The sequence below is a fragment of the Heterodontus francisci genome, chromosome 11 (genome assembly GCF_036365525.1).
Source record: "Heterodontus francisci isolate sHetFra1 chromosome 11, sHetFra1.hap1, whole genome shotgun sequence".
In the NCBI taxonomy this organism is placed as follows: domain Eukaryota; kingdom Metazoa; phylum Chordata; class Chondrichthyes; order Heterodontiformes; family Heterodontidae; genus Heterodontus; species Heterodontus francisci.
In genome coordinates, this window is record NC_090381.1 from 85198896 (window position 1) to 85343074 (window position 144179).

At 43.9% G+C, this 144179-nt stretch overlaps 2 protein-coding genes across 2 annotated transcripts; one reads left to right on the forward strand and one right to left on the reverse strand.

Moving 5' to 3' along the window:
- The first annotated feature begins 3820 nt into the window (after positions 1 to 3820).
- LOC137374915 (adhesion G-protein coupled receptor G7-like) lies at positions 3821 to 89077 on the forward strand. The gene is made up of 13 exons (XM_068041501.1): positions 3821 to 3898; positions 11969 to 12054; positions 14306 to 14473; positions 16527 to 16541; positions 23311 to 23372; positions 37373 to 37536; positions 55962 to 56123; positions 70935 to 71041; positions 73244 to 73548; positions 76643 to 76715; positions 86534 to 86710; positions 87602 to 87752; positions 88943 to 89077. The coding sequence occupies exons 1-13, from the start codon at positions 3869 to 3871 to the stop codon at positions 89075 to 89077; spliced, it is 1635 nt and encodes a 544-aa protein (XP_067897602.1). The 5' UTR covers positions 3821 to 3868.
- A 9463-nt stretch (positions 89078 to 98540) lies between these two features.
- Positions 98541 to 125562, reverse strand: LOC137375044 (protein NLRC3-like). The gene is made up of 14 exons (XM_068041669.1): positions 125518 to 125562; positions 125185 to 125242; positions 124791 to 124922; positions 124670 to 124693; positions 122050 to 123808; positions 120293 to 120379; positions 119838 to 120008; positions 119162 to 119332; positions 107382 to 107498; positions 106956 to 107126; positions 106050 to 106220; positions 104985 to 105152; positions 101557 to 101656; positions 98541 to 98684 (listed from the first exon to the last, which is right to left on the reverse strand). The coding sequence occupies exons 1-14, from the start codon at positions 125560 to 125562 to the stop codon at positions 98541 to 98543; spliced, it is 3318 nt and encodes a 1105-aa protein (XP_067897770.1).
- Positions 125563 to 144179: the final 18617 nt, after the last annotated feature.

Below are 144179 nucleotides of genomic sequence, written 5' to 3' on the forward strand. Positions count from 1 at the left end.
GACACTGCTCCTGGCAGATGTGGAGGTAAGAGATGTGCTCCCCGAAGATCATTGGTAGGTCAGCCCTTCTATTGACAGCCCTCATTCTCCTCCCTCTGCACAGCTTCCCCTCACTGTAGCCTGTGCTCCATCTCCCTGTCAAAGTGTAGCCCAAGAGGAACTGCAACTATAGCCCACATTACCGAAAACAGGCTTTCTCCTTACAGGACTTCCAAATCCTCTGACCTCCTTATCAAAGTCCAGAATCACTCCCTTGTATTTCCAAAAGGTTTTAAAACTCCTCCAATAAAGCTGAACACAGTACTTCCACTAACCCTGCACTAGCAAAAGAAAGTCAAAAGCACCTCAACTGAAGGTTGTGTGGTAAGCTCTTTAAACAGAGCTGGTTGGGTGAGGTGGGGGGGTCCCTAATGTGAGTTTTGGGTCTCTGTACCACTGGCATCCGCAGAACAAAATTTGACAGCGGCAGAGTCAAAACCAGGAAGTGCAATTTAGAATAGTTAATTGAATGTAAAATCATGTACAGAAAGCAAAATAAAGAGAGGGAATGTAAGATGGGATTAAAAGAGAGATAAAACAGATGGAAAGAAGTTGGTTTTCAATGTTAGTTTTTAATTTTTTAAAACCTCTGACAATAATTACAATTTGAAGGAATGACACTCCACACTTGTAAAGATGCTGTCGAAGGAGCCTTGGTGAGTTGCTGCAGTGCATCTTGCAGACGGTACACACCGCTGCCACTGTATGCCAGTGGTGGAGGGACTGGATGTTTAAAGTGGTGGATGGGGTGTCAATCAAGTGGGCTGCTTTGTCCTGGATGGTATTGAGCTTCTTGAGTATTGTTGGAGCTGCACTAATCCAGACAAGTGGAGAGTATTTAATCACACCCCTGACTTATGCCTTGTAGATGGTTGAAAGGCTTTGGGGAGTTAGGAGATGAGTTCCTTGCTGCAGAATTCCCTATTTTTGACTTGCTTTTATAGCCACAGTATTTATGTGGTTGATCCTGTTAAGTTTCTCGTCAATAGTAACCCCTTGGATGTTGATGGAGGGGCATTCAGCAATGTTAATGCCGTTGAATGTCAAGGGGAGATTGTTTGAGTCTATCTTGTTGGAGATGGTCATTGCTTGTGTTATGAGATTGCTTCTTTTTTTGGTAAAATATGTTATATTTGAATTATGGACATTGATTTATCTGAAATCTGGAAGAGGCTTTTCTTGTTTTTTTAAAAAAGAAGTTACCAGAAGGTTCCTGGACTCGGCTTGTAACCAAGTCTTACTGGAAGGCACCTGTTTGTGGATAATCACCCAGCAGGGGTTGTTTTTGACTTGGGGAGATGTTTACAAAGAAGTGACAGGCCAAGATTTATAGATGTCAGGAGACTTGACTTCGTGAAAGTTTCAGTTTCAGTTTGAACTGTTACAACAGACAGTTGTATCTTGCCTGCCAGAAGAAGAACAGCTCAGCAGTCTCTCTTGAAAACAATTCCTGCATCCAGTGTGTCAGATTTCTGTTTCCTTATGTATATGAAGAAACCCTGCATGTTTGAAGAAACCTTTGCATATCGAATGTGTGGGAACTGAAACCCTGTTGCTGCATTGCTACTGTAAGACCTATTTGGAGCCTCTGTAGCTGCATCTCTTGGAAAGCCTACCCAAACTGATCTTCAAGATTGCCTGGAAAGAACTGCTTCAGGAAGATCTGAGTGACGGCCGCCTATATGCATTTGGGATGCCAAACCAAAACAAAAGGCATCTTTCCATTTTTTTTGTCTTCAAATATGATCATGTATTCATCCAAAGTGAATCTTTTTCCTGTTTTTTCCTGCGCTTTAACCAAAATCCCTTTTATTTTCCCGGTTAAGCAGTGTGTATGTATATGTGTGTGTGTGAGGAGCTAGGATAAATAAGGGGCTTTATTATTTCAATTTTTGTATATGTTTTACTTCATTGTTGGTTAAGACTTGGTTTACAATAAACTGATAATTTTGTTGTTTGTTAAAGAAACCTGATTGGTATGCTTTATTCTAGGAAAAATAGAGTATATAGTTAACCGAATCGGTAAGTGGAAAAATTTAAATATATGTTGTGAACTGTGGAGAAGTGGGAATAGAACAAACAGTGCACTCCTCCCGCCTCGGTCGTTAATACTTGGCACTTGTGGGGTGCAAATGTTATTTGCCATTTATCAGCCCAAGCCTGAATGTTGTCCAGGTCTTACTGAACGTGGGCATAGATTGCCTCATTATCTGAGGAGTTATGAATGGAACCGAACACTGTGCAATCAGCAGACATCCCCACTCTGATCTTGTGATGGAGGGAAGGTCATTGATGAGCAGCTGAAGAAGGTTGGATCTAGGACATTACCCTAAGAAACTCCTACAGGGATGTCCCGGGGCTGAGATGATTGATCATCAACAACCACCGCCATCTTCCCCTGTGGTAGCTATGACTCCAACCAGTGGAGAGCTTTCTCCCTGATTCCCATCGACTTCAATTTTGCTAGGGCTCCTTGATGGTCAGATGCTGCCTTGATGCCAAGAGCTCTCATATCACCTCTGGAATTCAACTCTTTTGTCCATGTTTAGCCAAGGCTGTAATGAGATCTGGAGCTGCGTGCCCCTGGCGGAACCCAAACTGAGCATCAGTGAGCAGGTTATTGCTGAGTAAGTGCCTCTTGATAGCACCGTCAACGACCCTTTCCATCACTTTGCTGATGATTGAGAGTAGACTGATGGGGCAGGAATTGGATGGTCTGGATTTGTCCTACTTTTTGTGGACAGGACATACCTGGGCAATTTTCCATATTTGGGTAGGTGCCAGTGTTGTAGCTGTACTGGAACAGCTTGGCTAGGGGCGCGGCTAGTTCTGGAGTACAGATCTTTGGTGCTACAACCAGGAAGCTGTCGGGGCCCATAGCTTTTGCTGTGTCCAGTGCATTCACCTGTTTTTTGATATCACGTGGAGTGAAACAGATTGGCTGAAGTCTGGCATCTGTGATGCTGGGGACCTCAGGAGAAGGCCAAGATGGATCATCCACTCAGCGCTTCTGGCTGAAGATGGCTGCAAATGCTTCAGCCTTGTCTTTTGCACTGATGTACTGGGCTTTGCCATCATTCAGGATAGACATGTTCATGGAGCCTCCTCCTCCTGTTAGTTGTTTAATTGTCTACAACCATTCACGACTCGATGTGATTGGACTGCAGGACTTATCATGCTGTCAAAATTTCACTTACACTTGCAAGGACAAGCTCTAACTTTTTCTGGTGTGTTTAGTGGGTTTCTGATGGGTAAATACCCTGCATGTATTTCAAGTCTTTCAATACTGGTGTATTGAAGCCTACGGAGGAGCAGGGCAAATCTAACAGCAACTTCCAAATTTCCATATATAACTGCGCATGCATGGACTGTGAAAGTTGCTGTCTTGATTTTCCCCCTAATAACGGTAAGCGTGGATAGTCTCACCGTTATTTCTATTTCAAAATTCAGGCCCTTAAGTTGAGTACCTGCCTTTTACAGTAGTTGGTAGAAGGTAGTGTATCTGTGCTTTTAATGTCCGTTTTCCCTTTCACACTTTATTTTGACTAGTCCTATAAAAGGAGCAGTCTGCCATCTTGCTTCAATGCTGATGGAGGTTGTCACCTGAAATATTAATATCTTTTTTATTTTCATTTGCTGTTGAACCTGTTGTGTATTTCCAGAATTTTATGTTTATTTCTATTTTCTGTTATTTTTCACACAGGTTCACTTGAATAACTCAAACATCTCAGTGGGGGAAGCTGCAAGTCAAGTTGTATTACTGACATCAAATCCAAAAGAATTATCTGTGGAAAATGTTACCTCAGTCACAGATATTCTCTCTACAGTAATGAAAGATCATACAGGGTTAAATCAAACGGTCAGTTCTATATAGTTAAAATATAAAGGAAGCAGTTGGAGTTTGTTTGCTTGCTGATTACATCAAACTTACTACATAGAGTCATAGAGTTACACAGCACAGAAACAGGCCCTTCAGCCCATTGTGTCTGTGCCGGCCATCAAGCACCTATCTATTCTAATCCCATTTTCGAGTACTTTGCTGTGGCGTTTCAAGTGCTCATCTAAATACTTCTTAAATGTTGTGAGGGTTCCTGCCTCTACCACCCCTTCAGGTAGTATGTTCCAGATTCCAACCACCCACTGGGTGAAAAAATATTTCCTCAAATCCCCTCTAAACCTCCTGCCACTTACCTCAAATCTATGCCCCCTGGTTATTGACCCCTTCACTAAGGGAAAACGTTTCTTCCTATCTACCCTATCAATGCCCATCATAATTTTGTATACCTCAGTGAGGTTCCCCCTCAGCCTTCATTGCTCTAAGGAAAACATCCCTAGCCTATCCAGTCTCTCTTCATAGCTGAAATGCTCCAGCCCAGGTAACATCCTAGTGAATCTTCTCTGCACCCTCTCCAGTGCAATCACATCCTTCCTATAATGTGGTGCCCAGAACTGTACACAGTACTCCAGCTGTGGCCTAACTAGCATTTTATACAGCTCCATCATAACCTCCCTGCTCTTATATTCTATGCCTCGGCTAATAAAGGCAAGTATCCCACATGCCTTTCTAACCACTTTATACACCTGTGCTGCTGCCTTCAGTGATCTATGGAAAAGTACACCAAGATCCCTCTGACACTCTGTACTTACTAGGGTCCTACCATCCATTGTATATTCCCTTGACTTATTCTTCTTCTTTGGCCTCCTTATCTCGAGAGACAATGGGTAAGCGCCTGGAGGTGGTCAGTGGCGTGTGGAGCAGCGCCTGGAGTGGCTATAAAGGTCAATTCTAGAGCGACAGGCTCTTCCACAGGTGCTGCAGAAAAATTTGATTGTCGGGGCTGTTACACAGTTGGCTCTTCCTTTGCGCCTCTGTCTTTTTTCCTGCCAACTGCTAAGTCTCTTCGACTCGCCACACTTTAGCCCCGCCTTTATGGCTGTCCGCCAGCTCTGGCGTACGCTGGCAACTGACTCCCACGACTTGTGATCAATGTCACAGGATTTCATGTCGCGTTTGCAGACGTCTTTAAAGCGGAGACATGGATGGTCGATGGGTCTGATACCAGTGACGAGCTCGCTGTACAATGTGTCTTTGGGGATCCTGCCATCTTCCATGCGGCTCACATGGCCAAGTCATCTCAAGCGCCGTTGACTCAGTAGTGTGTATAAGCTGGGGATGTTGGCCGCCTCGAGGACTTCTGTGTTGGAGATACAGTCCTGCCACCTGATGCCAAGTATTTTCCGGAGGCAGTGAAGATGGAATGAATTGAGACGTCGCTCTTGGCTGACATACGTTGTCCAGGCCTCGCTGCCATAGAGCAAGGTACTGAGGACACAGGCTTGATACACTCGGACTTTTGTGTTCCGTGTCAGTGCGCCATTTTCCCACACTCTCTTGGACAGTTTGGTCATAGCAGTGGAAGCCTTTCCCATGCGCTTGTTGATTTCTGCATCTAGAAACCGGTTACTGGTGGTAGTTGAGCCTAGGTAGGTGAACTCTTGAACCACTTCCAGAGCGTGGTCGCCAGTATTGATGGATGGAGCATTTCTGACGTCCTGCCCCATGATGTTCGTTTTCTTGAGGCTGATGGTTCGGCCAAATTCATTGCAGGCAGCCGCAAACCTGTCAATGAGACTCTGCAGGCACTCTTCAGTGTGAGATGTTAAAGCATCATAGTCAGCAAAGAGGAGTTCCCTGATGAGGACTTTCCGTACTTTGGACTTCGCTCTTAGATGGGCAAGGTTGAACAACCTGCCCCCTGATCTTGTGTGGAGGAAAATTCCTTCTTCCGAGGACTTGAACGCATGTGAAAGCAGTAGGGAGAAGAAAATCCCAAAAAGTGTGGGTGCGCAAACACAGCCTTGTTTCCCGCCACTCAGGATAGGAAAGGTGTCTGATTAGGAGCCACCATATTGAATTGTGCCTTTCATATTGTCATGGAATGAGGTGATGATACTTAGTAGCTTTGGTGGGCATCCAATCTTTTCTAGTAGTCTGAAGAGACCACATCTGCTGACGAGGTCAAAGGCTTTGGTGACGTCAATGAAAGCAATATAGAGGGGCATCTGTTGTTCGCGGCATTTCTCCTGTATCTGACGAAGGGAGAACAGCATGTCAACGGTCGTTCTCTCTGCACGAAAGCCACACTGTGCCTCAGGGTAGACGCGCTCGGCCAGCTTCTGGAGCCTGTTTAGAGCGACTCGAGCAAAGACTTTCCCCACTATGCTGAGCAGGGAGATTCCACGGTAGTTGTTGCAGTCACCTCGGTCACCTTTGTTTTTATAGAGGGTGATGATATTGGCATCGTTCATGTCCTGAGGTACTGCTCCCTCGTCCCAGCACAGGCAAAGCAGCTCATGTAGTGCTGAGAGTATAGCAGGCTTGGCACTCTTGATTATTTCAGGGGTAATGCTGTCCTTCCCAGGGGCTTTTCCACTGGCTAGAGAATCAATGGCATCACTGAGTTCCGATTTGGTTTGCTGTATGTCCAGCTCATCCATGACTGGTAGAGGCTGGGCTGCATTGAGGACAGTCTCAGTGACAACATTCTCCCTGGAGTCCAGTTCTAGGTAGTGCTCAACCCAGTGGTCCATTTGTTTGCGTTGGTCAGTGATTATGTCCCCTGATTTAGATTTGAGGGGGGCGATCTTCTTGATGGTTGGCCCAAGAGCTCTCTTAATGCCATCATACATTCCTCTGATGTTTCCGGTGTCTGAGGCCAGCTGAATATGACTGCATAGGTGTTGCCAGTAGTCCTCCCAAAATGCATCACCTCACACTTCTCAGGATTAAATTCCATTTGCCACAGCCCTGCCTATTTTACCAGCCCATTTACGGCACCACCAATTTTTGTGTCATCTGTGAACTTACTAATCATAGCTCCTATATTCACGTCTAAATCATTAATGTACACCACAAACAGCAAGAGTCCCAGCACCGATCCCTGCGGCAACCCCTTGTAATGGACCTTCCTTTCTTTCCAGCAACAATTTAAAAATTTAATGTCCATGTGGTGAAATATCGGTGCCTCATTCTTGGCAGGTGGGGGCCTGTATACCAGTACTGATCCCATCCCTTATTATCAGCGCAGCACCACTTACTTTTCCTTTTCGTCAGTCCTACCTAAAAGTCGAATATTCTTGAATATTCTGTTCCCAGTCTTGGTCATCCTGTAGCCATATTTCCGTAATGGCAATTTGATCATACCCATTTACCTCTATTTGTACCTTTCAATAGTCTACCTTGTTGCAAATGCTTGTGCATTCAGGTAGAGAGCCCTTAACCTTGCCTTCTTGACATTATTCTGCATTCTAAGCTTAGCTGATGCTCGCCTTTGTTTCGCCTGCCTTCTAATGTTGCTTGTTATTTTTCTACTTCCTGTTACCAGCTTTACTTCCTTCAATTTGAACTACCCATCAGGTTTCCACCCCTCTGATAAGCCAGTTTAAACCCTTCCCAACAGTGCTAGCAAATCCCCCTGTGAGGATATTACTTCCAGTTCTGATAAGGTGCAGCGCGTCCATCTTGTACAGGTCCCAACTGCCCCAGAACCAGTCTCAATGCCTCAGAAATCTGATGCCCTCCATCCTACACCAATTCTCCAGACATGTGTTCAGTCGATCAATCCTCCTATTCCTATGCTCACTTACACGTGGCACTGGGAGTAATCCTGAGATTATTGCTCTTGAGGTCTTGCTTTTTTATTTCCTTCCTAATGCCCTAAAATCTGCTTTCAGAACCTGATGCCTCTTCCTACCTATGTCATTGGTACCAATGTGGGCCACGACCTCTGGCTATTCACCCTTCCCCAGAAGCATGTCCTGTAGCCGCTTCGTGACCCCCTTGATCCTGACACCAACGAGGCAATGCATCATCCTGGAGTCATGTTTACTGTCTAATCCCCTGAATATTGAATCCCCTATCCGTATTGCTGTTCCACTCCTCTTCCTCCCCTCTTGTGCAGCTGAGCCACCTGTGGTGCCACGGAATTTGCTCTTGGCTGCACTCCGAGGAACTATCGCCCTCACCAGTATCCAAACTGCAAAAGCGATTAGCAAGCAAGATAGACTCAGGGGACTCCTGCACTGCCTGCCTGGTTCTCTTAGACTGCCTGGCGGTCACCCATTCCCTTTCTACCTGCATGTTCCTGTAGTGTTCCCGAAGTGTGCTCTCTACATAGTCCTTCGCCTCACGGATGCATAACGGTAACTCCAGCTGCTGCTCGAGTTCTGAAAACCAGTTTTTTAAAACAACAGCAACAACATTAACTATTTATTAGAAAAGAAGTAATAGGTCTTAACTACTAACAAGAAAAATCTATATGAGAAAACCCCTTCATCCCTTCCCCTCTTGCCCACACACATACATTCAAAAAGAAACGGTTAACCGGTGTCAAAAGGGTGTTTTGGATTACAACTGTTTCTTAGGAATAAAAATAATAAAAAATATTTGAGGCTCACGTTCTGGTAGGATGTTTTCAGTATGGCGAGCTGTCCCAGAGCCGAATAGTTGGATGCCACTCAAAGTCTTTCCAGGCAAGGTTAATGAACAGTCTGTGATGGGTAGGTGTTCACGGCAATTTAACTGTAGCAGGCGTCACATAGGTCTTCCATCAGGGTGTAGCAACAGGTCTGCTTGAGTTTTGAAGCAGAACTCTAGCAGTAGAAGAATTCTTCAGATTTCAGGGTTTCTTAGAAACAGGAGGCAGCAGGAATCTCACTGGATGCAGAAATTCATCAGAGACCAGAGGCAATGGGAATCTGCCACCTTTGAAGGATGTAAATGCGTTGGAGGCAGTACAGAGAAGGTTTACTGGACTAAACCTGAAATGAGCGGGCTGTTTTACGAGGAAAGATTGGACAGGCTAGGCTTGTATCCACTGGAATTTAGAAGAGTAAGAGGCGACTTGATTGAAACCTATAAGATCCTGAGAGGTCTTGAGAGTGGATGTGGAAAGGATGTTTCCCCTTATCGGAGAATTTAGAACTAGGGGTCACTGTTTAAAAATAAGGGGTCGCCCATTTAAGACAGAGATGAGGAGAAATTTTTTCTCTCAGAGAGTCGTGAGTCTTTGGAATTCTCTTCCTCAAAAGGCAGTGGAAGCAGAGTCTTTGAATATTTTTAAGGCAGAGGTAGATAGATTCTTGATAAGCAAGGGGGTGGAAGTTTATTGGGGGTAGGTGGAAATATGGAGTAATCAGTTCAGCCATAAACTTATTGAATGGTAGAGCACGCTCGAAGGGCTGAGTGGTCTACTCCTGCTCCTAATTTGGATGTTCGGATGTTCAAGTGCAGGATTCCTTTTCAAGAGATGCGAGTCTCCTTTAGAGAGAGCGGTAACACTTTTTGGGTCATTTCTCTCTTGCTCCAAGCAGGTCAAAGCAAAGATTTCAAATGCCTGCCCTTCGTCCAATTCACAGGCTTTTTAAAGGGTCCAAAGTGTAAAATGAACCTTCCTGAACATGGTCACATGTCCAGACACAGTGTCTCCCCCGGTTCAAAAGCAGCTCTGAAGAATGGTCAACCCCTGGAGTTTCCTTGAAACTGCTGGCCTCCCTCTCCTTTTACAAGTTTAACTTCCTTTTAAAACACCCAGAAAGTTCAACTCTTGTTCTGAACTTCCTTTCAAAACTTTGCAGGAATTCTAATTATCTTGCAGCTGTCTTTCACTGAGCAAAGTCCTTTTTTCAGTTTTTTTGAAACACATAGAAGTCCAAGCGTTTAGTACAAAAATAAAACCTGACTGACATCACCGCTTACATGTTCTGCATACTTCTGGCGCACGCTCCTAGCACTGGCAGTATCAACCGACTCAATTAACAGAGATCGGTGCGGCCTGCACTAGAAGGGCAGGACTTAGAGGAGCTGGTAGGACTCCTGACACTGGGCCAAAAAGGCAGTGGCCATTCAGAGCCTGCCCACCACCCCCCCTCCCCCCCCCCCCCACCGCTCTACTTAATGGCGCTAGGCCAATTAACAGCACAGCACCAATCAGAGAGCCAGCAGTTCAGTAGCCAATGCTGGTACTGCAGGCGGCCTTGGAACCAGGGTCAGTGCTGGAGACCTGGATCCAAGGCAAGTGAGGCAGGGTTACCAGGGCCAGTCTGGCATGTGCTGGTGATGGTGGGAGGGAGGATGGGCATTGAGTGCAGGGGAAGTGGGGATTCAGGAATGTGAGTTGGTTTCTGTCGGGGACCCTCATGGGACACAGATTGCCCACAGAGAAGGCCCCCCCCCCAAGCCCGCGGGGGGCTCACCTCTTTTTACTGGGCGACCTCCCTGTGTGGTGGGGGCATCCCCACTGCTGGCTAGCGTTGGTGGGACCAGGCCCTTAAATGACTGATAATAGGCCTTGTACGGGCCTCATTTGACCTCTGGGCGGGAAGGCTGTCTTTGGCCTATCCTGACCCCGTCTAAATTGCAGTGTGACAGGAAGGCGACAGGCCTGCTGCCCCCGCCTCCCATCGCAATTCTATGGGCCGGCCGCCTCCTAGCCTGTCTCTGGGGGGCCCATTAAATCCAGCCCAAAATGTCTGCACACGGTGCAGATGCCAGAACTACATCTGTATTGCCGAAAATACGAGCACGATGCAGTCGCATTTTGTGACCTTAAAGTCTAGCAGAATTGAAAAAAATAAAGAAAAAAAGGCCCAGAAATGGATCAACAGCCTAACAGGACCCCAAACTAGCAATTAACCTTTCTGGAGGCGATGAGCCCTTTAAATAGCTCTCCTGCAGGGTCTATCTTAACTATTGCAGCCATAAATTACTGGGCAACTTCATCAGGTGACGAGCCAGGTGCTTGGCTACCAATTTCAGAAAAGAGTCCTACAACAAGGATAGGATCTTAATTTGAATATTATAATAAGCTTCCCAAACAATTCTGGCTGGTGTCCTACACATCTAAGGAGGAGCCTGATCCAATATGGCAGGTGCCACCGACTGTAAAACTGGCATGACATGATTGAATTTCCAGGCTATCGTATCCAAGACGACACTTTTGGAATAGGGTGAGACCTTCAAGTAAAAACTTGAATGAAGGTACCAAAAATGATAATTCAACTGATAAATGTAATCATGTTATTGTGGGATGTGTTATTTTAAAAATGTTTTACTTTATTTAAAACCTTATTTTGGATATTGGAAATTTCAGTTACTGAGAAGAATAGTGACAACAATTTCTCAAAGTGATTTGTTGGTTGACCAACAAACTGCGACAGACATCTATTTATGATGCAAGATGTTTCATATCCAGTTTCAATGTTAAATGTTAACATGATAGTATTAACAAATAATGTATATGGTCAGGGAGTGTATGCATATACCAGATTTTTAACAATAGAAGTTGAGTGATAGGAGCTACACTGAATCTAATATGAGAAATCTCAAGTTAATTAATCTGTTGCTCTCTCTTCCCTATTTTAGATACCAAAGTTTGACTTTTGTTTCAGTTGCCTGAATGGTACTGAAAATGATATTTTATTTAAAATTAATTTCATTCATCTGTCTTTGATGTAATGTGAGCTGGGAGTCTCTTTGTATGGACTGGTGCTCACTGAAAGGAGAAATCAAACAGTACCATTTAAAAAATAAAAAGGAGAAGTCAAATGATCATAGCAGATTGCTTTCTCTGATTGAAGATCATAGCAGTCAACAGAAATTTTAGTTAAAATACCAAACTACATAATTAATGAAACAATTGAAGTACAAGATATCAACATGGTATCAGCGTTCATATTGTTATCTGTACAGTGGAGAAAATCCCCATTTCACCACTTCTTTATTACTTTAATCCTGTTAATATAGTTTTTTGAATTGCTACCATATTAATTTCCACTACCTTTCGCGCATACTTGTCTCACAGATTTAATATAAAATTGAGAATTTAGTCTCAAGCTCTTGCATCTTCATAACTTTTGTGTTTTCCCATAGTCTTCCAAAGATGCAGTAAGAGCATTCTGTCAACTGCTGGAAGTGAAGCCTGACATCATTAATAAAGTACAGCAAAGTCTGTCAAGGTACTGAGACCATTATGGAGAAATGTATTATTATTATTACGGAGACTGTGTGTTAGATCTGTATGTATTGAAAATACATTAACCAGTTTTTAAGGTAAATATTTGGAAGCTTGAGCTATGGTATTGAAATTGCAGGTATTTTGATAATGTAAGCCTCACAATCCAGTTAGTCAATCAGTCACCATAACCAGGCTAGCCATAGACACTGCAAAACTTGGCGATTATTTTCTGCCCTCTACCACCGTCATTATTACTCTTCAACTTAGATCTTCCCAACACAGTCTCCCAATTTCATCTTTGGCCATCCAGTCGCACCTTAGAATAACTTTGTTTTGATTCAAGTGATGGGACCCCGATTTGCATATATTTATGTGCTGACCCCCCCCCCCCGAGTCAAGTGGGCACCAAAGCTGCAACACACAAGACAGGCTGTGGAATGGAATAACCCCTTCTCCTGCTGCTTTTTGATTGGCAGAGGGAATTAAAATGCCCTTTATAATATTAATAAACTTCACAAGCAATTGCAAGTTCCATACCCATGCAGCTGGCAGTGAAAGCAGTTAATGCTTTTCTCAACACCTTTAAAAAATATCTGAATAAATCTCTGGTTATATAGCAAAAGAGATGATCTTGTGCTGATAGGAACATAAAATTGTCATCTGTAGAAAACAACTAGCTAGGGTTTAAATAAGAATAAGACGTAAGGTGAAACTGATATTCTAGTTTGGCTTATTAGATTTTAGTGTTAGACATTTTCAGCCTTTCACGCAAAGGATTAAATGACTCTGGTAGATCGTAAGCTAAATAATGCACAATGAAAAATAAGCTTTATTAAATGACTGGTAGATCGTAAGCTAAATAATGCACAGTCAATGAAAAATAAGGTTGATGGGCTGAATCATTCTCATATTTCAATGTGCTATAACTTTTTGAATATATTACCCACTCCTTGGGGTAGAAATTGGGCTCCATGGCACCCATTCTTTAGGCACTATGTGGCCTCCTAAAGGTCAAAAATGGCATGCGAGATGTGCACAAATGCAAAAGCAAAATACTGCAGGTGCTGGAAATCTGAAAGAAAACAGAAATTGCAGCAAACCCTCAACAGCATCTGTGGAGAGAGAAACAGGGTTAACAAACCAAGTTAATGACTTCTCATCAGCACTGTTTTGACAAAGGTCATTGATCTGGACTGTTACCTCCAATTCTTTCACCACAGATGCTGCATGGCGTATTGAGTATTTCCTGCATTTTCTGGTTTTATATCTGAGATGCGCACACACAGCTCTGACGGAAGTGCGCCAGATGGCACCTTGATAAAGGGGTTTGAGTACACACACCAAATGCAGCATGCAGGGCAGGCAGATTATGTCAGTGTGCAAAGCTGATTTGACACCAGTGCTGCCATTTTCGAATGCCACACTCCAGCTTTAACCTTCATCTTCTTTGGCCTCCTTGTCTCGAGAGACAATGGGTAAGCGCCTAGAGGTGGTCAGTGGTTTGTGGAGCAGTGCCTGGAATGCCTATGAAGGTCAATTCTAGAGTGACAGACTCTTCCACAGGCACTACCATGGGAATGTTTACATCTGCCTTTTCAAGTGGATGTGAAAGATTCCATGACATTAATTGAAGAAAAGTAGGGGAGTTCACCCAGTGTTCTGGTCAATGTTTATTCTTCAATCAACAGCACCAAAACAGATGAACTGGTCATTTATTTCACTACTGTTTGCAGGACATTGTCTGCATATTGGCTACCACATTTGCCTACAAACTAACAGTGACTATAATTTAAAAGCAATTAATTGGCCGTCAAGTGCTTTAGAACATCCTGTAGCTATGAAAGGTGGCATGTGCAAGCTTTTATCTATTTTATATCGGCATACATCTCAGCATACTCAACTATCATAAGCAACTGTAGCTTTTGCCAGGGCATAAACACCAACAGTTTCAAAGTGTGTGTGAATGGATGGGTTTGGGGGTAGCGGTGGGTGGGGTGGATTGATGGGGAGGCAAGCAGGGGAGATGTTATATGCAAATATGTTGGCCCTAAAAATCCATGGGTCTTTGATCTTGGTGTAAGTGCCTTCAGCTGCACTGCTGCCTAACTTACAGTGAGTTAGCACATGGATTTTTTGAGTCATGTTTCCTAAAATTCAGACTCCAATATGAGGTGAACTATAATCAAACATTTACATTCATTGCACATAAAGCCAATGGTGATTTTATTTATTATATTGCTTTATCTTTTTAGATTGACCAAAGACCTTGAGAACATGACAGTTGCTTTTGACCTGAATGAAGTGTGTCCACAAGTGGCAGTGCGGTCAAATCAAGTCAACTCTACTGCCGGATCTTCTGGCTTGGGACTAGTTTCATATCAAAGTAAGACTTATATGAATAAATCACACAATAATAAAATGTGCCAAATACTATAAAATTTGCACATTTAGAGTCATAGAGAGATACAGCACTGAAACAGGCCCTTTGGCCTACCAAGTTTGTGCCAACCAACAATTTATACTAATCCTACATTACCTACCTACACTAGGGGCAATTTACAATGGCCAATTTACTTAACAACCTGCAAGTCTTTGGCTGTGGGAGGAAACCAGAGCACCTAGCAGAAACCCACACGATCACAGAGAAAGCTTGCAAACTCCACTCAGGCAGTACCCAGAACAGAACCCACATCACTGGAGCTGTGAGGCTGCGGTGCTAACCACTGCGCCACTGTGCCACCTAGTTCTGGATTCACCCACAAGAGGAAACATCCTTACCATATCCACCTTGTCAAGACAGTTCAGGATCTTATGTACTTCAATCAAGTCTCCCCTCACTCTTCTAAACTCCAGTGAAAACAAGCCCAGTCCATCGAACCTTTCTCTACAAGACAACCTGCTCATTCCAGGTAGTAGTAGTAAACCTCCTCTGAATTGCCTCCAACGCACTTACATCCTTCCTTAAATAGGGAGACCAAAACTGCACACAGTATTCGAGATGTGGATTCACCAATGCCCTGTATAACTGAAGCATAACATCCTTACTTTTATTCTAAATTCCTCTCATAAAAAATGATAGCATTCCATTAGCCTTCTTTATTACTTGCTGTACCTGCATACTAACTTTTTGTGACTCATGCACTGGAACACCTAGTACCCTCTGCACCTTGGAATTCTGCAGTCGATCTCTATTTAAGTAATACTCTGCTTTTTTATTCTTCCTGCCAAAGTGAACAACTTCACATTTTTCCACATTATACTCCATCTACCGGATTTTTGCCCACTCACTCAACCCATCTATATCGGTCTGCTACCTCCTTATGTCCTCTTTGCAACATACTTTCCTGCCTATCTTTGTGTCATCTGCAAATTTAGCTACCATGCCATCACTCCCCTCACCTAAGTCATTGATATAAATCCAACGGGACTCCAATCGTTACATCCTGCCAATCAAAAAAGGACCCATTTATGCATACTCTCTGTTTTCTGCCAGCCAGTCAATCATCTCTCCTCGCTCATATGTTTCCCCCTACATCATGAGCTCCTACTTTGCGCAGTAACCTTTTATGTGGCACCTTGTCAAATGCCTTCTGGAAATCCAAGTACAGTACGTCAATGGGCTCCCCCTTATTCACAATGCATGTTAATCCTTCAAAGAACTCCAATAAATTGGTTAAACACTTAACCATGCTGACTATTCCCAATTACCTTGAGTTTTTCTATGTGTCGAGCTATAGCCTCCTTAATGATCGATTCTAACACCTTCCCCATGACAGATGTCAAGCTAACTGGCCTACAGTTACCTGTTTTTTCTGCCTCCCCCCTTCTTGAATAGAGGGATTACATTTGCTACTTTCCAGTCTGATGGAGTCTTTCTAGAATCTAATGAATTTTGAAAAATTAGCATCAAAGCATCTACTATCTCATTAGCCACCTCTTTTAAGACCCTAGCATGAAGCCCATCAGGGCCTGGGGACTTGTCAGCCCGCAGCTCCATCAGTTTGGTTAGTGCTGCTTCCCTGGTGATTGTAATTTCACCAAGTTCCTCTTTTCCTTCCACCTCCTGATTTACAGGTATTACTGGAATGTTTTTCGTATCCTCAATAGTGAAGACAGAAGCAAAATATTTGTTCATTTCTTCTGCCATTTCCTTATTATCGGCTATGAACTCTCCATTCTCACTCTCTAGAGGACCAACACTCACTTTACTTACTCTTTTCCTTTTTAAATACCTGTAGAAACTCTTGCTATCTGTTTTTACATTTCTAGCTGGCTTCATCGCATACTCTAATTTCTTTCTCCTGATTAACTTTTTAGTCATTCTCTGCTGTTCTTTATATTCTGAACAATCATCTGACCTGCCACTCATCTTTGTGTAACTATATGCTTTTTCCTTAAGTTTGATGCTTTCCTTAACTTCTTTAGTTAACCATGGATGGTGGGACCCCCCCTTAGAATTTTTCTTTATAGTAGGAATATACTTACTGAGTATTCTGAAATATCCTCTTAAATGTCTGCCACTGCTTCTCTATCGATCTATCTCCTAGCCTAGTAACCTGGTTTACTTCAGCAAGCTCAGCTTTCATGCCCACATAGTTGCCCTATTCAAGTTTAAAATACTAGTCTTAGACCCACTGTTTTTAAAACTGGGTATAAAATTCAATCATATTGTGGTCGCTGCTACCTAGAGGTGCCTTTACTCTGAGGTCATTAATTAATCCTGTCACATTACACAATACCAAGTCTCATATGACCTGCTCTCTGGTTGGTTCCAGAATGTAAGAAACTATCTTGAAAGCATTCTATTCTCATCCAAGCTACTATTGCCAATCTGATTTTTCCAGTTTATATGTAGATTAAAATCACCCATGATTATTGCCATCCCTTTATCACAAACACCCATATTTCTTCTCATATACATCTTCCGACATTGTGATTACTGTTAGGGACCACTCCCACTAGTGACTTCTTTCCCCTACTATTCCTTATCTCCACCCAAACTGATTCTACATTCTGATCTCCTGAACCAAGGAGATCTAACTATTGCACCAATGCCATCCTTGATTAATAGTGCTACTCCTCCACCTTTACCTAGCTTCCTAATCTTGAATGTCATATACCCTTATAGCTTGCAGGGAGATGCTGAATTAGTTAGGAAACATAGACTTACATGATTTCTACTACAGTATAATTATCAGGGAAGTATTGATCATTATTTGTCATGCCTACGCATTGCATGTAGATATCACACCCAGCATGCTTTCACTTTGAAAAATTGCAGCATTATATTGGCTATTTAAATTCATAATTGTCAATTAATTATTCTCTGCATCATCCAGTACAGTAAATATGCCCCAAAAAGTCAAGGCTCTCCAACTACTTTGTGCTTACCTAATGTTGTCCCACCAAGAGGTTGATATTTAAACACACGTATTGTTCATGATAAAGAACCTATTAATAGGATATCAATGAATTTGTATGTTTTGGGCATGAATTACTTGTCCGTTTGATCAGAAAAACCTGGTCCAGTTAGTGGGGCACAGCATTTTTTTCAACAGGCAGTAAGTCCCATGATCTGCATACATTCAGGTCAATAAATAAAACCCATAAAGAGCCGGGCACAGGCGTTTCTTCATGTACACTGGTTTATAAATCCACTCACAGTTGCTTTCTTATTTTGTGGAAGTGAGAGAAAGTATATTATCTAGCAGCAAAAACAAGAAATGCTGGATTCACTCAGCAGGTCTGGCAGCATCTGTGGAAAGAGAAGCAGAGTTAACGTTTCGGGTCAGTGACCCTTCTTCGGAAGGGTCACTGACCCGAAACGTTAACTCTGCTTCTCTTTCCACAGATGCTGCCAGACCTGCTGAGTGAATCCAGCATTTCTTGTTTTTGTTTCAGATTTCCAGCATCCGCAGTATTTTGCTTTTATATTATCTAGCAGACTGGATTTATATTTATATTAGTTTTAAAGAAGTACAAACTCTGAAAATGGGCCAGGTGGGACCTCTGTCCATGAGGAACATAGGAACAGGAATCGGCCATATAGCCCCTCAAGCCTGTTCTGCCACTCAATGAGATCATGGCTGATGTGCAACCTAACATATACCCTCCTCTGCCAGATATCTCTTAATATCTTTGCTTAACAAAATTCTGTCAATCTCAGATTTAAAATTAACAATTGATCTACCATCAACTGCCATTTTCAGAAGTGAGTTCCAAACCTTTACCACCCTTTTTGTGGTAGGGGAGTTTCCTAACTACCCTCCTGCAAGGTCTGAATCTAATTTTTAAACTATGCCCCATCGTCCTAGCCACCCAAACAGCAGAAATAGTTTCTGTTTATTTACCCTATCTGTTCTCCTTAATATCTTGAAAACTTTGGTGAAATCACCCCTTAACCTTCAAAATAGAGGAGGATACAACACTAGTTTGTGCAATCTATCCTCATGATTTAACCCTTGGAGTCTTGGTATCGTTCTGGTTAATCTACGCTGCATTCCCTCCAAGGACAACATATCTTTCTAAGTGTGGTACCCAGTCTCAATAGAAGTTGGTATAACCTGCTATCAGTTTCTAGACCAGGACACCTAGTGAGATGAGTTGTACCAGCCACCTGAAAGGTGCAATTGGGTACCACTGTAGGGTTCCAAGGAGGAAATGACTTCAACCCCTAAAGAAAGGTAACATTTATCTTTTTTACAAATGTTTTCATTGGCTGTCCTACAAAGGGCAGCAAATCATTTCTTGGAGAAAGAGGATCAATACGTCCCCCTCTCCCCAGACAGCAGTGGATATTTCAGTTTCCAGCCTGTGTGGGTTGATGGATGCTCCTGGTGATGTACATGCTCATTGGCCCCATGCTAATAAAGTGGCCTCCCACTGACATTGCCAACTTTGGTGGGGAGGTCAGCGTTGGAAGGCACAGTGGGCATGATAATGGCATAATTGCATGATCATGACCCATGCAAATTCGTCACAGAATCATAGAAGTTTTAAGGCACAGAAAGAAGCCACTTGGCCCATCATGTCTGTGCCAGCCGAAAAACGTTCCACCTATTCTAATCCCACCTTCCAGCATTTGGTCCGTAGCCCTGCAGCTTACGGCACCTGATGTGCATATCCAGACTCCTTTTGAATGAGTTGAGGGTCTCTGCGTTAATTACCCTTTCAGGCAGTGAGTTCCAGACCATCACCACCCTTTGGGCGAAAAAGGTTTTCCTCATCTCCCCTCTAGTTTTTCTACCAGTCACCTTAAATCTATGCCCCCTCGTCAATGACCTCTCTGCTAAGGTGAATACACCCTTCACCTCGACTCTATCCAGGCCCCTCAAAATTTTGTACATTTCAATCAGATCTCCCCTCAGTCTTCTCTGTTCCAAGGAGAACAACCCCAGTCTATGCAATCTTTCCTCATTGCTGCATTTTTCTTGCCCTGGAAACATCCTCGTAAATATCCTCTGTATCGTCTCTAGTGCAATTAAATCCTTCCCTTAATGAGGTGACCAGAACTGCACACAGTACTCAAGTTGTGGCCTAATCAATGAGTTAGACAGTTCCAGTATAACCTCCCTGCTGTTTTATTCTATACCTTGGCTAATAAAAGAAAGGATTCCATATGCCTTCTTAAGCACCTTATCAACCTGTCCTGCTACCTTCAAGGATCTGTGGACATTCACTTCAAGGTCCCTTACTTCTTCTACACTTCTCAATATTTTCCCATTGATCATGTATTCCTTTGCCATGTTTGACCTCCCCAAATGCATCACCTCACACTTCTGCAAGTTGAATTGCATTTGCCGCTTTTCTGCCCATCTGACTAGACGATCAATATCTTTCTGCAGCCTACAGCTATCCTCCTCGCTATCTACCACACAGCCAATCTTTGTGTCATCCGCAAACTTCTTGATCATGCCCCCTACATTTACGTCCAAATCATTAATATACACCACAAAAGCAGGGAACCCAGTACTGAACCCTGCGGAACGCCACTGGAAACAGCCCTCCAGTCGCTAAAGCAGCTGTCAATAATTAGCCTTTGTTTCCTGCCACTGAGCCAATTTTGTATCCACCTTGCTGCATTTCCCTGGATCCCATGGGATTTTATTTTTTTAACCAGTCTGCCATGTGGGACCTTGTCAAAAGCATTGCTAAAATCCATGTAGACCACATCAACTGCACGACCGTCATCTATCTTTCTTGTTACTTCTTCAAAAAAGTCGATCAAGTTGGTCAAACAAGATCTTCTCTTAACAAATCCATGCTGACTATCCTTGATTAACCTGTGCCTTTCTAAATAACAGTTTATCCTGTCTCAGAATAGATTCCAGTAATTTGTCCACTACTGAGCTTAGACTGTAATTATTTGGTCTATCCTTCGCTCCCTTTTTAAACAGAGGTACAAAGTTAGCAATTCTCCAATCCTCCGGCACCACACCTGTATCCAGTGAGGACTGGAAAATGATGGTCAGACCCTCTGCTAGTTCTTCTCTTGCTTCTTTTAACAGCCTAGGATACATTTCATCTGGCCCTGGTGATTTATCAACCTTCAAGGATGTTAATCCCATTAATACGTCCTCTCTCCCTATGTTTATCATATCCAATACTTCACTTAACTACAATATCTGCATCGTCCCCTTCTTTTGTGAAGACAGGTGCAAAGCATTCATTAACCAATATCTTCCGCTCCTACAAATATGTTACCTTTTTGATCTTTTATGGGCCCTACTCCCTCCTTAATTATCCTCTTATTCTTAATGCATTGATAAAACATCTTTGGGTTCACCTTGATTTTGCTTGCCAATATTATTTCATGCCCTCTCTTAGCTTTCCTAATTTCCTTTTTGATTTCACCCCTCCACTTTCTATATTCCTCTTGGCTTTCTGTAGTATTGAGTTCTCGGTGTCAGACGTATGCTTTCCTTTGCTGCCTTATCTTACTCTGTAAACTCCTTAACATCCATGGGGCTCTAGATTTGGCCACCTCACCCTTTTTCTTTGTGGGAACAGGTTTACCCTGAACCCCTTGAATCTCCCCTTTGAATGCATCCCACTGTTCTGGCACTGATTTACCTTCAAGTAGCTTTTTCCAATCTACTTGCGCTAAATCAATCCTCAGTTTAGTAAAATTGGCCTTGCCTCAATTGAAAACTCTAACTCCTGTTCTATCTCTGTCCTTTTCCATAATTATGTTAAAACTGACTGAATTATGATCACTACCACCAAAATGCTGTCCTACTGCCACTCCTTCCACCTGCCCATCTTCATTTCATAAAACTAAGTTTAAAACTGTGGTCTCTCTTGTTGGACTTGCTACATACTGGGCAAAAAAGTTCTCCTGAATGCACCTCAAGAATTCTGCTCCCTCAATTCCTTTCACACTAAAACTATCCCAGTTAATATTGGGGTAATTAAAATCCCTACTCTCACTGCCCTATTGTTCTTGCACTTCTCAAAGCTTTGCCTACATATCTGCTCTTCTATCTCCCTCTGACTGTTTGGGGGTCTAAAGTACAATCCCAGCAGTGTGATTGCCCCTTTTTTGTTCCTTAGCTCAATCCATATGGCCTCATTTGATGAACCTTTCATCATATCATCCCTTCTCACAGCTGTAATAGTTTCTTTGACCAAAATTGCCACTCCCCTTCCTTTCCTATCCGCCTCGCTATCGGGTCTGAAAACCTTGTAACCAGGAATGCTGCACTGCCATTCCTGTCCCTCCTTAAGCCATGTTTCTGTAATAGCTATGATATCAACTGGCACGTGTCTTTCTGTGCCCTCAGCTCAACTGCTTTATTTGCTATACTCCTTGCATTAAAATAGATACCCTTGAGCACTGCCAAATTCTTTTTTTAATTTTCTAACCATCATTTCCTCTGTCTTCCAGACTCATCCATTAATTTTCCGCCTTCCATTTTAATTTCTGATTTTGCCCCAGCTGAATCTACCCTCAGGTCCCCATCACCCTGCCAAACTAGTTTAAACACTTCCCAACAGCACTAGCAAAATGTCCCGCAAGGAACTCAGTCCCGGCTCGGTTCAGGTACAACATGTCCGGCCTGTACAGGTCCCATCTCCCTCAGAGCCAGTCCCAATGTCCCAGGAATCTGAAGCCTTCCCTCCTGCACCATCTTTCCAGCTACACATTCATCTGTCTTATCCTTCTATTTCTATACTCACTTGCGCGTGGCACTGGGAGTAATCCAGAGATTACCACTTTTGAGGTCCTGCTTGCTAATTTTTTTAACCTAGCTCCCTAAATACTGACAGCAAGACCGCATCCCTCTTTCTACCTATGTTGTTGGACCACGACTGTTGGCTGTTTATCCTCCCCCTTCAGGATGCTCTGCAGCCGCTCAGTGACATCCTTGTCCCTGGCTCCAAGAAGGCAGCACACCATCCTGGATTCACGTCTGCGGTCACAGAAACACCTGTCTGTTCCCCTGACTATTGAATCACCTATCAGTATGGCTCTTCCAGTCTCTCCTGTACTCCTTGTGCAGCTGAGCCACCCGTGGTGCCATGTACTTGGCTCTGGCTGCACTCCAGATGAAGCATCAATTTCCTCAGTATTCAGAACTGAATACCTGTTGTAGAGTCCACATGTGTCCACAATATCTAGTTTACTGAATATTTGACCCTTTCAGCATTCATATTGAAGTTTTTTGTTTTGGTTTTAGACTGTGCTCTGGATTAATGTTCGCTAGTGTTGGTTCAATATAGGAACAGGAGAAGGTCATTCATTCCCTTGAACTAGTTGCACCATCCAATTAGACCATAGAGAGAGAGTCATATGACTGATCTTAACTCCATTTATTTGCCTGAGCCCCTTAATACCCTTACCTAACAAAAAAAAAAGCAATCCCAGTTTTGAAATTTTCAGTTGACCTTGCCTTGGCAGCTTTTTGAGGGAGAGTTCTTTATTTTCACTATCCTTTGTGTGAAGAAGTGGTTCCTGATGTCACCCCTGACTGGCCTTTCTCTAATTTTAAGTCTATGCCCCCTTGTTCTGGACTGCCAGACAGAGGAAATTGTTGCTCTCAATCTACCCTACTAAAACATTTCATCGTCTTAACACCGTAATTAGATTCCCCCTTTAATCTTTTATACTCAATAGATTACAAGACTAAAAGTCAAAACAAAATAGAACACGTGTGCTTATTCCTGGTGCTAATTTCTTTATATGATTCTTTTTCTGTTGCATTTCTATAGACCCTAACAGCGCCTTGCACGCCTCTGCAATTAAATCTACATCCAGAAATTGTGACATCAACGTTGCTGAAATGGAGGCATGTATCTACATCCCTAACAATTCTTTTGGTAAGGATTGTTCTTGTTGATACTAAACAGTTTTATTTCATGTCTTTGAATTAAGAGAAAAAACAAGACTTGCAATCAGAATTTACCATGATAAGGGGAAGTGTATTACCTTGGCAATGCAAGCTGAGGTATGGTTGTTGATGGGCTGCAGGAATAGTTTGCCACATGTAAACCTTTTATATCCTGTGTTAATTTTTGTGTCAATTCAATGTGCAATATGCATTCTACCATTTCAAAGTCACTTGTACATTGTTTATAATAATACATTATCAGAATTCTTTCCATTTCATATTGTTATGTTATAATTCGAACTCCTAGTACTGCAAACCAGTGTTTGCTCTTACTGCCATTGGTAATTTCAATTGTCATGCAGGCCCCAACCTGCCAAGCATGAGGCATATTAATTTTGCCACATGGACATTAAATTTCAAGCTGTTGTTGAAATGAAGAAAGGACTTGCTTTAAAAAATTGCCAGATCTTGGTTGGAAGGACTGTTTGCTCCTAGATTGAGAAGATCTCTCCTGTCTGCTCACATCTCTCTCTCACAAGCCTCTGAATCCACTGAAGACACATGAACCCCAAGAGAGAAAAGTCTCCTACAGCGAACAAGGTTTAAGAAGAATACTGGGCCCCAATGAAAAGCACGATCTACCGGCAATCAAGGATTCTACAGTGAGCTTGAAGGACTGTAACAAAAACTCTTCAGATTTGCCTCAAACGTTTCCACTTTATTTTTCTTCTGCTCTTTTTTGTCTCTATTTGCACGTGTGTCTCACGTATGCATGCTAGCATGGGCGTGTTATGTATCCGTAGGCGTTAAATGATTTCGCGTTTAATAAATTTCAACTTTTCTTCTTTAAACCTAAGAAAACCTGTTTGTGCTGTTTCTTTGCCTTATAATTGCAAAGTGAACAAGGATTTACCAAGGGGGAGCTAAAAACACGGTGTGTTTAATATTAAACCCTGTTACAGTAAGACCAGGTGAAGGCTGAAAGGGAACCCTAGACCTCTTTATCACTTAGTCGTAACAGAAATTTGGGTGCTAGTGACCGGAATTGACCCACAAACAGGAAATTAGAAGTGAGAAGCAAAACTGTTCCCAATCAAAAAAAGAGCAAGATTTCAATGAAGGTTTTTTTGTGGTTGTGCGTGCTTGATTCCTAACATTTTTCTTTTATTCATTCATGGGATGTGGGCATCACTGGCTAGGCCAGCATTTATTGCCCATTCCTACTTGCCCTTAAGAAGGTGATGGTGAACTGCCTTCTTGAACTGCTGCAGTCCATGTGAGGTAGGTACACCCAAAGTGCTGTTAGGAAGGAGATACAGGATTTTGACCCAGCGACAGTGAAGGAACGGCAATATAGTTCCAAGTCAGGATGGTGTGTGATTTGGATGGGAACTTGCAGGTGGTGATGTTCCCATGCATTTCCTGCCCTTGTACTTCTAGATGGTAGAGGTCACGGGTTTGGAAGGTGCTGTTCAAGGAGCCTTGGTGCGTTGCTGAAGTGCATCTTTTAGATGGTACACACTGTTGCCACTGTGCATCGATGGTTGTGGGAGTGAATGTTGTGCATGGTGTGCCAATAAAGTGAGCTGCTTTGTCCTGGATACTGTCGAACTTCTTGAATGTTGTTGGAGCTGCACCCATCCAGGCAAGTGGAGAGTATTCCATCACACTCCTGACTTGTGCCTTATAGATGGTGGACAGGCTTTGGGGAGTCCGGAAGTGAGTTACTTGTGGCCGGATTCCTAGCCTCTGACCTGCTCTTGTAGCCACGGTATTTATATGGCTACTCCAGTTCAGCTTCTGGTCAATGGTAGCCCCTAGGATGTTGATAGTGGGGGATTCAGCGATTGTAATGCCATCGAATGTCAAGGGGAGATGGTTAGATTCTCTCTTGTTGGAGGTCGTCATTCCCTGGCACTTGTGTGGCACGAATGTTACTTGTCATGTTACCTGGATATTGTCCAAGTCTTGCTGCATTTCTACACAGACTGCTTCAGTAGCTGAGCAGTTGCAAATGGTGCTGAACATTGTGCAATCATCAGTGAACATCCCAACTTCTGACCTTATGATTGAAAGAAGGTCATTGATGAAGCAGCTGAAGATGGTTGCCATTAAGGCACTACCCTGAGGAACACCTTCAGTGATGTCCTGGAACGGAGGTGATTGACCTCCAACAACCACAACCATCTTCCTTTGCGCTAGGTATGACTCCAACCAGTGGAGAGTTTTCCCTCCAATTTTGATTGACTTCAATTTTGCTCGGGCTGCTCGAGGCCATACTCGGTCAAAAGCTGCCTTGATGTCATGAGCAGTCACTCTCACCTCACCTGTTGAGATCAGCTGTTTTGTCCATGTTTGAACCAAGGCTGCAACTGAAGCTAGTAGCTCTCCAAGCCAGGATGAAGTAACTTGGGATAAGTTAAAAGCACTATCTATGGAGGAGTTGAGAAAAATGGCTGAGCAGTGTAGGACCACTGTACGTGGCAATGTTAGTAAGTCTGAACTCCTAAGACTGGTGGCCAACTATTTTTCCCTTGAATCTAAAGAAGCAGAAACAGGGTTAGAAGCAGATTCCGACAGCAAAGATACAACTGGAACAGAGAAAACTTGAATTTGAGGAAAAAGAGAGGAAGAAAGAGAGAGCCTTCCAGAAGAAACGTGAAGAGAAAGAAAGAGAGGAGAGAGAGAGAGAGAAAGAATATTCCAGAAAGAATGCGAAGAAAGAGAGCTGAAGCGGTTTGTGTTAACTAGGGGGCGACAGAATAACCCCAGTTAAAGCATGGTTAAAACAGAGTGTAATACAGGGCTGGGTGCTCACAAGCCTCTGAATTCACTGAAGACACAAAGCCCAAGAGGGAAAAGTCTCCTACAGTAAACAAGGTTTAAGAAGAATACTGGGCCCCAAAGAAAAGCAAGATCTACATACAAACAAGGACTCCACAGTGAACTTGAAGGACCATAACAAAAACTCTTCAGATATTGCCTCAAAAGTTTCCACTTTATATTTCTTCTGCTCTTTTCTGTCTCTATTTGCATGTGTGTTTCGTGTATACATGCTAGCTTGGGCGTGTTTTGTTTCCATAGGCATTAATCAAATTAGAGTTTAAGTTTAATAAATCTCAACTTTTCTTCTTTAAACCTAAGAAAACCTGTTTGTGCTGGTTTCTTTGCCTTATAATTGGAAAATGGTGAACAAGGATTCACCAAGAGGGAGCTGAAAACATGGTGTGTTTAAAATTAAACCCTGTTACAGTAAGACTAGGTGAAGGCTGAGAGGGAACCCTAGACACCTTCCTCACCTGGTCGTAACACAATATTTTAAGAGAAAAAACATGTTTCCACTCTCCTTTGTAGCCAGTACAGTTTTCAAAGCATTTTATCTAGTTTACACTCTGCATATATTGCTGAAGGTGTAAATGATCATAATAGGTCACCTTATTGCAGTTAAAATTGATCCATGCCTGACAATTGGCCTAAAGACTGATTTTGTCACTTGTAGAAGGGGGGGTTTTGACGACTGGGCAACTCTCAACCTCCATAAATTTGCCCAGGCATGCGCCATGGAGAGGTCACTCCATAGTTGCCTCACAGCGACTAAAACAACACGGAAGGCAGCAGTTACGGGTTATAAGTCCAGATAAATTGGCGTAGAAACTGGGCGCCACGGGTTGCCTTTGTCGGTGGGAGAGGTCATTGCACCTCACTGGACAGCTACCGCCCGCCTCAAACCGGGCAGCCCCCGGTCAATAAGGTTCTGTCCCGCCACAGTCTGCCTGCTTCAATGGGTGCTTGGAGCTCAGGGTCATTGCCCGAAAGATGGACTGATACACCGCACCAAACAACATGAAAAAAGGAAAGAAGGTACCAGCCCTTCGCTTTGCAAGCTGGAACGTCAGAACTATGTGTCCTGGCCTGTCGGAAGACCTTACACAAATCAATGATTCTCGGAAGACCGCCATCATTAACAACGAGCTCAGTAGATTCAATGTGGACATTGCAGCACTTCAGGAGACTCGCCTCCCCGCGAGTGGCTCTCTAGCAGAGCAAGACTACGCCTTCTTCTGGCAGGGCAGGGATCCTGAAGAACCAAGACAGCATGGAGTGGGCTTCGCCATCAGAAACTCCTTGCTCAGCATGATAGAGCCTCCCTCAAATGGCTCGGAACGCATACTGTCCATCCGACTGCTCACCACCTCTGGCCCAGTACACCTACTCAGCATCTATGCTCCAACACTCTGCTCCGCACCTGAAGCTAAAGACCAGTTCTATGAACAACTCCATAACATCATTAGCAGCATCCCCAACACCGAACACCTATTCCTGCTGGGGGACTTTAATGCCAGGGTTGGGGCCGACCATGACTCATGGCCCTCCTGCCTTGGGCGCTATGGCGTTGGAAGGATGAATGAGAACGGGCAGAGACTGCTTGAGTTGTGTACCTATCATAACCTCTGCATCACCAACTCGTTCTTTCACACTAAACCCTGTCACCAGGTTTCATGGAGGCACCCAAGATCACGTCGTTGGCACCAGCTAGACCTCATTGTCACAAGGCGAGCCGCCTTAAACAGTGTTCAAATCACACGCAGCTTCCACAGTGCGGACTGCGACACCGACCACTCCCTGGTGTGCAGCAAGGTTAGACTCAGACCAAAGAAGTTGCATCATTCCAAGCAGAAGGGCCACCCGCGCATCAACACGAGCAGAATTTCTCACCCACAGCTGTTACAAAAATTTCTAAATTCACTTGTAACAGCCCTTCAAAACACTCCCACAGGGGATGCTGAGACCAAGTGGGCCCACATCAGAGACGCCATCTATGAGTCAGCTTTGACCACCTACGGCAAAAGTGCGAAGAGAAATGCAGACTGGTTTCAATCTCATAATGAAGAGCTGGAACCTGTCATAGCCGCTAAGCGCACTGCACTTTTGAACTACAAGAAAGCCCCCAGCGATTTAACATCCGCAGCACTTAAAGCAGCCAGAAGTACTGCACAAAGAACAGCTAGGCGTTGCGCAAACGACTACTGGCAACACCTATGCAGTCATATTCAGCTGGCCTCAGACACCGGAAACATCAGAGGAATGTATGATGGCATGAAGAGAGCTCTTGGGCCAACCATCAAGAAGATCACCCCCCTCAAATCTAAATCGGGGGACATAATCACTGACCAACGCAAACAAATGGACCGCTGGGTTGAGCACTACCTAGAACTGTACTCCAGGGAGAATGCTGTCACTGAGACTGCCCTCAATGCAGCCCAGCCTCTACCAGTCATGGATGAGCTGGACATACAGCCAACCAAATCGGAACTCAGTGATGCCATTGATTCCCTAGCCAGCGGAAAAGCCCCTGGGAAGGACAGCATTACCCCTGAAATAATCAAGAGTGCCAAGCCTGCTATACTCTCAGCACTACATGAACTGCTATGCCTGTGCTGGGACGAGGGAGCAGTACCCCAGGACATGCGCGATGCCAACATCATCACCCTCTATAAAAACAAAGGTGACCGCGGTGACTGCAACAACTACCGTGGAATCTCCCTGCTCAGCATAGTGGGGAAAGTCTTTGCTCGAGTCGCTCTGAACAGGCTCCAGAAGCTGGCCGAGCGCGTCTACCCTGAGGCACAGTGTGGCTTTCGTGCAGAGAGATCGACTATTGACATGCTGTTCTCCCTTCGTCAGATACAGGAGAAATGCCGTGAACAACAGATGCCCCTCTACATTGCTTTCATTGATCTCACCAAAGCCTTTGACCTCGTCAGCAGACGTGGTCTCTTCAGACTACTAGAAAAGATCGGATGTCCACCAAAGCTACTAAGTATCATCACCTCATTCCATGACAATATGAAAGGCACAATTCAACATGGTGGCTCCTCATCAGAGCCCTTTCCTATCCTGAGTGGTGTGAAACAGGGCTGTGTTCTCGCACCCACACTTTTTGGGATTTTCTTCTCCCTGCTGCTTTCACATGCGTTCAAATCCTCTGAAGAAGGAATTTTCCTCCACACAAGATCAGGGGGCAGGTTGTTCAACCTTGCCCGTCTAAGAGCGAAGTCCAAAGTACGGAAAGTCCTCATCAGAGAACTCCTCTTTGCTGACGATGCTGCTTTAACATCTCACACTGAAGAATGCCTGCAGAGTCTCATCGACAGGTTTGCGTCTGCCTGCAATGAATTTGGCCTAACCATCAGCCTCAAGAAAACGAACATCATGGGGCAGGATGTCAGAAATGCTCCATCCATCAATATTGACGACCACGCTCTGGAAGTGGTTCAAGAGTTCACCTACCTAGGCTCAACTATCACCAGTAACCTGTCTCTAGATGCAGAAATCAACAAGCGCATGGGTAAGGCTTCCACTGCTATGTCCAGACTGGCCAAGAGAGTGTGGGAAAATGGCGCACTGACACGGAACACAAAAGTCCGAGTGTATCAGGCCTGTGTCCTCAGTACCTTGCTCTACGGCAGCGAGGCCTGGACAACGTATGCCAGCCAAGAGCGACGTCTCAATTCATTCCATCTTCGCTGCCTTCGGAGAATACTTGGCATCAGGTGGCAGGACTATATCTCCAACACAGAAGTCCTTGAAGCGGCCAACACCCCCAGCTTATACACACTACTGAGTCAGCGGCGCTTGAGATGGCTTGGCCATGTGAGCCGCATGGAAGATGGCAGGATCCCCAAAGACACATTGTACAGCGAGCTCGCCACTGGTATCAGACCCACCGGCCGTCCATGTCTCCGTTATAAAGACGTCTGCAAACGCGACATGAAATCGTGTGACATTGATCACAAGTCGTGGGAGTCAGTTGCCAGCATTCGCCAGAGCTGGCGGGCAGCCATAAAGACAGGGCTAAATTGTGGCGAGTCGAAGAGACTTAGTAGTTGGCAGGAAAAAAGACAGAGGCGCAAGGGGAGAGCCAACTGTGCAACAGCCCCAACAAACAAATTTCTCTGCAGCACCTGTGGAAGAGCCTGTCACTCCAGAATTGGCCTTTATAGCCACTCCAGGCGCTGCTTCACAAACCACTGACCACCTCCAGGCGCGTATCCATTGTCTCTCGAGATAAGGAGGCCCAAAAGAAGAATAGATCCTATCTAGTTTCACAAGTGGTGGGTGGTAGATAGAAATTTAACCAAAATTTAGAATTATCCAACATCAATTTTTCTTGTTGGAAACAAGGCAGAGAATTTACTGGCAATGGATGATTCTGGACTTTGAGTTTGTCGACAGTTCCATCAATCAGGGGAAACAGGTGAGGGATATAGGAAAGTTGTTGGTCAAATGGAGGGAGAGCAATCAATGGAGGTTCACACATCACAACATTCATGACAATCTTGGCTAAAAAAGCACGGCAAGGAAAAATAGGATCCCAGCTCTATAACGATGTGCCGGGTAATCATTGATGTTTGTTGTATTATTTACACCCAAACCATACATACATTTCTATAAACCAAAGCCCCAACTATTGCACATCCCTTCTCTGAGGACGATCAGACCCTGACAGCAGATAAGACTGTTACATGTATAAGTTCTTTGATTCGATCACTGAGACTTGTTGAAGATCTTTTACAATTGGCCATTTACATGAATAGAAATAGAACTTAATTATTAATAACTGAAAGACTGATGTAGAATTGAATATTTTTAAAAACAGAAAATTTTTATTTGATAAATATCAATTGATCTCAAAAATTTACATGGATATACATCGAAAACATAAATCAGAGAATGGCATATTTTGAACCAATACTTTACAAAGAGGACTGACTTGTGTAAGATTTGCGAAGAAAGAGATGGTTTATGCCCCCTTCTAAGGTGGGAATAGACTTGGCAGAACGAAGCTTGTTGTGAATTGATTCGTTGAGTTAAAAGTAAGGACAAGCTTATTAAGTTTTCAGGCAAACCATAGTCACAAACTCAGGCAGTAATTAATAGTCTAACACAGATATTATCCGTATTAGAGTCTGGACGGCAGAGCGCATGACTCTTTCACTTGTAGCTTCTGGTCTTTAAGTTTTTGATCAGTCTTTCTCTCTCTTGTCTCTTGTTGTTCGAAAATTTTCTGGCGTACAGGGACAAGACTTCTTTCATCCTGGCTGTTACCAATTAACTGTCCCTTTCATCAATCAGTGATTAGACTTGCTTTTACACACATTAACTTTCACTAAAATTTTTGTTGTTTAAGTTGTTCCTCATTCTTCAATCTGATATCGCTCACTTTCCCACTCTGGCTCTCCCCATGCCCCTCCCTTATATCACTAGTTCTGTTGCAGAGGGCACATGTTCTGTCGCCACAAGGCCCTCTTAGAAACTCTGGCTTAAGGTTAGAATCTGGCATATCAGGGTCCTGGCTGAATTTGTGAGTGTTCCAGCAGATTCCGATCAAACTTACAGTTTGACTTCAATAGAATTAAAAATCAGGAGAGAAATCCAGTAAAAGGCAGGACGAGCTCGAAAAGGCAGGACGAGCAGTAAAAGGCAGGACGAGCAGGATAGTAATCTCAGGATTGTTACCGGTGCCACGTGCTAGTGAGGCTAGAAACAGAGAGCGAGTGCAGCTGAACACGTGGCTACAGAGCTGGTGTAGGAGGCAGGGCTTCAGATATGTGGATCATTGAGATACCTTCTGGGGAAGGTGGGACCTGCACAAGAAGGACGGGTTGCATCTGAACTGGACGGGCACCAATATGCTGGGCGGAAGGTTTGCTAGCGCTCTTCGGGAGGGTTTAAACTAGTTTGGCAGGGGGATGGGAACCGGAGCTACGGATCAGTGGATGGGGTAGCTGTTGAACAGGCAGATACAGAGTGCAGAGAGTCTGTGAGGAAGGTTAGACAGTTGACAGGGCAAAGTTGCAACCAGCATGATGGGTTGAAGTGTGTCTATTTTAACGCAAGAAGTGTCAGGAATAAGGGTGATGAACTTAGAGCATGGATCAGTACTTGGAGCTACGATGTTGTGGCCATTACGGAGACTTGGATAACACAGGGGCAGGAATGGATGTTGGATGTTCCGGGGTTTAGATGTTTCAAAAGGAATAGGGAGGGAGGTAAAAGAGGTGGGGGAGTGGCATTGCTAATCAGGGATAGTATCACAGCTGCAGAAAGGGAGGTCGTCGAGGAGGGTTTGTCTACTGAGTCATTATGGGTGGAAGTCAGAAACAGGAAAGGAGCAGTCACTTTATCAGGAGTTTTCTATAGACCCCCCAATAGCAACAGAGACACGGAGGAACAGATTGGGAGGCAGATTTTGGAAAGGTGCAGAAGTAACAGGGTTGTTGTCATGGGTGACTTCAACTTCCCTAATATTGATTGGAACCTCCTTAGTGCAAATAGTTTGGATGGAGCAGTTTTTGTCAGGTGTGTCCAGGAAGGTTTCCTCACTCAATATGTAGATAGGCCGACTAGAGGGGAGGCTATGTTGGATTTGGTGCTTGGCAACGAACCAGGCCAGGTGGCAGATCTTTCAGTGGGAGAGCATTTCGGTGATAGTGATCACAACTCCCTGACCTTTACTATAGTCATGGAGAGGGACAGGAGCAGACGGGATGGGAAAATATTTAATTGGGGGAGGGGGAATTACAATGCTATTAGGCAGGAACTGGGGAGCATAAATTGGTAGCAGATGTTCTCAGAGAAATGCACGACAGAAATGTGGAGGTTGTTTAGGGAGCACTTGCTGCGACTGCTGGATAGGTTTGTCCCGATGAGGCAGGGAAGGGATGGTAGGGTGAAGGAACCTTGGATGACAAGAGATGTGGAACAGCTAGTCAAGAGGAAGAAGGAAGCTTACTTAAGGTTGAGGAAGCAAGGATCAGACAGGGCTCTAGAGGGTTACAAGGTAGCCATGAAGGAACTGAAGAATGGACTTAGGAGAGCTAGAGGAGGACATGAAAAAGTCTTGGCGGGTAGGATTAAGGAAAATCCCAAGGCGTTCTACACTTATGTGAGGAACAAGAGGATGGCCAGAGTGAGGGTAGAGCGATCAAGGATAGTGGAGGGAACCTGTGCCTGGAGTCGGAGGAAGTAGGGGAGGTCCTAAATGAATACTTTGCTTCAGTATTCACTAGAGAGAGGGACCTGGTCGTTTGTGAGGACAGCGTGAAACAGGCTGATATGCTCGAATAGGTTGATGTTAAGAGGGAGGATGTGCTGGAAATTTTGAAAGACATGAGGACAGATAAGTCCCTGGGGCCAGACGGGATATACCCAAGTATATTACGGGAAGCGAGGGAAGAGATTGCCGCGCCTTTGGCGATAATGTTTGCGTCCTCACTGTCCACTGGAGTAGTACCAGATGATTGGAGGGTGGCAAATGTTATTCCCTTGTTCAAGAAAGAGAATAGGGATAATCCTGGGAATTATAGACCAGTCAGTCTTACGTCGGTTGTGGGCAAATTATTGGAGAGGATTCTGAGAGACAGGATTTATGATTATTTGGAAAAGCATGGTTTGATTAGAGACAGTCAGCATGGCTTTGTGAGGGGCAGGTCATGCCTCACAAGCCTTATTGAATTCTTTGAAGATGTGACAAAACACGTTGATGAAGGAAGAGCAGTGGATGTGGTGTATATGGATTTTAGCAAGGCGTTTGATAAGGTTCCCCATGGTAGGCTCATTCAGAAAGTAAGGAGGCATGGGATACAGGGAACGTTGGCTGTCTGGATACAAAATTGGCTGGCCCATAGAAGACAGAGGGTGGTAGTAGATGGAAAGTATTTAGCATGGAGCTCGGTGACCAGTGGTGTTCCGCAGGGATCTGTTCTGGGACTTCTGCTCTTTGTGAATTTTATAAATGACTTGGATGAGGAAGTGGAAGGCTGGGTTAGCAAGTTTGCCGATGACACAAAGGTTGCTGGAGTTGTGGATAGTGTGGAAGGCTGTTGTAGGTTGCAACGGGACATTGACAGGATGCAGAGCTGGGCTGAGAAGTGGCAGATGGAGTTCAAGCTGGAGAAGTGTGAAGTGATTCATTTTGGAAGGTCGAATTTGAATGCAAAATACAGGCTTAAAGACAGGATTCTTGGTAGTGTGGAGGAACAGAGGGATCTTGGGGTCCATGTCCATAGATCGCTCAAAGTTGCCACCCAAGTTGATAGGGTTGTTAAGAAAGCGTATGGTGTGTTGGCTTTCATTAACAGGGGGATTGAGTTTAAGAGCCGCGAGGTTATGCTGCAGCTCTATAAGGCCCTGGTTCGACCACACTTGGAATATTGTGTTCAGTTCTGGTCGCCTCATTATAGGAAGGATGTGGAAGCTTTAGAGAGGGTGCAGAGGAGATTTACCAGGATGCTGCCTGGACTGGAGGGCATGTCTTACGAAGAAAGATTGAGGGAGCTAGGGCTTTTCTCATTGGAGCGAAGAAGGATGAGAGGTGACTTGATAGAGGTGTACAAGATGATGAGAGGCATAGATTGCTGACGCTGCTGCTTTAACATCTCACACTGAAGAGTGTCTGCAGAGTCTCATCGACAGGTTTGCGGCTGCCTGCAATGAACTTGGCCTAACCATCAGCCTCAAGAAAACGAGCATCATGGGGCAGGACGTCAGAAGTGCTCCATCCATCAATATTGGCGACCACGCTCTGGAAGTGGTTTAAGAGTTCACCTACCTGGGCTCAACTATCACCAGTAACCTGTCTCTAGATGCAAAAATCAACAAGTGCATGGGAAAGGCTATGTCCAGACTGTCCAAGAGAGTGTGGGAAAATGGCGCACTGACATGGAACACAAAAGTCCAAGTGTATCAAGCCTGTGTCCTCAGTACCTTGCTCTATGGCAGCGAGGCCTGGACAACGTATGTCAGCCAAGAGCGACGTCTCAATTCATTCCCTCTTCGCTGCCTCCGGAGAATACTTGACATCAGGTGGCAGGATCGTATCTCCAACACAGAAGTCCCCGAGGCGGCCAACATCCCCAGCTTATACACACTACTGAGTCAGCGGCGCTTGAGATGGCTTGGCCATGTGAGCCGCATGGAAGATGGCAGGATCCCCAAGGATGCATTGTACAGCGAGCTCGCCACTGGTATCAGACCCACTGGCCGTCCATGTCTCCGCTTCAAAGACGTCTGCAAACGCGACATGAAGTCCTGTGACATTGATCACAAGTCGTGGGAGTCAGTTGCCAGCGTTCACCAGAGCTGGCGGGCAGTCATAAAGGCGGGGCTAAAGTGTGGCGAGTCGAAGAGACTTAGCAGTTGGCAGGAAAAAAGACAAAACCGCAAGGGGAGAGCCAACTGTGTAACAACCCCGACAAACACATTTTTCTGCAGCACCTGTGGAAGAGCCTGTCACTCTAGAATTGGCCTTTATAGCCACTCCAGGCGCTGCTCCACACACCACTGACCACCTCCAGGCGCTTACCCATTGTCTCTCGAGATAAGAAGGCCAAAGAAGAAGGACAAAATGATGAGAGGCATAGATAGAATGGATAACCAGAGACTTTTTCCCCAGGGCGGAAAGGGCTATCACCAGGGGGCATAATTTTAAGGTGATTGGAGGAAGGTTTCGGGGAGATGTCAGAGGTAGGTTCTTTACACAGAGAGTGGTGGGTGCGTGGAATGCGCTGCCAGCGGTGGTAGTAGAAGCAGATACATTAGGGACATTTAAGCGACTCTTGGATAGGTACATGGATGATAGTAGTATGAAGGGTATGTAGGTAGTTTGATCTTAGAGTTGGTTAAAGGTTCGGCACAACATCGTGGGCCGAAGGGCCTGTACTGTGCTGTACTGTTCTATGTTCTATGTTCTAAGTGCTTGCAAACCCATGATGCCATTAATGTCTAAATTGTACAGTTTAAACATCAAGTGTTGGAAGGAGGAGCAGAAGTGGCAACATCCTGCCTTTCATGATTAATTTAACAAATGGTCTGTTGACGGTAACATGGTGGTAATGTTACTGGACTAGTAATCCAAAAGCCCGAACTAATTGTCCAGAGACATGAGTTCAAATCCCACCATGGCAGCTGGGGGAATTAAATACAGTTAATTAATTCAAAGTCAATCAATTATTAAATCTGGAATAAAATGCTGGTCTCATTAATAATGACAATGTAACTACCAGATTGTTACAAAAACCCATCTGCCTCACTCTTGCCCTTTCGGAGAAGAAATCTGCTGTCTTTATTTGGTCTGGCCAAATGTGAGTCCAGACCCTCAGCAGTGTGGTTGACTCTTAACTGGCCTCTGAATTGACCTGGCAAGCCACTCAGTTATATTAAACCACGACAGAAAAGTCAAAGAAGAATAAAACCAGATGGCCCACCTGACATCAACCAAGGCACCGGAAACAACAAAGGCACACCCTGCCCAGGCGACCCCGCAAAGTCCTCCTCACCAACATCTGGGGACTTGTGCCAAAATTGGGAGAGTCATCCGCACAGTGGCGCAGTGGTTAGCACTGCAGCCTCACAGCTCCAGGGACCCGGGTTCGATTCCGGGTACTGCCTGTGTGGAGTTTGCAAGTTCTCCCTGTGTCTGCGTGGGTTTTCTCCGGGTGCTCCGGTTTCCTCCCACAAGCCAAAAGACTTGCAGGTTGATAGGTAAATTGGCCATTATAAATTGTCACTAGTATAGGTAGGTGGTAGGGAAATATAGGGACAGGTGGGGATGTTTGGTAGGAATATGGGATTAGTGTAGGATTAGTATAAATGGGTGGTTGATGTTCGGCACAGACTCGGTGGGCCGAAGGGCCTGTTTCAGTGCTGTATCTCTAATCTAATCTAATCTAATCCTACAGACGAGTCAAGCAACAGCCTGACATAGTCTTACTCACTGAATCATACCTTACAGCCATATTCCAGTCTCCTCCACCACCATCCCTGGATAAGTTTTCTATGGGCCCATAAATAGTAAAAGGGTGGTAAAAGGAGGAGTGGGACCGTTTAGAGACCTAAAAGGGGATTTATGCATGGACGAATAAAAGAATTCCTAATTACTAATCAATTCAATTAGAACTTACTGTTTGTTTCTCACCCTGAATTCAGGGCCTGATGCTCGCTTTGGATTTGTACTCTATAAGGACGCCTCATTCTTTCCAGTTCCAAAAAACAAAGACAGTTTTGTGCTGAAGACTCAAGTAATATCTGGCTCTGTCTCGGAACACCCTAGTGACCTTAAAGACTCAGTAACAATAACATTCAAAAATAAGGTAAGATAATTATTAACTATAATAACAGGCAATACAAAACGTAGTATGGACAATTAACAGTGCAATTACAATGCCTTACATCTAACTTAGAAGTGAACTTTTTGAACAGAAGTGGAGTAAACTAGTTGGCTTTAAACAACAACAACTTATATTTATATAGCACCTGTAAAGTAATAAAGCGTCCAAGGTGCTTCACAGGAGCATTATAAAACAAAATATGACACCAAGCCACATGAGAACAGGCATTTTCTGGTGCCTTTGCATACGGCCTTGGAGGTGGGGGAGGTGGGGGGGGGGAGAAATCGCATGGAATGGCCCTCATGCCAGGTCCAGATTTTATCAGCAGCAGACAGCTAGTCAAGTGAAACAGTATGTGGTTTCGAAGAAAAGACAATTAAATATAGTTAAGGTAATTAAAATGGCAATTGACTCGTATTTAATGGGCCCATTCTAATTTTCCGGAAAGTGCAGGGGAAATGGGGTGTCAAAACCTTGGCAGGTATATGAGGGCAACAACGGGGCAGCAGTTCAGGTCATTGACCCTTCATCAGAACTGGCAAAGGCTGGAAAAGAATTAGGTTTTAAGAAAGTCGTGCTGGGGGAGGGGCGGTGGTTGTTGGTGGGGAAGAGAACAAAAGAGAAGGTGTGTGAAGGGGCAGAGGGCTGGAGAGATTAAATAACAAAGATGTCATGGGACAAAAGCAAAGCGAGTGTTAATGCCTGTGATGAAAGACAAAGCATTAGTCCAAAGAGAGTGTTAATGGCAGTGTAATGAGCAGCTCTGTCCAAAAGCACCACATGAAAAATAGGCACATGGTAAAAAGCAAGCTGCTGGCACTTGGGTAAATTGAAAGGAGGCTGAGAGTGGGTGGAGTGGCGTGGTTGGTGGAAGCATTTGGGGGAGTGGCACTTCAAGCTAGCAGTGTCCACCTGCCATGGGTATCATCCATTCAGGAGGCAGGTCCTCCAGCGAGGAGGAAAACGTAAGAGGGAGAGAGGTGCAGCCACAGGGATGTGGACAGCAGCAACCTCATGGCCACATGCAGGGGCTGCCTTGGGGTGAGAAGCAGCAGAAGGCTGCAGAGGGAACTGCGAGAAAACTCCAGCGTGGAGAAGAACATACCCTGTAACAAGGGTGTGCAGACAGAGGATGAGCTATCTCCAGGTGTTGGAACAGAATGTCGCTGAAGACTGCACCTCTGTTGAGAAGCTGTCACAGATCTTTGTGCCATGATGGCGGATGAACTGAGCCCCATTGGCATTGGTGGTCACCCGATGACAGCACTAGTGGAGGTCACTTTGGCCCTTAATTTCCATGCCTCCAGCACATTTGAGAACCACACATCACTGCATCGAGGTTGTGACCGATGCCCTCTTCAGGAGGGCCAGCCAATAAATCCATTATCGCACTAATCCGGACAGTAAGTCTGAGAGAGCCAAACAATTTGGAGCCATAACTGGATTCCCTCAGGTGCATGGTGTGATTGACTGCACACATGTGGCCATCAAGGCTCCCACAGACCAGCTAGCGACCTTCAGTAACAGGAAGGGATTCCGCTCCATCAATGTCCAACTTGTCTGCGACAACCACCAGTGCATCCTGCAGGTGTGTGTTCGGTACCCTCGAAGCAGCCACAATGCCTTCATACTCAGGCACTCGCAGGTGCCCGAGCTTTTCACTCCCCCTGTGTGCCTTTATGGTTGGATTCCTGGCAACAAGGGCTACCCACTAAAGAGCTGGATACTAACTCTAGTGAGGAACCCTAGGCTGGAAGCAGAAGAGAAATACAACACCAACCATGCGACGACCTGAGCCACAATCAAGCAGACCATAGGTCTTCTGAAGATGAGGTTGAAATGCCTGGATTGTTCCGGTAGGGCACTTCAGTATGGCCCAGCAAGGTTCTCCCAGGTCATGGTGGTTTGCTGTGCTCTGCACAATTTGGCGCTACAGAGGTGGGGGGGGGGGCGGGGTGGGGAAGGCTTGGGCCAATGAGGATATAGAGGAGTGCAAGGCATCCTCAGACGAGGAGACTGATGAGGAAGCTAATGACCAGCCACAGCATCCTGAAAGACATGGAAGGCACAATGACATAGGTGCAGAGAGCCAGAGAGGCACTCATACCTACACAATTAAGTTGACCCTTCAAATAAAGGTCCACCTTCACCCTTCACTGTTGCTGTTTACCAAGGTTGCATGCCCAGGCTCCCTTGCCCAGTGCCACCTGGTGTTTCTGCACGATCAAAAACACTCTGGTTCCTCCCAGTCAGCCCTTGGGGTGAGCCAAGGTACTCCTGCACTTCCAGAGGGCCTCCAAAAATAGGTGGAAATTGGCACACACAATCAGCAACACCTTAAGTATCTATTCACGCGTGAAGCCCGCACATCTAGTGTGCTTTCTTAATTCTTTGACAAGTGGTCCTATGTGGTGCTCTCTCTTCGCTGCGAGTTGTGGTGGAGGCATCTGCCGACCTTGATACCCCAGGGCCTGGGATGACCTTGGCGTTCCTCCTCTGGCTGCCAGAGGCTTGGTGGGCTCAGCATGCTGAGGGGCTCCTACACGCAGGAACCTCTTCTGTCATCATGGCAACCTGAGGTGCTGGTGTCACTGGTAGAGGGGCTGAGGAGCCGCTGTCCACGGCAGGAGCGCGCTGAGGGGAGTTCCCAGATGCAGAAGGCAGCTGCTCCTCCTCTCTTGCAATGCACACTTATACCTCCCTGTTAACCTGAGATGAATGAGGATCTGGTGACAATTCCAGGCAGTTTGACCATTTCTCACCTTGCCACTGCTCCATTGAGCTCATGGACAAGGCAATAGCATGCGGGTCTGCATTCATCTCCAGTATCCACTGACTGGTCTGCTGCATCTGGCTGTAAAGAAGAGTCACCAATCTCTTGACAAAGGAGGCCATGCATGCAAACAAGAGGGAAATGACAGCACTCATGATAGGGATGGAGTCCTCCATTGTCCGAGATGGGGTGTGCATACCCTCTGGAATCTCTGCCACGCTGAACTTTCAGAACCTGCAAAGGCACGTCATCAGCCTGGGGCTTAGTATCGGCCTGGCCTCCCACAGTCCTCTGACTGTCAGTGGCCTCAGCTGTCATAGCCTCTGACAGCTGGTCAGGCGTGTGTGTGGTGTTTTCACCAGGTTGTGACCCAGAATCTAAGCGCGTGCACATATCTACCAACGTGAAAGTCTGCTGGTGGAGGGTGCGGGGAATGATGTGACGCTGCACCCTCTAAGGTCACCGCACCGCACCGCAGCCTCACAGCTCCAGTGACCCGAGTTCAATTCTGGGTACTGCCTGTGTGGAGTTTGCAAGTTCTCCCTGTGTCTGCGTGGGTTTCCTCCGGGTGCTCCGGTTTCCTCCCACAAGCCAAAAGACTTGCAGGTTGGTAGGTAGATTGGCCATTATAAATTGCCACTAGTGTAGGTAGGTGGTAGAGAAATGTAGGGACAGGTGGGGATGTGGTAGGAATATGGGATTAGTGTAGGATTAGTATAAATGGGTGGTTGATGGTCGGCACAGACTCGGTGGGCCGAAGGGCCTGTTTCAGTGCTGTATCTCTAAAACTAAAAAAAAAACTAAAACTCCTCCCCCTCAGAGGTGGATGACTGTCTCCTGGAGATGGCACCTCTGTGTTTTTCTGGTTGACTTGCGTGGGAGAACGGAAAGATCAAAGGGTCTTGCCCTTCCAAACATGAGCCTCCAGAATTGGCTGCTGTTCAGAGCGAGGCATGTACAGTGGAGAACGCAGGAGGATCATCCCTTGTGCTCATCTGAGGTTCTTTCTTGCCAGTTATAAGGCTACCCTTCCTTTTGCATTCACATTCTTGCCTCACTGCCTGTGATGGAGCAGCTGCCATGCTGCCCTGCCTGCGAAAGAGTTCTTCTTCCATTGGCATTAGGATCGCTAGAAATGGGACTCGACCACTGGTCTGGGCCCTTTCTTTGGCACTGTGAGCCCTCTTCCACAGGAACAAGGAAGAGAAAATCAGTAGCCCCACAAGAACAGACACAGTGCCTAAGTGGCTGACACCCTAGCTGCTGACTTTGGGGCCACTCGAACACGTGGCATTAGGCCACTCTGCAGCAGCCTCGCAAGGATCATTACTGCCAGACTCATGCCCCTTGACGGAGCTGCATCCATTCTTTTCATAGGAGATACTGCAGCCTCACCCTATTGCCACCAATATGGTGGACTCGCCCTCCAGAATAGCCACATCATCACAGTTACCTATTTGCTGACCCCGAATGGAACCCAGGTATGGGGTATTCAACCTGGTGGAACGGAGAAGGTTATTGACGCACTTACGGCACTGCAGCCAAGTTCTCTGGATGACCCCATGGCTGCTGATCTCCTCTGCATTCTCAGTCCAGGCTTTCTTGGTTAGGTGGGAGGTATCCTCCGTCTGTCCCTGGGGAAGAGGACCTCCCACCTTGTCCGAGTAGCCTGGAGGAAGACACACTGAACCGTGGGGCCACCAGGGATCTTCCTTCTGCCATGCCAACAAGCACCTCTTCCTGCTGGCCTTCACTATGGCTGTCTCATTGCCCTCTTGGCCTTCTCCTACTGGCAGGGCTGCACTGCTTTTTGGAGCTTCAGGGGATGGCTGGCTGACTGCAGGAGGCCTTCGGCTGTGTTCCGGTGCTTTAAAGGTGGCACCAGTACATCTATTGGGGTCAACTTGTATTTTTATTCATTCATGGGATGTGGGCATTGCTGGCTAGGCCAGCATTTATTGCTCATCCCTAATTGTCCTTGAAAAGGTCGTGGTGAGCTGCTTTCTTGAAGCACTACAGTCCATGTAAGGTAGGTACACCCACAGTGCTGTTAGGAAGGGAGTTCCAGGATTTTGACCCAGCGACAGTGAAGAAACAGTGATATAGTTCCAGGTCAGGATGGTGTGTGACTTGGAGGGGAACTTACAGGAGGTGGTGTTCCCATACATTTTCTGCCCTTGTCCTTCAAGTTGGTAGAGGCTGTGGGTTTGGAAGGTGCTGTCCAAGGAGCCTTGATGCGTTGTTGCAGTGCATCTTGTAGATGGTACACACTGCTGTCACTGTGCGTCGGTGGTGGAGGGAGTGAATGTTTGTGGATGGTGTGCCAATCAAGCGGGCTGCTTTGTTCTGGATGGTGTCAAGCTTCTTGAGTGTTGTTGGAGCTGCACCCATCCAGGCAAGTGGAGAGTATTCCATCACACTCCTGACTTGTGCCTTGGAGATGGCGGACAGGCTTTGGGAGTCAGGAGTTGAGTTACTCGCTGCAGGATTCCTAGCCTCTGACCTGTTCTTGTAGCCATGGTATTTATATGGCTACTCCAGTTCAGTTTCTGGTCAATGGTAGCCCCTAGGATGTTGATAGTGGGGGATTCAGCGATGGTAATGCCATTGAATGTCAAGGGGAGATGGTTAGATTCTCTCTTGTTGGAGATGGTCATTGGCATTGGTGTGGCGTGAATGTTACTTGCCATTTATCAGCCCAAGCCTGGATATTGTCAAGGTCTTGCTGCTTTACTAAATGGACTGTTTCAGTATCTGAGGATTTGTGAGTGGTGCAATCATCAGTAACATCCCCATTTCTGACCTTATGATTGAAGGAAGGTCATTGATGAAGCAGCTGAAGATGGTTGGGTCTAGGACCCTACCCCGAGGAATTCCTGCAGTGATGTCCTGGAGTTCAGATGATTGACCTCCAACAACCGCAACCATCTTCCTTTGCGCCAGATATGATTCCAATCAGCGGAGAGTTTTCCCCCTGATTCCCATTGACCTCATATTTGCGAGGGCTCCTTGATGCCGTACTTGATTAAATGCTGCCTTGATGTAAAGGGCAGCCACTCTCACCTCACCTCTTGAGTTCAACTCTTTTGTCCATGTTTGAACCAAGGCTGGAATGAGGTCAAGAGCTGAGTGGCCCTGGCGGAACCCAAACTGAGTGTCACTGAGCTGGTTATTGCTCAGCAAGTGCCGCTTGATAGCACTATTGATGACACCTTCCATCACTTTACTGATGATTGAGAGTAGATTGATGAGCCGGTAGATGGCCGGGTTGTACTTGTCCTGCTTTTGATGTGCAGGACATACCTGAGAAATTTTTCACATTGATGGGTAGATGCCAGTGTTGTAGCCGTACTCGAACAACTTGGCTAGGGGTGCGGTAAGTTCAGGAGCACAGGTCTTCAGTACTATTGCTGGAATATTGTCAGGACCCACAGCCTTTGCAATATCCAGCGCCTTCAGACGTTTCTTGATATCACGCAAAGTGAATCGATTTGGCTGAATTCTGGCATCTGTGATGCTGGAGACTTAGAACATAGAACATAGAACAGGACAGCACAGTACAGGCCCTTCAGCCCACGATGTTGTGCCAACCCTTTAACCTACTCTAAGATCAAACTAACTACCTACCCTTCATTCTACTATCATCCATGTACCTATCCAAGAGTCGTTTAAATGCCCCTAATGTATCTGCTTCTACTACCACCGCTGGCAGCGCATTCCACGCACCCACCACTCTCTGTGTAAAGAACCTACCTCTGATATCTCCCCGAAACCTTCCTCCAATCACCTTAAAATTATGCCCCCTGGTGATAGCCCTTTCCACCCTGGGAAAAAGTCTCTGACTATCCACTCTATCTATGCCTCTCATCATCTTGTGCACCTCTATCAAGTCACCTCTCATCCTTCTTCGTTCCAATGAGAAAAGCCCTAGCTCCCTCAACCTTTCTTCATAAGACATGCCCTCCAGTCCAGGCAGCATCCTGGTAAATCTCCTCTGAACCCTCTCTAAAGCTTCCACATCCTTCCTATAATGAGGCGACCAGAACTGAACACAATATTCCAAGTGTGGTCTAACCAGGGCTTTAAAGAGCTGCAGCATAACCTCGCAGCTCTTAAACCCAATCCCCCTGTTAATGAAAACCAACACACCATATGCCTTCTTAACAACCCTATCAACGTGGGTGGCAACTTTGAGGGATCTATGGACGTGGACCCCAAGATCCCTCTGTTCCTCCACACTACCAAGAATCCTGTCTTTAAGCCTGTATTCCGGATTCAAATTCGACCTTCCAAAATGAATCACTTCACACTTTTCCAGGTTGAACTCCATCTGCCACTTCTCAGCCCAGCTCTGCATCCTGTCAATGTCCTGTTGCAACCTGCAACAGCCCTCCACACTATCCACAACTCCAGCAACCTTCGTGTCATCGGCAAACTTACTAACCCAGCCTTCCACCTCCTCATCCAAGTCATTTATAAAAATTACAAAGAGCAGAGGTCCCAGAACAGATCCCTATGGAACACCACTGGTCACCGAGCTCCATGCTGAATACTTTCCATCTACTACCACCCTCTGTCTTCTATGGGCCAGCCAATTCTGTATCCAGAAAGCCAAATTTCCCTGTATCCCATGCCTCCTTACCTTCTGAATGAGCCTACCATGGGGAACCTTATCAAACGCCTTGCTAAATTCCATATACACCACATCCACTGCTCTTCCTTCATCAACGTGTTTTGTCACATCTTCAAAGAAATCAATAAGGCTTGTGAGGCATGACCTGCCCCTCACAAAGCCATGCTGACTATCTCTAATCAAACTATGCTTTTCCAAATAATCATAAATGCTGTCTCTCAGAATCCTCTCCAATAATTTGCCCACCACCGACGTAAGACTGACTGGTCTGTAATTCCCAGGGTTATCCCTATTCCCTTTCTTGAACAAGGGAATAACATTTGCCACCCTCCAATCATCTGGTACTATTCCAGTGGACAGTGAGGACGCAAAGATCATCGCCAAAGGCGCGGCAATCTCTTCCCACGCTTCCCGTAATAACCTTGGGTATATCCCGTCAGGCCCCGGGGACTTATCTATCCTCATGTCTTTCAAAATTTGAGCACATCCTCCTTCTTAACATCAACCTGTTCGAGCATATCAGCCTGTTTCACGCTGTCCTCACAAACGTCAATGTCCCTCTCACCAGAGAATACTGAAGCAAAGTATTCATTAAGGACCTCCCCTATCTCCTCCAGGCACAAGTTCCCTCCACTATCCCTGATCAGCCCTACCCTCACTCTGGCCATCCTCTTGTTCCTCACATAAGTGTGCAACGCCTTGGGATTTTCCTTAATCCTACCCGCCAAGATATTTTCATGTCCCCTTCTAGATCTCCTAAGTCCATGCTTCAGTTCCTTCATGGCTACCTTGTAACCCTCTAGAGCCCTGTCTGATCCTTGCTTCCTCAACCTTAAGTAACTTCAGGAGGAGGCCGAGATAGATCATCAACTCGGCACCTCTGGCTGACAATTGTTGCAAATGCTTCAGCCTTATCTTTTTCACTGATGTGCTGGGCTCCGCCGTCATTGAGGATGGGGATATTTGTGGAACCACGTCCTCCAGTTAGTTGTTTAATTGTCCACCACCATTCATGGCTGGACGTAGCAGGACTGCAGAGCTTAGATCTGATTCGTTGGTTATGGAATCGCTTAGCTCTGTCTATCGCATTGTTGCTTACGCAGTTTGGCGCACAGATAGTCCTGTGTTGTAGCTTCAGCAGGTTGACACCTCATTTTGAGGTATGCCTGGTGCTGCTCTTGGCATGCCCTCCTGCACTTTTCATTGAACCAGGGTTGGTCTCCTGGCTTGATGGTAATGGTAGAGTGGAGGATATGCCGGGCCATGAGGTTACAGATTGTCATTGAGTACATTTGGAAGGTCTAATGCTGGTGGGAGGTATACAATAAATGGCAGAACCCTTAAGAGTATTGACAGGCAGAGAGATCTGGGCGTACAGGTCCACAGGTCACTGAAAGTGGCAACACAGGTGGATAAGGTAGTCAAGAAGGCATATGGCATGCTTGCCTTCATCGGTCGGGGCATCGAGTATAAAAATTGGCAAGTCATGTTGCAGCTGTACAGAACCTTAGTTAGGCCACACTTAGAATATTGCGTGCAATTCTGGTCGCCACACTACCAGAAGGACGTGGAGGCTTTGGAGAGGGTACAGAGGAGGTTTACCAGGATGTTGCCTGGTCTGGAGGGAATTAGCTATGAGGAGAGGTTGGAAAAACTCGGATTGTTTTCACTGGAACGACGGAGGTGGAGGGGCGACATGATAGAGGTTTACAAAGTTATGAGTGGCATGGACAGAGTGGATAGTCAGAAGCTTTTTCCCAGGGTGGAAGAGTCAGTTACTAGGGGACATAGGTTTAAGGTGCGAGGGGCAAAGTTTAGAGGGGATGTGCGAGGCAGGTTTTTTACACAGAGGGTGGTGAGTGCCTGGAACTTGCTGCCAGGGGAGGTGGTGGAAGCAGGTACGATAGCAACGTTTAAGAGACATCTTGACAAATACATGAATAGGAAGGGAATAGAGGGATATGGGCCCCGGAAGTGCAGAAGGTGTTAGTTTAGGCAGGCATCAAGATCGGCGCAGGCTTGGAGAGCCGAATGGCCTGTTCCTGTGCTGTACTGTTCTTTGTTCTTTATTTCTGCTGCTGCTGGTGGCTCATAGCACCTCATGGATGCCCAGTTTTGCATTGCTAGATCTGTTCGAAATCTATCCCATTTAGCACAGTGATAGTGCCACACAACACGATGGAGGGTATTCTCAATGTGAAGGCGGGACTTCGTCTTCAAAAGGACTGTGCAGTGGTCACTCCTACCAATACTGTCATGGACAGATGCATCTGTGGCACACAGATTGGTGAGGACGAGGTCAAGTATGTTTTTCCCTCTTGTTGGTTCCCTCACCACCTGCCGCACACCCAGTATAGCAGCTATGCCCTTTAGGACTCGGCCAGCTCGATTAGTAGTGGTGCTGCCGAGCCACTCTTAGTGATGGACATTGAAGTCCCTCACCCAGAGTACATCCTGTGCCCTTGCCGTCCTCAGTGCTTCCTCCAAGTGGTATTCAATATGGAGGAAGACTCATTTATCAGCTGAGGGAGGGCAGTCGGTGGTAATCAGCAGGAGGTTTCCTTGCCCATGTTTGACCTGATGCCATGAGACATCATGGGGTCCGGAGCCCCTGTTGAAGACTCCCAGGGCAACTCCCTCCCGACTGTATACCACCGTGCCACCACCACTGCTGGGTCTGTCCTTCCGGTGGGACAGGACATACCCGGGGATGGTGATGGCAGTGTCTGGGCCATTGTCTGTATGGTATGATTCCGTGAGTATGACTATGTCAGGCTGTTGCTTGACTAGTCTGTGGGACAGCTCTCCCAACTTTGGCACAAGCCCCCAGATGTTAGTAAGGAGGACTTTGCAGGGTCGACAGGGCTAAGTTTGCCGTTGTCGTTTCCGGTGCCAAGGTTGTTGCCGGGTGTTCCGTCCATTTTCATTCTTTTTTGATGACTTCATAGCGGTTAGATACAACTGAATGGCTTGCTCAGCCATTTCAGAGGGCATGTAAGAGTTAACCACATTGTCACGGTGGCTGCCTCATTATTCACCTCCAATCGCTGAATGGTTGACACCCTCACCACCCACCTGCCGGCAGTTAATTGTTCAACCAGCGCGAAATTTTGATGAGATTGAGGATAAGATCAGGAGCATCTGCGTCACTCGCTTTCGGCCCCACCTTCCGCTCCTCGCCTTTTCCCATAAAATCCTGGCCAAGGACATATTAGGTCAGATGACGAAAACCTTGGTCAAAGAGATAGGTTTTAAGGAATTCCTTAGAGGAGGAACGTGAGGTGGAGAGGCAGAGAGGTAGGGAGGGTGTTCCAGTGCTTAGGTCCGCTGAAGGCGTGGTCAACAATGGTGGAGCAATAAAAATCCTGGATGTTCAAGAGGCCAGAATTCGAGGAGTGCACATATCTCAGAGAGTTGTGGGACTGGAGGAGATTAGAGGCAGGGAGGGGCGAGACTATGGAGGGATTTGAAAACAAGGATGGGAATTTTGAAATCGAACATGGAACATAGAACATAGAACAGTACAGCACAGTACAGGCCCTTCGGCCCACGATGTTGTGCCGAACCTTTAACCTACTCTAAGATCTAAGTAACTACGTACGCTTCATTCTACTATCATCCATGTACCTATCCAAGAGTCGCTTAAATGCCCCTAATGTATCTGCTTCTACTACCACCGCTGGCAGCGCATTCCACGCACCCACCACTCTCTGTGTAAAGAACCTACCTCTGACATCTCCCCGCAACCTTCCTCCAATCACCTTAAAATTATGCCCCCTGGTGATAGCCCTTTCCGCCCTGGGAAAAAGTCTCTGACTATCCACTCTATCTATGCCTCTCATCATCTTGTACCCCTCTATCAAGTCACCTCTCATCCTACTTCGCTCCAATGAGAAAAGCCCTAGCTCCCTCAATCTTTCTTCATAGGACATGCCCTCCAGTCCAGGCAGCATCCTGGTAAATCTCTTCTGCGCCCTCTCTAAAGCTTCCACATCCTTCCTATAATGAGGCGACCAGAACTGAACACAATATTCCAAGTGTGGTCGAACCAGGGCCTTATAGAGCTGCAGCATAACCTCGCAGCTCTTAAACTCAATCCCCCTGTTAATGAAAGCCAACACACCATACGCCTTCTTAACAACCCTATCAACTTGGGTGGCAACTTTGAGCGATCTATGGACATGGACCCCAAGATCCCTCTGTTCCTCCACACTACCAAGAATCCTGTCTTTAAGCCTCTATTCCGCATTCAAATTCGATCTTCCAAAATGAATCACTTCACACTTTTCCAGGTTGAACTCCATCTGCCACTTCTCAGCCCAGCTCTGCATCCTGTCAATATCCCGTTGCAACCTACAACAGCCTTCCACACTATCCACAACTCCAGCAACCTTCATGTCATCGGCAAACTTGCTAACCCAGCCTTCCACTTCCTCATCCAAGTCATTTATAAAAATCACAAAGAGCAGAGGTCCCAGAACAGATCCTTGTGGAACACCACTGGTCACCGAGCTCCATGCTGAATACTTTCCATCTACTACCACCCTCTGACTTCTATGGGCCAGCCAATTTTGTATCCAGACAGCCAACGTTCCCTGTATCCCATGCCTCCTTACTTTCTGAATGAGCCTACCATGGGGAACCTTATCAAACGCCTTGCTAAAATCCATATACACCACATCCACTGCTCTTCCTTCATCAACGTGTTTTGTCACATCTTCAAAGAATTCAATAAGGCTTGTGAGGCATGACCTGCCCCTCACAAAGCCATGCTGACTGTCTCTAATCGAACCATGCTTTTCCAAGTAATCAAAAATCCTGTCTCTCAGAATCCTCTCCAATAATTTGCCCACTACCGACATAAGACTGACTGTTCTATAATTCCCAGGGTTATCCCTATTCCCTTTCTTGAACAAGGGAACAACATTTGCCACCCTCCAATCATCCGGTACTACTCCAGTGGACAGTGAAGACGCAAAGATCATCGCCAAAGGCGCAGCAATCTCTTCCCTCGCTTCCCGTAATATCCTTGGGTATATCCCGTCTGGCCCCGGGGACTTATCTGTCCTCATAGTATTCAAAATTTCCAGCACATCCTCCCTTTTAACCTCAACCTGTTCAAGCATACCAGCTAGTTCCACGCTGTCCTCACAAACGACCAGGTTCCTCTCACTAGTGAATACTGAAGCAAAGTATTCATTTAGGACCTCCCCTACCTCCTCCGACTCCAGGCACAAGTTCCCTCCACTATCCCTGATCGGCCCTACCCTCACTCTGGCCATCCTCTTGTTCCTCACATAAGTGTAGAACGCCTTGAGATTTTCCTTAATCCTACCCGCCAAGACTTTTTCATGTCCCCTTCTAGATCTCTTAAGTCCATTCTTCAGTTCCTTCCTGGCTACCTTGTAACCCTCTATAGCCCTGTCTGATCCTTGCTTCCTCAACCTTAAGTAAGCTTCCATCTTCCTCTTGACTCGCTGTTCCACATCTCTTGTCATCCATTTCAGTAGGAGTAACAGGAAAAAGGATTATTACTTGAATGGTAAAAAGTTGCAGCATGCTGCTATGCAGAGGGACTTAGGTGTCCTTGTGCATGAATCGCAGAAGGTTGGTCTGCAGGTACAGCAAGTAATTAGGAAGGCAAATGGAATTTTGTCCTTCATTGCAAAAGGGATTGAGTTTAAAAGCAGAGAGGTTATGTTGCAGCTGTATAAGGTACTGGTGAGGCCGCACCTGGAGTATTGTGTGCAGTTTTGGTCTCCTCACTTGAGAAAGGATATACTGGCACTGGAGAGGGTGCAGAGGAGGTTCACTAGGTTGATTCCGGAGTTGAGGGGGTTGGCTTATGAGGAGAGACTGAGTAGATTGGGATTATATTCATTGGAGTTCAGAAGAATGAGGGGGGATCTTATAGAAACATATAAAATCATGAAGGGAATAGATAAGATACAAGTAGAGAGGATGTTTCCACTGGCAGGTGAAGCTAGGACAAGAGGTCATAGCCTCATGATTAGAGGGAGCAGATTTAGGACTGAATTGAGAAGGAACTTCTTCACCCAGAGGGTTGTTAATCTATGGAATTCCTTGCCCAGTGAAGTAGTTGACGCTTCTTCAATAAAGGTCTTTAAAGCTAAGGTAGATATTTTTTGAACAATAAAGGAATTAAGGGATACGGTGGGAGCGCGGGTAAGTGGATCTGAGTCCACGAAAAGATCAGCCATGATCTTATTGAATGGCGGAGCAGGCTCGAGGGGCCGGACGGCCTACTCCTGCTCCTAGTTCTTATGATCTTATGATCTTATGATCCAAGGTTCCTTCACCCTACCATCCCTTCCCTGCCTCATCGGGACAAACCTATCCAGCAGTCGCAGCAAGTGCTCCCTAAACAACCTCCACATTTCTGTTGTGCATTTCCCTGAGAACATCTGTTCCCAATTTATGCTCCCCAGTTCCTGCCTAATAGCATTGTAATTCCCCCTCCCCCAATTAAATATTTTCCCATCCCGTCTGCTCCTGTCCCTCTCCATGACTATAGTAAAGGTCAGGGAGTTGTGATCACTATCACCGAAATGCTCTCCCACCGAGAGATCTGCCACCTGGCCTGGTTCGTTGCCAAGCACCAAGTCTAACATAGTCTCCCCTCTAGTCGGTCTATCTACATATTGAGTCAGGAAACCTTCCTGGACACACCTGACAAAAACTGCTCCATCCAAACTATTTGCATTAAGGAGGTTCCAATCAATAGTAGGGAAGTTGAAGTCACCCATGACAACAACCCTGTTACTTCTGCACCTTTCCAAGATCTGCCTCCCAATCTGTTCCTCCATGTCTCTGCTGCTATTGGGGGGGTCTATAGAAAACTCCCAACAAAGTGACTGCTCCTTTCCTGTTTCTGACTTCCATCCATAATGACTCAAGATGAAATCAAGATGTTGCTTGACCGGGAGCCAATGTAGGTCAGCGAGCTTAGGATCGATACGGGAATGGGGCTTGGTGTGAGTTAAAATACAAGCAGCAGAGTTTTGGATCACCTCACGTTTACAGAAGGTTGTTTGTTGGACACCAACCAGGAGTGCATTGGAATAGTCAAATCTGGAAGTAACGATGGCATGAATGAGGGTTTCAGCAGCAGATGAGCTAAGACGGGGTGAAGTTGGGCAATGGTATGGAGGTGGAATTAGGTGGTGTTAGTGATGGCATGAACTGAGGTCGGAAGCTCTTCTCGGGGTCAAATGTGACAACAAGGTTGAGAACAGTCTGGCTTAATCTTAGAATGTTGGCAGGGAGAGGGATGGAGTCGGTAGTTAGGAAACGGATTTTGGAGTGGGGACTGGAATCAATTGCTTCAGTCTTCCCAATATTTAATTGGAGGAAATTTCTGCTCGTCCAATACTGGATGTCAGATAAGCAGTCTAATAATTTAACAACTGTGGAGGAATTGAGAGAGGTGGTGGTGAGGTAGAGCTGGGTGTCATCAAGATACATGCGAAAACTAATGTGCTTTCAGATGATGTTGCTTAGGGATAGCATGTCGATGAGAAATAGGAGGGGGCCAAGGATAGTTCCTTGGGGGGCACCAGAAGGAACAGTGTGGGAGCAGGGGGATTTCTTCATTGGTTGTGCAAAGGTTATATTTATAAAAAAGGAAGAAAGACTTTCATTTATTTATCACCTATCATAACCTCAGGAAGTCTCAAAGTGGTTTACAACCAATGAAGTATTTTTGAAGTGTAGTCACTGTTGTCACTTCGGAAACACGGCAGCCAATTTGCGCACAATCAGCTCCCTCAAATAGCAATGTGATAATGCCGAGATAATCTGTTTTAGTGATGTTGATTGAAGGATAAATATTGGCCAGGCACCTGGGATAATTCCTCTGTTGTTCTTCAAAATAACACCATGGGATTTTTTTATATCCATCTGAGAAGGCAACTGGGACCTCGGTTTAATATTCCATTCAGAGGACGGCAGCTCTGACAGTGCAACACTCCTTCAGTACTGCACTGGAGTGTCGGTCTAGATTTTTGTACTCAAGTCTCTGGAATGGGACTTGAACATACAACCTTTTGACTCAGACAATAATAGTGGAGTATTCCCTTATTGTCACTAGTTTTGAAAATTTCTATCTCCTCCTCTATGTGTATGTATATGAACTGGATTTGCCACAGCGCTTTGGCTTTCCCATTTGTTTGGAGTCCTTATTGTATTCATGTTTCTAACTGGGAGTCTTCAGGAAATTCATGACAGTTGTGCTGTGAAACGGCATTTTCACTGATATTCATCAGGGTTTTGCTGTTAAAGAACCATTCCAACACCCTATTTTGTTTCAAGAATTTACAAAATGCTTTTCCTACAAGTGTCAACTTATTACAAAGGTAGAACTCTAACCTCTCAGTCAGGAAAGATGTGAGGGTCATTGAGGAGATTTGCCAGAACGGTTCCAAGGATGGAGGATTTTAGTTACAAGGTTAGGTTGGAAAAGCTGGGGTCATTATCCTTAGAACAAAGGAGATTGAAGAGAGATTTAGTAGAGATGTACAAGAAAATGACAGGCTTAGGTAAGTTAGACAAGGAAAAACTGTTCCCATTAACTAATGGTACAAGGACTAGGGGATACAGATTGAAGGTTTTGGGCAAAAGATGTGGGGGGAATATGAGGAAACACTTTTTTTACACAGCAGGTGGTAATAACCTGGAACTCACTGCCCATAAGGGTGGTGGAAGTGGATCAATGACTTCAAGAGGAGGTTGGATGGCCACCTGAAAGAAATAGACTTGCAGGACTGCGGGGATTGAGCCCGGGAGTGGGACTGACATTATAGTTCTGTGGAGAGCCAGCATGGATTTGATAGGCTGAATGGCCTCCTTCTGTGACATGAGTAACTCTGACTCTCTAAATGTAGCTTTTTGAGTTTGTCCTATTCCAGGTTGAATAGATTGACATCTCAGTGTAGTACTGAGAGAGTACTGCAGTTCCAGGGTTGCCATCTTTGAAATGAGACTTCAAACTGAGGCCCTATCTGTCTGTTGAGATGGATGTAACAGATCCTGCTGTTCATCCCTCAACCATCAAAACAGGTTCAATGAATAGGAGGCACAGATTGAAGGATTTGGGCAAGAGCTGCATGGGGGAATGTGAAGGAGTACTTTTTTTTACACAGTGATTGGTAATGGCTTGGAACTTGCTGCCTACAAGGGTGGTGGAAGAGGAGGCGATGAATGATTTCAAAAGGACAGTTGAGGGAAGTAAACTTACTGGGCTATAGGGACAGAGCGGAGGAATGGGATTGATTGGATCGCTCTATAAAGTGCCAGCATGGACTTGATGGGCCGAATGGTCTCATTCTGTGCCGTTATGACTCTATGACTCTATTTCAGTGCTCGTTGTGCAATTTTGCTGGCTCAAATTGGCTGTTGTATTTGTCTGAAAAATAACTGTGTCTGCAGTTCAAAAGTAACTCTTTGAGGCAGCCTTTGGGTGTGAAAGGGGCTATCAAAATGCAAACTCTTATCGTTAAAAATAAGTTGATTAGTATTTTAATCAACTGCTTGCCCCTGGTAATATATTCCATTTATTTTCTAACAATACATCTGCCCAGATTGGGCATTGTATTCTAGCCATTTATTCCTGCAGGAAATCAGAAGGATGTAAAGGCAGGTGGGGAATGTGGCAGAGTGTGTCCCGAACCCAAATCCTGACCTTCCAGTCCCAGCTCTGTAGAAACATCAGCAGGGAAGGTGGGCCATCCTGATCTATGTATCCATTTTTACATAGGAACATAGAAACAGGAGTAGACCGTTAATGACACTACTAAATTGGGTAAAATTAAGCAATATTTGACCGTGTTATCTGAATGTATCTCCAGGGCAGCATGTTGCTTAATTTACATACTAATACTTTGCATTAAATTTATTTTTCTCCTCAGTGACTATTAACTATATATAGCCTTCATTTAAGAAATCTTGGCTTGTATTCTGTTGAATAAGAAGATTGAGAGGTAATCTGATCGGGGTGTTTGAAATGTTAAAAGGAATCGCTAGGGTGGATACAGTGAAACCTATTTTCCCTAGTGAGGCAATCAAGATTAAGGGGATATAATCTTAAAATTAAAGCAAAGCCATTTAGGTGGGAAATCAGGAAGCACTTGTGTAATAGAAGTCTGGAATTTTTTCCCCTAAAAGTCTGTGGATGCAGGGACGTTTGGAGCCTTCAGGGCTGAGATTGATAGATTTTAGACAGGTAATTGTACCAAGGAATACGGAGCTATGGTGATTAAATGGCACTGAGGTACAGATCAGCCATGACCACATTAAATGGCTTACTCCTGTTCCTATGAATTTACTTAGCACCCTATCATGTATCTCAGAATAACCCAACACACCACACATGCAACAAACTATTTTGAATTACAGTCACTAATGCTGTGTGGATAAACATGTATTATCGAGTTTCCTTTGAAAGGGGGCTTTTGATGCACGGGATACTTTTCCTTCAACTTAGGTTTATAAAAATGCAGTATCAGTTTTTCTTTAAAAATTCCTTTGTTTCTTTCCTGTTCCTAATTATGCTAAGTTTATAAAAAGGAAACCCAAAGGATGGTCAGTGTGGGAAGATGAAAAATTCACAATGGTAACATAGCAATATCCTTGTAAGGTTGCATTTTAGGTATATTTGGTGAAGATTCTCTCTGTAAGCTAGGTGTTGTGGAATCATAAACCCATTGTCCCAGTAAACACATTTAGAGATTTACAATGCCGAACTCACAGAGAACCTCTTTCTCATAGAATTTCACTCTACCTCTGCATTCTGTTTGCTGATCTAAACTTGGAAATGCTTCACGATGACACTTCATGTTGAGTGTAAAAAATGTTCCTTTCTCAATATTGACATTAGTCCCTGGATGAAATTAATGGTATAAATGAAATAAAAAGAGTTTGTACTCCAGTGGAGACTGCAGAAAAGCTGTCTAGACCTGAATTCCAGTTTTTCTTTAATTGCAGATCATAAATGATGAATTTGAGGTCAAAGGTCTTGAATGTGCCTACTGGAACTACACTGTTGGACAATGGCTGACAAATGGATTAAATAACGGGAGCCTAAATGAAACAGCAACACATTTTACTTGTCAAAGTGATCATCTGACTAGCTTTGCAGTTCTCATGGTGAGAAGTAATTCAATTCTTCTTTATTTTGAATGCAAATAAGAACTGAGTAGGAATAATGTGCTAAGGTGGGGCCTTCTGACATGCCATGTGGATACCAAGTCACACATGCTCATCCACAAATATGGAAGATTACACATAGACATATGTGATATTCAGGCAAGATGGCTCCTGGGCTGTAAGCTCCCTAGGAAGCTCCCTTGCTGTGCAACCCTATCCATGGACATCTGCTCCCATTCTTAGTGTTTTCTTCCCCAATCTACCCTCTTAAACTGTTTAAACTCTCCTGGCTCTTTAATCAGTTCATTTTAGCCCTAACTACAAGCTAACAGCTAGTTTATGTTACCTGGGCCCACTGCCCTCCCCCAGCCATACCTGCTCTTTGTTTTCTCAATGAAATTGAACGAAATCCAGACGAAATTGCAAAGTACAGCTGGTGATACTTTGATCTCCGATCCTGCTGTCTACACTGTCCAGAGTGTCCGCGGCCACGGCGGTAAGTCCATTGCAGAGAAGGAGCAGTGGGACTCTAGGGAAATAAGTTTACCACAGAGGGGAAGCCTTGCGTAAAGTTGCCCCAAACACGCAAAAAGCCACGAACGGCTCCTTGGCCGCAACTTCAAAGCGCCCATGGGAGATGGCTCGGAGAGCATCTGCAGCACAATGTCGGCAATGCTGGTACTGGCGCCCAAGGATGTCGCTCACCTCCCGAAGGACGCGGATGAGCTTTCCAGGCGTCGTTGATGGGAACTGAGGAAATGGCTTATTACCTGCACCCCCTTTCCCCCCTTCCCCTTCCCCCCTCTTCCACCCCCCCTTCCCCTTCCCAGCTCCACTCTCTCAGCTCACCCCCCCGCACCCCTTCCCCCCTCACAACCCCTTCCCAGCCACTCCCGCACCATCTTCCCCCTGCACCCCCCTACCCCCTTACAGCCCGCTTCTCAGCTCCCCCTCGCACCCCCTTCCCTCCACCCCTCCCCCTTGCACCCCCTCCTCCCACCTGCATCATCCTACACCTGTGTAGGGGCCCTAACAACCCCACATCCTTGTGGGCGTCTCAGGAGAGACCAAGGCTAAGGGAGTAAACCCTAACAGAAAATCCGGAGCGGAACCCCATAGGCGGTCATGTGTCACCCTTGGCATGTTTCCGGCAGTTCCTGCAGCCATACCGGTGCCAAACATCATGCTCTGCACTCCTTTGGACCCCACCAGAAAGGCCAAGAGTGGGGTTTTGACGCTTGGGCAACTCTCAATGGGCGGCACAGTGGTGCAGTGGTTAGCACCGCAGCCTCACAGCTCCAGCGACCCGGGTTCAATTCTGGGAACTGCCTGTGTAGAGTTTGCAAGTTCTCCCTGTGTCTGCGTGGGTTTTCTCCGGGTCCTCCGGTTTCCTCCCACAAGCCAAAAGACTTGCAGGTTGGTAGGTTAATTGGCCATTATAAATTGCCCCTAGTATAGGTAGGTGGTAGGGAAATATAAGGACAGGTGGGGATGTGGTAGGAATATGGGATTAGTGTAGGATTAGTATAAATGGGTGGTTGATGGTCGGCACAGACTCGGTGGGCCGAAGGGCCTGTTTCAGTGCTGTATCTCTAAACTAAACTAAACTCAACCTCCATACATTCGCTCAGGCATGCGCCATGGAGAGGTCACTCCATAGTCGCCTCACAGCGACTGAAACAACACGGAAGGCAGCAGTTACGGGTTATAAGTCCAGCTCAATTGGCGTAGAGATTGGGCGCCACGGGTTGCCTTTGTCGGTGGGAGAGGTCATCGCACCTCACTGGACAGCTACCGCCCGCCTCAAAACGGGCAGTCCCCAGTCAATAAGTTTCTGTACCGCCACAGTCCACCTGCTTCAATGGGTGCTTGGAGCTCAGGGTCATTGCCCGAAAAGTGGACTGCAACACCGCACCAAACAACATGAAAAAAGGAAAGAAGGTACCAGCCCTTCGCTTTGCAAGCTGGAACGTCAGAACTAAGTGTCCTGGCCTGTCGGAAGACCTTACACAAATCAACGATTCTCGGAAGACCGCCATCATTAACAACGAGCTCAGTAGACTCAATGTAGACATTGCAGCACTTCAGGAGACACGCCTCCCCGCGAGTGGATCTCTAACAGAGCAAGACTACACCTTCTTCTGGCAGGATAGGGATCCTGAAGAACCAAGACAGCATGGAGTGGGCTTCGCCATCAGAAACTCCTTGCTCAGCATGATAGAGCCTCCCTCAAATGGCTCGGAACACATACTGTCCATCCGACTGCTCACCACCTCTGGTCCAGTACACCTACTCAGCATCTATGCTCCAACACTCTGCTCCCCACCTGAAGCTAAAGACCAGTTCTACGAGGAACTCCATAATATCGTTAGTAACATCTCCAACACCGAACCCCTGTTCCTGTTGGGGGACTTTAATGCCAGGGTTGGAGCCGACCATGACTCATGGCCCTTCTGCCTTGGGCGCTATGGCGTTGGAAGGATGAATGAGAATGGACAGAGACTGCTTGAGTTGTGTACCTATCATAACCTCTGCATCACCAACTCGTTCTTTTACACTAAACCCTGTCACCAGGTTTCATGGATCGTGTCGTTGGCACCAGCTAGACCTCATCGTCACAAGGCGAGCCTCCTTAAACAGCGTTCAAATCACACGCAGCTTCCACAGTGCGGACTGTGACACCAACCACTCCCTGGTGTGCAGCAAGGTTAGACTCAGACCAAAGACGTTGCATCATTCCAAGCAGAAGGGCCACAGGTGCATCAACACGAGCAGAATTTCTCATCTGAGGCACAGTGTGGCTTTTGTGCAGAGAGATCGACCATTGACATGTTGTTCTCCCTTCGTGAGATACAGGAGAAATGCTGCGAACAACAGATGCCCCTCTACATTGCTTTCATTGATCACACCAAAGCCTTTGACCTCGTCAGCAGGCGTGGTCTCTTCAGACTACGAGATAAGATTGGATGTCCACCAAAGCTACTAAGTATCATCACCTCATTCCATGACAATATGAAAGGCACAATTCAACATAGCGGCACCCCATCAGACCCCTTTCCTATCCTGAGTGGCGTGAAACAGGGCTGTGTTATCGCACCCACACTTTTTTGGATTTTCTTCTCCCTGCTGCTTTCACATGCGTTCAAGTCTTCAGAAGAAGGAATTTTCCTCCACACAAGATCAGGAAGTACGGAAAGTCCTCATCAGGGAACTCCTCTTTGCTGACGATGCTGCTTTAACATCTCACACTGAAGAGTGTCTGCAGAGTCTCATCGACAGGTTTGCGGCTGCCTGCAATGAATTTGGCCTAACCATCAGCCTCAAGAAAAAGAACATCATGGGGCAGGACGTCAGAAATGCTCCATCCATCAATATTGGCGACCATGCTCTGGAAGTGGTTCAAGAGTTCACCTACCTAGGCTCAACTGTCACCAGTAACCTGTCTCTAGATGCAGAAATCAACAAGCGCATGGGAAAGGCTTCCACTGCTATGTTCAGACTGGCCAAGAGAGTGTGGGAAAATGACGCACTGACACGGAACACAAAAGTCCGAGTGTATCAAGCCTGTGTCCTCAGTACCTTGCTCTATGGCAGCGAGGCCTGGACAACGTATGTCAGCTAAGAGCGACGTCTCAATTCATTCCATCTTCGCTGCCTCCGGAGAATACTTGGCATCAGGTGGCAGGACCGTATCTCCAACACAGAAGTCCTCGAGGCGGCCAACACCCCCAGCATATACACACTACTGAGTCAGCGGCACTTGAGATGGCTTGGCCATGTGAGCCGCATGGAAGATGGCAGGATCCCCAAGGATGCATTGTACAGCGAGCTCGCCACTGGTATCAGACCCACCGGCCGTCCATGTCTCCGTTTCAAAGACGTCTGCAAATGCGACATGAAGTCCTGTGACATTGATCAGAAGTCGTGGGAGTCAGTTGCCAGCGTTCACCAGAGCTGGCGGGCAGCCATAAAGGCGGGGCTAAAGTGTGGCGAGTCGAAGAGACTTAGCAGTTGGCAGGAAAAAAGACAGAAGCGCAAGGAGAGAGTCAACTGTGTAACAGCCCCGACAAACAAATTTTTCTGCAGCACCTGTGGAAGAGCCTGTCACTCTAGAATTGGCCTTTATAGCCACTCCAGGCGCTGCTCCACACACCACTGACCACCTCCAGGCGCTTACCCATTGTCTCTCGAGATAAGGAGGCCAAAGGAAGAAAAAAAAGAATATGTGATAAGATTTGCATTTTGTCAAGAACTGACTACGAGATATTTCCTTTGTGCTTACGCCTCATCTGCATTTATCCTCAGTATTTAAGCTTCATGTACCCTTTACACATAGCCAATAATACATGCATAAGAAGGTCAGAGTCACAGACAGCAAATCCCATAATCTCATTGTAGCAGTAGTATACATAAGTACTCTACTCAACGTAAGTTGTATTCTGTGAAAATCAATTCCATTCATTCTTCTATGGAAGGGCCTTTGGTGTTTTCTCTCTGGTAGCAATACCATTGGTAGAACGTAGCACATCAACTGTAGACTTTTATTTTAGCATAACAGGGTGGGGGTGGGCTCAGTGGCACTCTTTGATGATTAGGGCAGGTAATTTGGTTCCCACAAATTGCGGAACAATTGCGGGGCAATTGGTGAAATCGAAGCCAATTGCGAGGGATGCTTTTGTTGCAGTTCCAATCAATATTTTTCCCTCACCTTTGCCTTGATTTTAACCAGCAGCACAATGGCACTGTTTGAAATAGGATTTTGAATGATTAAAGTGTCAGGAGGCTGAATGTATGCTGCCTGTATGTGCAGCTGTTTGAATAACCAGCTGCAGGCTTTGAAGTCAACAGAAAGTCAGGGATCATAATGTACAGCCTATCCATGACCACCGCTGAACATAGAAATCTACCTGTCATGATACTGATTTTTTTTGAGAAATATGCGGCTAGTCTTTAAGACAGCAAAGGATCAGTACTGCTTTAAGAACAAGCAAGCCTCAGGAGTTACCAAGAAGGTGCATTTTGGCTGCCGTTGGATACAGCCATATAGAGAGGGAACCAACCATCTTCAAAAGGTGCATCCTGGCTGCCTTGGATACAGCCACTCAGAGATTGAGGATCGATATACAGTGTGGCGATTAACTTTTAAACTGGCTTTTTGTTGAGATAAACTGTTCTAACAGATACAGACAGCTGGGCCAGCATGAACTGAACAGAGATCTTTTAATTTAAGCTGAAGGAAGAATTTAGACTGTGACTTTTATTATCCCTCAAAATTCTAAAGCCAAATTGATTCTATTGAAAGTGGTTGCGAGTTGTTGATCTGCTGTGAACATTGCTGGAAGAAAGAGAAGTTTGAAGCTTCACATGTCGGACTGTTTTCCTTTCCTCATTGGACCCTGCAAGATTGCGAGTAGACTTTTATCAGAGGATTGGTCATCGGCAATCATAAATCTGCAAGGACACTAATTTTTCCTATTTTTAAAATTTATCTTAGTAATATTTTAGAATTTAGTTTTACTAATAAACAGTTAATTTGTTGTTTTAAAGACACCTGGTTTGGTTCGCCTCATTTGGGGGTTAATAGATGGTTCGATTCAGCTGTGATTTTCTTTAATTTGGAAAGTTTAAAGTAATATGTTAGGTGATCTGTGGAGTGACGGGGCTAAATTGACAGTGCATTGCACCCACCGCAATCAAAATCATTTATTTTGATACCCTTCCTATAATACCAGAGCATAGAACTGTGTGCAACTATTCCATTCTCCTCAGCATAGCTTCTTCTAGTGGTCAACAGGCTTTTTTTTGCCATTTTGTAGCATTGTTCACAGAATTGTTAAAGTGCAGAAGGAGGCCATTCGGCCCATCGTGTCCGCACCAGCTCTCTGAAAGTGCAACTCCCTCAGTTCCATTCCCCTGCCTTCTCCCTGTAACCCTGCACAATCTTCCTTTTCATATAACTGTCTAATTCCCTTTTGAATGCTTCAATTGAACCTGTCTCTACCAGGCAGTGCATTCCAGACCTTAAGCACTCGCTGCGTGAAAAAGTTTTTCCTCTTGTCAATTTTGCTTCTCTTACCAAATACTTTAAAACTGTGCTCTCTCATTGTCGATCCTTTCACCAGTGGGAACAGTTTCTCTCTATCCGCTCTGTCCAGACCCCTCATATCTCTATCAAATTACCTCTCAGCCTTCTCTTCTTCAAGGAAAACAGTCCTAATTTCTCCAATCTATCTTCATATCTGAAATTCCTCATCCCTGGAACCATATTTGTGAATCTTTTCTGTACTTTCTCCAATGTCCTCACGTTTTTCCTCAAGTGCGGCTCCCAGAATTGAATACAATTACTCCAGCTGAGGCCGAACTAGTGTCTTATACAAGTTCAACATAACTTCCTTGCTCTTGTACTTTATACCCCTATCAATAAAGCCCAGCATACTGTATGCTTTATTAACCTCTCTCTCAACCTGTCCTGCCTCCTTCAATGACTTATGCACATATATACCTAAGTCCCTCTGCTTCTGCACACCCTTTAGAATGGTACCCTTTATTCCATAATGTCTCTCCATGTTCTTTCTACCAAAATGAATCACTTCACACTTCTCTGCATTGAACTTCATCTGACACCTGTCTGCTCATTCCACTAACTTGTCTATTTCCTTTTGAAGTTCTACACTATCCTCTTCACAGTTCACAATGCTTCCAAGTTTCGTATCATCTGCAAAATTTGAAATTGTGCCCTGTACACCAAGGTCTAGGCGATTAATATACATCAGGAAAGGCAAGGGTCCCAACACTGATCCCTGGGGAACTCCACTACAAACCTTCCTCCAGCCTGAAAAGCATCCATTAATCACTACTGTTTGTTTCCTGTCATTCAGCCAGTTTCATATCCATGCTGCTACATTCCCTTTTATTCCATGAGCTACAAGTTTCCACACATGTCTGTCGTGTGGCACTGTATCAAACGCCTTTTGAAAATCCATGTACACCAGATCAACAGCATTGCCCTCATCAACCCTCTCTGTTACCGCCTCAAGAAGCTCCAGCAAGTTGGTTAAACATGATTTTCCCTTAGCTCTACTTAATTAAAACACATTTGTCCATGTGACTTGATTTTGTCCCGAATTATTCTTTTCTAGAAGTTGTCCCACACCAAAGTTAAACTGACTGGCCTGTAGTCACTGGGCTTATCTTTACACCCTTTTTTGAACAAAGGTGTAACATTTGCAATTCTCCAGTCCTCTGGCACCATCCCTGAGTCTAAGGAAGACTGAAAAATTATGGCCAGTGCCTCTGCGATTTCCACGCTCACTTCCCTCATTATCCTTGGATGCATCTCATCCAGCCCTGGCTTTTTATCCACTTTAAATACAGACAGCCTATCTAATACTACTTCTTTATCAATTTTAAATCCCTCTAATGTCTGACTTACCTCCTCTTTCAACATTGCCTGGGTTGCATCTTCTTCCTTAGTAAAGACAGATGCAAAGTATTCATTTAATACCTCAGCTATGCCCTCTGCCTCCATGTGTAAATCCCTTTTCTGGTCCCTAATCGACCCCACTCATCCTTTTACCATCATTTTACTATTTGTCGCCTGTAGAATATTTCTGGATTTCCTTTAATGCTAGCTGCCAGTCTCCTTTCATGCTGTCTCTTTGCTTTTCTTATTTGCTTTTTCACTTCCTCTCCGGACCTTCTATATTCAGCCTGGTTCTCAATAGTATTTTCTACCTGGCATCTGTCATAAGCACACTCTTTCTTCTTTATCTTAATCTCTACCTCTTTTGTCATCCAGGGAGCTCTGGATTGGTTTGCCTTACTTTTCCCCTTTGAGGGAAGATATCTTGACTGTGCCTGAACTATCTCTTCTTTGAAGGTAGCCCATTGTTCATCTACCAGTTTTCCTGCCAGCTTTTGACTCCAATTTATTTGCCCCATCTCCATTCTTACCCCATTGAAGTTGGCCTTCCCCCAGGTAATTATTCTTACCCTGGATTGCTCTTTGTTCTTTTCCATAGTCAGCCTGAACCTTATGATACAATGATCACTATCCCCAAAATGCTCTCCTACCGATACTTGATACACTTGATACACTCAGTCCCAAGAACCAGGTCTAGCAGTGACTCCTTTCTCATTGGACTAGCAACATACTGTTGTAGGAAATTTTCCTGAACACACTCTAGGAACTATTGCTCCTCACTGCTCTCTCCATTACCACTATCCCAGTCTATATTTGGATAACTACCCTATAATTTTTGCACCTTTCTGTAATTTCCTTCCAAATTTGTTCCTCCACGTTCTTCCCACTAGCTGGTGGCCGATAAACAACACAGAGCAATGTATCTGCACCTTCTTTCTTTCTTAGCTCTAGTCAGATTGATTCTGTCCTCAACCCCTCTGGGACATCCTTTTTCTCCAGCGCTGCAATGCTTTCCTTAATCAATACTGCCACCCCTCCCCTTTTTTTCCCTTTCCTATCTTTCCTGAACACCTTGTATCCAAGAATATTTAACATCCAGTCCTGCCCTTCTTTGAGCCAGATCCTGTTATAGCCACAACATCATATTTCCACATGGCAATCTGCACCAGTCTTATTAACCACACTCTGTGCATTCACATATACGCAGAGTAACCCTGATTCAGACTTAATTACTTTCTCCCTTACCTTGACCTCACCTAATAATAATAATATTCTCTACTCTTGTGCTATCTCCCCCAGTATTCTGTGCATCTTGGTATTTCTCTCTAATACTTGCTCCTGGTTCCCACACCCTAGACAGGTTATCAGTTTTGCTTCCCTCCAATCTGAGCTCCCTCTCAGGTTCCCTTCCCCCTGACAATTTAGTTTAATCCCTACCCAACAACAATAGCAAATCTCCCTGTGAGGATATTCATCCCAGCCCTGGTAAGATACAACCTGTCCATCTTGTACAGGTCCCACCTGCCCCAGAACAGCTCCCAATTTCTCAGAAATCTGATGCCCTCCCTCCTACACCAGTTCTCCAGCCACGTGTTCAATTGCTCAATTCTCCTATTCTTATGTTCATGCACTTGGGACTGGGAGTCTTCTTTGGCCTCCTTGTCTCGAGAGACAATGGGTAAGCACCTGGAGGTGGTCAGTGGTTTGTGAAGCAGCGCCTGGAGTGACTTTAAAGGCCAATTCTAGAGTTTTTTTTTCATTCACGGGATGTGGGCATCGCTGGCCAGGCCAGCATTTATTGCCCATCCCTAATTGCCCTTGAGAAGGTGAGCTGCCTTCTTGAACCGCTGCAGTCCATGTGGGGTAGGTACACCCACAGTGCTGTTAGGAAGGGAGTTCCAGGATTTTGACCCAGTGACAGTGAAGGAACGGCGATATAGTTCCAAGTCAGGGTGGTGTGTGACTTGGAGGGGAACTTGCAGGTGGTGGTGTTCCCATGTATTTGCTGCCCTTGTCCTTCTAGTTGGTAGAGGTCGTGGGTTTGGAAGGTGCTGTCGAAGGAGCCTTGGTGCATTGCTGCAGTGCATCTTGTAGATGGTGCACATTGTTGGCACTGTGCGTCGGTGGTGGAGGGAGTGAATGTTTGTAGATGGGGTGCCAATCAAGTGGGCCGCTTTGTCCTGGATGGTGTCGAGCTTCTTGAGTGTTGTTGGAGCTGCACCCATCCAGGCAAGTGGAGAGTATTCCATCACACTCCTGACTTGTGCCTTGTAGATTGTGGACAGGCTTTGGGGAGTCAGGAGGTGAGTTACTTGCCTCGGGATTCCTAGCCTCTGACCTGCTCTTGTAGCCACGGTATTTATATGGCTACTCCAGTTCAGTTTTCGGTCAATGGTAGCCCCTAGGATGTTGATAGTGGGGGATTCAGCGATCGTAATGCCGTTGAATGTCAAGGGGAGATGGTTAGATTCTCTTTTGTTGGAGATGGTCATTGCCTGGCACTTGTGTGGCGCGAATGTTACTTGTAACTTATCAGCCCAAGACTGGATATTGTCCAGGTCTTGCTGCATTTCTACACAGAGTGCTTCAGTATCTGAGGAGTTGCGAATGGTGCTGAACATTGTGCGATCATCAGCGAACATCCCCACTTCTGACCTTATGATTGAAGGAAGGTCATTGATGAAGCAGCTGAAGATGGTTGGGCCCAGGACACTACCCTGAGGTACTCCTGCAGTGATGTCCTGGAGCTCAGATGATTGACCTCCAACAACCACAACCATCTTCCTTTGTGCTAGGTATGACTCCAGCCAGCGGAGGGTTTTCCCCCTGTTTCCTATTGACCTCAGTTTTGCGAGGGCTCCTTGATGCCATACTCGGTCAAATGCTGCCTTGATGTCAAGGGAAGTCACTCTCACCTCACCTCTTGAGTTCAGCTCTTTTGTCCACATTTGAACCAAGGCTGTAATGAGGTCAGGAGCTGAGTGGCCCTGGCGAAACCCAAACTGAGCATCACTGAGCAGGTTGTTGCTAAGCAAGTGACGCTTGATGGCACTGTTGATGACACCTTCCATCACTTTACTGATGATTGAGAGTAGGCTAATGGGGCGGTAGTTGGCCGGGTTGGATTTGTCCTGCTTTTTGTGTACAGGACATACCTGGGCAATTTTCCACATTGCCGGGTAGATGCCAGTGTTGTAGCTATACTGGAACAGCTTGGCTAGGGGTGAGGCAAGTTCTGGAGCACAGGTCTTCAGTACTATTGCTGGAATATTGTCAGGGCCCATAGCTTTTGCAGTATCCAGTGCCTTCAGTCGTTTCTTGATATCACGTGGAGTGAATCGAATTGGCTGAAGTTTGGCATCTGTGATGCTGGGGACTTCAGGAGGAGGCCGAGATGGATCATCAACTCGGCACTTCTGGCTGAAGATTGTTGCAAATGCTTCAGCCTTATCTTTCTCACTGATGTGCTGGGCTCCCCCATCATTGAGAATGGGGATATTTGTGGAGCCACCTCCTCCAGTTAGTTGTTTAATTGTCCACCACCATTCACGGCTGGATGTGGCAGGACTGCAGAGCTTAGATCTGATCCGTTGTTTATGGGATCGCTTAGCTCTGTCTATCGCATGCTGCTTACGCAGTTTGGCACGCAAGTAGTCCTGGGTTGTAGCTTCACCAGGTTGACACCTCATTTTGACGTATGCCTGGTGCTGCTCCAGGCATGCCCTCCTGCACTCTTCATTGAACCAGGGTTGGTCTCCTGGCTTGATGGTAATGGTAGAGTGGGGGATATGCTGGGCCATGAGGTTACAGATTGTGGTTGAGTACAATTCTGCTGCTGCTGATGGCCCACAGCGCCTCATGGATGCCCAGTTTTGCATTGCTAGATCCATTCGAATTCTACTCTTCCACAGGTGCTGCAGATAAAATTGTTTGTCGGGGCTGTTACACAGTTGGCTCTCTCCTTGCGCTTCTGTCTTTTTTCCTGCCAACTGCTAAGTCTCTTCGACTTGCCATGCTTTAGCCCCGCCTTTATGATTGCCCGCCAGCTCTGGCGATCGCTGGCCACTGACTCCCACGACTTGTGATCAATGTCACAGGACTTCATGTCGCGTTTGCAGACGTCTTTAAAGCAGAGCCATGGACAGCTGGTGGGTCTGGTACCAGTGACGAGCTCGCTGTACAATGTGTCCTTGGGGATCCTGCCATTTTCCATGCGGCTCACATGGCCAAGCCACCTCAGGCGCCGCTGACTCAGTATGGTGTATATGCTGGGGATGTTGGCCGCCTCGAGGACTTCTGTGTTGGAGATACGGTCCTGCCACCTGATGCCAAGGATTCTCCGGAGGCAGCGAAGATGGAATGAATTGAGACGTCGTTCGTGGCTGACGTACGTTGCCCAGGCCTCGCTGCCATAGAGCAAGGGACTGAGGACACAGGCTTGATACACTTGGACTTTTGTGTTCTGTGTCAGTGCGCCATTTTCCCACACTCTCTTGGCCAGTCTGGAAATAGCAGAGGAAGCCTTTCCCATGCACTTGTTTAATTCTGCATCTAGAGATCGGTTACTGGTGATAGTTGAGCCTAGGTAGGTGAACTCTTGAACCACTTCCAGAGTGTGATCGCCAATATTGATGGATGGGGCATTTCTGACGTCCTGTCCCATGATGTTCGTTTTTTTGAGGCTGATGGTTAGGTCAAATTCATTGCAGGCAGCCGCAAACCTGTCGATGAGACTCTGCAGACACTCTTCAGTGTGAGATGTTAATGCAGCATCGTCAGCAAAGAGAAGTTCCCTGATGAGGACTTTTCGTACTTTGGTCTTCGCTCTTAGACGGACAAGGTTGAACAACCTGCCACCTGATCTTGTGTGGAGGAAAATTCCTTCTTCTGAGGACTTGAATGCATGTGAGAGCAGCAGGGAGAAGAAGATCCCAAACAGTGTAGATGCGAGAACACAGCCCTGTTTCACGCCACTCAGGATAGGAAAGGGGTCTGATGAGGAGCCACCATATTGAATTGTGCCTTTCATATTGTCACGGAATGAGGTGATGATACTTAGTAGCTTTGGTGGGTATCCAGTCTTTTTTAGTAGTCTGAAGAGACCACGTCTGCTGACGAGGTCAAAGGCTTTGGTGAGATCAATGACAGCAACGTAGAGGGGCATCTGTTGTTCATGGCATTTCTCCTGTAGCTGGTGAAGGGAGAACAGCATGTCAATGGTGGATCTCTCTGCTCAAAAGCCACACTGTGCTTCAGGATAGACACGCTCAGCCAGCTTCTGGAGCCTGTTTAAAGCGACTTGAGCGAAGATTTTCCCCACTATGCTGAGCAGGGAGATTCCACGGTAGTTGTTGCAGTCACCATGGTCACTCTTGTTCTTATAAAGGGTGATGATATTGGCATCGCGCATGTCCTGTGGTACTGCTCCCTCATCCCAGCACAGGTAAAGCAGTTCGTGCAGAGCTGAAAGTATAGCAGGCTTGGCACTCTTGATGATTTCAGGGGTAATGCCGTCCTTCCCAGGGGCTTTTCCGCTGGCTAGAGAATCAATGGCATCACTGAGTTCCGATTTTGTTGGCTGTACGTCCAGCTCATCCATGACTGGCAGAGACAGGGTTGCATTGAGGGCGGTCTCAGTGATAACATTTTTTGTGGAGTACAGTTCTCGGTAGTGTTCCACCCAGCGGTCCATTTGTTTGCGTTGGTCAGTGTTGGTCAGTCACTTGGGACTGGGAGTAATCCTGAGATTACTGCTTTTGAGGTCCTGTTTTTTAATCTCCTTCCTAGTTCCCTAAAATCTGCTTTCAGGATCTCATCACCCTTCTTACCTATGTCATTGGTACCACTGTGGACGACGACCTCTGGCTGTTCACCCTCCCCCAGAAGAATGTTCTGCAGCCTCTCCATGACATCCTTGACCCTGGCACTCGGGTGGCAACAGACCACCCTGGAATCAGGTTTACTGCCACAGATAGGCTTGTCTGTTCCCCTAACTAACGAATCCCCTATCACTACTGCTCTTCCACTCCTCTTCCTCCCCTCTTGTGCAGCTGAGCCACCTGTGGTTCCACAAACGTGGCTGTTATTGCACTCCTCTGAGGAACCATCACTTTCACCAATATCCAAAATGGAAAATCGATTAGCGAGTGAGATCGTCGCAGGGGACTCCTGCCCTACCTGCCTGGTTCTCTTAGACTGCCTGGCGGTCACCCATTCCCTATCTACCTGCATGCTCCTAACCTGGAGTGTGATCACCTCCCTAAGCATGCTATCCACCTAGTCCTCTAGCGGATCCACAACAGTGACTCCAGCCATCGCTTGAGTTCCGCAATCCGGAGATCAAGCTTCTGCAAGCGGTGACACTTCCTGCAGATATGTTCATCTAGGACACGTCTTGCGTCCATGACTTCCCACATATCGCAGGATGTACATTACACACGGCAGAGCTGCCCTGCCATACCCTAACTTCACAGACTATTTATTATAAGTAGAATAGCTTACCGGGTACTGACCAAACAGCTTCTTCCACTGCACCGAAGCAGCAGCCAAATACTAGAAGGTTAAAAAAGTAGAAAAAACTTAGAAAAATGGAGCACCTCCTCATGGCCTTCACTGAACTCACAACTCTCCAAACTTGAATCCCTACACTCAACTTGCAGTCTGTATTATGAGTTCATCACAGTTACACGGTGCCTGTCTGGGGAACAAGTGTCCCATTTCCTGTTTGTTAAGGTGCTAAACCATGATTAGTGTGACTATGCACTGATAAATGCCTTAATTACCATAATACGTTAAACTGTGTTTATTAGACGTAGCAACATTCTTACTTGGTCAGTGTGGGTGGCACAGTGGTTAGCACCACAGCCTCACAGCTCCAGTGACCCGGGTTCAATTCTGGGTACTGCCTGTGTGGAGTTTGCAAGTTCTCCCTGTGTCTGCGTGGGTTTTCTCTGGGTGCTCCGGTTTCCTCCCACAAGCCAAAAGACTTGCAGGTTGGTAGGTAAATTGGCCATTATAAATTGCCCCTAGTATAGGTAGGTGGTAGGGAAATATATAGGGACAGGTGGGGATGTGGTAGGAATATGGGATTAGTATAAATGGGTGGTTGATGGTCGGCACAGACTCGGTGGGCCGAAGGGCCTGTTTCAGTGCTGTATCAATAAATAAATTAATATTTTATTTCTTCTATAACTGTCTAAAAGGTCTTAATATTTACAAGTTAAGGTATATCCCCATGTTGTTCTGAAGGAATAATGAGTAGAAAAACAGTTGTACAATCTAGCAAAATCTAATTTGGTCTCAGTTATTATTGCTTTGACTTTTATGATAATTAATCATAAACTGTTACTTTGAGGATAAGAATTAATTTTATTTAATTTTCCTTCCAGACCTTTCAACCTAACAGTTTACAATATTTAGACACAATTTCATATATTGGATGTGCATTATCCATCCTGGGACTATTGGCAACAATTATTGCACCAATGCGGATGAAGTAAGGAACTTTAAATGTTTTATTATTATTCACATGCAATATGGACTATCTTCTATAGAGACATTTGTGGTGCAATATATGAGCTGTTTACTGGAATTATTAGGGTCAATTTTGAAGTGACTGCTTCCATCGGGTGGGTGGTGGGTAGAAGCATTAATCATCTTCATAGTTGGGTCTTGTGAACTCCACAAACAAACTGCTCAAGTATTTGGAGCCACTTGCCAGTTGGGAAATCCAGGGGCTCCCCCTCAGAGCCCAGTCGGGCCAGGATGTGATCACAAGGGAGGGCCGCAGAGGTTTACTCATTGTGGGGGGTAGACTTTTATTGCACCTTCTGATCCCACAAAAATCATTTAAAAACCATCTTCTTACATTTTTCTGTGCAGCCTGCAATAGACTCTTTAAGGACCATTAGTTAGGCTACCCAATGAATGGAGCCTGTGCGGTGGTGGACACTCAGCCTAATAGTAGTTCAAAATTGAATTACAGTCCAATTGACAAACTATGATCCCCATTTGCATGGGCTAATGAAGGAGCCTGGGCCGACCTATTTCAACGCCCCTGCCATAAACTGAGGCTGTTCTTCTTAGAGAAGGCTGAGAGGAGATTTAATAGAGGTGTTCTATAATAGAGGTGAGAGGGGTCTAGAGAGAATAGATAAGGAGAAACGTTTCCCATTGTCAGGAGGGTCAAGAACCAGAGGACACTAATTTGATGTGAACGGCAAAAGAACTAACAGCAACATGAGGAAATTTTTTTTAACGCTGTGAGAGGTTTGGACCTGGAATGCACTGCCTGAGTGAATCTGTCACCACCATAATTGTGACTTTCAAAAGGGAGTTGGATAGTTATCTGAAGAGAAAAAATTTGCAAGGCCATGGGAAAAGGGCAGAGGAGTGGGACTAGCTGAGTTGCTCTTACAGACAGGCGGCATGGCCACAACAGGCCAAATGGCCTCCTTCTGTGATGCAACCATTCTATTCTATTCTATTTTAAAATGGTAGTGAACTGGATGTCAGCAGGAACAGGTCTCTAAATGGTGTGAAAACCGGCCTCAGGACAGTGGATATGATGAAGCAGAAAGCATAACTCCCTCAGCTAATTATTCCAGTGGAACTGTTGGGGAGCTGGAATTAATTATGGCCAATATGTCTCCTGTAGTGTGCAAAGAAAAACAGTTATATTCTGATACAGGACCATTCTACCGCAGCATCTTCAGTAGATTGGTTAAGAGCTTTGTACAATTCCACGCTTCCATTCGAGGCTAGACGTGACTCAAGAGTCAAAATTTATAACACTGGTTTCATCATATAGTAATGGAATTGGATCTCTGTAAAACATGTCAATTTGGTAAAATGTACCACTGTTAAGAACAGTCTCAGCTGTTCTTCAGTGTGCTAGCTGGTAGAGTGTAATAATGACATGGGAAATGTAATCTCAATTTTTGTGGGAATTTCTTCAATCATTCCATGACAGGGGGTGGGGGGAAGGGGTTTCCACAGGGAGCTAACTGAAATCCAATGAAAATGAAGGGGCTAATTTTCCTTTCCTCTTGTGACTGGGCATTAGTCAGGTGGAGCACACCCAAAATGCATTCTGCCTGACATTACCTGAACTCACCTGGATTTCTGGCCAGATGCTCCCTCAGTGCAGGGCTGCTGTTTAGAGCCTGGAAACAGAGGCAGAAATCACTACAAGTGTTCCTCTACTTTGCTGTCTGAAAACAGCAGCCAGAAGGTCTTTAGACCCAGGGGTAATTTCCAACACCTGTAAAGAACAGTTACATGTAAAGAAAGGAACCTTTTTCTTGTTGCCTACTCTCTTCAGATTCTCTGCCCTGAAAAGAACTGGGAGCATCGTCTAAGACACACTTCCTCTGTCTGCCCCTCATAATGGGCAGCCATGAGGTCTGGGGGGAGGATAATGAGGGAGGATCAGTTCTGCCCTGTTTTGCCTCACTTGCATGGCACAACTGCACTCTGCCCTATCTGCTATCCTCCTGGCCTCGCTGGATTCCTAGCTAATTCCAGGACAAGATAAAGGGTGCAACTATCCAGTATATTAAAGATGAGATTAAACTTTTTCTAACGTTTCACCAAACTCATTGTGAAATCAGACAAATCAGAAAAATTGCCTACATGATGATTTCTTGTTACAATATACAGCTTGAGCATTGTCTAATTCATTTAATCTTAAATCAAGGGACTATCGTAGAAGTGTGAATGGAAAACTTCAGATAAATCTATCCGTTGCCCTTCTGGGGGTATACATCACCTTTCTATCTGGGGCAATAAGTAGTGACTGGAAAAATGCTACACCTGAAAACGAAGTAAGCAAGGAGAAGAATCCCTTCTGTTCAGGAGCAACATGGTTTTTACATTTCTTCCTTCTGGCTTCCTTTGCATGGATGTGTGTGCAGGGAATTGCATTGTATAGTTCGTATTCTCGCATTATTCAACAAATGGAGAGAAGCTATTTTGCTGCAGTGTCAGCAGGTGTGGCATGGGGTAAGTAACTGATGCACCACATTCATGTTAATTACATAACAGCTAATAATGAGCATTCAAATGTAATTAGACTTCAGATTTAAAGAAGCCAAAATGTGTGGCAATAGAGTCTGGTTTAAAGAGTTAACTTCTGGAGTTTTTCCATCTTTGTCACTTGGATTGGGATACTAAGACAAATAATTAAAATGAATGGACAGAAAATCACGGACTGTGGGCTTATGATTCACTGACCTCTGTTCCTTGCAAGCTCTGCTTCTTGTTGCGAGTGCCCAATTTAGAAACGAACCCTTATATTTGTCTTAGTGTAACTGTATTAGTGACTGATACCAGGTATAAGATTTACAAGCCTTAATTGGGGTTTTCTGCAAACCTTTCACCAAAGTTATGGCAGGTAATTAGATCAGGAGAATGTCCATGGTAATTCAACCCATTAATTTTCTGTAAACATATATGAATATGCAAATATTGGTGCAAAGGTAATGACCAGTTCATCCAGTCTTTTCCACACAATTCTGTTACCTTGTGCATCATAATGTATACCTCTCCACCCCAAACCAGGTGATTTCGTCGGACGGGAGAAAACTGGATAACAACCCAGGCCAATTTAGATGGAAAAATTCTGGGAAATTCTTAGCTGACTCATCTAGGTGATCCAAACAAGTCCTGTAGATCACTATAGCCCTGAATTCCCTGCACTAACTACCTTTTGTAAAAGGTGATGTCTGCCCAGCCAGAAACAGCTCCAGCTGTCACTTGAAGGAATTCAGTGAGTTGGCATGAACTGGCTGCTTGTTCCAGAGGCCCATTATTCTCTGGTACTAAAGTAAGAAATCAACAAATGGGTGGGACTGAAGTCCATGATAGAATGGGAAGAGAAGGCTTTGATGGATTCAATCAACTATGGTAACAACGTTGTTTCATTCCACTGTTCCCGCCTACTCTGCAATAGCTAAATAAAGGGTCTGAATTTGCTGTCAAATACTGAGGCTAATAGTGCTCACCATTGTTTATGGTAAATTGTATAGCAACTTCAGACTAGGAGCGGATGTGCGGTTAAATGCCAATACCCAAAAGCTGCTGTCCAAGTTGCAATGTTCCACATTAGCTTTGCAAATCCAACATTTCACTGTCTGCCTTGCCATTCATTGAATATCATGAAGTTGCTCTACTTGTTTTCTATATATGAACTAAACCTGCTGCAAATATTTAGGGCTAGTAATTAGTAGTGCAATGTGACATTTGTTAACTACTATCAAGCAACCAATTATAGGTGTGAAGTCTCATTTCTTCCAGTTTTGAATTTTTCAGCAGCATTTTAAAAATGTAAAATTGTACATTTTTTTCTTGCTTTTCCTTTCAGTTTCTTTTTTTTCTCTTTTAATCCAATCTTTCTTTCCCTCTCTTTATTTCTCTCTCTGTACCTGATTTTGGCCCAGATTTTGCAGTAGCAGTGCATCTAACAGTGTCTGTCATTAGTTAGACTTGCCCTGAAACCTTCAACACAAAATATTTTTGCCCACAAAGTTACTGGAAGTGCGACATGATAATGATACAGCGAGGGAAACAGGGCCTCTGCAACCTGAATATATATCCATTTGAATAATATGCTGCAATTCGCAGGGTAGTCTCTTCTTCTGAATAAGGATATTGAATTATAAAATCATAGAATGATACTGCACAGAAAGAGGCCATTTGACCCATTATGCCGCACTTTTTTTGGTAAAGCTGTAAATGTTTTCCCTTCAAATATCCAACTCTCTTTTAAACGTTACAATTGAATCTGCTTCCACCATCTTTTAATGCAGTGTATTCCAGATCACAACAACTCACGTAAAAAAATCTGAAGTTCCTTTGCCAATCACCTTAAATCTGTGTCCTCCTGTTACTGATCCTTCTATCACTAGAAACAGTTTTTCGTAATTAACTCTAACAAAACCATTCATTATTTTTAACACCACCTTCAACTCTCCTCTTAACCTTTGCTGCTTAAAGGAGAACAGTCCCAGCTTCTGCAGTCGCTCCACATAACAGAAGTCCCTGATCCCTGGAACCATTTTAGTAAATCTCTTCTGCACCCTCTCTAAGATCTTGACATCCTCCCTGAAGTGTGGTTCCTAGAGTTGAACGCAATACGTGAAGCTGAGGCCTAACCAGCATTTTATAAAAGTTTAACATAACTTTCTTGCTGTTGTACACTATGCCTCTTAATAATAAAGCCAAAGTTCTTCTATGCTATTTTAATATTCTTCATAACTTGTCCTGCCACCTTCAAAGATTAGTGTGCATACATTCCCAGGTGTCTCTGTTCCTGCAACCTCTTTAAAATTGTACATTTTGCTTATACAACCTCTCCTCATTCTTCCGACCAAAATGCATCACTTCACACTTCCCTGTGTTAAATTTCATCTGCCATGTGTCTAACCATTTTACTTGTCTGCCTATGTCTGCATGAAGTCTGTTACTATCCTTTTTGTTGTTTCCTACACTTCCGAGTTTCATATCATCTGCAAACTTAGAAATTGTGCCCTGTATACTCAAACCCAGGTCATCAACATATATTAGAATCATTAATATATATCTGGTGAGTTAGTAATGCTGCACCATTGAACCGATCCTTGACCTCTTCTATAATTATATTGTTGACAAACTTTGCTTTTGTTGTAACATGCCCTGAATAATTTTGCTGCTTACTCAGACAGAACTAATGGCTTTCCATGATTGCTTAGTATGTAAGTAATCAGCACAGTGATACTGAACCGCTGCTTGTCTTAGCATTTCCAGGCTAGTGTGGTGCAAATCAGTATCCAACAATTCTTGCCAGATGTGCACATTTGTGTACAGTAGCTGAGGGCAAAGTTAAATTTGCTTGTGATTGTTCTCCTGGTCGACTATCTAGTTGACACTCCAGATTCATCTATAAAGAATGCATTACGGTCAGGTTACTGGAGGATCACCATTACATGCTGAATTAGTATCATTTGTCACTTTCTGGAAAGGATTGACAAGGGAGAAAATTAAGAGCTGATGGTCTTCAGGAATAGCGCAAAGTGGCTAAAAAAAACCTTAGTCTAATCACATTTTTTTTATTATTTAGGTGCACCAGCTCTTATTGCAATTATAACAATTGCTGTGACAGAACCAAAGAATACTTACAGACAGAAAAAGATGTGAGTGCAATAAAAATGCCTTTTTATATATAATATATATAATTTTGTCTGGTTATGCCAAAAATGGTGGTTAGTTAAGCAAAGGCCAGTCACAATCTCTAGAACTGTGGACTTAGGCCTTTAGTTAAGGTTACTAAATCTAAATTTAAATTACCCCGAAGCCAAGGTCTGAAAGGGAAGCATTTTATCAATATTTTGGCTGAATCTCAGACCTCACAAAAGATTCAAACAAAAGGGTAATAAGGCATAACGAAGAGTACAAACTGGTGTTTCAGCTTACCTCACCAATTCCACTTCAAAATGTGACTATCTAAATTTTCATCCCAGCAATATGCCAGTCCCAAATACCACATGCACACCCGGTGAAACCCCAACAGACACCAGAACTTCTTCATCCCAAGTGAGTGTATCTGAACTGGTCCTGGAACACCTACAGTGCCATGTGGAGCTGATGAGGCTGGACCAGAGCCATGGGAATCTTCATGCCTCCCACTGCATATCTAATTTCATCTTGCTGTCCAGAAATCCCCATGGTGGTTAAAAATGAAACATTGATTTAGCTATTGTTACGGACAGGTGGGAGATGGTGTGGTTGTCTTCCACATTTCACCTTCAACTGACCGCAGATAGTTTTTGTTTAAAAAGTAGTGAAGCATTTGCAACAATCTTCAGCCAATAGTGCCGAGTTGATGATCCATCTTGGCTTCCTCCTGAAATCCCCAGCATCACAGATGCCAGACTTCAGCCAATTTGATTCACTCCGTGTGATATCAAGAAATGACTGAAGGCACTGGATGCTGCAAAGGCTATGGGTCCTACAACATTCTGGCAATAGTACTGACGACCTGTGCTCTCGAACTTGCTGCACCCCTAGCCAAGCTGTTCCAGTTCAACTACAACACTGGCATCTACCCGGCAATGTGGAGAACTGCCCAGGTATGTCCTGTACACAAAAAGCAGGACAAATCCAACCCGGCCAATTACTGCCCCATCAGTCTACTCTCAATCATCAGCAAAGTGATGGAAGGTGTCATCGACAGTGCTATCAAGTGGCACTTGCTTAGCAATAACCTGCTCACTGATGCTCAGTTTGGGTTCTGCCAGGGCCACTCAGCTCCTGACCTCATTACAGCCTTGGTTCGAACATGGACAAAAGAGCTGAACACAAGACGTGAGTGAGAGTGACTGCCCTTGACATCAAGGCAGCATTTGACTGAGTTTGGCATCAAGGAGCCCTAGCAAAACTGGAATCAATGGGAATCGGGGGAAATCTCAGATGGTTGGAGTCATACTCAGCACAAAGGAAGATGGTTGTGGTTGTTGGAGGTCAATCATCTGAGCTCCAGGACATCACTGCAGGAGTTCCTCAGGGTAGTGTCCTCGGCCCAACCATCTCCAGCTGCTTCCTCAATGACCTTCCTTCAATCATAAGGTCAGAAATGGGGATGTTCACTGATGATTGCACAATGTTCAGCACCATTCGCAACTCCTCAGGTACTGAAACAGTCCGTGTAGAAATGCAGCAAGACCTGGGACAATATCCAGGCTTGGGCTGATAAGTGGCAAGTAACATTCGCGCCACACAAGTGCCAGGCAATGACCATCTCCAACAGGAGAGAATCTAACCATCTCCCCTTGACATTCAACGGCATTACCATCGCTGAATCCCCCACTATCAATATCCTGGGGGGTTACTATTGACCAAAAACTGAACTGGAGTCATCATATAAATACTGTGGCTACAAGTGCAGGCCAAAGACTAGGAATCCTACAGCGAGTAACTCACCTCCTGTTTCCCCAAAGCCTGTCCATCGTCTTCTTCTTTGGCCTCCTTATCTCAAGAGACAATGGGTAAGCGCCTGGAGGTGGTCAGTGGCGTGTGGAGCACTGCCTGGAGTGGCTATAAAGGCCAATTCTAGAGTGACAGGCTCTTCCACAGGTGCTGCAGAAAAATTTGTTTGTCGGGGCTGTTACACAGTTGGCTCTCCCCTTGCGCCTCTGTCTTTTTTCCTGCCAACTGCTAAGTCTCTTCGACTCGCCACACTTTAGCCCCGCCTTTATGGCTGCCCGCCAGCTCTGGCGAACGCTAGCAACTGACTCCCGCGACTTGTGATCAATGTCACAGGACTTCATGTCGCGTTTGCAGACGTCTTTAAAGCGGAGCCATGGACGGCTGGTGGATCTGATACCAGTGGCGAGCTCGCTGTACAATGTATCTTTGGGGATCCTGCCATCTTCCATGCGGCTCACATGGCCAAGCCATCTCAAGCGCTGCTGACTCAGTAGTGTGTATAAGCTGGGGATGTTGGCCGCCTCGAGGACTTCTGTGTTGGAGATACGGTTCTGCCACCTGATTCCAAGTATTCTCCGGAGGCAGCGAAGATGGAATGAATTGAGACGTCACTCTTGGCTGACATACGTTGTCCAGGCCTCGCTGCCATAGGGCAAGGTACTGAGGACACAGGCTTGATACACTCGGACTTTTGTGTTCCGTGTCAGTGCGTCATTTTCCCACACTCTCTTGGCCAGTCTGAACATAGCAGTGGAAGCCTTTCCCATGCGCTTGTTGATTTCTGCATCTAGAGACAGGTTACTGGTGATAGTTGAGCCTAGGTAGGTGAACTCTTGAACCACTTCCAGAGCATGGTCGCCAATATTGATGGATGGAGCATTTCTGACGTCCTGTCCCATGATGTTCTTTTTCTTGAGGCTGATGGTTAGGCCAAATTCGTTGCAGGCAGCCGCAAACCTGTCGATGAGACTCTGCAGACACTCTTCAGTGTGAGATGTTAAAGCAGCATCGTCAGCAAAGAGGAGTTCCCTGATGAGGACTTTCCGTACTTCCTGATCTTGTGTGGAGGAAAATTCCTTCTTCTGAAGACTTGAACGCATGTGAAAGCAGCAGGGAGAAGAAAATCCAAACCTTATTGAATGTTAATTTATTCATATCTCCATCTTGTCTGCAGCAAAATGTGTCTATTTTTTGGAGTTTAATTCACCAGTTCATTTTTATAGATCATAATTGCTCCAGTTCACTTTATAATCTATAACCGATCCTTGTGTTAGTCTACCTCTTCTATGTGTCTTTCCAGTAGCTGCAATTCTTCCTTGTGCACACTCAAACCTCTTAGAGTGAGTGTTCCTGTTCCTGTTGCATTTCTTTGGCACTGGTTAGGAAAGTGTATGGGATATTCGATTTTATAAATAGGGACATTGAATACAAAAACAAGGACGTCATGTTAAACCTTCACAAATCGCTGGTTAGGCCTCAGCTAAGGTATGATCTACAATTTGGGGCACCACACTTTAGGAAGGATGTCAAGGCCTTTATGAAGGTACATAAAGGTTTATCAAGATGTTACAAGCAATGAGGCGAGATTGGAGATGCTGCACCTTTAGTGCAGAGGTGGTTAAAGAGAAAACTCAAAGAGGTCAAAATTGTAATGGATTTTGATAGAGCAAGTAGGGAGAAATTGTTTCCTCCAGCAATTGGGTCAATAACTAGATGTCACAGATATAAAATAATTGGCAAAAAAACTAGAGGAGAACTGAGGATATTTTTCACATAGACAAGTTGTTAAGAATTGGAATGAAAGAGTGGTGAAATCAGATGTCATAGAAACTTTCAAAAGGCAATAGGACATGAAAGTGAAGAGGACTAATTTGCAGGGTTATGTGGAATAAGCTGGGGTTTGGCACTAAACTGGGCTGCTCTTTCAAAGAGCCATGCAGGCATGATGGGCCGAATGGCATCCTTGTGTGCTGTAAGATTCTGTGGTTGGGAGCCACCTTCTCATTTTTAAGAAATAAAAACAGTGCTAAAAGAAATTGATAGGCAACTAGACTTCTTTTCATTCATGTATATCCGATGATTCTCATGCTTCCCTTCAATCAGATGATAAAATTAAGTTTCATTGTCTGCATAGTATTTTAAATTATTAATTTTCTTTGGTAATATTGATTTCAAACTCTCCGGCCTGAAATTCCATGGTCCCTGCTCTGCTACTGGACTCCTGGCTGCTTACAGTGCATGGAGTGGACCCAGACTGTTGAGATGTGGTTATTTAAATGGTCAAGGCTGGTGTCCTCCCTATACAGGCACAACAGAGGCTCCCATCCCAACTAGCAGCCAGGAAACGGGAGCAGCACAATACCACTCGATAAGGGGAATGAGGCCCTTTTAGGACTGGATAGAAAGTGCCATTTTAAAAAAAGTGGAAGGTTCAGTAAGGGACCTTCAATACCTCTCAGTTGGTGTAGATCCTTCTGTGACTAGAGAGAGCACAGTATGTACAATTCCTGAGGTAGCTTGGGAACCCCAGACACATCAACAATTCAGTGCTCGGATGGGGGTGGGGTTGTGGTGGTAAGGTGGCGTATGAAAGACTCACTTCTCTGCGCCCCCCCCTCCACATCAGGAATTTAAATCACTTTTACCTGGGACATAAATCTGGTAGGTTTGCATTCTCCAACAAATTATGTCCACCACAATGGTGAGTCCATCTGTTCTACTTCCTCTTTGACTTTTGGAATTTAATGTCTTTAATTTCCTAAGAAAGGACTACCTTAAGAGCAGACCACCTTAAGAACCGTAAGTGAAGATCATCAGAGGGAGTGATGTTGGATCACACATGACCAGACAGTTGTGGGTGGAACCCAGTAGAGTGAGAGGTGTTCAAATCTAGCTCGTGCATTAACTATTTGTATCTATATATTCTAGTTCAGATATGATAAAATCCACATTTTCTTGGGATATTACTTATAGTCCTGTGAGTCTTACAACAGATCATGCAACAAAAGGATCAAATAATATTACACTCAGAAATGAGTAGCTTATTGGAAATCTTTTGAAAGTGATTAAAACAGGCCAGGGGTCAGTTTTGATTATAGCAAAATCTTCATTCCAATGTGCACAGCAATAAACATAATGCATTTAATTCACTTTGTTTTATGTTAATAGATTTATGCCACGCCACTGTGTTAAGACGCTTTATGGGGCATTTCAAACTATCTCGGAATAAAGGGACTTTAGTATCCCTGCTTGAGCAGCACGGGAACTAGAAATATTGAACAGTACCTGAAACCTGGACTATTGGCAACATAATTGGTACAGGATTTAATTTTAGAAAGACTCACCAGCAGTTGCAAATGTCGAGCTAATTTTCTCTACTTTGCATGTGGAAAACATTTGTTCCTCAGGAGCAAAGTACAGGGAAAGGTGTTAAAGACCTATATTGCTTTTCTTGCATTGCTTGGGGATTTGCAGGAGTTTCCCTGAGGTGGAGACGGTTGAGTATCTGTCCATAGAATAGATGCAAACATACTTATCCCATGATATTCATAATGTCACCATGAATCTGACCTTATAGGCATGCGTGTCTGCTTGACTGGAACAGTGACCTCGGATAGTGGTCATCCCACTCCATGACCACTAGTGGTCATCACACTCATCCCACTCAGGCCCTCTGATCTTAGATAGGGGTAGGAACAAAATCCTAGAGATAAGTTTTGTCTTCCCAATAGACACAGGAAAGGTTTTTTTGGGGGGCTGGAGGCCTGATTGCTGCTGACCATAACTGTTTCCAGTGACTGTACCATAAGGGAAATGGAGATTGTGCGTAACAAAGGCATGCAAACTGTAGAAATTTGAAAGATATAAATGAAGTATGAAACATTCAGTGCCATCTGGAATATCAGTTACATCAGAATGATGGAAGGGTCAAAACAATAAATACTGTTCAACAAAGGCTAAGGAGGAATGAATTATCTAAGACTCTATCAGTTTGCTGGTTGCCCAATCCCCATATCTCCATTGGCGTGGCAATGCAACAGCAAAGAGAATATTTATATAAAAGCAAAATACTGCGGATGCTGGAAACCTGAAATAAAAACAAGAAATGCTGGAACCACTCAGCAAGTCTGGCAGCATCTGTGGAAAGAGAAGCAGGGTTAACGTTTTGGGTCAGTGAACCCTTCTTCGGAACCCATAACTGAGAAGAGAAGAGAATATTTGAACTGATTTCCTTGGCTGGCCTTTTTTATGAATGTACAATCTCAGAAAAACACTTTTATACAAAATCCAAGCAGTATTACTGGGACTAACTATATTCACTATAGGAAAACTGAATGCCAGGTGATATTAATTTATTTCTGTTTGCACTCTTCTTCTTCCTTTGTTTAAATAATGAATAATCTACCTGAGCAGTATTTTCTATTTTTTAAGCAAGTTGAAAAGTTAACACTACTTAGTATGCTAATGCAATATTTACTGCTATCAGAAACATGGGAACTGGAGTAGACCGTTCAGCCTCTCGAGCTTGTTCTGCATTCAGTAAGGTCATGGCTGATCTATATCCTAACTCCATCCACCTACCTTGCTCAATGCCCTTGGCTAGCAAAAATCTATCGATCTCAGGTTTAAAATTAATGATTGAACTAGAATCTACTGCTTTTTGTGGGAGACAGTTCCACACCTCCAACAACTTTTGTGCAAAGGAATGTGTCCTAACTATTTTCCTGAATTTAAGGTTTTTCTTGACTTCTCAACCAATGGTGAAAGTTTATTTCTATCTACTCTTTTAATTCCTTTCAGAATCCTAAAAAGCTCAATCAAACTACTCCTTAAGCTCCAATATTCAAGGGGGTATGAGCCCAGTTTATGTAATTTCTCCTCAGTATGTAACCTTTGGGGCCCTAGTAACATTCTGGTGAATCTGTATTGCACTACTTCTAATGCTGATATATTCTTTCTAAGGTGCGGAGCCCACAGATGTAGACCGTACTCCTGATGTGGCTGAACTAGGATTTTGTATAGCTGTAGCAAAACTCTTTTTATTCTATCCCTTTAATTGTAAAGGGTAATGTTATATTAGCCTTTTACCATTATTCTTTGTACCTAATCACTACATTTTAGTTATTTGTGTACACGAAGTCCTAAATCACTTTGGGTCTCCACTGTTCCTAGATTTTCACCATGTAAAAAATACTCAGATCTTTTCTTTTTTGGTTCAAAATGGATGACCTCACACTTATCTGTGTCAAAATCCATCTATCACAGTTTTGCTCATATCACTTTGTAATTTTATACTCCTGTCTACACTACTTACTATGCTATCATCGGCATACTTGGATATAGAGCTCTCTATTGTATTGTCTAAGTCATCAGTAAATACAGTGAATAGTTAAGACCCCAGCACAGACCCTTATGGGACACCACTAGTCACTTCCTTATAATTCAAGGACATACCCATTATCCTTACTCTCTGTCTTCTAGCACTTAACAGAGAGATTTGGGTGTTCAGGTCCATTGTTCCCTGAAGGTGGCAACGCAGGTCAATAGAGTGGTCAAGAAGGCATACGGCATGCTTTCCTTCATCGGACGGGGTATTGAGTACAAGAGTTGGCAGGTCATGTTACAGTTGTATAGGACTTTGGTTCGGCCACATTTGGAATACTGTGTGCAGTTCTGGTCGCCACATTACCAAAAGGATGTAGATGCGTTGGAGAGGGTGCAGAGGAGGTTCACCAGGATGTTGCCTGGTATGGAGGGCGCTAGCTATGAACAGAGGTTGAGTAGATTAGGATTATTTTCATTGGAAAGACAGAGGTTAAGGGGGGACCTGATTGAGGTGTACAAAATCATGAGAGGTATAGACAGGTTGGATAGCAAGAAGCTTTTTCCCAGAGTGGGGGATTCAATTACTAGGGGTCACGAGTTCAAAGTGAGAGGGGAAGTGTTTAGGGGGGATATGCGTGGAAAGTTCTTTACGCAGAGGGTGGTGGGTGCCTGGAACGCGTTGCCAGCGGAGGTGGTAGACGCGGGCACGAAAGCGTCTTTTAAGATGTATCTAGACAGATACATGAATGGGCAGGAAGCAAAGAAATACAGACCCTTAGAAAATAGGCGACATGTTTAGATAGAGGATCTGGATCGGCGCAGGCTTGGAGGGCCGAAGGGCCTGTTCCTGTGCTGTAATTTTCTTTGTTCTTTGTTTAACCAATGGCCTAACCAGTTTAATCATTTGCCTTCAATTTCATGACCTTTATTTTAAGCTAACAGTCTCTTATGTGGAACTTTATAAACTATATACAAAAACATTCCCTGTCTTGCGGGCTTCAGGACAATCCACAAGAATACCAATGTAAGGGAAAGCAACAACTTTATACTGTATGAAAAGAGAGTGCTGATTGGCTGGCAAGTGAACTTTGATTGGTAGAGGTGTTGCCATGGAGAATGCACCAATTTACGGTGACTGACAGTTAACTGCCAAGCTTTGTTTGAAATTTAAACCAGGCAGCTTGACTCTGATTAGTCAAGGCATTGCCCAGAGGAATGAACCAGTGAATGGCTTTCACTTATTTTGTTTAGCTGAAACAGGCACAATGTTTGTACATGTTCCTTCTATCTGCAAAGAACAGGGTCACGTGTATTAATATATGTGGCTTCCAGTATGCGCAAATGCACCACACTGCGAGCCCTACTGACAATTTTAAATTAGTTGTTAGCATAATTCTTAGCACACTGAGGATTACTCAGCAAATGTTGCGAACTGTGGAAGGGACATGTTGTTTGATATGATCCACCTGTCTTTGGGATGTATGGCCTATATACCTAGCATCACACTGGCATTGAAATTCATATATCATATTACTCATTTGTGTGATAGGCAGGACGTCTTTTTGGCTTGACGGCAGCATCCTGTTAGTGGAAAACGTCACGCGTGTTGCTACTGCATAGTAGCAGCGTGTAGCAATTTAAGATTGTCAAATACTCATTGACTCTGGCCAGAATTTTACACCACCCCAACAAGCTGGATGGTGGTGGGGGAGGGGGGGTTGCTGTAAAATGGAGCGGGAGGCTCTAGGAGGCTTTGCCTACCCACTCCCCCTTTGTGTAGGGTGGGGGGGAGGGGGGTGAAAAATGGCCCGCCCGCCCCAGGCCAATCAAGGCCCTTAAGTGGCCACTTAACGGCCACTTAAGGGCCTTCGCCCACCTCCACGTGGATTTTATGCGCGGCAAGCGGGTGTCCTGGAGCCAGGAAAAGCCACCTGGGAAAAGCAGGCAGCTTCCGATCGTCTCAGGGGCGTTGGCCCTGCTTATCGGGCACAGGATGGAGGGCCACCCCTGCTACCCCAACCAGCCCCAAGACCCAACACGCCCCCCTTCCGCCCAAATGACCACCCTTGCCTCACCGGGGCCCGACCGATTAGCCCCGGCGAGGCAACCAAAACTTACCTGGAATCCGGGCTCCATGTCTTTCTCTGCGGTCAGTTGGGCTGCAGTCCTAGCAATGGCCACCGTTCCCAGTGGTGCTGCTGGGGCGAAGAGCTGCCGGCTCGCTGATTGGGCAGCAGCTCAATGAGGCGGGATTTCCTCTCTCAAGTGGGTGGAAGTCCCACCTCAGAACTATTAAAGCCTGGGGACCAGTAAAACGTGTGTCAGATCCCCAGGCGAGGCGGAAGCAGGTTCATCACCGACGTTTCAGTCGGTGGCCGGCTCCTGTCCGCCCAATGTGAAATCCCAGCCCCTGTTCTTAACTATCGATTCCAATAACTTCCCCAAACGATGCTAGAATAAGAAGTCCAGAATTTCTTGATTTCTCTCTTCAAAATAAATGTGCTTTGAGAAAATCTCTGAGATTGAGGGAAATCTGGATGCTTCTGCATGGAAGGGAGGGAAAATCAATAGGTGAATCAACTCAAAGTCTTTCTTCAGCATCTTTAGTGGTCTATGGCACAGAATGTTATAACAAATTTAAGATTTTATACATTAAAATTACAATATTGTTTACTATAATATGTGAATGTTTTAATTTCAGCTGCTGGCTATCTGCAGGCAATGGGACTACTACTGCTGAAATTTTCAGTGGAAAAAATGTACTTTTGTGGGCATTCTTGTTTCCAGTCTCTTTGATGCTATTACTGAATATGGTGATCTTTGGTCTGATCATGTCCATGATGGTTTGCAACAAGAAAAACCTGAAAGCTTACAAAGGGTGAGGTTTTGATATGTGCTACTTGTTACCCTGGGTTTATGTTGTAGCTCACAATTCAGTGGAATCTAACTAAGTAGTACATACTACAATGTAAGTTTCTTTAATAAGTGGCTTCCCACAATAGAGTCTGACATTAGTGATTCCTTGAAGAGTCTAGCACCTTTGACATTGTAATGGTATTAACACATGGACTTTCAATGAGTTGGTATGCCATTTAAAATCAAAGGGTTAAAATAGCAAAATGTGGAATGTCATACAAATGTGTTTTTTGATATCACAAATTGTTATCGATAGGCTTACATGATTGGAAGATGGTATATAGCACATTGATAGCTAAAGTCCGTCGCTACTAACATATCATGCAATAGGAAAGGGCAGTGATTAGCAACAATTATTTTATACTGTGAAATAATATATGTAACAGGTATTATTTAATGAATACATTGTTATAATTTTCTTTGACTTTTCAACATCATAAATAACTACTATATTTAATAGTAAAAAACCTTATTGAATGTTAATTTATTCATATCTGCAACTGATCTGATTTAAGTTTCAAAATTTGAATTTAACAAGAACTGAAAACTTTTAGAGATGCTCTGTAATGTATCAGGCTCTACAATCTGCTGTGATACTTAAGCCAGAAAGAGGAAAAACTGATCTTCTATGGCTTTTTCTGTGCTTGTTTTGTGAATATAAGTCCAAGTATGTGTATTGCAACAAAAATTCCTGCAAGTCAAAATAAATAATTGTAAATAAAGCACTTAAAGACATTTCTGAGAGGTATGATATTACAACAAAAACTTAAATGAATACATATCTTTGCATTTATCCTCCATATTTATTATAAATTATAAACTGGAAGTTATTTATATTTATTTTCTACTACAGGGACTTTAAGAAAAGTCTTCAGAGGCATTTTGCTACAATCTTTGCTAACACAGTGACGTTGGGCATGTGCTGGGTTACTGGCTATTTCATGCTTATCGAAAAAGCATACGCTGTATTCAGCACTATTTTTTGCATACTAAATTCTCTACAGGTAAGCAAAAAAAAAATGACAGAGTGCGGCCTATGTTGTACAAAGTCATCTTCACATTAAGAGGATGTAAAAGCTAAGGAAAATCTCTAAACATTCTTTCTCAGCTCTGGCAAACAGTTGTTAAAGTTTCTTCAGGTTTTAGGCTCAAAATGTTCTAATTTCTGTCAGTCTTAGCTTTTACTGGCAACGAATATGCTTTATCTATTTCGCTCCAAATTACCCCTGGTGCAATGTGAACATACCTTCCAGGATATTGGCCTGTTAACACCACAGGCCCTCATTTAAATTTGTTTAAATTAGCTCTGTGGGACTTGGTGAGTGGATAGTGGGGAAGCCCAAACAAGCATCATAATCGTCAGTGCATTGATTTTGGGACAGAAACCCAGCAGAAAAGGCTCCTGCTTCAGATTGAAGGCTTGAAAATGTGATGCTCTTCGATCACCAAGGATGTGTCAAAAGCAGCGAGTAAATTTAGGGCAATGCATCTTCTAGTTCCAAAACTAGCCTTTCTTTCATTAAGATACCTTATGTGAAAGTTAATTTTCTTCCACGATGTTCCTGGCTTATGGCTGAAGTTATACCAAAACTGTAAAGGAAGTATAATAAGTTTTGCCATTGATTATACTTCACAATTGTAACAAGTTTCAGTTGTCTTGCTGAGACCCCATATAGGGCTGAATTTAGTGGAGCCAGTGGGGGTCCTGATGCTGGGCTGAAAAGTTGAGGGACACCCTGGCTGCACCTTTTGGAACCCTCCCAGTGCAATTTAATAGCGTTTGGGGACTTAACTGCCCGGTGCCGGTATCCCTGTCCCTTTAAGGGTAGGGTGCCCACCTTCCAGAGCTGTCGGCCACTGAAGGGCTTCAGTTGGCCTCTGGGCGTGAAGGCTGTCTTCAGCCTTTCCCGTCCCTGACTTAATCGCTGGGCGATGGGCAGGTGACAGGCACTCTGCCCTCCTGCCTTCTGTCACTAATTTGTGGGCCACCGCCCCTCCCACCCCGTCTCCCGGGGACTCATAAAATTCCACTCATTGTACCTATATATGGACATTTGAACTTATATTTATTAAATAGTCATTCGCCATTGCAATGGAAGAGAATATGCAGTACCTAATAATTTATTAATAGTAATAAACAGCTATCTTCAGTTTGTACAATCCTAATATATATTGATGTGCTTCGTATTTTTAGGGTCTTTTCATTTTCATTCTGTGCATAATGAATGTGAAAGCATTTCAAAACAGGATGCTCCAACCACTGAAAGTATTCAAAAAGGAGAAAAGGTCCAACATTTCAATGAGCAGTCTTATCATTAAAGACAATTAACACGCAACAACTGGGTGAAAGTTATAACTATTGGATTTTACAGTAATGGACGTGTTGTATATCTTGTTAATCTTTCTCCTGCAATTATCCTCTCAGGATCCCTAGGTTATGTTATCTTCCCTTATGTTTAGTACAAGGCAAGTGATACCAATGATGTTTTACAACGTTGAACTGTGTCATGGTGAAATAGCAGCATAAAAGTAAGAATAAGAAGCAGTTCTGCCAAATCATATTCTGGTTGTCTTGCAGCTGTAGCCAGAACTTCTGAGAGAGCACTAAACCACTGCAATGTTGCAGCCAGCCTAGTATAGGGGTTGGCAACTCTCCAGGATTGGTCTGGAGTCTCCATGACACTGCTGTGAGCTACCCTGGAGGGACAAAATCATAGGGGCATTAAAAATGTGCATTTTTTAAAACTTCTGCAAATTAATTGTAAAAGTATTTTCAAGTGACACAGGGAGGTGGAGCGCAGTGAGAAAGGACATGCCAGGAATCCAGAGCTTTTTTTTTAGAATCCAGAGCTTTGGAGCATGGGTTGGAGGCAGGAGGTCATGTGATGAAACCTGCAAGTATATATTCAATCTGAGAGTTAGCAATCTTGCCAACTACATAAGGAGAGTGCTTGTATGCTTTTGTACTTATGTCATCAAAGAAAAGTCTTGAAGCTGGAAATCATGTGAAGACTGTAAGCTTAGTCTTGGAAAGTCCATATGCTAAACCTATAAGTTTGAACATAACTCCATTACGCTGTTAACAAGGGAAATGGGATTACTTCTGAGATATTGTAATAGGGTTGCTGTATATATTCAAGTAAAAGTTGACCCATGACTTTTGGCCAAAAAATTTTTAATTTTTCATTCATCGTGTGTAAATCGACCTTAGTTTTTCAGGGATGGTAGCCCTACATTTTCAGAACACAGACAGAACATTCTAATCATACACCAGAATAAATGCATGAATGTTGAGTTCGGACCATTACATTTTGTCACTACGGCATCCAGGAAGAACAACAAATATACAGTGCAGCTTAAACTGAAAGTTATTGCGTTTGCAGCGAAAACAAATAATTATGCGGCAGCAAGAAGATTCAAAATATCTGAGGGAAAACATTCACCAAGAGAGGCAGCATGTAGGCTCAAACACAAATAACTTTGTGTGAATGGGTTGTGGATGCTTGGAATGAACTCAAAACTGACATTGTCGTGAAATCCTTCAAGAAATGTGAATTTCCACTCTACTCAATCGTACAGAGGATGATTATTTGTGGAATGATGAAGCCGATGATGACATAACTGCTGATGATGATCCATATGATGATGCGATTCAAGCAGCTGATTAGGAAGAATTATTCAGAACTGCAGACGATGGCGAGAGTGTTTTTGATGGATTTTAATGCACATTCAGTGCTAATTACTTTTCATTATTAAATTGTTCCATGTACTGTAATAAAAATTGTATATGAATAAGTGTACACTAATTATTTCTGTCTCCATGGTGGCTATTATTTTGTTAAACAAGTTCAATATGAAAAACAAGAAAAAAAAGAAAGAAAATGGCTGACAACAATCCTAGGGGCATCAGTGGAAAGTGGAGGAGGGAGGTGGTGTTGAGCGAGGGAAGGGGGGAAGTAGGCCTATTGTTGAGTTCTGTTTTGTGAATAGTCTTACACCCAACTTTCCCCACCCCCCAAAATGCTCCCTTCACTCTTTGATATGAATTGGGCTTTTGTTTCATGTTTTGTGAACTCAAAATGAACATGCATTTCAATTTCACGAAAATATTACTCGTGTAAAATTTGACCCACCCCAAATTTTAGCAATGTACCCCTGTGTTTGACTCAGTCTCTCTGGTAACTAAAAGTTGTGTTGTGATTTACTCACAGTATGACTGTAATGCTGCTGTGTAAAGACCTGACTCTGCCAGCAATCAGTAACTTTCAGACTGGTTTCTGTAGGACAGTTTGAATTCAGCCAATTTACACATCAGATATTAAATGCTGGGCCTAACAGGGAAACTCCAAACTATTTTTTCATGTATATATGTCGGTGAAAGTTTTCTGCCCCTGCTACTGTATCAAAACTGCTCTTATCAAAGTCACAAATCATTGGCAATTTGATTGCCATAATAAAATGTCCCACGTCATTTCACAGAAGTGATAGCAAACAAAATTTGACACTGAGCCACATAAGGAGATTTAAGGACAATTACCAAAAACTTGGTCAAACAGTGAGGTTATAAGGACCGTCTTAAAGGAGGGAAGAGAGGCGGAGAGGTTTGGGAGGGTACTCCAGAGCTTAGGGCCTAGGCAGCTGAAGGAATGACTGCTAATGGTGGAACAATTAAAATTGGGGATCCTCAAGAGGCCAGAGTTGGAGGAGCTCAGATAGCTCAGAGAGTTGTAGGGCTGAAGGAACTTACAGAGGTAGGGCGGGGCGAGACCATGGAGGAATTTGAAAACAAGCATAAGAATTTTTAAATGGAGCAGGATGGTGTGGCCAAAGGTTGCAGACAGGTCGAGAAGGATGAGGAGAGAATATTTACCTTTGTCAGTTACATAGGATGTCATTTGTGACTTTGATAAGAGCTGTTTCGGTACTGTGGCAGGGGTGGAAACATGATTGGAGGGATTCAAATATGGAGTTCTGGGAAAGATGGCATGGATTTGAGAGGAGCCAACACATTCAAAGACTTTGGAGTGGGAAAGGGAAGGTGGAGATAGGGCAGTCGTTTGTAAGGAGGGAGGGGCCATGGGTTTTTTTGAAGAGAGGGCTAATGATGGCAGATTTGAAGGAGAGGGGGCCATACCTAAGGAGAGAGAATGTTAACAATATCGATTAACATGGGGACCAGGAGGGGAAGTTGGGTGGAAAGCAGTTTAGTGCGAATGGGGTAGAGGGAGCAGAAGATGAGTCTCATGGACAAGATGAGCTCTGAGAGGGTATGAGGGGCAATAGAGGAGAAACTGAACAAAGATGGACATTCAGGGTTAGGGCAGAGGGGAGCTTTAGAGGAAGTTTGGCCCTGTGGCTAGAGATAGAGAGGGAAGGTACATAGACTCATAGAATCTTACACACAGAAGGAGGCCATTCAGACTGTTGTGCCTGTGTCAGCTCTTTCAAAGAGCTCTCCAATTCAGTCACACAACCCAGCTTTTTCTCCAGGGCTCCACAAATTAGTCCTCTTCAAGTACATGTGCAGTTGCTTTTTGAAAGTTCCTGTGGAATCTGATTCATCCGCTCTTTCGCATACCACATTCCAAATCTTTTTTATTTTTAAAAATTTATTTAGAGATACAGCACTGAAACAGGCCCTTCGGCCCACCGAGTCTGTGCCGACCAACAACCACCCATTTATACTAACCCTACAGTAATCCCATATTCCCTATCACCTACCTATACTAGGGGCAATTTACAACGGCCAATTTACCTATCACCTGCAAGTCTTTTGGATGTGGGATGAAACCGGAGCACCCGGCGAAAACCCACGCAGACACAGGGAGAACTTGCAAACTCCGCACAGGCAGTACCCAGAATCAAACCCGGGTTCCTAGAGCTGTGAGGCTGCGGTGCTAACCACTGCGCCACTGTGCCGCCCGTAACAACCATCTGTGAAAAAAGAACGAATCATTTTGTCTCTAGTTCTTTTGCCGATTATTTTAGGTTTGTGACCTTTGGTTACCGACCCATTTGCCAGAGGGAACATTTTATCACTACTTGCTCCATCAAAACCTCTCAAAATTTTAAATACTTTCAATAGGTCTCCCCTTAGCTTTCTCTGCTCTATGGAGAACAATCCTAGCTCTCCAAACTCTCCACATAACTTGTGGTGGATTATAACCCTAGCCTCTTTTTGGGGCTATCCCAGATCAGGCGTACTTTTCAGATGATCACTCTCAACTTAAGGCTGAGAGAAAATAGATCCTAAAGACACTTGAATGGGTCCGAAGGACTGATCCAACTCTTCCTAAAGGAAAGGAACCAGCTGAGAATAATGCCATCCTCCAAATAGCCTTTTTAACAAGTTTAGCCAGATTATAATAATCCAGACATTATGAGGGTATGGGAATCTCTCTTCAGTAATGTACCTCCCCAGCAAAGAGTGTACGGAGACGGGTTCATGAGTTAGTGATACAAAAGACTTGGGAGACAATATAATTTCTAAATTATATAAAAGTGTATGAAATAACCAAACGTTATTCACCGTTGCTGAGACAATCACAGCGTTAATAGTTCAAGTAAAGATAAAAAGGTACAATCATGTTTCTAGTAAAGAATCCAATTTTAAATCTAAATATTGTTACAGTAAAATATTTAAGTCGGATATCCATCAATTATCAAAGTAACATTTACCTTAAATCCCTGAGTAAAAGACTACAGAGTTAGCGAAATATCTCTGTCCCTGTAAGGGGAGAACGATCGTCGCCTCTCTCCAATAGTCATACCTTTACCATGAGAAATGTTGCAGTGAGTCCAACTAATCTGAAACTCCAGTGTGTGCTTCCAATATTTATGCTGTTTTCCAAGTTGCATAACTAATTTCTTGCATATTGGGGTGTTACCTCAACTGTAAGTAAATTTGTCCCCCTTTATTTCCCAAATAAGGCTGTGTAACTAGTCATTTGGTAGTACAGAATTTGAGTATTGCTGAAGACAGAGATATTTTGTCAAAGCTTTTCGTTTTCACTGATGAGGACAATTTGCAAGAATACCAATGTAAGGGAAAGGAACAAATTTATGTTATATGAGAAGAATTGCCCTAGGTAAGGTCCATCCTCTTTGATTCCAAAGAAAGGCAATCTGCGAGCCTTGTGATGGTCAATTTTTCAGCAGTCATTTAACTGTGCTTCAACATTTACAGTTCAGTTTTTGGATATGGTGTCTGTGCTTTAGGGCTATCAGTATAAAACCTTCTCATCAACTATTACACTGTGGTAGCTTTTGTAACAGTTTGCAAAACAATGTTATCAATGTTTTACAATGTAATGGGTTTTGTGACTGTTGGGAGTGAGTCCTCCTTATCAGAAGCTACGTTCATGGTTCTAAGATGAGGTAAGCTTTCTTACTGAGGCTTTTAATATATGCCACTTGCCACAGAGTCATAGAGTTATACAGCGCAGAAACAGGCCCTTTGGCCCATCGTGTCTGTGCTGGACATCAAGCACCTAACTATTCTAGTCCCATTTTCCAGCACTTGGCCCGTACCCTTGTATGCTATGGCATTTCAAGTGCGCATCGAAATACAAAATAGATAGAGAGGAACCTTTTAACCTTTTAAGAAAGTGAACACTTTTAAAAATTTTTTAATCCCTCATTCATAAGAAAATAATTCTTTTAACCTTATAACTCTCTCATTATGGTTGGATTCCTTCACAAACTGAAGTCACTCATTCCTTGTGTCATCCTCATAAACCTCTCCAAGGCCTTGACATCCTTTCTAAAGTGTGGTGCCCAAAATTGTACACAATATTCAAGCTGGAACTTAACTACTGATTTGTAAAGGTTTAGTATGATCTCTTTGTTTTGGACTCAATGCCCTTATTAACAAAGCTAGTGACCCCTACCCCCATCTGTATTATTGATTTCCTGTAATTGGATTGATTGCGCCAATTGACTTAGCAACAAACAGATTAGAAGATTAAGGGCTGAACTTTCCTGGCCCCTCGATGCCGCAGGTAGCGGCACATGGGCTGGTAACATTCTACGGGGAAAGGGCCACCTCGACCCGCAACGTCGAGAATGGCCCGCTGCAAATTACTGCCAGCGGAGGGACCTCAGTGTGGCCTCCCTGCCGCTTGGCAGCGGAACCCCAATTACCATATGGAAAACGGTACCTCTGCAGATTATGCAACCGGCCGCCTCTTGATGCACACTTCTGGATTTTACGTTGAACGGGTGGCCTTCACGGAAGGGGGGCGGACGTTGGGATATTCAGGGGTGTCACTCTGCATTCTCAAAGGGAGGGGGAATATTCAGGGGTGTCTGCATTCTGGAAGGGAGGAAGGAGGGGAGATATTCAAGGGTCTCACTTTGCGTACTGGAAAGGAGGAGGGAGGGGAGGATATTCTGGGGTCTAGCACTGCATGCTGGAGGGAGCCACTGCGATTCCTCCCTCCGTAATGATTGGCAGCTCTGTGCCATTGACTGCCTCTGTCATTGAAGGAGAAATGGCACTCGAGTAACCCTGTATATGGGGAGAGTGCCAGGGATAGTAAACGTGTGAAGCTTATATGTCTTGTGGGCCAATCGATGCAGCTCGTACAATCTTTTATGTGGTTATGTGGTGCCACTCTCAGTGGAAAATAAGATGAGCAATGCCATGCCATGCCACATAGCTGTTGCATGAGGGCACCTAATGTACCACTCACCATTAATCTCTGCCCTGTCAGGAACCTTCAAAGAATTGAAGGAACTGAGTTGAATTTTAACTTGAAGATGGGGATTGTTCACCCTATATTCATTGATGCGCTTCTTGAGAGAATCCATATGCACTGCAGGCAAAACCAACAGACAGTTGAAGCTCACATTGAGGCCCCCGGTGATGAACAGCAGCACCCAAGGAGAGCTTGCCACTACAGATTGGTGCACATGACATACCAGCAGATGTCAGAGGCAATTGTATATGTCGAGAGAGGCATTGACACATCTCTGTGCCCTGCTGAATGATGACCTGCAGTCCAGGTGCCTCAGGGGACATCCTATGCCTGTGGCCCTCAAAGTGACAGCGGCTCTCAATTTTTACCCCTCTGCATCTTTTCAGGGGCCCACTGGAGACCTTTGTTTGGTCACACAGTCAGCAGTGCACTGCTGCATCAGGAAGGTCACTGATGTCCTGTTCTGGAGGGCTGGTGACTATATCCACATCACGATGGACCCTGAAAGCCAAGCCCAAGATTCTCCATTATCCTTATTACATAAGGATGTGCTAATTTATTCTCTGTCCAACCGCCAAAAACTACTCCCATTAGTCTGTTCTCTCCTTTGCTATTTTTTAGCTCCACCCATACTGATTCTACATCCTGATTTTCTAGGCTAAGACCATCTCTCACCTCTGTCTTTAACCCATCCCAATTCGCCAGGAGTGTATCCCCACTGACTAGCTCCCTCTTCCCCTAGTGCTGCTGCCAGTGCCTCATGAATTGAAAACCCTGCCTTTCACACCATTCTTTGAGTCACACATTTGGGGCTGAATTTTATTCGGACACCATGCTCCGTGGCGGCGCCCTTTGAACTCGGCGGGTTGCCCACATTAAACGGCCGCTGCCAAGCCCCCGTGAATTACAAACAGGGACTCATTAGCATCACTGTGCTGAGCCGCCCTGCCCCTATATTATGTGGGGAGAGACAGGGCATCCAGTGCGGTGAGGAACCATTTGACAGTTGTGCAGCAGGTGCTGGGGCCCTATTTAAAGCGCCCCAGCACCTGCTCCCTGACAGCTGTCAAAGAAATACTGACCTCACTGTTGAAGAGTGGGCCTGCTGTCAATCTGGCTGCAAAGCAGAAAGTGCTGGAGAACCTCAGCAGGTCAGGCAGCATCTGTGGAGAGAGAAGCAGAGTTAACTTTCAGGTCTCTGACCAAGTTCATAGACCAGAAAATTAACGCTGCTTCTCTCTCCACAGATGCTGCCTGACCTGCTGAGGTTCTCCAGCACTTTCCACTTTGCTACCACATACTTACCCTGCTGTGTCCCAGTGTCCTGTGAAGTTGCAATGTAATCTGTACTCCTGTGAGCATTTCTAGAGGTAGTGTGCATCCTTGCAAAGGGAATGGAGGAGACCATCTCTGTTATGAGTGCTATGATATTTCAGGCATTTGCGCTGATGACAACCTCCATGGAAAGAGTGCCACCTGCATGGAGAATCCGACGTGACAGATCATTAAGTCCATGCTGGGCCTCATCAATGGCCTGCACACTTAGTCTGTAACTTTACACAGGATGGAACAAAGCTAGAGGGTAACACCACATAGTGAGAATAGAAAGCACAAGAGGAAGATCTCTTAATTGCACAAATTAAACACTTGGGTGCTTATAACAGTATCAATGTTTCATTAATTCTGTTTATTTCAATGAAAGCATGAGTTTATGTGAACTCCTCATTGTCATGGCCTCTACTTTGTTGCATCCACCATTGACCCTGGTCAGTTTCCTTCCGGTGAAGAGATTAGCAACCTTGATGAGGAGAAAAGATGGTTGGCTGGGTGTAAGGTGACCAAGGTTGGGAAATATATATTCCAGGGTACACTCTTCATTTCGAAGAGATGGACAGAATGGCAAAGGAAGAGGGGTTGCCCTGATTGTCATAATTTACTTAGAGGCATTAGTGAGAAAACATTGGCTCAGAAGATCATGAAGTAGAATCAGTATGGGTGGAAATTAGGAATAGCAAGAGACAGAAAATACTGGTGGGAGTAGTTTATAGGCCCTCAAACAGTAATTGCACCATTGGACAGAGCATTAAACAAGAAGTTATTGGAGCTTGTAACAAAGGCAATGTAATAATTGTGGGGGACTTTAATCTTCATATAGACTGGGACCCATTTTTATTGTGTCTGTGGACCAAATGATCATACCTGGACATAGCTGGAGAAGCCTGCATGTGGAGATCATAATTCCCTCAGGAGACTGAAAACTGTGCATATTCCTGTAATCAGACATATAAACCTTGTATAAAACTGGATATGCCTTGAACTGAGTCCATTCAAGGAACAACAGGAGTTATTTGCCAAATGTCCTAATGTGTAGTGCACAGCTGTGTCAAGTGCATCACAAATTTTTCCTAAAAAGAAAGGGAATTCTTGCAACATATGAAATAAATTGAAAATCACTTTCAAGCTATAAACATGACTTTTGAAGAATTCAGGGAAAAAGATAAAAAAAAGAGAGGATGTGATGGGAAAATCTCTGGAACAGTTTTTAAACTTCATTACGGCATCACAGTTGAAGCATATGAGGAAACAAAATACCAAAATGGGGATCCTGATATATTTTATATTTGCATAAAACCTTGTTATGGAGGAGACAGGGGAAGGCAGGCAAGGGTAACCAGTAGCTAAAGCTAATCCTGATGACATGTCTGCATAACTTAATGGTTATTCAGCAGAAGACTTATGATAGGCTCCAATAAATGATGCATTCATACACATTAATTGTATGAAACATCCAGCATACGAAATGTGCCATATGCCTTAGCACTGACATTACAGTCAGCTATACTTTGGCATCCACAGATAAAATAGTGCTTCCTAATTGATTCTGTTCCACGTAAATTAAGCCTTGCAACACACAAGTGGTGAACGACGGTCATATTCCACACCTCTGTGGATAAGGCAGTATTGTTGACCATGAATTTTCTCCCCATTGACTTTGAATGGTAGAAAATTCAGCCTATTTGCTGATATTGTTTTGAAGCTCAACTATAGGCAACTATAGTCTAATTATCTACATCAAGATGGAATATTAAAAAGTTAAACATCTCCTTCAAAAGCATTGATATTCAATGTTCTGAAGCTCATCGCATATGTAGACATGTTCTCCAAACTTTTTCTCATAAAGTAACTGTTCCTTGGTTCATCTATTTTAAGCATCCCTGTCAATGGGTTTTCTTCAAACTGGTTCATGAGCAGAAAACAAAGGGTGAAATTATGTAAGCTCCAATAGGACTAATTTTCCCGTGTTTACCACTGCAGAAGTGCCTGATCAGAATATGTAGACTTATACTGCAATATTTAATCATGCTATTGTAGAATATGGATTATTTTGAACTTATGATTTTGTTTAAGCCTGAATTTTGGACTCTTAGAAATTTCAGTTACTGAGAAAAAATGGTGCCTGGATTTTCTTTTTCTGAAATAGTTTTGAAAGATTTGTGGGAATCTAATGGTACTATTGCTCAATTTTAGGGTGATATACTCCCATTATAAAATAGCAGTTATTGTGAAACATTACATCTTTAACATTAAAAATACCTATCATAGTTCAGGAGTAAGAGTTACCGCAGGTACTGATAATAAGTTTTTAATTAAGTACGTGCTTCACAAACTGAGTTTAATATACAATAGATAGACAATGATGCACATACTAATGATTATATCTGTGTAAAACTGAAGTAATTCTGAGCATCTAACAAAGAATGCCAACATTAGATGAGAACACACATGCATATAATTTTAATGCATTTTAATGGAATTTATAACACAAAGCTATTAATTTTGTTATAAATTAAACACTTTTGAAGAATGAAAACTATTCCATTAATTTAATCATATTATTCACTGATCAGCTTACATAACAAATAAATCAAAAGTCTGCTTTTAAAATGCACCAATGTTATTCACTTTAATTTGTTCAGATCTTATATAGTTTTAAAACAATATAAACAGTTCATTACAGGATTACATTTGATCTACAGTTAGTCACTCCACATGATTTTGTGCTTTCTGTAATCAAACTTAAACATCACACCATTACATTTTTATTCATAGAATCATAGAAGGTTTAAGGCACAGAAAGAGGCCACTTGGCCTCAGGCTGCTAATGAAAGTTGTTGAGAAAATTAGTTGTTCAACTGCACTATATTCTTGCCCACCCTCCTTTTTTTTTTTATAAAGTGTCTGATACCATTCTGTGAGCTCAACAGTCTCAAATCTTAATTCAAAGAAGTGATGCTCACACTCACTTCCAGCAGTATCCCATTTGATAATAATCAAGAGCAGGCACCCTACCTAATTTTTCCCTTTCTAACCCAGGGCATTGAGGCCAAATGTTGAGATCAGCAAGGTCAGCGTGGACCAGGAATTAAACTTTGGTCTTTCCTGAAGTGTAATTTTTTTTTATTTGTTAATGGGATGTGGGCATCGCTGGCTAGGCCAGCATTCAGTGCCCATCCCTAATTGCCCTCGCGAAGGTAGTGGTGAGTTGTCTTCTTGAACCGCTGCAGTCCATATGGGGTAGGTACACACACGGTGCTGTTAGGACGGGAGTTTCAGGATTTTGACTCAACAACGGCTGAGAGATGGAAAATGGAGTTTAATGCGGAAAAGTGTGAAGTGATTCACTTTGGAAGGAGTAACAGGAATGTAGAGTACTGGGCTAATGGGAAGATTCTTGGTAGTGTAGATGAACAGAGAGATCTTGGTGTCCAGGTGCATAAATCCCTGAAGGTTGCTACCCAGGTTAATAGGGCTGTTAAGAAGGCATATGGTGTGTTAGCTTTTATTAGTAGGGGGATCGAGTTTCGGAGCCACGATGTCATGCTGCAGCTGTACAAAACTCTGGTGAGGCCGCACCTGGAGTATTGCGTGCAGTTCTGGTCACCGCATTATAGGAAGGATGTGGAAGCTATGGAAAGGGTGCAGAGGAGATTTACTAGGATGTTGCCTGGTCTGGAGGGAAGGTCTTACGAGGAAAGGCTGAGGGACTTGAGGTTGTTTTCATTGGAGAGAAGGAGGAGGAGAGGTGACTTAATAGAGACATATAAGATAATCAGAGGGTTAGATAGGGTGGATAGTGAGAGTCTTTTTCCTCAGATGGTGATGGCAAACACGAGGGGACATAGCTTTAAGTTGAGGGGTGATAGATATAGGACAGATGTCAGAGGTAGTTTCTTTACTCAGAGAGTAGTAGGGGCGTGGAACACCCTGCCTGCAACAGTAGTAGACCCGCCAACTTTAAGGGCATTTAAGTGGTCATTGGATAGACATATGGATGAAAATGGAATAGTGTAGGTCAGATGGTTTCACAGGTCGGCGCAACATCGAGGGCCGAAGGGCCTGTACTGCGCTGTAATATTCTAATTCTAATTCTAACACTGAAGGTACGGCGATATAGTTCCAAGTTAGGATGGTGTGTGACTTGGAGGGGAACTTGCAGGTGGTGGTGTTCTCATACAACTGCTGCCCTTGTCCTTCTAGGTGGTAGAGGTCGTGGGTTTGGAAGGTGCTGTCTAAGGAGCCTTGGTGCATTGCTGCAGTGCATCTTGTAGATGGTACACACTGCCGCCACTGTGCATTGGTTGTGGAGGGAATGAATGTTTGTGCATATGGTGCCAATCAAGCGGGCTGCTTTGTCCTGGATAGTGTCGAGCTTCTTGAGTGTTGTTGGAGCTGCACCCATCCAGGCAAGTGGAGAGTATTCCATCACACTCCTGACGTGTGCCTTGTAGATGGTGGACAGGTTTTGGAGAGTCAGGAGGTGAGTTACTCGCTGCAGGATTCCTAGCCTCTGACCTGCTCTTGTAGCTATGATATTTATATGACTACTCCAGTTCAGTTTCTGGTCAATGGTAACCCCCAGGATGTTGATAAACAGCTAAATTCACTGTCCCAACTCTCAAATAAAATAAATGGATTTCATGCTCTCACACAATTGCAATGATTACAAATGTTTTAAATTTACAATTTGTTTACAGTCATTTCCCATTGTAATTCCTTTGGAAATGTAGATTGTAATAGAGGACAGAAAGCTTTAAATGCATTATTGAGCCTTTTCTGTTTTCAACACCACAATATGGAAATCATTCTTTTTATTTTTCAGTTCCTCTAGTGCTTTGTATCCATTTGCAGAGAACCGATTCTTCTCCACCCTTCACCATAAATGAGAAATATGATTAGTTACTACTCATATCTGTAAATAGAAGACTACATCACTTCATGCAACAGATACAACAGCTGGGTGAAGAAATTCCATGGTGGTTCTGTGTGCCATCAACCATAACTCCAGTCAGAGACCAGCAAAATGGTACAGAAATGGTCCCATTTCTGGGTGTTTCCTCTTTCCTTTACAAAGAAAATGACTGCCAAGGCTGAAGCAGGGAAAGGGATTCCCTAAGCCAGAAGTTCCCTTTGCCTTAGTGGAATGGGAAGGGGTGCAGGTATGGTGCTAGTATATTGCATGACAGGAAGCATGCTTCCCTCCACAAAGCATATATATGAACCCTAACAGTGGACTCCATGCCAGGCAAGCAGCCCAGATCCCGAAATATTAAATTAAAAAATTAATATTGCAGTTTGATTCTCTTGCTCTGGGATTGATAGCTCATGGGGCAGAGGATCCACCCAATTCAGGGAGAGGGAGGGTGGGGGTTGGGGCTGCATGTGCTGCTGTTTTCAAGAGGCAAGGGCAGGTGGCAACTCAAAGTGAAGCTTCTGCATACTTGATCCCAACTATCCCCATAAAATGTGTTGTATCGATGCTGGAGGGCATTGTTTGACAGAGGAACCCAAGATATAATATCTTTAACTATTAATTGGTTTATATTTAAATCAATTACTACAAAAACGTGGAAGTTTACATTGAGTAGTTTTTTCTAAAATCCTACTGGCTATTTATTTATGCCAACAAGCTGAGTGGCAACAATGTTAGAAAATAGAATATATTTCTTTTTGCAACTTTAAATTATAGGTAAAATTATATTTAATGAATAACATTGGGAGGCGTGGTGTACTGGTATGGTCACTGGACTAGTAACCCAGAGCCCTGGTATTGCTCTGGGGACATGGGTTTGAATCCCACCACAGCAGAAGGTGGAATTTGAATTCAATTAATAAATCTGGAATTTAAAGCTAGTCTAATGATGACCATAAAACCATTGTTGATTGTTTTAGTTTAGTTTAGAGATACAGCACTGAAACAGGCCCTTCGGCCCACCGAGTCTGTGCCGACCATCAACCACCCATTTATACTAATCCTACACTAATTTCATATTCCTACTACATCCCCACCTGTCCCTATATTTTTCCCTACCACCTACCTATACTAGGGGCAATTGCTAATGGCCAATTTACCTATCAACTTGCAAGTCTTTGGCATGTGGGAGGAAACCAGAGCACCCGGAGAAAACCCACGCAGACACAGGGAGAACTTGCAAACTCCACACAGGCAGTACCCGGAATTGAACCCGGGTCCCTGGAGCTGTGAGGCTGCAGTGCTAACCACTGCGCCACTGTGCCACCCATCTGGTTCACTAGGAAGGAAATCTGCTGTTCTTACCTGGTCCAGCCTTCATGTGATTTCAGATCCACAGCAATGTGGTTGACTCTTACATGCCCTCGAAATGGCCTAGCAAGCCACTCAGTTCAAGGGCAATTAGGGATGGACAATAAATGCTGGCATTGCCTGCGATGCCCACATCCCATGAAAGAATAAAAAACACAAAATTGGACGTATCATGTGACCTCATTCAAAAATTGGAGCCCTGAAATTCTGCATGGCAACCAACATAGGCAAGGGATTGGTGGAATTCTAGAGAGATCACGTACACTGCTACTTTTAAAAGTCTGTGTTTTTCTCTACATTTTCCACTGGTCTTACCGTAAAAGACGGATGAAAGCCCAATGAAATTTCAGGGTGCAGGGTCTCAATGTGACAATCAGTGCTCTGAGCACTTCAGCAGAGGTGTCCAGGATAGAGATGTGATTATGAGCAGTTTAACACAGGAAGTGCACCTTGACTAGAATTTTGCCTGTTGATGTGACACTGCTGGGACCTTATTTCATTCTTTGGGCCTACTTAATTTTAATATGAGGGCAGCTTCTCTGCACTATTTGCACCTCTATTGGAAGCCCACCTATTAGGGAGAAATCCAGCAGTGCTGCTGTAGCTTAAAATGGAAAGGCAGGGGACTGAAATTTTCCTAGTCCTTTGGAGACAGTCTAGGAGGCAGTTCGGCTGGTAATATGATGGGGGAAGTTGTCGGGAGAGAAGCTCGAATTCTTCCTGCCGCCATGGGATATTACCAGCGGTGGGGACCTCAGTGGTATTGCCGCCTGCTGGGCGGCCAATTGAGCCACTTAAATGCCCAATTAAGGGCCATCTTCCACCCCCACGGGTATTTTACGGATGTCGGGAAGGGCTGCTGGTGCGTGAGGTGACCGCCCAGTAAACCCCGGCGGCCTGCCAGCGGGTTCCCGTGGGGGAGACTTCCTTTATGGCTGCTGCATGGCTCACGGAGAGGCCCCCTGGTGGCAATGACTGCCCACATGGTTATTGGGTCGCTGTTTGAAGGTGACCCACACATCCCGATCGCCGGGACATGCCTATCAGCCCCAGCTGGGTTAAAATTAACCTACCTCATCTTCGAGAGCACCTCACCATGGAGGCCCCCTCGTCCTCATCCTGCAGCCTCAGCTGTGGCCACCGTTAATGGTGCTGCTGTCGAGGCTGCCAAGCCGCCGTCTCGCTGATTGGGTTAGCAGCTCAGAGAGGCAGGCTGCCATCCTCAATTAGAGGGCAGTCCCGTTGGCAGCCTGATAATTGACCGCTGACAGTAAAATGCCGCCCCAGGGCCCCGCTGCCGCGGAGTTGACTCCCACTTTTGGCCCTGGCGGTGGGACTTATTTGATCTTGGAAAAAACCAGCCCAGGGTGTCAGATATTGAAAGGCCATAAGGCAAGGAACAATGTATGCAGCTGATACCTCAAATAACGGAGCTCCTAAATTTTCCAACTTGTCCACTGAAATGTTGTTGGCCGAAATAAAGCCAGGAAGTAGGCAATCTTTGGCATTGAGGAAAAGAAGCCAAAGAGATGATACAGGCCCAATGGAAATGAACTTGGCTGAATACTACCTCCAGAAACCTCTGTACTCACCACAGGAAGAAATTCAATGACTCACCAGGGTACTTAGTATAGTTGAAGCAAGTCCAATGTTCAACCAATGCAATTTGATAAGCATTTTTCATATTTTCATCTACCTTGCCATTCCTGTACTGGACACCATGTACTATTGGATTCATATTATGTTATTTTGACTATTGGCTATTCAATATGACCAAAAATAGCATAATTTAATTATGCCAGAAATAAAAGGGAAATCGTTTTCCTCAGCAGGCACTTTATGTAATAGAGCTCTCAACTACAGCTGGGTTTTGTTTATAGAAATACATGGCAACTGAACGAATAAAGAGATCTTACCTTATTGTCTTTAGACTAGCACAATCCAAAATGAAGTCAGAAAAGCATTGAACAGATTTGTCTGTAAATTTGTTATAACTTAAATCAAGATGCATGATTGTCTGGAATGTTGCAAATGTGGCTTTGAGGTCTTTGGAGCAAGCATCTGTGAGTCCAGTTTTCGATAGTCTAAGAGACACAGAAATATAGAAAATAATAGGGGCATTCACAAAATAAATTTGGAAATTTGTATGTCAAAGATATTAGGAAATTGAGTTTTTCAAAATGACAGAATCATGTTCAAAATTATTCATGGGAAAGGGGAACTAATGTGCAGAATGAGATCAAGGGATTGTAATCATACTGTAAGAAATATGAGATACTCATATGAAATTCATTTGTCTACCATTTTAACAAAGATGTTAACCCATGTATTTTAAATGGGTTAAAATGGTCTTAAAATCTTAACAGAAATTTTATATTGTCATATTAATATGTCCATTACTAAAATTACACAGCATGATTTTAGACTATTAGTGCCCAGAAAGCAGAAAAAGTAAAAAAAAGTCATCTGTTGACACTGAAGTATCTGAATACTGCAGGGCTTTCATATCTAGGACCTAGCTTTAGAACTAACCAAGGCAGGTGAGATAAAAATCTCTTAATTGGCTGTAGAACCTTATGTGAAATTAATTTGAACAGTCTTAACCCACTGCCCAATCAGCACAGCATAAAACTACCCTTAATTCAGCACAAATTAGGATTTTCACTTAGACAGCAGCTGACATATATATGAATTGCAATGATGTTTCAGGATGTTATTGGGCATCTTTTGTTCTTGTGTTGTTGGTTTTGAGGTATGTTATATAGGGCATTAGGACCATAAGCAATATTTTGGCATGCGTAATACTAGTTTTCTTTTCACTGCTATGAAATATTACAGTAACAGCCACTGTACTGGGATCAATGAATCACTAGGTTTATTTCCTATATGGAAAAGATCCAATATGCATGAGCATCACAGATCTGTGTGAATTATAACGTTTTCTGATGTATTAAAGATAATCAACCTCTGTATTTACATACCTGAGCTTTTGTAATTTACAGTGTGGATCCTTAAATGAAGAAAACAATATGTCCCCTCCATTATCACCCAATTCATTCATGCTGACATCCAGCTCTATCAGTGCCTGGTTAGTTTTGAACACAGAAGCAAGTGCCGCACAGCAATCACCTGTTAGTTTAGTATTCGCCACTCTGTGGAAATAAAGAGTTAGAAATATATCATTGTGAAAATGTTCATAAAGATATATAAAGCCTCAGCCCATTGTACATTGTAGTTCCTATCTGGCAAATGACTCTATTGATACTTTTCACTCAACAGGTGAAGTTCCTCCTGCTGATAACTCTAATCCTGTATCTTACGTCAGATGACATTATCAACAGGAGGACTAGGCTGGTATTTTCAACAGCAGCGTTGGGGGGCAGTGGGGATGTGACTTCTGTAGACCGACCCCACTGTGACTCCAACTCATTTCCCTGGGTTGGGGTTGTTTTACTATGCAAAGCATCATCTCTGCTACCAAGAGGGAGCCTGCCAGGGAAGCACTGATGTGACAAAATTGCAGTCGTGACTAAAGAATTTTCCTTTTGGGGCTTGGACAGAACTGATGTTTTCACCTGATAAATGCCCGAGGCCTTAGAAGAGGGACCACTAAAAAGCTTCAGTGGGCCTTCCGCTGCTGCCCCAGCCACCCCTCTCCTGACAATGCCTGCACTAATACATAGGGTGGGTCATCATGCAGGTTTCCAACTTTGTCAGTTACAAGCAGTGGGATGATTTTGGGTCAGGTAGCCAATTCCCTTGCAATATGGAAGCCATCACTATGGGATTTTCTTCAGTTTTGACACAACAGTACTCAATTTCAGGCAGTATATTGCAGGAAAATGTAACTCAGTGTCTCACAATATGATGTATTTTCAGGTACTTACTTTAATGATTGAATTTTACAATCTGGCCCTTTCAGGATTTCACACAATGCAGTAACTCCCTCATTGTTTAAATTGTTAGAGCTGAGGTCTAGCTCCATCAGTACATGATTGTCTGCCAGGGATGAGATAAGATCGGTACAACATTTTTGTGTAAATGAATTCTTTGCCAACCTGTAAGATGCAAAAGAAATGTTGTCAGTTTGTATTAAACCATGCATATGAAGGAAATAAACTAGAAGTTATTTAAAAATAATTCAAAACTAAAGTTTTAAAACTCAGGAAGATCATTTTGAAAAAAATTGTGAATTGCCCTAGTACACAAATGGGGAGGTGCACACAGACACACACATACATACATATATGCACATATCAACAGATTTCTTTGGTGTGAGCAGGGGAATGTGGACAGTTACAAAGTACACTTACCCTAGACTTTTTAATGTACAATTTTTGCTTTTCAGTACATCACATAATATTTCAGCTCCAGGAGCATCCTCATAGGTGCCCATTATTCCAAACTCAAACGCAAATATAGAATTTAACCTAAACAGAATACAAATCAGTTTATAAACAAGGTGCATTGCTTCTACCTATTTTTTTGGTGAGTGATATCTCCTTAGATTCACATTTGTTTAATGCTGTGAAGAAAAACAATGAATTTGGATGAATTATGAGCATGCATACAGGCATATAATGGCGTGTTGTTTTATTCCTATCTAACTTGGAAGTGTCTGGGGGTGATTTTTAGCAGCCAACAAACCTCCAAGGTGGCCCAGATGGGTTCTTGAACTGAAAAGCCACTTCAACCTGCGTCTAGCACAAGTTGCCAACTTGGTAAAGGAGTTGAAGCCAGTGCTAGGAATGCCGGTCCGGTGGCTCATTAAACAAATGATTGCCACGTAAAATGCCTGCTAGCACTCATTAAAGAGAATGCACAGCATTTTGGGGCTAGTGCTTCTACTAATACCCTCTCCTAACAGTGACAAGCTGTTTGGGAATAAATAAGTTAATGTCAATTTGAAGGATACTCACCATTTCTCGGTTATTGCTCCTGGAGCTGTGAAGAGGACCACTGAAGCACATCTAGGATGCTTTGTCAAAACTTCACCAACATTTCAGTAACATTTATTCTGGTAATTCTCTGAGAACTTCACTTAAAAAGAGTGAGTGCTGTGCTACTCCAACTATTGGACATCTTTTAGTAGACACCAAGAGAAAGGGAGTGCTTGGCCATAGACATCCAGGTATGGGAGGTCCCCTTTGGTGTGGTAGAGCATAATAATCTGCTGCAGGGGAGAAGGACATGAGGATACGAAGGGCAAAGTGGCACCCTACTCCTTTGCGGGTGCAGGCTATCTCTCCTCCTCTGGACATCCTCCACCAAGACCTCCAGTGCACCCACTCCTTTGGTCCTTTGGAGCAATCCTGCAATGTGGTGCCGTGTGCCAGCCAGAGCACTCCACATCTTCAGTGGAAGTGGGTGCGAGGAACACACATATACTGCTCCATGAAAATTGCATCTAATCAGCACTTGAGTGCTAAACCTGCAGGTTTCGGCTTTAGTCCCTCCAGGCAAGTTCAAATCATCAAAATCAGCATTTAGAACCAAAATTACGTGCCATATCCAGACTTTCAAACTGGTGTGTCTTAATAGCACTGCACCCAATTAGCATCCATTTCACCCTTTGGCCAAGATGACCCCCTCTGCATTTTAAAGGTTCTACATATATGTGTTGTATTGTTGCTTGGTGATTTATTAGAGGTTAACAGGACATATTCTTACTTCACAATTAGAATTTGAGGTAATTTTCAATTTTGCCAAAGGTATAAAATTGGTGGTTGCAGATTGGCTGCCAGTTAAACATGCCACCTGCTTTTCTTTTCTATTGTAAGTGTGGCCAATCAGCAAATGGTCAGCTTTCCACCCATGGTGAAAACTACTCCCATTGTGTCAAGTTGGGCCTTACTTTAAGAAAGATGTCAAGGCCTTGGATGAGATTAAGATAACACCAGGCTTTAGGTAGAAGGAGAAACTGGGAAACTTTTTCATCAAAACAGAGAAGGTTAAGCAAAGATCTGATAAATATCTGAAAATTAGGAAGGACTTTGATCAGGCACATAGAGAAAATTAATTGCCACTGGTTGGTGACCACAGAGCATACATATAGATCAGCAAAAGGTACAAAGAGAGAGGTTAGAAGCCTTGGTCTTATACAGAAGGTTGTTAGACTGCAGAATGTCCAACCAGAAACAGTGCTAGAAGCAGAATACATAACAGCTTTTAAAAGGGAAGTGGATAAATATCTGGAAAAGAAGAAAATAAAAGAATATGGGGAAAGAACCAGGAAATCATTATCCACCCAGTAAAATTAAAATGAATGCACTGAATATCACATAGGAGTGCATACTTTCCTCTGTATGCTCCTGGCATCTGCTGACAGTGCCAAATTTTAATTAATCTTTAGAATGGAAATTAGAAACTATTCTTTCAGCAAAGCAACTTACATAGAAGAAAAATGATCCAAGTTAGGCAGCACTTGGAGAGAAAGGGAATAGTGAAAAGGCTAATAACTGTGATGAGACTGCTGACCACAAACAGGAGACACAATTACAGTAGCAGCAACAACTGGCATTTATATAGTGAATTTAACTTAGAAAAAATAGACGCCAAGGCACTTCACTGAGAAACAAGAAGAAACTGAACACCAAGCCAGAGAAGGAGATATATTGGGAATGTTGATTGAACGGTTAGTCAACAAGATAGGTTTTGAAGGAGTATTTTAAAAAGAGGCGAGGAAAGTGAAGGGGCCAAGGAAGGGAATCCAGAGCATGGAACCTAAGTGACTGAAGGAATGGCAGTCTATGGTGGGGTGAAGGGGATGCAAAAAAGGCCAGAGTTAATGATAAAGAGAGCTTGGTGGTGGGTGGGGGGACAGTGGAGGGAATGCAAGGCTTGTAGGGCTGGAGGAGTTTAAAAAGATATTTAGATTTAGAGATACAGCACTGAAACAGGCCCTTCGGCCCACCGAGTCTGTGCCGACCATCAACCACCCATTTTATACTAATCCTACACTAATCCCATATTCCTACCACATCCCCACCTATCCCTATACTTCCCTACCACCTACCTATACTAGGGACAATTTATAATGGCCAATTTACCTATCAACCTGCAAGTCTTTGGCATGTGGGAGGAAACTGGAGCACCCGGAGGAAACCCACGCAGACACAGGGAGAACTTGCAAACTCCACACAGGCAGTATCCAGAATTGAACCCGGGTCACTGGAGCTGTGAGGCTGCGGTGCTAACCACTGCGCCACTGAGCCGCCCATATGGAGGAATGAGGCCATGAACCGATTTAAATACAAGGATAAGGATTTTACATTTAAGATGTTAAAGGTTTGATCAAGTTCACTTTGATCATCATGAGAATTTTTTGTGTAACTCCTCAAGATCTCATTATACAGTTGGTTGAAGATCTATCATCTGCTACTGTTTAAAGGTAAGGAAAAGACACTATTGTAATGTGGTTCTTCATCTTATCTATAGTTAATAGATTTTTTCAGGTTTTAGTGCTGGAAAATAGAGGGTGGCCCACATGTTGATTGCCTTAGATATAAGTATATATAGTAGAAACTCTTCCACCATCTTGATACCAATCATATACTCAAGGTACTTTGAGCACTTTACTCAGCATTTAAGCATAGAGTCATAGAATGGCTACAGCACAGAGGCTATTTGGTGTGTTGAGTCTGTGCCAGCTCTCTGCAAGAGCAATTTAGCTAGTTCCATTCCTATGCCCTTTTCCCATAGCCCCTGCAATTTTGTTCCCTTCAGGTGGTTATCCAGTTCCCTTTTGAAAACTGTGATTGAATCTGCCTCCACTATCTCAGGCTGTGCATTCCAAATCATGACCACTTGCTATGTAATAAAGTTTTTCCTCATGTTGCTTTTGGTTCTTTTGCCAATCACCGTAAATCTGTGTCCTCTGGTTATTGATCCTTCCACCAATGGGAACAGTTTTTCCCTAGCCACTCTGTCCAGACCGCTCATGATCTTGAACACCTCTATCAAAGCTCCTCTCATCCTTCTCTTTTCTAAGGAGATCAACCCTAGCTTCTCTAATCTAGCTACATAACTGAAACCCTTCATCCCTTGAACGGTATTGTAAATCTTTTCTGCACCCTCCCTAAAGCCGTCACATCCTTCCAAAAATGCAGTGCCCAGAATTGGACACAACTGAGGCTTCCAGTTGAGGGCAAACCATTGTTTTTTTAAAAATGTTCACCATAAATTCCTTGCTTTTGTACTCTAAGCCCTTATTTATAAAGCCCAGGATCCCATATACCTTTTGAAGCCTATGGAATAAAAGGGACAGTTATATGAAAAGGAAAAACGTGCAGGGTTACGGGGAGAAGGCAGAGGAATGGAACTGAAGGAGTTGCTCTTTCAGAGAGCCGGTGTGGACATGATGGGCCAATTGGCCTCCTTCTGAGCTGTAACAATTCTGTGATACTATCTGTTTCCTGTCACTCAGCCAGCATCATATCTGCCACTGTCCCTTTTATTCCATAAGCTTCAACTTTACTGGAACCCTATTATGTTGTACTTTAGCCATTGCCTTTTGGAAGTCCATGTATGTCACATTAACTGCATTACCCTCATCAATCTTCCCTGTTACTTCATCAAAAACTCAATCAAGTTTGTTAAACAAGATTTGTCTTTAACAAATCTGTGCTGGCTTTCCTTAATCCAGACTTATCCAAATGACTGTTAATTTTTTTTCCTGGATTATCACTTGTTTTCCCCAACACTGAGGTTAAACTGATTGGCCTGCAGTTGCTGGGTTTATCCTTATTTCATTTTTTGAAAAAGGGTGTGACATTTGCCATTCTCCAGTCCTCTGGCACCAGCCCCATATCTAAACAGGATTGGAAAATTATGGCACATACCTCTGCAATTTCCACCCTTACTTCCCTCAGCATCTTGGGACAGACCCCAAGTCCTGGTGACTTATCAACTTGAAGTACAGACAAGATTCCTAATACCTTCCCCTTATCAATTTTTAGCCCATTCAGCATCTCAACTACCTCCTCTTCACTATGACTCTGGTAGCATCTTCTTCTTTGGTAAAGACAGATGCAAAGTACTCATTTAGTTACTCAGCCATGCCCTCTGCCTTCATATGTAGATCCCCTTTTTAGTCCCTAATCAATTCACCCCTCGTCTTACTACTCTTTTACTATTTATATGCCTATCGAAGACTTTGGGATTCCCTTTCATGTTAGCTGCCAGTCTCTTCTCATACTCACTCTTTGCCTCATATTTCCTTTTTTACTTCCTCTCTGAACTTTACATATTCAGCCTGGTTCTCACTCGTATTATCAACCTGACATTTGTCATATGTGGTCTTTTCAGCTTCATCTCACCCTGTAGGCTGAATTTTATCACCCCTGCGACGTCAGGGGTCGTGGCATGGAGGCCCGCTGAGAAGGCCCCGGTGCAGTACCCACCCCACCGTACAGCGGCGGAGCCCATTTGAGTTCTAAAATTACTGCTAATACATGCTAATGAACCTATCTGGACTAGGTGGCTACCCCATTCCGATAATCCAGCCAGTGGGTGGAAGTCCCGTGCCTTCGGATGCCCGTTTGGGGATCTGAAGCAAGACACTTGTGGGGAGGGAGGAGGAGTGTAATTTTCAGGTCGGGGGGAGAAAACTGACTCAATTGGCTGAGGGGATGTTGGGAAAGGGTTGAAGGGCAAAGAGTACAAAGTTTGGGGTTGAAAGGTGGGGAGAAGGGGAAATTACTTCACTCAAAGTGTTGTGAATCTTTGGAATTCTCTAACCCAGAAGGTTGAGTTGAGTTTAGTGATACAGCACTGAAACAGGCCCTTCGGCCCACCGAGTCTGTGCCAACCATCAACACCCATTTATACTAATCCTACACTAATCCCATATTCCTACCACATCCCCACCTGTCCCTATATATTTCCCTACCACCTACCTATACTAGGGGCAATTTATAATGGCCAATTAACCCATCAACCTGCAAGTCTTTGGCATGTGGGAGGAAACCGGAGCACCCGGAGGAAACCCACGCAGACACAGGGAGAACTTGCAAACTCCACACAGGCAGTACCCAGAACTGAACCCGGGTCGCTGGAGCTGTGAGGCTGCGGTGCTAACCACTGTGCCACTGTGGATTCTCTATCATTAAATACATTTAAGGCTAGGATAGCCTTCATCCATCAATATTGGCGACCACGCTCTGGAAGTGGTTCAAGAGTTCACCTACCTAGGCTCAACTATCACCAGTAACCTGTCTCTAGATGCAGAAATCAACAAGCGCATGGGTAAGGCTTCCACTGCTATGTCCAGACTGGCCAAGAGAGTGTGGGAAAATGGCGCACTGACACGGAACACAAAAGTCCGAGTGTATCAGGCCTGTGTCCTCAGTACCTTGCTCTACGGCAGCGAGGCCTGGACAACGTATGCCAGCCAAGAGCGACGTCTCAATTCATTCCATCTTCGCTGCCTTCGGAGAATACTTGGCATCAGGTGGCAGGACTATATCTCCAACACAGAAGTCCTTGAAGCGGCCAACACCCCCAGCTTATACACACTACTGAGTCAGCGGCGCTTGAGATGGCTTGGCCATGTGAGCCGCATGGAAGATGGCAGGATCCCCAAAGACACATTGTACAGCGAGCTCGCCACTGGTATCAGACCCACCGGCCGTCCATGTCTCCGTTATAAAGACGTCTGCAAACGCGACATGAAATCGTGTGACATTGATCACAAGTCGTGGGAGTCAGTTGCCAGCATTCGCCAGAGCTGGCGGGCAGCCATAAAGACAGGGCTAAATTGTGGCGAGTCGAAGAGACTTAGTAGTTGGCAGGAAAAAAGACAGAGGCGCAAGGGGAGAGCCAACTGTGCAACAGCCCCAACAAACAAATTTCTCTGCAGCACCTGTGGAAGAGCCTGTCACTCCAGAATTGGCCTTTATAGCCACTCCAGGCGCTGCTTCACAAACCACTGACCACCTCCAGGCGCGTATCCATTGTCTCTCGAGATAAGGAGGCCCAAAAGAAAGGCTAGGATAGGTCGATTTTTGGTCCTGCAGGGAACCAAAGGATATGGGGAGCGGGCAGGAAAGTGGAATGGAAGTTACTATTGTATTGAATGGCGGAGCAGGCTCGATGGACCATATGGTCTACTTCTGCTCCTATTCCTTGTGTTCTTGACTGGCAAAAATAGTTTTTTGGGGGGCCGGGGAAGATAGAAATAAATTTATTGGTTGATGATTGGGGGGGCTGGTGTGGAACAGGGGCTTTGATCTCAATGTTATGTTTTTGCTTAAATTACATGCAGTTGTGACTTTAAAATTTAGCATCAGGTGTCAGGGCTTGAAGTCGTTTAAAAATGGCGTTGGTGCCTGCGCAGTGGCGCCGGATGCTATTGCCAGGGATGGAGCGCCGCTCCCTGTACGTCATTGGGGGCAGTCGCCCCCTCCATTTAAATGAGTCCCCTCGCGAAATATGACAGAGACTCAGTGACGGCTGATCTGTGCAGGCAGACCGCTGAGATCAGAGCGTGCCATCGTGATTTGCGGTGTGTTCATAAAATTCAGCCCTGTACCTCTTTCACACCCAGGAAGCTCCGGCTTTGCTTTCCCCCCTTGTGAGAATGTACCTCGGCTGTATCTGAACTGTCTACTCTTAAAAGGCAGCCCATTGTTCTCGAACAGTTTTTCCTGTCAATCTTTGACTCCAAATTACCCAGGACAGATCTGCTCTCACCCCACTGAAAGTTTTCCTCCTCCAATTAAGTATTTTTACTCTAAATTACTCCTTGTTCTTTTTCCATAGCTAATGTAAACCTTATGATACGATGATCACTGTTCCCTAAACATCCCGTACGGATACCTGATCCACTTGACCCACCTCATTCCCCAGAACCAGATCCAGCCATGTTTCCTTCCTTGTTGGGATGGAAAATGTACTAACCCAGTCTATGTTAGGATAATTCAAGTTCCCCCATTATCACTGCTCTATAGTTCTTGTTCCTCTCTGTAATTTCTTGGCAATTTTTTTCCTCTGCATCTTTCCCACTAATTGGTAGCCTCTTGAATACACCCAGTGGTGTAATTGCATCTCTATTGGTTGTTAACACTAACCAAACAGATTCAGTGCCTGATTCCTCCGTTTTGAGAAAAAAAAATGTATCTGTCCCTTCCATGGTATTTTCTCTGTGTTCTTCCTTGGGTCTCTGTGTCATGTAGTAACCCAGTCACAGAGTTCAGTGTACTCCGCAATATGTAGGTTTCCAAAACTTATTCATTTGTAGTCTTTAAATTGGGACACCTGTAACTCGTGACTGGATAATTTCTGAATAAGCAGCTGAAGTTGGGGTAATCGTGCAGTTGCAGCATAGTTATTTCCATCAAGTATCTCATTTTGTATCAAGTTAAAGATTTCTTTGAGGTTTTATGGACATACTGGGCTGGATTTTAAGAGTCCGCCAGTGATCCCAGTGGCGAACTCAAAAAATGGCGCTCTGCACATGCGGGCTGCACGCCAAAGAGCTGCTGCGATCTCACACACAATAGCTCATTTAAATAGCCAGGGTGGCCCACCCCCTCCAATCTTGTGACGGGACGGGTTGTCCCTCCCTGGCACCATTTTTAAAGGGATTTGTTCGGCGGAGAGTTTCATCGGTTGTGACTTTTTAAAATTAAAATAAAACCACCCAGTTTGTATATTGTTGGTCAATTTGAATTTTTAAAGATATACATCCCCACCAAAATGTATTAAATAAATTTCAAATGCCCCTTTCCCACCCCCCCCCCCAATAACATATACATTAACTATTTTCTCTTTCCCACAAAACACTTAGCTTTCAAATCTGACCTTACCCCCCAGACTGCACAAAGTTTAAAGTTCACCCCTTCAATAATTGGACCCCGTCGACCCCTGCCGCACAGAAAATATTAACTCCTCCCACACTGAAGATCACGGCAGGCCTGGAAGTTTGAAGCTAAGTTATTTATTCATTTTTCATTTAGAAATACAGCACTGAAACAGGCCCTTCGGCCCACTGAGTCTGTGCCAACCAACAACCACCCATTTATACAAACCCTACAGTAATCCCATATTCCCTACCACCTACCTACACTAGGGGCAATTTACAACAGCTAATTTACCTATCACCTGCAAGTCTTTGGCTGTGGGAGGAAACCGGAGCACCCGGCGAAAACCCATGCGGTCACAGGGAGAACTTGCAAACTCCGCACAGGCGGTACCCAGAATCAAACCGGGTCCCTGGAGCTGTGAGGCTGCGGTGCTAACCACTATGCCACCCTTTAAATTTATGCATGTAATTAATTTAAATATTGAAATCCAGATCTTGTTGCCCAGAGGTGGGGGGGCCACCATGGAGCTGGGAGGATCGGGCCGGACCCTCCCGATGTCGGCCTCTGTGGTAAACTGCTGCCAGCCCCATCATTTGGCTTCCCCCACCACAGAGCCCCACATTGAGGGCTTGGTAAAATCGAGCCCACTGTTTATTATCAGCCAGGAGATAACTATGATCTGGAGAATCAACAGAAAACATTCCTTTTAATTTGTCTTATGAAATGCCAATGATTTTACAACATAACAGGTTAGGAAATTAGATTGGATCCACCATTTCCTTTGGTAAAAGCACCCTAAATTGTCTTTCCATACTTTTTAAATCCAGTCTCTTTTAAGATGTGCTCAAATTAAAAATTTTAAGTACGTAAAAGAAGAAAAATAATCTTGTGGCCATCAAATCTGCTAATTGTGCCATACTGGGTACTGCCTACTCCTCCTTAGTATTGCTTTTCAGCCAGTTCAAGGTGTGTCTGGCAAACTGACAGTTGGAAGCATAGAGTCATAGAATTATACAGCACAGAAACAGGCCCTCCGGCCCATCGTGTTTGTGCCGACCATCAAGCACCGATCTATTCTAATCACATTTTCTAGCACTTGGCCCGTAGCCTTGTATGCTATGGCGTTTCAATTGATCATCCAAATACTTCTTAAATGTTGTGACGGTTCCTGACTCTACCACCCCTTCAGGTAGTGTGTTTCAGATTCCAGCCACCCTCTAAATGAAAACAGTTTTCATCAAATCCCCTCTAAACCTCCTGCCCCTGACCTTAAATCTATGACCCCTGGTTATTGACACCTCCGCTAAGGGAAAAAGATTCTTCCTATCGATCCTATTATTGCCCGTCATAATTTTGTATACCTCAATCAGGTCCCCCCTCAGCCTTCTCTGCTCTAAGGAAAACAACCCTAACCTATCCTTCATAGCTGAAATGCTCCAGCCTGGGCAACATCCTGGTGAATCTCCTCTGCACCCTCTCCAGTGCAATCACATCCTTCCTATAGTGCGGTGACCAGAACTGTGCACAGTACTCCAGCTGTGGCCGAACTAGCGTTTTATACAGCTCCGTCATAACCTCCCTGCTCTTATATTCTATGCCTCGGCTAATAAAGGCAAGTATCCCATATGCTTTCCTAACCACCTTATCTACCTGTGCTGCTGCCTTCAGTGATCTATGGACAAGTACACCACGGTCCCTCTGTACATAGGGTCCTACCATCCATTGTATATTCCCTTACCTTGTTAGTCCTCCCAAAATGCATCACCTCACACTTCTCAGGATTAAATTCATTTTCCACTGCTCTGCCCATCTATATCGTCCTGTATTCCAAGGCTTTCCTCCTCACTACTTATGGCACCAACAATTTTCGTGTCATCTGCGAACTTACTGCTCATACCTCCTATATTCATGTCTAAATAATTAATGTACACTACAAATAGCAAGGGTCCCAGCACTAATCGCTGTGGTACACCACTGGTCAAAGGCTTCCACTCGCAAAAACAACCTTCGACCATCACCCTCTGCCTCCTGCCGCGAAGCCAATTTTGGATCCAATTTGCCAAATTGCCCTGGATCCCATGGGCTCTTACCTTCTTAACCAATCTCCCAGGAGGGACCTTATCAAAAGCTTTACTGAAGTCCATATAGACTGCATCAACTGCCTTACCCTCATCGACACATCCAGTCACCTCCTTGAAAAATTCAATCAAGTTTGTTAGACACGATCTCCCCCTGACAAAGCCATGCTGACTATCCCTGATTAATCCTGCCTCTCCAAGTGGAGATTAATCCTGTCCCTCAGAATTTTTTCCAATATTTTCCCAACCACTGATGTTAGACTCACCGGCCTGTAATTACCTGGTTTATCCCTGCTACCCTTCTTGAATAATGGTACCACATTCACTGTCCTCCAATCCTCCGGTACCTCTCCTGTGGCCAGAGAGGACTTGAAAATTTGTGTCAAAGCCCCTGCTATCTCTTCCCTTGCCTCACATAACAGCCTGGGATACATCTCATCAGGGCCTGGGGATTTATCCACTTTTAAGCCTGCTAAAACAGCTAATACCTCCTCCCTTTCAATGCTAATTTGTTCAAGTATATCACAATCCCCCTCCCTGATCTCTACACCTACATTGCCCTTTGCCATAGTGAACACAGATGAAAAATAATCATTTAAAACCTCACCTATGTCCTCCGGCTCCACACACAGATTGCCACTTTGGTCCCCAACGAGCCCTCATCTTTCCCTGGTTATCCTCTTGCCCTTAATATACTTATAAAACGCCTTAGGCTTTTCTTTTATCTTGCCCGCCAGTGTTTTTTCATGTCCTCTCTTTGCTCTCCTAATTTAAGTACACTTTCTATACTCCTTTAGGGCCTCCGCTGTTCTTAGGACTTTGAATCTGCCATAAGCATCCTTTTTTTTCCTTATCCAATCCTCTATATCCCTTGACATCCAGGGTTCCCTGGACACGTTGGTCCTACTCTTCATCTTTACGGGAACATGTTGGCCCTGAACACTCTCTATTTCCTTTTTGAATGAGTTTCACTGATCTGATGTAGACTTTCCTACGAGTAGCTGCTGCCAATCCACTTTGGCCAGACAGTGTTTATGGTAGGTTATTGTTGCAAGTTTACTGATAAATAACTTGCAGTAGATTAATAGATGCAATTATATATTTACTGAAATAATAAATTAAGGCAAATAAAATAAAATGCTAAATATTTTACAAAAAAAAATCAAAAGGTGCGAATACCACTGATGGCAAACATGAACAGTGATTACATACCCCAGCTTTTGTAGTTTACAGTTCTCATTCTTCAGTGCCTCAGATAGTTTGCGTAGTCCGTTCTCACCTATTCTGTTATTACTCAGATCCAGCTCTACCAGAGTCTTGTTTGATCCAAGTACAGAAGCCAATTCCTCACAGCAACTGGGTGTTAGTTTATTACCACCCACACTATGGAGATAAAAAAGATAAATTACAAAACAAAATACTGGAAGTACTGAATGACGCCAAAATACTGTAGCTGCATATACAAAATTAACTTTAATGCAGTTCTCCCTAGATTTTCCTATTCATCCAGCCAGCTTGGCAGGCACTTTGTTAAAATAATGGTTTGCTTCTGATCACTGTGAAATGACCAGCCCCATTAAAGTCAAAGTTGGGAAATCAGCAAGAAACCCCCGATTGTACCATCAATTTTCTGGTTTCATTTTGGTTCCACAACTGAGGATTTCTCTATAATGGAAGCAGGTCACTATGAAATAAAGACAGACACAAAAGAGCAAAAGCACTGAGTGCTTTTATTTGAAACTACTTTCTTTTACAGTCACCTCAACTTAATAACATAGTAAAAAGGTATAATAGTGATAAAGCTACTGAGTGTAAACAAAAAGGCAGTCATGGATTTTTATACTTACCACATTCGTGGCATAAATAAAGCCTTAAAGCATCGGCTTACCTTAGTATTTGTAGTGCACACTGCTCATCTTTTAGGGCATTGCAAAGTAAACCAACTCCTTTGTCTTGTATATTATTATCACTCAAGTCGAGGAATATTATGCTGTGGTTGACCTTCAGAACCGCAGCAAGTTGCTCACAACTTTTAGGAGTAAGATTGTTTCCATCTAACCTGAACAATACAAAAAAGCCAATAATGCATGAGAAAATGCATTTCAGAATATAGCATGCATTTTATTTTGAATATAGGCATCGTCTCTAAATGCAAAGTCACATTCGCCATCTATGCCCAGCAGTACATCTTGGTTTGCACATTCAGAAAAGGTTTGCAGGTATTTACTTATGCAGAGACGGTCCACAATTACATTTGTATGTGCTGTGTGCTTGAGGGTGGGAGAAATGGTGACATACTGGAAATACTGTTTAATATTATACACACAGCACATTCTTACTTACTTCACATTTTGTAATTTGCAATCCCGCCTTTGCATCACTTCAGTGAGTATTTTCAGTCCACAGTCTTTGATATTGGCTCCGGATAATCTAAATAGAACAGATTGCAAATAAACAAAATTATTCCTTTTTTTTGTATTACATTACACTACCTATGCTGATATAGGATAGTTAAAGAAAGACTTACCTTTATATATCACCTTTCCTCACCTCAGCACATTCCAAAGTGCCTATAAAGTACATGCAGACTGCAGTTATATTGAGTTACTGGTCTGAAATTTGTGGATGTAGAATGGGACTGAAATATACCCAGTTAAAGTTCTTTACTGTAAACTCTACTCTGGCTATCGGTAAAGAGCTTTACAAATGTGTGCATATACACATCTGCAGAGCATTGTTCCCAGTCAGTAATTTTTAATGTTTTAAGAGCATATTAAAAAAATTCTTTTGGTTATTCTTGCCTGACAATGGGTGACCAGAAGAAATGGGCACCTTGAAGAGATCTTTGTCATATAATACTGCTCCAGGCAGGTGCTGGTCTGAAGCTGGAGGTGAATGCTCCTACCATGGTTATAACTATCTTTATGCAAGCTGTTAGGGTGGTCCATCCTTTACGGACTGTTGCAACCCTATACGATGAGGCAGCACCCACGCCCACTGGACTTGCATCCTGTTGGATGGCAACCTTGATGTCAGAGCTGGGCTTCAGTCTCTTCTCAGGAGAACTGTCTAAAGCAGCTATCAAACCCTACACCTGTTAACCCAGGAGCAGAAATACTAACTACTAAGCCAAAGGCTCCAGAGCTGTTGCACAATGATGTTAATGTCAGGATTGCCAAGCCTCCAGCATTGTCTTGGAGTCTCCAGCAATTAAAGAATAATGTCCTGGACACTGCTACAAGCAACCTGGGAGAAACTGTGGCACGAAACAAATTGTGTTTTTCTTTCCTTTCCTTTGAACATTTTTGATTATTTCTTATAAAGGAATTGAAGATGATGATAAAAGGTATTTGACTGGGAGGGCTGGTTGGAAGCAAGAGAGCATTTGATGAAATTTGCAAGAAAATGTTCCACCAGAATTAGAGGCATAGAGTTATACAGCAGAGAAACAGGCCCTTCGGCCCATTGTGTCCATGCCGGCCATCAAGCACTTAACGATTCTCCATTTTCCAGCACTTGACCCATAGCCTTGTATGCTATGGCGTTTCAAGTGCTCCTCTAAATACTTCTTAAATGTTGTGAGGGTTCCTGCCTCTGCCACCTCTTCAGGCAGTGTGTTCCAGATTCCAATCACCCTCTGGGTGATTTTTCCCCCCTCAAATCCCCTCTAAACTTCCTGCCCCTTACCTTAAATCTATGCCCCCTGGTTATTGACCCCTCCGTCAAGGGGAAAAAAAAATCTTCCTATCTACCCTCATAATTTTGTATACCTCAATCATGTTCCCCCCCTCAGTCTTCGCTGTTCTAAGGAAAACAATTGGCAATCCTACCATCAGTGCACCTTAAAATAGTAATTTAGCCCTTTATAAATGATGCTAAAGTATTAGGTAGATGTTGATGGGACAATAGTATCGGCGCGGTTCCAATTAAGCAATTGCAGTTCAATCATTCACAACGGATCAGAACAGATAAGGACTGACTGGAGCTACACAGAACGTTGTAATGTTACATAAAACGAGAACTCGCAGCACAATAAAAAAGCAACAGCGTCTGTTCTGAATCCAGGAAATATTACAAATTGCAGGAAAGCAAATACTTACTTTATCCCCGTAAAATAGTTTGCAATTAACAGCAGTCGTTGTATGCCAATAGATGGTAATCTGTATAGTGACAGATCCAACTCTCGGTAGTTCTCTTCTGACATTTGCAGAACAAAGGCTAATGCTGAGCACTGAGCAGGTGAGAGACTCCCAGAAGAAAAGGTCCCAGTCTTGAAGGCAGCTTTTATTTCATCAAGGGCAGAGATGTCATTTAATTCATTTAGGCAGTGCAAGATGTTAATGGTTTGTTCAGGAGGAATATTTGTCTGCAAGAATTTTTTCAAGAATTTCGCGATTTTTTTGGAGTCATCTTTCCCCTTGTTCTTCCCGTCACCTGCCAGAAGCCCTTTCAAATAATTCTGGCTTCTTGATGTCCCCAATCCGCAAAGGAACCGGAGAAAAAACTCCTGATGGCCTTTTCCATCTTTAGACGCTGACTCGCAGGCCTCTTTACAGATCTGGGAATAGCTGAGTTTTTCAAACAGTTTAAAACTTTTCCCAAAAGGATTCTTTTTCTGGTTGTGAAAGGAAAGAACAACATAGAGAGCCGCAAAATACTCCTGTACTGCCAAATGGACAAAAGAGTAATTGGTGTTGTCAGCCCCGACAATCTCTTTGCAAAGCCCCCCACAAACCAACGAGAGTTCAATGTTGTTTTCTTTCAACTCTTCCTCACTGAACAAGACTGTCTGGGAGCCTTTTTTGTAGCTCTTTTCAAAAGTCAGCTTCCCCAGTGCAAAGATTGATTTCTGTTTTGACTCTAGCACTTCAATCTGTGCTTTTCTATTCACAAATTCGCGTTTTTCCTGCTGAAAAGCGATCAAATGGACCAGGAAGTGGGAATACACTTCTGTTAACGTCTGAGGGATTTCATCCTTCATGTCCGCAGATTTCAACACAGCTTCCAAAACAGAAAACAGAATCGAGCAGAAAGCAGGCACCGAGCACATGAAAAACAGGCTCCTTTGTTTCTTCACAAGCTGCATTATTTTTTCTGCCAATTGCTTCTCCCCACATCGCGTGCGGAAATAATCTTCCTTTTCCTGATCCTGGAATCCTTTGATTTCTGTCATCCTGCTTATGTGTTGAGGAGGGATGGTGTTTTTTGTCCCGGGTCGGGTAGTTATCCAAATGGAAGCCGAAGGAAGAAGTTCCCTCTTGATGAGATTGACCAGCAAACTGCCCAGTGCAACTTTCGCAGTCAAATCTCGGCAGACAATGTGTTTGTTGAAATCTATTTCTAGCTCACCGTCCGACAGCCCGTCAAAGATAAACAGTGAGCGGATCGATTCATTTGCCAAAATGCTTCCTGAATTTTCTATATGTGGGTAGTACCATTTGACCAGTTCAGGTAGAGTGATTTCCTTTTTCTCGTTGGACAATAAACTGAGCTCACGGAATGAGAAACGGAATATGAAATCATATTGGGACAGGGCAGCTCCAGTAGTCCAATCAGAAATGAACTTCTGTACAAGAATTGATTTCCCAATGCCAGCTATTCCCTTTGTAACTACAGTCAAAGCTGCTTTGTCCTGTCCAGTTGGAGGTTTGAAAATGTCGCCAAGTTCAATCCAGGTCCCCTCAGGCTCCTCAGCTTCATTCGCGTTCTCGCTACTGTCACCCTCAATAATACTCACATTAATAAACCGCTCACACAGCAAAACTCGTTTTCCTCCTTTCTCCCCGGATTCTATCATGTGCTCAAACATTTCCCTTGATTTTTTTCTATGGGTCACTTTGAGATTCTGCAAATCAGCCTCTATGATGGAAGAAAAAGGTAGAGGTTTAAAAGAGAGAGCTCTCCAATGCTGTAAGTCGGTTAAACTTCCAGACTTGGTTTGTACAATTCAAAAGAGGGGTTCAAGAGACCAGATTCGTCTTGATCACAACATTTGCGTTAATGCAGGTCCCCATGTGAAAAGAAAACCCAAGGCACTTTAGAAAGGTGATTGGGCAGCAAGCAGAGGTTTGGAAGGAAGTTAATGAAGAGCGGATGGTACAAGCTGGATACAGGGCTGAAGGAGGTTGCGAGGAGAGTGTGGGGCAAGATCATAAAGGGATTTAATAAACAAAAGACAAAAAATTTGAAGTCAATACGCTGGGGAAAGGGCGGATGAGATTCTGGATGAGATGCAGTTTGTGTCGGGTGAAGTCTGGGAGGAGTTGATCTTTGGGATGAAGAAAGCATGAATGAAGATTTTGGGAGCATGGACTGTGAAGTAGGAGGAGCGGCCTTTATAATGGAAGCAGCTATCGGTGAGCTTGGAGATGGTGATGCGAGATGCAGCTCAGTACGCTAAGTTCAGCCTGAGCAAGCCGATTGAATGTGGAAAGCAGCTTGGGTCTAACATGCAAATTTTCCAATTGGAGCATTCCTTCGATGAACTGGTAAAAAGGACCATAAATATAAGTGGAGCTGGAAATCTAGCAACTTGCTATCACTGGGGCAAAATGAAACTAAAATATTGCAATAACTGTGAGCTGATTTTGTGACATCGTGAACATTATGGAGGACAGATGTTTTGGGAAAGTAACTGAAATCAACATTTTTCTGACGTAGCTATTTACTTGTATCTTTACTCATGAATCATAGGTCTAATTTGATACTTTAAATACTTACCTGAAAGTTCTTTTTCATATGCTCCTGAAAAATAAAAAAATAAATCATGAGCAATGTATCCAAAAAGTGTTAAAAAAATCCAATTTTGTAGGCAAACACAAATGATAATAAATGCAATTACCTCCATAGTGGTTGACAATCGTCTTATTGTCCATGGAGACTGTCACAGGCCCAGAGATGCAATCACTTTGGATATTTGGGGCACACAGTGTTCCACCACTTGAGACGGACTGCTGAGTTGTAATTCTGTGGCCTTAATTATATTAACAATTTAAAATAATGAATAAAGGTATAAAAACATGTTTCATTCTCAAAGAAACTCGTTGAACTTGTTATTAAAAAAATAATCCATTTTTATTAGTTTTCAACAGTTTTGCTAATTTTCCAATCACATTCTGTTTAATTAACCCCTATATGTATATTTGCATTAAGTTTCTCCTAAGTAAATTCATTGTTAGTTTATTTGCAAAACTATTTTGTTACAAACATGTTTATTTTACTCCTTTTTGGCTTACCTGTTGCCATGATGCCGATTTTTGGATCAATATAATACAGAACTTGGAATGAGAAACGCTGAAAGGGAAAATATCCACAAAAGAAAAGTTTTTTTTTGAATATTGCTAAGACATGTATTTTATTTTTTATCTATTGTGCAATCACAGTAGGCAAAAAGTAAACATCCCCAATCGTAAAACAACAGACGCTTTTTATATGTGGTATCGGTTATAGTTTTGTTTTATTCTACCCATTTTTACTAGGATCTAGGATCTCTGGCTCCTGGATATTACATCGCTCTCCTGGTGAATCCCAATTTCCTAGTCCTTTGAGAGTGTCTTCACTAGGCTTACCATCTGGGTAATGGACTTGGAATAATGAACAGTAAACCCTCTCATAGATGCTTAGGCAACATTTGCAGCTGTCATATGACGAGGCATTACATAACAAGATATTATTTAGGTAGACATTAAGTTGTTAGAATATCACAGGATTAAAACTCCAGGAATGCCTGCAGCCACAGTTGACAACTCTACATTGGGCTTTGAAGTTGACGAGTGGATTATATTTCAAGGATTACATAGAATATACAGCACAGAAACAGACCATTTGGCCCAATCAGCCTATGCTAGTGCTTATGCTGCACTCGAGTCTCCTCCCATCCTTCCTCATGTGCTTATCTTAGCCTCCCCTCAAATGCATTTATACCAGTTGCCTCAACTCTTCACATTCTCACCAATGCCTGGAAAAGAAGTTTCTTCTGAATTCCCTATTTGATTTATTGGTTTCTAGTTGGTTTCTATCAATTGTTTCTAGTTTTGCTCTTCCCCATATTGGAATTCATTGAATTCAGGTGGAAATTTTTAGCAGCACATTCAAGGCAGTAGCCTTTAAGAACCCATTTAACTGAGCTTAATGCCCTAAATTGGGTGGTAATTTGGAGGAAAATTCAGCCTATGGCATTTAAAATAGCTTGTCTAACTTGACAAGTTGTGCATTAAACAGGGGCTTTGATAGGCTCTTAAAAATTGTAACTTATCAGAAAAGGGGAATGTGTGGTGATGGCTGAGAAGTGGGCAAAAAGGCACTTAAAGCAACATTGCTCTCTTTAATACTGAAGATTTGGAGGTCTTGCTGCAGGAGGTCCATCAAAGGAGAATGGTCCTATTTGGGGCTGAAGAATACCCTCCAATTAAAGGACAGGAGCCAGAAACATGGAGAGAGGTTAGTGGCCTTGTACCTGGCTGCAAATAAAGAATGTGTATAGTCATCAGGAGAAAAATAAGGGTGTGTATGCTTCAGTTTTGCCCACATTTTTGTAGACCCCACCATGAATAGCATAAGTTGGGAACGGATGCTATTGCCATAGCCCCACATTGTTGGATAATCCTTATCCTTTAAATAACATATTAATGAAAGCTGGAGACAGTATGATAATTAACATAATTTACTATTGTTTCAAAACTATAAGGTACATCATACATACAACAACAAGCTTCAGAAATTATTTCTGCTTGTTGAGGACTCTAGCACTTGGAGGCATACTCCAGAAATTAGAGCAAGACCTTTCAGCCGTGAAATTAGGAATCACTTCTGCACCCAAAGGGCTGAATCTTGTGGTCCCACCGCCTGGAGTGGCGTCAGGTGTAAAAAATGGCGGACCGTATGTACGGGCCATGCGCCACCATGCTGCTACAATTGTGAGCCTGGCATTATCATATGCAGGATGGCTGCTCCCCACCCCCCAAAATCATGTGACGGGGGAGGCCTTGGCGATGGTGTGAGCGATGTCAACTGTTCCTGCGCAAATGCTGGCGCTAGTTTTAAAGGCCCACCCACCACTTCAGTCCCAATGCAGAATTGACCCCATACCCCACCCCCCCACTGCACTACCAATGCAGAGTTCCCTTCCCTACCTCGGGGGCAACAGCTTTGCCTGGACGCTGAAGATCGGGAACTGCAGGTAAGATTGCTCCAGTTTTCATTTAAATTCATGCAAGTAGGTAATTCAAATATGTAAAGTTGGGTCCCATCACAGAGCAGTGGAGGGCCCGCCATAGACCTTCCCCACCACCGGGAAGATCTGGCCTGGAAATCCTGGCATTGGTTCCATGGTGGGCTGCTACCGGTCCAATCTTCCAGCCGCCTCCACCTCGGAGCCCGACGTCAGGAGGAGAACAAGATCCTGGCCAAAGACTTATAGAAGTTTGGAACTCTCTTCTACAAATGGCAATTGATGGTAAATGTTAAATCTAGGATTGATCGATTACCCAAAGCTATGAAGGAATACGGGGCAAAGTGGAGTTAGGTTGCATATTAGCCATGGTCTCATTGAATGGCAGAACAGGCACAAGGGGCTGTATAAACAATGCTCCAGACTGCCTGTAACAATGGAGACAAAAGAAGGGTCAGGCCAATTAGGGACCAAAAAGGAGATATTCTTGTGGGGCATGGCTGAAGTGCTAAATGAGTACTTTGCATCTATCTTCACTAGAGAACATAAGAAATAGTAGCAGGAGTAGAACATATGGCCCCTCGAGCCTGTTCTGCCATTCAATATGATAATGGCTGATCTTCTGCCTCAACTCCACTTTCCCACCTACTCCCCATATCCTTTGATTCCTTGAAAGATTAAAAATTTGTCTATCTCAGCCTTAAATATATTCATGATGGGGCATTCATAACTCTCAAGGGTAGACAATTCCAAAGATTTGCAACCCGCTGAGTGAAGAAATTTCTCCTCATCTCAGATCTAAATGATTGATCTCTAATTCTGAGGCTATGCCCCATGTTCTAGATTCCCCAGCTATGGACAACGACCCTTCAGTATTTACCCTGACAAGGCCTTTCAGAAGAGGATGTTGCCAATGTCGCAGAAAAGGAGGAGGCAGCAGTGATATTGGATGGGATAAAAATAAAGAGGAGGTATTTAAAAAGTTGGCAGTCCTCAAGGTAGAAAAGTCACCTGTGTCCAGATGGGATGCATCCTAGATCACTGAGGGAAGTAAGGGTGGAAATTGCGCAGGATGTTGCCACATTCTTCCAATCCTCCTTAGATATAGGGGTTGTACCAGACTATGGACCAATAATGTAATTCAGCTTGGATTTATTAAAGGCAAATGGCATTCAACTAACATATTTGAGTTATTTGATGAAGTAACAGAGAGGGTTGATGAGGATAGTGCAGTTGATGTTTATATATGGACTTTTAAAAGGTCTTTGACAAAGTACCACATAGAAGCCATTCGCAAAATTGAAGTCCATTGGATTAAGGGGTACAAAATTGGCTAAGGGACAGAAAGCGGAGAGCAATGGTGTATAGTTGGTTTTCATACTAGTTAAAGTATACAGTAGTGTTCCCCAGGGGTTAGAATTAAAACTACTGCTCTTTTTGATATACATTAAATATGGACTGTGGTATATTGGGCATAATTTCAAAGTTTGCAGATAACATGAAACTCGGAAATGTAGTAAACAAAGTTGGATAGCCTGTTCAAAAATTTTGGTGCCCATAGCTTTAATACTAGGGACATAGAATACAAAAGCAAGGAAGTTATGCTGAACCTTTACAAAACACTGGTTAGACCCCAGATGGGGTATTGTGTACAATTCTGGGCATCACACTCGAAGGATGTCAAGGCCTTAGAGAGGATGCAGAAGAGATTTACTAGAACAGTACCAGGGATGAGTTATGTGGAGAGACTGAAGAAGCTGGGGTTGTTCTCCTTAAGAGCAGAGAAGGGTTAAGAGGTGATTTGATAGAAGTGTTTAAAATCATGAATGATTTGATAGAGTAAATAAGAAGAAACCTTCCAGCAGCAGAATGGTCAGTAACCAAAGGACACAGATAGCATCCGATTCCCAGCAAGTTCTATACATGCACACTTCTAGACATAGAACTGGTATGTACTGCTTTGTATGTAGTCTTGAGATCATAGAATGATAAAATGATACAGCACAGAAGGAGGCCATTCAGCCCAACATTGGCAAAAGAACTAGAGGCGACATGAGGAAATTATTTTTACACCGCGAGTTGTTGTGATCTGGAATCATAAACCCTACCTTTTTGAGCAAGTTTTTGGCCATCTGACTTAATATCTCCTTTTTATGGCTCGGTGTCATACTTCATTTTATAATGCTCCTGTAAAGTGCCTTGGGATGTCTTATTACATTAAAGGAGCTATATAAATATAAGTTGTTGTTGTAATACACTGCCTGAAAGAGTACTGGAAAAAGATTTGATAGTAAAATTCAAAAGGGAATTGGATAAATACTTGTTCGGAAAAAATTTGCAGGACCGTGGGAAACAACATGAGTGTGGAACTAAGTGGATAGGCTTACCAAAGAGCTGGCACAGGCATGATGACAGCTCATGATGCCTCTCTTTGAAGGTAGCTAAAGTTCCTAACGCTGTTTTCCTTTGTATTTCTTTTCTACACTATTTAAAAAAAAAAATCATACATTATCTAATTCATGCTAAGTAGGCCACCAAACAGATTGGTGAACACACAATCACAGAGATCTGTTCCTGGTCAATATACTGTCCCATTGTTAACAGTTTCATCCTTCTCCAATTTTATCTCAGTGTTTTTGTGCTTAAAAGATTAGATCTGTAAGCATGCATTGTAAAACAATTCTGCCTACATTAACTGCCTGTCATCATTCTGTATTAAAACAATGCAAAAGCATATCTATATTCTTAGAGGAACTATTGCACCTCTGGGAGTTACTATTTGAAGCATTATGCACAAACATTGCTCTTTTCAAAACAGTCATTTGTTGTTCCATAGCTATTTGGAACACTTTTCTTAAAAGAATCGTAAAAACTTACAGCACTGAGGAGGCCATTCGGCCCATTGTGCCTGTGCTGGCTCTTTGAAAGTGCCGATGTGCTTAGGCCCATGCACCTGCTCTCTGTCCGTAACCCTGTAAGTTCCTTATCCTCAAGCACCTGTTCAACTCCCTTTAAAATTATCCATGCAATCAGTTTCTAACACCTTTTTCAGGTAGAGCATTCCAGATCCGAACAACTCTGAGTGAAAAAAATTCTCCTCCTCTCTCCTCTAGATCTCTGCTTCTCTCTCCACAGATGCTGCCTGACTTTGAGTATTTCCAACACTTTCTGTTTTTATTTCAGATTTCCAGTATCTGCAGTATTTTGCTTTTATTTCTATGCTGACTTTCCTTGATTAATTCATGCCTTTCCAAATGAAACTTTATTTTGCCCCTGATAATGGTTTCCAATAACATCCCCACCACTGATGTTAGGCTGACTGGCCTACAGTTTCTTGCTTTATTCCACTCGCCATTTCTTGAAGACTGGTATAACATTAGCAACCCTCCTGTCCTCTGGCACTACTCCTGCATCTAATGAGGTTGGAAAGATTGTGACAAATGCTTCTGCTATTTCTATCTTTGCTTCTTTCAGCGACCTAGGATGCATCGCATCTGGACCAGCTAGCCTAACAACTTTCAGTGATGATCTTTTTAGTATGTATTCTTTATCTATTGTTATCCTGTTCATAACGTCCCATTCCTCTTTTAGTGTAACATTCACCTCACTTGCTTCCTTTGTGAAGACAGATGCAAAGTACTCATTGAATACCTTTGCCATGCTCTTTGTCTCAACATAAAAATTTCCCTTTCAGTCCTTAATAGGCCCAACCGTTTCCCTATCAAACCGGGTTAGGTTTGATGTTTTAAGGTTCAATTTATTGGCCTGTATTTTGCAATAGTAATGATGGTGAAACTGTCAGCGATCACCGTCATTAGTCTTCTGAAACTGACAGCAACTTCTGGAGTCCGCACATGAGCAATTAAATGTGGAAATCGAGAAATTACTATCAGTGATTGTATATTTCTCCTTAGGGTGCACTGTTGAAGTCCCTGCAGTCTACAATCAAATATAAATCACTGAACTGTTGAGAACTTGTCCTTTTATATTCTTAGTCTTGCTGTAAAAACTCTTGAAAATGTTGGGCTGGATTTTACATGTCCAAATTGGCAGCAGACGTAAACAATGGCGGTCAGCCCACCCCGATGACATGGAGGGAGTGGGCTGCCCATCCCTGGCAATGGCATCAGCTGTCTTTGCGCAGGCGCTGATGCCATTTTTAAAGGGCTTCGAGCCCTACATTTCAATTGTAATATTTAAAGAAATAGTGATTTAAAATTGATTTGAAAAAATTAAATAAATGTTTCCAGCCCCTCTCCCACCCCTCCCAATAATCATATAATTAATTGCTTGCCCTCCCCCTGATATACTTGCCTTGTGCACCTGACCTTTTCCCCCACAAAGTACATAAACTATGCACTTTACCCCTTCCCACCATTCCCTACACCAATTGGATGAGTTTGACCCCGCTCCCCTCCTCCCGCACTGAAAAACCTACCTGCTCCCCTCTCCCCACCAGTGTTCCACCCCGGATTCCTGGATGGGGACCCGAAGGCACGGGAGTGCCGGCCACTGGCCAGAATATGTGAGCGGGATGGACGGTGGCAGCAGATAAGTAATCAATTCATTAATTTAAATAAATTTAAATATTTAAATAGGGCACCCGTCGCCAAGCTGGGGGGTGCTGCCACGAGGCCTCGCCGCCACTGGCAATATCAGGCTGGACCTTCCCAGAGATGAGGCCTGTGCCGGGCCTCTGCTGAAGGCATTTTCCACGCCCCCCCCCCCCGCCATGACCCCCAACATCAGGGGTCTGTAAATTTCAGCCCGTTACATCTTGTTGAATGAGGTGTAACTGGGTTTTTAATTACATACTAAGTTCAGAATTACTGCCGAATATTCTTGGCCCTGAAAAATTTATTTTATATGTCAAATATCTATATTGTGCTAAAAAATTTCCACATACTTTAAAAAAAATTTTATTTTTATGGTTTGTTCATGAAGTTTCAGCTTCTACTGTTAACTCATGATTATGTCCCAATCATTTATTTTGCTCTCTGTAAAATTTAATTAAAATTAAAGGATAATTTGTACGTTGTACTTCCTGGTTTGTTGTCTTTGAGAATATTTCAATGTGATTTTCTGCTTATCCTGCTTGATGCCATCACTGTTGCTGGACACCTGGAGATCCCCTTGACGGCGCCAGATTCTACGCGACTTTGGGAAAGGGGAAATCCACGCCACAGGCATCACTAGATCTTTGTAGGCAGCTTTCTTCAAGGTCAGTGGCCAGTGCTATTCCTTCACTGCTAGCTGTGAAATTTGAGTCAATGTTTTCTGCTAATATTTTCTCAAAAGTTCTCTGTCTCCCATATTAATTTGTCAATGTCCTCCTGTACTTACCATAATCCCCACCCCTTCTGATCTGACCCCTTGCCGTGTATTCACTAGACCCTCTGACCTCCCCCTCTCTGTGCTGAACGTTCTGTTCTCAGCAAAGGTCTCAGTTTTATCCCCTTATGCCCCACCTCAATGAATTTCGCGCTCGGCATGACGTTGAGCTCTTCTTCCGTCGCCTCCGCCTCCAGGCTCACTTCTTTGACCAGGGGTCCTCCCCCCGACCAGCAGACTATTCACCTGCCTCCAGCATTGTCCCTCTACCTGGACCCCTCCCCCTGGACTCTTAACCGCTCTTGATCTCTTCATTGAAAACTGTCGGCGAGACATTGGTCATCTCAATTTCTCTGCCCCACTCACTTACTCTAACCTGTCCCCCTCTGAACTTGAGGCACTCCGTTCTCTCAGGTCTAACCCCGACATGGTCATCAAACCTGCAGACAAGGGTGGTGCTGTTGTTGTATGGCGTACCGACCTCTACCTTGCAGAAGCTCAATGCCAACTCACAGATACTTCTTCCTACCTCCCTCTGGACCATGACCCCACCACCGAACATCAAGCCACTGTCCAAAGGACTGTCACTGACCTCATCTCCTCTGGAGATCTTCCCTCTACAGCTTCCAACCTCATAGTCCCGCAACCCCAGACAGCCCGCTTCTACCTCCTTCCCAAAATCCACAAACAGGACTGTCCCGGCAAACCCATTGTGTCAGCCTGCTCCTGCCCCACTGACTTATTTCTTCCTATCTTGACTCTATCTTTTCTCTGCTGGTCCAGTCTCTTCCTAACTACATCCGTGACTCTTCTGACACCCTATGTCATTTTGACAATTTCCAGTTTCCTGGTCCCAACCGCCTCCTCTTCACTATGGACGTCCAATCGCTCTACACCTCCATCCCCCATCAGGATGGTTTAAGGGCTCTCCGCTTCTTCCTTGAACAGAGGCCCAACCAGTCCCCATCCACCACCACCCTCCTCCGCCTGGCTGAACTTGTTCTCACATTGAACAACTTCTCCTTCAACTCCACTCACCTCCTTCAAGTAAAAGGTGTTGCTATGGGTACCCGCATGGGTCCTAGTTATGCTTGTCTTTTTGTGGGATATGTCGAGCATTCTTTGTTCCAGTCCTACTCAGGCCCTCTCCCCCAACTCTTTTTCCGGTACATTGATGACTGTATCGGTGCCGTTTCCTGTTCCCGCCCCGAACTGGAAAACGTTATCAACTTTGCTTCCAATTTCCACCCTTCTCTCACCTTTACATGGTCCATCTCTGACACTTCCCTTCCCTTCCTCGACTTCTCTGTCTCCATCTCTGGGGATAGGTTGTCTACTAATATCCATTATAAGCCCACTGACTCCCACAGCTACCTCGACTACACTTCTTCACACCCTACCTCCTGTAAGGACTCCATTCCATTCTCCCAGTTTCTCCGTCTCCGACGCATCTGCTCTGATGTTGCTACCTTCCATGACAGTGCTTCTGATATGACCTCCTTTTTTCCTCAACCGAGGATTCCCCCCCACTGTTGTTGACAGGCCCCTCAACTGTGTCCGGCCCATTTCCCGCACCTTTACCCTCACCCCTTCCCCTCCCTCCCAGAACCATGACAGGGTTCCCCTTGTCCTCACTTTCCACCCCATCAGCCTCCATATCCATAGGATCATCCTCCGCCATTTCCGCCACCTCCAGCGTGATGCCACTACCAAACGCATCTTCCCCTCCCTTCCACTGTCAGCATTCCGAAGGGATCGTTCCCTCCGCGACACCCTGGTACACTCCTCCATTACCCCCACCACCTCGTCCCCGTCCCATGGCACCTTCCCCTGCAATCGCAGGAGGTGTAATACCTGCCCATTTACCTCCTCTCTCTTCACTATCCCAGGCCCAAACACTCCTTTCAGGTGAAGCAGCAATTTACTAGTACTTCTTTCAACGTAGTATACTGTATTCGCTGCTCACAATATGGTCTCCTCTACATTGGGGAGACCAAACGCAGACTGGGTGACCGCTTTGCGGAACACCTCCGCCCAGTCCACAAGCAGGACCCTGAGCTTCCGGTTGCTTGCCATTTCAACACTCCTCCCTGCTCTCATGTTCACATCTCTGTCCTGGGATTGCTGTAGTGTTCCAGTGAACATCAACGCAAGCTCGAGGAACAGCATCTCATTTACCGATTATGCACACTATAGCCTGCCGGACTGAACATTGAGTTCAATAATTTCAGAGCATGACGGGCCCCCCATTTTACTTTTATTTTTAGCTATTTTTTTCTCCTCTTTTTTTCTTTTCTTTTTTTCTTTTTTACATTTTTTGCAATCTTTTTTTTGTGTTTATTTGATTTCATCTTGGTTTGTTCAGTTTGCTTATCCACTGTTTTTTTTTCATGTTTGTACTTGCTGCTGTTCAATCTTCAGACCGTTAACACCCTATCTGTACTAATACTTTGTCTTTCAACACGCCATTAACATATTGTTTGCCTTTGCTCCATGACCTTTTGGTCAGCTATGTGGCCTTGTCCAATCTGCACTTTCTCCTTTTTTATCTGTTGCCCCAACCCCGCCTCACTTGCTTATAACCTTTGACATTTCTAATATTTGCTAGTTCCGAAGAAGGGTCACTGACCTGAAACATTAACTCTGCTTCTCTTTCCACAGATGCTGCCAGACCTGCTGAGTGGTTCCAGCATTTCTTGTTTTTATTTCAGATTTCCAGCATCCACAGTATTTTGCTTTTATCTTACCATAATCTTCCTGGTTATTAACTGAATCTTACTCCTGACATTTGTCATAAACTTTTTTCTGCTTTATTTTAAGTTTTATTTCCTTTGTCATCCAGGGTGCATTAGTTTTGGATGTTCTACTTCTTTCCTTCAAAAGAATATGCTTAGTTTGTACCTGAGCGCTCTTTCCTCAATTCCCTCAATTGCTCCATTACTGTTTTACTTTGCAGTCACCTTTTCCAATCTACCTATGCTAGGCCACTTCTTAAATCACTGACATTAGCTCTTCCTCATTGAGCATTTTTACCTTCAAATATGGTGTGACGCTCACGTAAAGTGCAGTGGTTGAAACTACAAGAAATCACCCTGAAGAGTTATAAATATTGACCTTTCTTTTAAAACAATGGACAATGTGTTTCAAAATGGCCACCGAAGGTCAAAAGACCTGGTTTGTGTATTCAAACTGTCTTCTGTCTGGCAAGGATAAAAGAATACATTCAAACCTAAGAAGTTGTCAATTACACCTAACCTAAACCCATCGGAGATATTTTTGAATTGGAATGGAAACAAAGAAGGTGTGAAGTAGCCACATCCTGGGCAATTGTTGGCCACCACAGGGAGGAAAATCTCTGCCTCCAGAGGCAAACGTGTGAAACCATTTTTGACCTTAAAAGGTAGCTCTCTGGAGAGAGAGAGAGGGAGACTGAGGAAGACGCTCCACTAAAGCTTGTCCATCTGGGAGCTGGGAGAAAATCCAACAAGCCAAAAAAGGAGGGCCCTTTGCTGTGAATTCCACATTTTCAACTAGTGCAGCAGTGAATTCGAAGTGATCCTCTGTCTTCAAACTGAACTTTCAACCAACAGAGAAATCTACAAACACCTCAAGCCTGCAACCAACGAGAACTTGACTTCTGAGAGAATTCAACGGGTAACCATGAAACCCTACATCACTTAAAACCACTCACCCCCCTTCCTCTATATCTGTCTCATGTGTGCAAGTGTGAGCAAGTGAATGCGTGAGTGGGTACAATTGCGACAATTTCAGGATAAGGCATATTGCTCAATAAATAATTAATTTTTTGGTTTAAACCTACATGAAAACATGTCACTGTCTGTTTATTTGACAAATAAAACGCCAAGGGGTTAAAAACCTAGTAACAAAAACATTTGTTGCGGGAGTTGAACAGTGGGAACCAATGTAACAATGGTTAGGTCTTTTTCCATAATTACTCTGAAACAAGTTATGTTGCGGCCATTGTTTGCCAAATGATCTCCTACTGTTACACACTCCACTTCCTCTACTTCATATCCCAGAGCCAGATCAAACACTGTTTCCTTATTTGTTGGCTGGAGACATATTGATCGAGAATGTTCTCCTGTGCACATATCTGAAATTCTTCTCCTTTCTTACCCTTAGCACTTTCCCAGTCCACATTAGGATAATTAAAGTTCCCTAATATTACTATTCTATTTTTGTTACATGCCTTTGAAAGTTGCCAAAAGGTTTGCTCATCTATCTCCTTCTCACTGTTTCACTCCCAACAATGTAACAGCTTGTCCCTCTGTCCCTCAACTCAAGCCAAATAGATTCAGTCCTGGAACCATCTAGTAAATCCTTTTTTATTTCGAACTATAGCACCATCCTAAATCAATACTGCCACACCCCCCTCCACGTTTTCACAGAATCACAGAATTACAGAATGAAAACAACACAGAAGGAGGCCATTCGCCCTGTCCTGTCTGTGCCGGTCCCTGCAGGAGCAATTCAGCTGGTCCCACTTCCCGCCCTTTCCCCGTAGCCCTGCAATTATTTTCCCTTCAGGTGCTTATCCAATTCCCTTTTGAAAGCCACAATTGAATCTGTCTCCACCATACACTCAGGCACTGCATTGCAGACCCTAACCACTCTCTGCATAAAAAAGCTTTTCCTCATGTCGCCATTGGTTCTTCTGCTGGTTCTTGACCCTTCGCCAATGGGAACGGTTTCTCTTTATCTACACTGTCTAGACTGCTCAGAATTTACAACACCTCCATTAAATCCTCTCTCAACCTTTTCATCTCTAGGGAGACCAACCTCTAGCAATTTATACCTACAGCTCAACAGCCTTATTAGTTACATATGAACATTGACATACATGCAATTTAATACCTAAAATAAAATCAAAATACTGCAGCTGCTGTAAATCTGAAATAAAAACAAAAAGTACTGGAAATGCTCAGCAGGTCTGGCAGCATCTGTGGAGAGAGAAACTGATGAAAGATCACTGACCTGATCCATTAACTTTGCTTCTCTCTCCACAGATGCTGCCAGACCTACTGAGTATTTCCAGCAATTTTTGTTTTATTACAATTTACCTTTGTAATTTACAAGTTACCTTTGTAACTTTTGCTATTTTCCTCAATCTGGTCCCTGTTATTTTTGAAATATTACTAATGTTACCCCTGTTAATAGCCTTGTCCTCGATCTCATTTCTGATTTTCTGATTCCCCTCCCCCCTGCCATATTAGTTTAAACCTGCCCCAACAGTATCAGTTAACCTCTCATAGACAACATTGGTGCTGGCTTTGTTCAGGAGCCTCCTGTGCATCTTGTGCAGGTGCCCGTTCCACCAGAATTGCCTAGAAACAGAACCCTCCCTCCTACAACATTTCTGCAGCCATGTTTTCTTCTGCACTATCTTTGTTTCTATAGAAATATAGAAACGTTGATAATGGGCAGCACAAAAGGAGGCCATTCTGCCTATTGTGTCTATACTCACTTGCATGTGGCACTGGAAGTAATCTTGAGATTGCTACCTTTTGAGGTCCTGTTTTTAATCTTTATCTTAGCTCCTGAAACTCTGACTGAAGGACCTCAACACATTTTCTCCCCAAGTCATTAGTTCCAATATAGACCTCGATTTCTGCGACTTGATGTCTGCGATCTCCTCACAGAATATCCTGCACACGCTTGGTGATATCCTTTACCTTGGCACTAGGCAGGTAACATACCATTTGAGAATTATGCTTGTTTTCACAGAAATGTCTGTCTTTGCCCTTATCTATCAAATTCCTCATGACTATTGCATTTATACTCTTTCTTTTACCCTTCTGTGCCGTCAAATACCCTGTGGTGCCGGGGTTTGATTCTTATTGCATTCCACCAAGGAGTCATTACGCTCCCTGGTATTCAAAACTGAAAACTGGTTAGTGACTGCCATTGACTTGAGGAATTCCTGCACAACCTGTGCCTTCCTCTAACTCTGTCTGGTGGTCACCTATTCCTTCACGTTCTGCACCATTTTGTAGCTGTAAGGTGACCACCTCCTGGAAGGTACATTTGAGGAAACTCTCAGACTCCTGAATGCACTGCAGTGACTCCAGATGCTTCTCAAGCTCCGAAACGCGGAGCTTCAGCAACTGGTGACACTTCCTGCACACATGGCTTTCCAAGACGCGTGAAAGGTCCTGGAGTTCCCATATATAATAGGATGCACACGCAATGGCTCCCATTGGTCTGCAATGGTCGCCAATCTACTGACCTTTAGATCACTGAGACCCTGACCATTAACAAACTTAACATTGAACTTTAAAAGGTAAAAAGAACTGACATCTAGGATACTAAGACATTGACCTATAATATTCTAAAAAATTGAGCTTTGAAAGACTCTGATAGTAAAATAAAAGTTTAACTAAAGGCACTGGAAATTATATCCATCAGTCAATTATATCCATCAGACAAGTGAACTTCAAAAATGGACAATTTAAGAAAGCAAACTAACACTTGTCTGTTACCCATCAGTCTGTCCGCTCTGCGAAGATAATGTCATTTTCAAACTTCTTTCTTAGATTCCTGCATTCAGCTCATACTCTGACTCTGATTTATCACTCACTCTGACTTATCACTCGCACTGACTCTTTGTCACCGGTTCTCCCACTTTCATCTGTTGTCCTCTCGCACTGTTTCCCCTCAAGCTCAATCTCTTTGCTCTCACTGACTCTCAGCATCCAGTTCTCTGCTTTTGTCTGTTGTCTACTTGGATTGTTTCCCATTAGACTCCCTCTTTCCAGTCTCTTGATAGAGATGTTGGTACTTGAGGAACATCAAACAATGTTAATGTTTCCAAGACAAGCTGACCTTCTGATGTTAGAGGATTTATCATTGGAGTCATTGGCACCGCACGAGTGCCAGACAATGACCATCTCCAGCAAGAGAGAATCTAACCATCTCCCCTTGACATTCAATGGCATTACCATCGCTGAATTCCCCACTATCAACATCCTAGGGGTTACCATTGACCTGAACCTGAAGTGGAGTAGCCATATAAATACTGTGGCTAGGAATCCTGTGGCGAGTAACTCACCTCCTGACTCCCCAAAGCCTGTCCACCATCTACAAGGCACAAGTCATGAGTGTGATGGAATACTGTCCAATTGCCTGGATGGGTGCAGCTCCAACAACACTCAAGAAGCTCAACACCATCCAGGACATAGCAACCAGCTGGATTGGCACCCCATTCACAAACATTCACTCCCTCCACCACTGACACACAGTGGCAGCAGTGTGTACCATCTACAAGATGCACTGCAGCAATGCACCAAGGCTCCTAAGACAGCACCTTCCAAACCCGCGACCTCTACCAACTAGATGGACAAGGGCAGCAAATGCATGGGAACACCACCACCTGCAAGTTCCCCGCCAAGTCACACACCATCCTAACTTGGAACTATATCACCATTCCTTCACAGTCACTGGGTCAAGTTTCCAGCATTGGGTAACCCAGAAGAGATGAGATTGGTAATTTGTAGTGACGCCTCACACGCTAATCTTCCCAATGGTTATTTGAACGCGGCAGGGTTCATTATATTTTTGGTGGGAAGAAATGATAAATGTTGTCGATTAGCCTGGGCATTGAAGAAAATAAAGAGAATAGTTAAAAGCACCTTAGCTGCTGAGACACCTTCGGTGATAGAAGCGATAGATATGGGTATGTATTTATCGAGTATTTTGAAGGAACTCTTGTATAAGGAGCAATTGGAGAAGAGTTTTTCTATGGATTGCTATATAGGTAACCATTCTCTCTTGGACAATGTCCATTCGACAAAAAGTGTTGCAGAAAAGAGATTGAGGATTGGTCTCGCAATTATAAAAGAAATGTTGGAAAGAAAATAAATTTCCAAAATAAAATGCATTGACGCAAGTCATCATTGTCGGATCGTTTTACGTAGAGAGGTGCTTATTCGAAAAAATTGTTGGATGTCCTCGAACAGGGCCGTCTTGTGTTATAAATTAAGAAAACATGGAAAATGTTTTTTTACGATAAGATCGTTTTTCTTTAAACAAGTTTTTCAAAGGGGGGAATATGCAGCATGTTAATGGCTGGTGCTGTTGAAAGTAAATGATAAAAAATGTAAAGAAAAATGTGTCATTATCTGTTTTTTATTTCTTTTTCTTATATATTTGTGTATTTGATTTAAAGAAAAAAAGGGGAATCTGTTAGGGTCTGAAGTTCAGTTAATGGATGATAAATACCTGGTAGTTCAAGATAATAGGGTGAACAGGTGTTGGATGTTAATTAGTTAATTGTATTCAAGTGTGTGTATATATAAAGAAGAGCCAACCAGCACTGGCTGGTGGGTGTTGTTTGGGGAGCAGAAGTAAGCTCTGTGATAAGCAATAAACAATCTCCACCAAAGCATCCTAGTCTCAGTGTCTTCTTCACAAACAGGCTTGGAGATTTCTCTAACATTTACTTACATTCAGTTGGCTACCTACTTGAAAGGGTGGGAAGAGACATTTGGTTGGCTTTGTGGCAGGTCAAGAATGAGGGATCTGGAGGCCACCTTTCAGCACCAAGGTAATGTAGAGGGAGGGATGGTGGGGGGCATGGGGTGGGTGAAGGTAGCAGTGGCCTATACTGAAATAAAAATAAGAAATGCTGGAAATACTCAGCAGGTCTGGCAGCATCTGTGGAGAGAGAAGCAGAGTTAATGTTTCAGGTCAGTGACCTTTCATCAGAACTGGTGGCCTATATTGTCCTTGTGGGGCCTGGAAAAGCATTCGGGCTCCTGCTGGTCCCACTAAGGAAATTTTTTTGACTTATCTTAGATGGCCTCCTCTTCCTTGCCAAACCCCACCACCACACATACCCCCTAAACTCCCACAGTAGATAAGCTAATAAAATGCTACCAGGGTGCTATGGCCATCATTAGACCTTGAGTAGCATATGTTATTGAGGCTTGCAAGGGTGAGTCTTTACACAGCCATTTCAATTGCGTGCCTACCCTGTTCGTACAGGGTGAATGGATTAGGATTTTCCCCAAAGCAACAAAGATAATCATTTAATGAACGGCATACATACAATTCCATTGCATTAAAATGTACAGTCTAACAGAAAATCCTGTTCATTAACAAATGCAGGCATTCTTTTAAAAATAAAACAGTCAACAAAATGTTATCTTAAAGATTTGACTTACCTCAAATAATGCAGCTCTGTATGTGGAACTTAAAACTTTTGCAGTTTTTACTTCAAATAGATTAACAATGAACTCATCAAATTTTCCAGATGTCTATATGAGTGAAGTTTGTTACTGATGTCGTGAAAGGCATGGTCATTTTAACTCTGGTTAGATTTGCAAGGTTTGATTCTGTTTTTCACTTCTGGAAGCCATAAAGATTATATATTAACTGCAATAGAGCTGCCATGCACTTCTTATCACTTTTATTGTATTTATAGAGATATCTCATGTTTTGTTATTTTGTGTTCTTTTTTTCAATTTGCCCCTCTCATAAAGAATGGTGCTAAAGTCCAAAATTTCTATTTTATTTAAACAAAAAAAAAATTCTGACTTATCTTTTTATTTGTTGAACATAGGAAGATAGGAACAGGAGTGGGCCATTCAGCCCCTCGAGCCTGTCCCGCCATTCAATGGGATCATGGCTGATCTGCGGCCTAACTCCATATAGCTGCCTTTGGCCCATATCCCTTAATACCTTTGCTGAACAAACATCTATCTATCTCAGATTTAAAATGAACTGTTCTAGCTTCAACTGCTGTTTGTGGGAGAGAGTTCCAAACCTCTACCACCCTTTGCGTGAAGAAGTGCTTCCTAACATCTCTCCCGAATGGTCTGGTCCTAATTTTTAAACTATGCCCCCTACTTTTAGAATCTCCAACCAGTGGAAATAGTTTATCTTTATCTAGCCTGTCTTTTCCTGTTAATATCTTGAAGACTTCAATCAGATCACCCCTTAACCTTCTAAATTCTAGTGAAAACAGGCCTGATTTGTGTATTCTCTCCTCGTAACTTAACCCCTATAGTCCAGGTATCATTCTTGTAAACCTACATTGCACTCCCTCCAAGGCCAATACATCCTTCCTGAGGTGTGGTGCTACTCACAGAACTACTCACAGTACTCCAAGTAGGGTCTAACCAGGGTTTTGTACAGCTGCAGCATAACCTCTGTGTCTTTATACTCCAATCCTCTAGATATAAAGGCTAGCATTCCATTAGCCTTTTTGATTATTTTCTTCACTTGCTCGTGGCATTTTAAAGATCTATGCACCTGAACCCCAAGTCTCTTTGGACATCCACTGTACTTAACCTCTTCCCATTTAGAAAGTACTCTGCTCTATCCTTTTTTGGTCCAAAATGGATAACCTCACACTTGCCCGCATTGAAATCCATCTGCCACGGTTTTGCCCACTCACCTAGTCTGTCAATATCTCTTTTTGCAATTTTATGCTATCATCTAGACTGTCTACAATGCCGCCTAGCTTCGTATCATCAGCAAATTTGGATATATGACTTACTATGTCATCATCCAAGTCGTTAATGAATAATGTGAATAATTGAGGCCCAACACAGATCCCTGCGGGACACCACTAGTTACATCCTGCCAATCGGAGTACTTACCCATTATCCCCACTCTCTGTCGCCTACCACTCAACAATTTTCTAACCATGTCAATAATTTGTCCTCAACTCCATGGGCTTCTACCTTAGTTAACAGTCTCTTATGTGGGACTTTATCAAATGCCTTCTGGAAGTCCATATAAATAACATCCATAGACACTCCCCTGTCCACTACCTTAGTCACCTCTTCAAAAAATTTGATGAGATTTGTCAGGCATGACCTTCCCGTCATGAATCCATGCTGGCTGTCCCCGATTAACTGAAATTTTTCTCGGTGTTCAGTCACCCTATCCTTGATTATAGACTCCAGCAACTTGCCCACCACAGATGTCAGGCTAACTGTTCTGTAATTTCCTTGGTTCCCCCTATTACCCTTCTTAAAAAGTGGAGTGACATGTGCAACTTTCCAATCCAGAGGGACCACTCCTGAATCTATGGAACTCTGAAAGACTATAGTTAGGGCATCTATAATGTGCTCCCCTACTTCCTTTAACACCCTTGGATGGAAACTGTCAGGTCCTGGGGATTTCTCACTCTTTAGTTCCATTAATTTCCTTGTTACTGATGATTTACTTACATTAATTGTATTAAGTCCCTGTCCTCTATCAGCTATTAATTTTTTCAGGACCTCCGGCAAGTTGTCCTCCTTTCCAATTGTAAATACTGAGGCAAAGTAATTGTTCAACGTGTCTGCCATTTCCCCATTATCAATGACAATATCTCCATTTTCAGCTTTTAGTGGGCCTACATTGCTCTTGACCACTTGTTTTCCCATTATGTAACTATAAAATTTCTTCTTATTGATTTTGATGTCCCTTGCAAGTTTCCTTTCATAATCTCTTTTAGTAGCTCTTATAAGCTGCATTGTGACCCTTTGCTGGTCTTTGTATCGATCCCGTTTGGCCGGATCTGTGCTGCGCTTTGCATTTTTCTAAGCCATTTCTTTTTGTTTTATGCTATCCCTAATCTCTTTGGATTTTTTAAATTACTAATGGCCAATCCTAACACACATAGTTGAACTGTTTTATCACTTTATTAATATTGACTTGTAATTCCAGATTGGCACAGGATTTCAAGAAGGCTCTTGTGCCCTGAAGGTTGTTCATGAT

What these genes read in the sequence shown, in the direction of transcription:
- LOC137374915 (XM_068041501.1), top strand. Translation starts at nt 3,869, where the DNA reads ATGAAAGATCATACAGGGTTAAATCAAACG. An exon ending in CAATAACATTCAAAAATAAG is followed by an intron (nt 37,537 to 55,961) that starts GTAAGATAATTA and finishes CTTTAATTGCAG; the next exon opens with ATCATAAATGATGAATTTGA. An exon ending in GCATACTAAATTCTCTACAG is followed by an intron (nt 87,753 to 88,942) that starts GTAAGCAAAAAA and finishes TCGTATTTTTAG; the next exon opens with GGTCTTTTCATTTTCATTCT.
- LOC137375044 (XM_068041669.1), bottom strand. Translation starts at nt 125,562, where the DNA reads ATGAGAGGGTTTACTGTTCATTATTCCAAGTCCATTACCCAGATG. An exon ending in AATCGGCATCATGGCAACAG is followed by an intron (nt 124,923 to 125,184) that starts GTAAGCCAAAAA and finishes AATATAATTAAG; the next exon opens with GCCACAGAATTACAACTCAG. An exon ending in TGTGCACTACAAATACTAAG is followed by an intron (nt 119,333 to 119,837) that starts GTAAGCCGATGC and finishes TTATCTCCATAG; the next exon opens with TGTGGGTGGTAATAAACTAA.